General features: G+C 44.9%; 2 protein-coding genes and 1 long non-coding RNA gene across 3 annotated transcripts; 2 read left to right on the top strand and 1 right to left on the bottom strand.

The window, feature by feature from the left end:
- Positions 1-36,830: 36,830 nt before the first annotated feature.
- Positions 36,831-72,701, top strand: JAG1 (jagged canonical Notch ligand 1). Its single transcript, XM_061558925.1, has 26 exons — positions 36,831-37,224; positions 39,693-39,995; positions 49,514-49,568; positions 51,968-52,222; positions 52,537-52,597; positions 58,889-59,019; positions 59,165-59,284; positions 60,451-60,564; positions 61,624-61,737; positions 62,529-62,642; positions 63,277-63,323; positions 64,043-64,216; positions 64,354-64,504; positions 64,876-65,040; positions 65,148-65,261; positions 65,405-65,518; positions 65,724-65,837; positions 66,335-66,451; positions 67,639-67,666; positions 67,993-68,078; positions 68,360-68,473; positions 68,754-68,863; positions 69,145-69,402; positions 69,702-69,833; positions 70,309-70,468; positions 70,809-72,701. The coding sequence occupies exons 1-26, from the start codon at positions 37,165-37,167 to the stop codon at positions 71,315-71,317; spliced, it is 3,720 nt and encodes a 1,239-aa protein (XP_061414909.1). The 5' UTR covers positions 36,831-37,164; the 3' UTR covers positions 71,318-72,701.
- A 1,627-nt stretch (positions 72,702-74,328) lies between these two features.
- LOC133347037 (uncharacterized) lies at positions 74,329-92,918 on the top strand. The gene is made up of 3 exons (XR_009755680.1): positions 74,329-74,457; positions 92,114-92,237; positions 92,858-92,918. It is a non-coding gene; the product is annotated as an uncharacterized LOC133347037 (long non-coding RNA).
- A 37,234-nt stretch (positions 92,919-130,152) lies between these two features.
- LOC133347034 (BTB/POZ domain-containing protein 3-like) lies at positions 130,153-133,934 on the bottom strand. The gene is given in 5 exon segments (XM_061558924.1): positions 130,153-130,953; positions 130,955-131,723; positions 131,872-131,990; positions 132,321-132,411; positions 133,257-133,934. Coding segments are annotated over 5 exon segments (1,653 nt in total). The 5' UTR covers positions 133,667-133,934; the 3' UTR covers positions 130,153-130,689.
- Positions 133,935-144,179: the final 10,245 nt, after the last annotated feature.

Below are 144,179 nucleotides of genomic sequence, written 5' to 3'. Positions count from 1 at the left end.
AATCATCTTCCCATTCACCACTGTAATCATCTTCCCATTCCCACTGTCATCATCTTCCCATTCCCACTGTAATCATCTTCCCATTCACCACTGTCATCATCTTCCCATTCCCACTGTAATCATCTTCCCATTCACCACTGTAATCATCTTTCCATTCCCACTGTAATCATCTTCCCATTCTCCACTGTAATCATCTTCCATTCCCACTGTAATCATCTTCCCATTCACCACTGTAATCATCTTCCCATTCCCACTGTCATCATCTTCCCATTCCCACTGTAATCATCTTCCCATTCACCACTGTAATCATCTTCCCATTCCCACTGTAATCATTTTCCCATTCCCACTGTAATCATCTTCCCATTCTCCACTCTAATCATCTTCCCATTCTCCACTGTAATCATCTTCCATTCACCACTGTAATCATCTCCTCATTCACCACTGTAATCATCTTCCCATTCTCCACTGTAATCATCTTCCATTCACCACTGCAATCATCTTCCCATTCACCACTGTAATCATCTTCTCATTTCCACTGTCATCATCTTCCCATTCACCACGGTAATCATCTTCCATTCCCACTGTAATTATCTTCTCATTCCCACTGTAATCATCTTACATTCACCACTGTAATCATCTCCTCATTCACCACTGTAATCATCTTCCCATTCTCCACTGTAATCATCTTCTCATTTCCACTGTCATCATCTTCCCATTCACCACTGCAATCATCTTCCCATTCACCACTGTAATCATCTTCTCATTTCCACTGTCATCATCTTCCCATTCACCACTGTAATCATCTTCCATTCACCACTGTAATCATCTTCCCATTCCTACTACAATCATCTTCCCATTCACCACTGTAATCATCTTCCCATTCCCACTACAATCATCTTTTCATCCCCACTGTAATCATCTTCCCATTCCCACTGTAATCATCTTCCCATTCCCCACTGTAATCATCTTCCCATTCACCACTGTAATCATCTTCCCATTCCCACTGTAATCATCTTCCCATTCTCCACTGTAATCATCTTCCATTCCCACTGTAATCATCTTCCCATTCACCACTGTAATCATCTTCCCATTCCCACTGTCATCATCTTCCCATTCCCACTGTAATCATCTTCCCATTCACCACTGTCATCATCTTCCCATTCCCACTGTAATCATCTTCCCATTCACCACTGTAATCATCTTTCCATTCCCACTGTAATCATCTTCCCATTCTCCACTGTAATCATCTTCCATTCCCACTGTAATCATCTTCCCATTCACCACTGTAATCATCTTCCCATTCCCACTGTCATCATCTTCCCATTCCCACTGTAATCATCTTCCCATTCACCACTGTAATCATCTTCCCATTCCCACTGTAATCATTTTCCCATTCCCACTGTAATCATCTTCCCATTCTCCACTGTAATCATCTTCCCATTCTCCACTGTAATCATCTTCCATTCACCACTGTAATCATCTCCTCATTCACCACTGTAATCATCTTCCCATTCTCCACTGTAATCATCTTCCATTCACCACTGCAATCATCTTCCCATTCACCATTGTAATCATCTTCTCATTTCCACTGTCATCATCTTCCTATTCACCACGGTAATCATCTTCCATTCCCACTGTAATTATCTTCTCATTCCCACTGTAATCATCTTACATTCACCACTGTAATCATCTCCTCATTCACCACTGTAATCATCTTCCCATTCTCCACTGTAATCATCTTCTCATTTCCACTGTCATCATCTTCCCATTCACCACTGCAATCATCTTCCCATTCACCACTGTAATCATCTTCTCATTTCCACTGTCATCATCTTCCCATTCACCACTGTAATCATCTTCCCATTCCCACTGCAATCATCTTCCCATTCACCACTGTAATCATCTTCTCATTTCCACTGTCATCATCTTCCCATTCACCACTGTAATCATCTTCCATTCCCACTGTAATTATCTTCTCATTCCCACTGTAATCATCTTCCCATTCCCACTGTAATCATCTTCCCATTCTCCACTGTAATCATCTTACATTCACCACTGTAATCATCTCCTCATTCACCACTGTAATCATCTTCCCATTCTCCACTGTAATCATCTTCCATTCACCACTGTAATCATCTTCCCATTCCCACTGCAATCATCTTCCCATTCACCACTGTAATCATCTTCTCATTTCCACTGTCATCATCTTCCCATTCGCCACTGTAATCATCTTCCATTCCCACTGTAATTATCTTCTCATTCCCACTGTAATCATCTTACCATTCCCACTGTAATTATCTTCTCATTCCCACTGTCATCATCTTCCCATTCCCACTGTAATCATCTTCCCATTCCCACTGTAATCATCTTCCCATTCCCACTGTAATCATCTTCCCATTCCCACTGCAATCATTTTCCCATTCACCACTGTAATCATCTTCTCATTTCCACTGTCATCATCTTCCCATTCGCCACTGTAATAATCTTCCCATTCTCCACTGTAATCATCTTCCATTCACCACTGTAATCATCTTCCCATTCCCACTGCAATCATCTTCCCATTCACCACTGTAATCATCTTCTCATTTCCACTGTCATCATCTTCCCATTTGCCACTGTAATCATCTTCCATTCCCACTGTAATTATCTTCTGATTCCCACTGTAATCAACTTCCCATTCCCACTGTAATTATCTTCTCATTCCCACTGTAATCATCTTCCATTCCCACTGTAATCATCTTCCCATTCCCACTGTAATCATCTTCCCATTCCCACTGTAATCATCTTCCCATTCCCACTGTAAGCATCTTCCCATTCCCACCATAATCATCTTCCCATTCCCACTGTAATCATCTTCCCATTCACCACTGTAATCATCTTCCCATTCTCACTGTAATCATCTTCCATTCACCACTGTAATCATCTTCCCATTCCTACTACAATCATCTTCCCATTCACCACTGTAATCATCTTCCATTCACCACTGTAATCATCTTCCCATTCCTACTACAATCATCTTCTCATTCCCACTGTAATCATCTTCCCATTCCCACTGTAATCATCTTCACATTCACCACTGTAATCATCTTCCATTCTCCACTGTAATCATCTTCCATTCTCCACTGTAATCATCTTCCATTCCCACTGTAATCATTTTCCCATTCCCACTGTAATCATCTTCCCATTCCCACTGTAATCATCTTCTCATTGCCACTGTAATCATCTTCCCATTCCCACTGTAATCATCTTCCATTCCCACTGTAATCATTTTCCCATTCCCACTGTAATCATCTTCCCATTCCCACTGTAATCATCTTCCATTCCCACTGTAATCATCTTCTCATTGCCACTGTAATCATCTTCCCATTCCCACTGTAATCATCTTCCCATTCACCACTGTAATCATCTTCCCATTCTCACTGTAATATCTTCCATTCACCATTGTAATCATCTTCCCATTCCTACTACAATCATCTTCCCATTCACCACTGTAATCATCTTCCATTCACCACTGCAAGCATCTTCCCATTCCTACTACAATCATCTTCCCATTCACCACTGTAATCATCTTCCATTCACCACTGTAATCATCTTCCCATTCCTACTACAATCATCTTCTCATTCCCACTGTAATCATCTTCCCATTCCCACTGTAATCATCTTCACATTCACCACTGTAATCATCTTCCATTCTCCACTGTAATCATCTTCCATTCTCCACTGTAATCATCTTCCATTCTCCACTGTAATCATCTTCCCATTCCCCACTGCAATCATCTTCCCATTCACCACTGTAATCATCTTCCCATTCACCACTGTAATCATCTTCCCATTCCCACTGTAACCATCTTCCCATTCCCACTGTAATCATCTTCCCATTCACCACTGTAATCATCTTCCCATTCACACTGTAATCATCTTCCCATTCCCCACTGTAATCATCTTCCCATTCCCACTGTAATCATCTTCACATTCCCACTGTATTCATCTTCCCATTCCCACTGTGATCATCTTCCCATTCACCACTGTAATCATCTTCCCATTCCCACTATAATCATCTTCCCGTGTCTGACTTCACTGCGGCCATCTTCACATTGCTCGCTGTGCCCACCAGGGGGCACCACCGGGCCTCGTTCGGTCGCAGCTCCGGCACGAGATGCTGAGCGCGAGGCCCCGGCACGTGCCGCTCGGCAGAGGGCGCTCCGCGCGCGTCTCCCTGAGCAGCAGGTGGCAGAGATCTCATTTCGGTTGCAAGATCGAGTGGGTCCTCCCCCACCCCACCAACTTCCCAGGAAATAATGTCGGGAGATGCCCTTTATAAAGGGGTACGTAAGATTTCTAGGTGGTCGCGGGGTTTGTGGCAGTGGAGCACCTCCCCCCCCTCCCCAGGTTCTGTTTCGGCTCGCTGCAGTGAAGTTTTTGTCGAGAACACGGCTGTTGAAATGGCACATTGGAGGTCTGGCGTTTGGATGACTTGCCACCACCAGGGTGTTCCAGCGGGCTGTTCGACGATTGCGTACTATCAGAACCAATGTCCATAGACTAAAAGTTCACGAAATGGTTGGAGAACTTTAAGAGAGCTGTAGATTTAAGGTTGACGATGAGTGACAAAAACGAAAGCCATGCCCAGTGTGGTTTATAGGTCTTGTTACCCCAATATTTATTAACCCCTAAAACATTTTTCACTTGCATATTCATATCTGTTTGAATAAAGCGTATTTTTTAAAATATTAAGTTGTATCGAATTAAACGGGGTCACGACATCTGGACTACCCTGTACATCAAATTCTCTGACCAAGAGAGAGAGACCAGAGAGACTCAACGGGACAATGGCAAAATCTGTACACAGACATATACGGAGTGTGGTTGTCGAAGGTGGATCGGAATCAATAAATATATCGAACTAGAGGCAAACGAGCGCAGGTTTGGAGGGCGTTTGGAAAACTGAGCTTACTCTGTAGTTACAAAAGAAAAACATCACGATTGTGCCAAAACTTAAAAAAAGATCCCGTTTTAATTCAGTGTACAGTCATCCTTGCATTGCCATTTGATCAGAAACGTGAACATGGACCAGGAAAATGGAACGAAAGCTGAGAGGTCAAAGAAGCATGGAGAGTTGCACGCTTGGAATTACACAGAGAGAAAGGTGAACACCTGGATTAGAAAACATAGGAAAGTTAGAAGCATCATATTGGCTTTTTTTAAGTTCGTGGGCTTGGATAGGATGCGTCTCTAGAAGATATCATAACAACGGAGTGGTGGCTAAAGGAGGAAAATCGCCTCTGAGCATACCCACCGTGGAGATGGAGCGATGGAATCAGCTTGTGCGCAGGTGCTGGACATAATGCTTTGTTGCATTGCGAGACTCGTGAGAGATCTAGATTGCTTCGGGATGCTGTCATCCAGCAGTGGATATACGATGGCGTGTGATTATTTATTACGTTGATGTTTGTTTCACGTGTTGGGTTTCCACAGAGCACGCTGACATTTGAATTATACCTTCTAGCATAATGTTCTCTGCGCATTCTCTAGCTGCGAAGCGCACTGCCAACTAGAGCATCGTTTTGCACGCAGACGATGCATAAACGCAAACACGCAATTCTATAAATAAAATAATTTGAACGCATTTATCAATCGAATGCTGGACTTAGACTTCCTTGTTGACCACCGTGTCGTTCATGGGGAGGTTGTTTGACCATACTTCGCCACGCGGGCCACTGCGAATTGGTGATGGGCGTGTTATGCTGTTCTGGAGCGGTTCAAATATTTTCAACCTGACGTTGGTCATGGCCAGGAGTCGAACTCGGGTGTCTGAGATCAAAAGTGCATCGCCCTTATCGCAGCCCCTCCGTTCCACCCATGTCGCGCCCCTGTGAAACAAAAACGACGTGTGATTTGTTGCAATTGTAACGCAGTCTGCTTAAGCAGACCCCCGAAACAACGCATTGACTCCAGCGTGATAACCCAGCAGCCAAGTAGAAGCCAACCATCGTTTGCACTTAAGGATAACAATCGGACAGAGTATTCCGGATATTAAAGCTTTTGGTGGCTCCCAGTATTTTTTGGTGAGCAACTTGCTCACAATCCCCGCGGGGGTATTGGGTTGCTAAACTTAACGCACTTGCTTTGGCCGATCGAGGCCTGTGTCCAGAGGGATTGTGTGTAAAGAGGGCTTGTGTGGGTGTGGGCCAGTCCCGGGCTCGCCGGGTGAGGAATGTGAACGGCAAAAGGGCCACTGCCCTCTCGTCTCCGCGAGCCCTGCTTGTTGGTGTAAGCCGAGCTTTAATGGGGAGTAGCGTGGCCCCCTTAAAAAGGTCGGCAAATATTTGCAGATTGGACCAGTGGCGCGATTTGGAGGTGTTCTCCCGCCGCAGCCGCCGCGCCTTCTCTCCGCAGACAATTGAGCAAAGCTTGGCCATGCAATGGGGGGGGTGGAGGTTACCAGCACTCGCGCTTGAAAATACGATTGTTGGTGACGGTGCATAAATAAATTCCCGCAACGTGAAGCAAGAACCGTAGTCCGGGCTGCTCGGGAGTGATTGCGTTGGCGGTGATGCTGGGGAGTTCGAGCTGCTGCTGGGTGGTAACAGCCTTATCGCAAGCAGCCCTGCACAAAAAGCGTTTTTGCTGTCAGGCAGGATCAGATAAGATGATTGATTATGGTGATTGGTTATTCCAGTTGCATCACTAATTGCTTATTTGTTGGAAAGAAAGCAGTCGTTTGTAAATGGGAGCTTAGGGCTGCAATCTGTGCCAATTACTACTCCAGTGGGTTTTCAACTTCTCAATAAGTACTATTGATCACAAGATCAACCCTCTCGTGCATTGCATATTGAGGACAAAACTCCCAAATGTGTTTTTTATTTTATGTAATTTTAGGAGTTAAAGAAGCATTCAAAATGTGTTGAAATACGTTAATGTAATTCCATAGCAGTCTTTTACACATATCATAATAATCCACCAGAGTGGACGTGATGCGTGAAATCGTTAATCCTGCATTCTTGAGTTGACATATTAGCAGGTGAAAAACGCTTTCATTGCCCCGAGTTCGGTTGAAACCTTCACGGCCGTCGTTAACGTTGCTCGCAAATCCCGAGTAATTCATTGAAGAGGAAGGTCGTTGTTAAATGGCCGGCCGGTGAGTCCCAGGACCCTTGTAGCTTGTCTCTGGATAATAACACTCTCCAGGTGGAGAATGTCTGGAAAGGCATGGGAACGTGCTGGGAAAATTCTCTATTTGTCTGTAATCCTGGCAGCTATCCACAAGAGGCGGCATTATGTGCGCCCTCGAAAGGCCATTCAAACATTTACCTGTCCTGCAAGTGGCCCTGTCCAGAAAATAATGGTCGTTGCAGGTGCACACAAAGGGCGGTCGGGCAAACTCAAGTGACCACTGTACTGTGTAGTTGTGACTTCGGCGGAGGATCTGTGTTTGTTTGCCTGCCCTTACGGAGGGCAAGGATCCTACAGGGCTTTTAGTGAAAGTTGCAGGAGGCTAGGGTGAGTGGCTGTAAGAGAAGGCACAGGCGTGTGTTTACTGCAGCCCGGAGCCGAGACCCTGGGCCCTTCGCACTGCTGAGTCTGCCATGAGATTTGTTTTCGCTGTGGCCCGAGAGGAGACCCTTTGTTCATCGATATTTTTTATCATTTTACTCGGGGTATTTCTGCTCTGCTCGATTTTGTTATTGTTGTTGCAGCCAACAGATGTTAAGGAATAATAGTAAAACATTACCACATGTAGGATTAACGGCTTATAATCATATTTGAAATTCACTTCATCGAGTCTGTGGGTTTTTCTGTTAACTTTTCCATGTTTGTTTCACATTTTTCATTCTTAAATAAGTTTTTACATTAAAGTCGCAGGACTTAAAATAATTTTTAAATACTGTTATGATAAATTTAACTTTCTGGTTTTAATGTTTAAATTCCTTGATGAATTAATGTTTAGGTTACTAAATGTAAATATGCTATGGCCATTAAACAGACTTTAAAAGTTAACTTAAAAAAAAAGTTGAGCAACGGATCAGTAGTAAAAATACAGCAGTGTTTTCATGTTGAGTGCACTAAAAGGGTCTTACATCATGTGCCACCATAATCCGCATCGGGGAATAGGCTAGATCACAAAGTTAGTCTCCGCTCTTTAGTTTTAACATATACAGTATGTATAAAAAAATAACCCACTAAATAAAGTCATAATTTTTTCCCATTTATAAATGTGTTTCATTTACTGATGTAATACTAGAACACATTCCCAATAATGAAAGTATTAAATAATTTAAAATGCTTTTGATACCACAATGTCTTATTATGAAGGTATCGTTTTCTAGCGGTTTGGGCCACAGGGGTGTGATTCTATGAGAGAAGGTTGCTATGGTGTCAGGTAGCATCTATTTAATATCATGAGACTTGTAAACGCTGAGAGTTGGATGTCACGTCTGCTCTCCTGGGAGCATCTCTGGCAGACATTGTCCCCGCCCGCAGGCCTGTCGTAATTTGCCTGTCGACATACATTCACCGTGAGATTGTGAGGAGCCGCCACTTTGTTACGGCCATCTCAGGTCAAGAAAACGATAAGTGGCCATTACGAATCATTATTTCAAGTCCAGTACTGTATGCTCTGCAACAGAGCACAAAGTACTGCTTGAAAAGCACGTGACCAAATTCCATTGAAATGTGACTGATTTGATCAGAAATTGGAAGCTAAGCAGGTATGAGCATGGATAATTCTTACATGGGTGACTTCCATTCACAAAATAGAGGTGGCATGAGTAATGTGGGCATTATAGGGCAGTGCAGCAAAATACATTGTTCTATAACCCCCCCCCCCTCAAACCTTCACCAACCCACACTGACCGGTGTGGTGAAGTATGGTCAAATATCTCGCAAGGTGTGAGTAGGCCCTCATTCAACAGTGGATTGACAACAAACAGGCTGTATGTGTTCTTTATGCTCTGTGATGGGCTATGGCAGGTGTCCAGTGAGCAGGTCACAGTGCTAGGAAGCTCAGTCATGTGATGGTGACCATGGCTGAGGGGCTTTTGGTTAAAATCAGATCAGCACCTCATGCCGGAGCTCTGTCTCAGGCTGCATTCACCAATTTGTTCCTGTTCTTTAGCATCTGCGTTGAATCTCAGTGATATGTATTAAACATGTGCAACTATTGGAGCATCATGATCATCACCTTGACAAGTGCAAATCCCAAAATAACGTCCGTATTTTATCAGGCAATTCCACAGCAGGTATTTTTTATTTTTGCTGTGCAGCACAACATACCAGCATCTTTGTAAACGTGACAACCGTGTCGGGTGGTGGAGGGTTTATGACAACAATGTTAGCATAAAACTACCATGTGGCCTAACCCAAAAACTAAAGTGGATCAACATAGCAGCGTGTGTAGAGAGACAAGAAGGAGAATGCAATGGGACAGAAATCATACATGTCAATCCCAAAAAGTTCAAATCCACGAGACCCCTCCTGGAAAACCTTGAGATTATAAAAAATAAACTGAGGGAGAAATCAAAGAAACCGAGGCACAGAAACATTGCACTGTCACTCGGGCAAGGACGAGTCTGGAGGATTAACGAAATGCGTTTGCGGTGCAGCAATCGGAGGCTAATGTAGACCACTTCGTGAACTCCCCACCCCCCTATAATCAATTAAACACTAATCACATTTGATAGTTGTTATTCGTTCCTGTTATTTTCTCATGCAAAGATGGTGCAGCATCCATAAAATAGTTTTTTCTTGCGTTAGATCGCGTAAACATAGAAATGTGTCGTTAAACCCACCACCACCCGACACAGCCAACTAGTAAGGGTTGTCACGTAAACAGAACATGCAAATTCGGCACTAGTACAGCACGCCGGTGTGTTGTAGAGCAAAGCCACAACATTTACAATCTGAGTACGACGTTTCGCCAGTAAATACAACAACCATCATCGGGCAGACAGCCAGATTTGTGGAGAAATCCTCCCGTTTCGTTCCTGAAATAGGAGGATATGTGTGACGACGTCGCCGTGGGGCAAAGACCAAACCGTTGGAGCTGACCCTGACCTAAGAAGACATGGAGCTACACCGGTGTGGCGCTGTAATAGACAGAGCAGGTTGAACGGGCAAAACGAACCGCCCTCGAAATCTCCGGCACGGCCAGGGAGACGCTCAACATTTGTGAGATAAGAAAACCCGCGGGCAATCTCTTGAGACTCGATGTTGGGTGGAGAAACCCCACGGCAGGAATGACGCAGCTCGGGCAAGCTGGAGTGTCGCGGCCGAACGCGGAGTGCAAGCGACGGTGGCTGGACTTTTACATGCTGTGTCAGCGGACAGTAACATTCATTGATGAGTCGGTATTAACCGAGGCTTGGGGTGTGGGTCTCGACAAATGCACTGTAGTTTTCAATCGGCGGACAACCAGTTGGGGGGGAAGGGGGAAAACAGAGTGAACACAAACACTCAACTTTTGGTGATACTTTACATGTTCAAAGTCGACTCCACATCGTCTGTGTTTTGCTACGAAATAATCAATGTGAGCGCCACTCCGCTACGATCGATACACATGCAATTAGGTGTTTAACATACATTAGTGTCGGGCCCAAACAGCTGAAGAACGTTTGAAGACTCGATTCTCAAAGACTGTGTCGTTGGTTGACCAAAAAGCTTTTTGTCTCGATCCCGAGCACTTACACAAAGTGCAACATCAATAACTCCGCCTGTGCTCGGTGGCACTGCAGTGAGTTACATGTCGGGCAAATATATGGTTTCTGGTAGCTAAATTGAATTATTTTATAGCCAGAGCACCCAATCGGTGTAATGGAATGTGACATCACGTCTGCAAACTGTGTCGTCTTTCTTCAGAGTCAATGTAAGAGATTAATAGAAACCCAAAGGGAGGAGGAAGAACATGCAACCAAGCAGCCCTGTAATGGAACTCTTAAATCCATTTTCAAACTCACTGCATTCTCGTTCTTTTGTTCTGCTGGGTGTTCGGCAAGGTGCTACCGGACCGAAATATCCAGTTCACTGACAAAGGGACTCATCACGGCACACGGTGAAATGCCACGCCAGGCGAGTGAGAAAGCTGGTATACGTGAACAAAGGGACTGCAGTGCTGCAGGAAGTGAGGGCTAGATGTGAGAAGTGTTTTGGAGTCCCGTTCCCATAAAGTGGCTTCCTTTTAGCCAAACTGGATTGAACGTTCAGAAACAAAAAGAGCAGATGGTTGAGGAGCCCTGTGGCCCTGGACGGGTTCCCCAGTGTTCCACGCAACTTTGGCGGTGGCTCAGGCCAGGCAGAGCCACTGCCAAATGCAACAGACGGGCGCGCAGAGCAGCTTCGCAAACAAAGCTGTACTGGTTCCCAATACAGTACCAGCACCGAGATAGAATACTCAAAAACAGCTAAGTAAATATACTATCTGTGTCTGATTTCACTTTAGTGGTTGGAAAGTTGAAGCAGTTTTTACATGAAAGCATAATTATGGTTTTATGTCCGTAAATGCACCAGCGTTTGTGTCAGTGAATGATGGGTATTGTTGAAAATTTATTATGAAATGTCTAGCTGGGTATAAAGTAATATCGGGCTACAGTAGGCGCTGTGTTCAAGGGTAAAAAAAAAGTTATTCTGGCCAGTGGGAGCATATAAATATCAATTTCAGGCTGCGGCAGAAGCGGTGACGTTTTCCCGAGGCAGCTGAGAGCCGAGAGCTCCCGTTCCAGTACTTTGAAGTGGCTCGAGGCAGACCCAGAGAAGGGACAAAAGGAACGTGTAGGGTTTCTGTTTTTTCTGATGCGCTGCGCAAATAAACGTCTGCTTTGAACAGTGAATGCTTGGACACTGACTTGAGCATCGTTGTTGCGGCAGCTTTGCCACGGAGAGCTGGTGCAAAAAGGTGTTGTCTTAAAATTCCCACCCAGTGACTTTCTTTGAAATCTAACACTTGACTTTGACTTTGTTTAAAACGGCTCTACCAGATCGGACCAATGATTTTGCTTACGTCTAAGTCCTAAACGGATACCTTTACATCATTTTGATCAAGAATAGAGTGATAAGAATACGATAAATCCAATGCTACTGTATCACACGTTTAAGCTTGATCTTCTAAGGCCGATGACAGCCTTCTTCCAAAGAAAACACACATACGCTTTCATCACTTCTTTGTCCGAAACCCGAATGGAGAAGGGGTGTGGGTTGGTGTTTGTTTGGGGACAGATAGAGAAAGCAACACACGCAAACACCAAGACAGATACCTATCTGTGGAATGCGAGGTGTCGCCCTCTTTTTTTTCTGGGAATATCCCTCTCTCGGTACCCTAGCAGGAAATTGCCCCAGGGTCAGAAATCGCTGGGCTGGAAACTGGGAAAGGGGCAGTCATCTCTGTGAAGTGATTTACATGGAGCGGACAGGATTATTTATTAACGCATTCTCACAGCCAAGGCTGCGTGGGAACGACAGGACACGCAGCATCGCAGGCAATTCAAAGTGAAGCCACCCTCGCTCGGAGTGGGTCTGTCTGTCTGTTGCCTCCACGGCCTGCCTGCCTGCCAGTTTTGGCGCACACGATTATGCCAGTGTGCGTGTGTGAATGTTGCACCGCTGGGACCGATTGCATATATATCACCATGAGGGCTGCTGTCTATACCCTGTAGCTTGCCATGGGAAAGAGGCTGTGTTTTTATTTTAATTTCCTTAAGTGCAAGCAAGTATAACACACATACCGTGAAACACGTTGAAGCTGTTTCGACAATGTTAGATTCAAATATATGCAATATTATGCCGGTATATCTGTAACGTTTAATATATTTGCTGATCGGGTCATTGATAGTCGTGTACCTTTTGGGATTTTGTTTCTGCTTGTTAATTGGGACATTTCACATAATTGTCAAATTCCACTGGCTCTTGTGAATAGTGTAGTAAACACATTTAAGTCATATATGTTAAAAAGCATTTAGCACACACACCGCACTGTGAGTCTGGCATCATGAGTCCAATTCTCGAGCTACACCTAACACCAGTGGCGAGAGATATTTGAATACATTTCGAGCCACCCTTTCAGAAATCTGCAATGACCAGCGTGGTGAATTATGAGCAAACAACACGTTATGGGAAGGCCTCAATCCAGCAGCAGATTGACAGACGGCAGTACATTATTATTAACATTTATTGTACTTAAAATATTATTTGACAAGGTGGGCTCTGGACTGACCTAAGTATATGTCATCCTGTGTTCTTTTGTCATCCTGAGTTGCATGTTGAGCTTTCTGCGTGTTGTTATATGGTACTCTGTTATCACTACCTCTTTGAACATGAGGGAGGATGCATGACCCATTCCCGACGGTGGGTACTGAAAGATTGAAATTTGGCATTTGCCTGTTTTATATTTTAACAGTTCTGCCACATTTGTATAGTTCAGGGAATTCAAAGATTCTGTGTGAACTTGTTTGTTACTTTTTAACTGCTTTTGTTACTTTTCTACGTAAAGTTAATCATGTAGATTACATTTCACGTACGATTGCTCTGTAATAAGATTTTTTAAAATCGTTATTTGTTCTTGCTAATGTTTCAGTTTTCTGTTGCTCCTTGCCATGTAATGTGCTTATTTTACCTATGCTTTAACTGCTTGCCAATGTATATACACATCATACCCATCGTGGGACGTGGATAGGCTATATTTATTAATATTTGGGTCGGCATTTTTCAGACATATGAAGCTACTTTGCTTCATACAGACGAGAAGGGAAAGTTGTACGAAGAAGAGTGGATGACCTCGGGTTAAATGAATTACCGCTTCTTAGTGACATGTGTGTTAAATCCTGTTATAACAAGGTAAACAAAGGGCCTGGTATAATTTGAGCTCAGTACCACGGTGCTGTCCCAGAGTAACATGATTAGGTCAAGCCGTAAAACCGGCCATGAAGTGGGCCCCTCTGACTAATTCCCTATTAGCATTTCAATGGCGTTTTAATGGTACCCACAGATTGTTCATTAGATCTCATTAGTCGAGACAGCTGCATCTGTCACTGGTGTTGCTTGAGGTCCCCTCGGCTGAGAGGACTTCCCCTCTTGCTCACACGTCCACACAATGCTCGACCGTGTAATGGCATTTGCACTGATTGCATAGTATGAGGGTAATTAATAAGGCCACACGCTGGGCACGAGCCACTCAGCACAAACCAATGGGCGAGTCTTACACGAGTTTGACACAGACTATCGTTTAAAATGCAGTGAGTGCTCTTTTTTTAGGCCCACGTCACCAGTTGTCATTGGAAATGTTGTTTTAGCTTTTGAACGTGTTTGTGAAATCTCCCATTGTGAGCTTACTCTACACAGAGCTAAGCTGAATCAGATCCAAGAAAAATTCTCGGAATAAAATAGTAGGATGAAAGTGATTGTTGTGCATACCACTCAACTGCTGTCCACGTTGGCGCACAAATATATAGTGTATATGATTGCACACAGTTTAGGCATCCTACAAAAGTTATCTGTGTTACAGAGAACACGTGAACATGTCATTGAAGTCAAGGAATTTTAGCTCAAATTATATCACTATGGCCTTTTAAAATATGAAAATTACAACAAGTTAATGAATTAACATTAAAAATGGATACACAGAAATGTTTACGTTTCTAACCGTCTATGTAATCCTGTCACAAGCACAGAAGGCAGTCTTGAGGTTCTGTGGATAGGAAATAATGCAGCCATCTGTGTGTTTTCAATTGACTTCTTATAATTACTGCTGCCCCTTTTTTGATTGATATCTGATAGGCGGGGAAAGGAAATGGAATTCATGAAGCTTCTAACCGGAACAAAACTCAAAGACAGCCGACAGGCAGAAGATTGATAATAAAAAGGTCAAAATTTGCAGATCTTCTTCTGTGGGCATTTGTTTTCTCTGCTTGTGCCCCAGCCCGCCCTGCTATCCCTGCTTCAATTTGTAACCATCTGTCCATGTTTTCCGCATTTCTACCGCCCGTGCGACTCGCATCGAGGATATAAGAGTCGGCGCAGGGGTTCTGAACGGCGTGGAGCAGAGGAGGGCCCCCGTGAGAGCGAGCACACGGAGGCATGGATTTTATGGGTGAAGACCCGGCAGTCCTGTACAAAAATCAGTCGTGCGTTAAATTGAGAACAAAACTACAAAGGCATCAGCAACAGAAATGTAGATTACTTTGCTCAACAGGAAATTAAAACCGGGCCGGAGCAGCGAGAAAGCCATCTCTGTTAACCATTTGAATCCTCTAGCACGCTTTCATAGATAACGTAAATAAATTAGACTGAAACTTTATACAGCCGTGGTTTTTTCCCGTATATTTGAATATAAAACTGAAAAAAAGTCAAACCCATAGAGGCATGTGTCATGAAACTGAATACTTTTGCGTTAAATGTTCGTCTCCCAATTACAAAATGAAACATCGGGAAAACATACATTCAGCGCGACACTGACGTAACGTCTGCCCATTATCGTTAAAAATCGCCCCCCAGACGTGACGTGAAACGCTATTGAGCGTTCACCCACAGCCCCCTCCAGGGCGCATCGCTTCGACCGTCCGGCGGGTACGGCACCTGCTCCGCTCGGCACGCCACACACAGGCGTCGAGCCGGAGATAACACGATTAGCGCCAGTCCCAAATTATGATTTTGCCTGCATGGCCCCATGGCTGCAGCAGCCGCCTGGCTCACTGTCCCGGTGCCACGCTGGGCGGCCGACAGATTACGTTAATGTGATTGAGATTAATGAGTGCGCTGGTGCTGATATGAATTAATGCTCGCCGCGGAGAGACGTGGCCCCCCACTAATCCCCATGCTTGTGTGAGACAGGAAGCCGGAGCTTGTTGCAGGAACAGCATGATATTCAGCCTTTGACACAAAAGGCAGTTTACCATCTCTCGTGTGCAGCAACCATGGGGGCATATGCCAGCTCTGGCCAAAATTGGGACAAAAAAAACCCCGAGATCTGCGAAGCATAAGTAATCGCACACTAAACAATGTATTGTTCTTGCTCGACTAAAGCATTGTCTTAAAGTGACCGTTCTGATCGGGCGAACGAGAAAGAAAAAAAGCCCTTCAATAACTGAAAAACGATATTACATGTCTTCTTGGTTCTTTCGGTAATGTCACGTAGAAGGAAAATAATAAAATAATAAAAATAAAACATAATCAAATAATTCTCACGACGTTTCGGCCACAACGCAAGCAGCCGTCTTCAGGTGGAGAACAGGTCTGTCGAGACGGCTGCTTGCGTTGTGGCCGAAACGTCGTGAGAATTATTTTATTATGTTTTATTTTTATTATTTTATTATTTTCCTTCTACGTGATGACTTTACCGAAAGAACCAACAAGAAGATGAATCCCTGCAGTCACGAAAGCTTTAAATTGATATTACATGTCTCGTGAGTGTTGCTAAGACACGCGCGCCTCAACATCCCACAGACGTCGAGGCAGATGGCCCAGAGGATCCCTGCGGCAAATCCCTGCCACAGCCCAGCGCACCCTCCAGCACTCCGCCCCGAGTCTGCACGCCTCTGCCCCAAACCGCGCTCTCGTTCAGAACATAGCCCTCCCCGCCTGCATCCCCATCTACGGAGCGCGCTGGATCAATGCAGTGGGCGGACTCAGTGTGGGGGTTTCTCTTCATTACCTGCTGGGCTGCTAATCCCACACAGAAGTTCACGCCACCTTTATCCGGCTCCTAGCTTCCACGCATAAGCCGCGAGTCTCGGCTGAGCAGTACTCCGCTGCCGTGGCGGAATATTCGCGCCGCTGCGCTGTGAATGAGACAAAGTTAATGTTGTTGCGGACGACGGGGAGAAGGCGGAGCGCGTGTACAAAAGCCGGGGTTGGACTAATGCCAGCGGCGCTCGCGATTGCAGGGATTTTATGGCCGGGTGCCTTTTTCTGACAGTCTCCGTGATCCCACTGCTTTGTTAGCGCTCTTTAAAATGCATATTAACCCCAAGCACTATAGGGGGCAGGGAGGGTGAGCCCAGCCTGGGCGAGCGAAGGGAATTAAAAGGCAATAGAGTCTGCTCGTGCCTTGAAAAGAGCGACAACAGCTGTAAATGTATTCATGGCCCGCAGAAAACAATGCGGGAATGGGGGAAAGCTCGCTCGAGCGAGTGAATATCGGCCTCGGCTAAACGGCGCGTGTGTCGTGAATTGTAAATATCCTGGGACTGATTTGCACCCTCGTCGGATCAAATAGGGCTATTAAGAAGGGTGACAGTGCCTCCCCCTTCTCACGTCGTTTCGCAAATACCCGCGACCTGATTTGCGTCGCTTCAACCCACACTTACGTCGCTGACAGCAGCGTCTGTCCTGTCTCGTATCCGTCTTCGTTCGCCTCCACCTGCCCCTTGTACGTCGCATTCATTGACGTTGTTTCGATACTCGTTGTCGCGCCGTTCAGAAACGCAACCCCCGACGTAAACCGGGGTTTAACACGTAGGCTTTCGCGACCAATATTATTGTTAATGAATGTTTTTTGGGTTAGATCGCGGTATTTATCAATGTGTCGTAACCCTCCACCACCCGACACGGCCAATCAGCCGAAAAAAGTGTCACGTTGAGAAAAGACAAATAGTGGGCTAAAGAAGTGAACTATTTGTCTTTTGTCAACGTGACACTTTATTTGGCTGATTGGCCGTGTCGGGTGGTGGAGGGTTACGACACATTTATAAATAACGCGATCTAACCCAAAAACGTTGATTATGAGTAACCCGGAGTGTTACTGCACTACGTTGCTTGTCGTGTTTGTCACTGGTGGAAGATTATTTCGTTTGAAGCTTGCCTACACAATATATGAATACTGCTGCACACTATATGAATACGGTATAAGTATGTACGTGTCACTGAAGTGCAATGTACCACACGTTTTATACTACGCATATAAAGAACGTTTTATGAATCCCGAGACTAAGCAATGCACACTAAGTGGACACATATTTAGATTTAGTCTCGGCTGGTCATCATCATCATCATGAAAGCCGAGGATTCCATTATTATTTTTTCACTCACAATGTACTTCCACACCAATTTTTTTTCACACTATAACCAAAACATTCAAAATATGTAAGCCACAACGCCCTCGCGAGCCGACGTGCAGACAATGACACAATATCTTAACTAAGTGTCCTTAAGCGCCCAATTCCTGCGTGATTTATCAACGTACACTTTCGGTGATAAATGCTCCCCTCTGCCTGCCTTTGAACGCGGGAAGACATCAATAGAGCGCGACCGATGCCATAGTTGGTTCATAGCTAAAGAGCAGCGTGGGAAGAAAGAAATCCCCACAATGCACTGAATACCCATGTTGGCCCTGACCCACAGAAGAGAGCGGAGGCACAAATTGGATGGCCAATTGGACGACCAAAGCCCCGAGCCAGCTGCTGCCACCTTACGACTATTTAAACGGTAAAGGTGCAGCCCTGCAATTACTCGCCTGCGCCACTGCTGGTGGAAGGGTCCCCACGAGAGTTCTGTTGTCCTTCCCCCGCATCTACCATTAGCACGGTTGACTACGTACGGTGCGAAAGAAGTTCAACGTACATACATAGAGGGAGCTTTAGAGAGTTCCTCTAAAGGGTATTTCTTTTTTACTGCTCCCACTGCTGGCACATACATCTTGGAATAGATTTTCCTTCATTTTTAAATCATTTATATTAAGTTCACTTGCTTGCTTGCTTGCGTGCTTACGAACGTGCAAATCTTTCGGTCGTTTTTTAACCCACTTCCCGTGATCCAATCCAGCTGACAGTTTGCATACAGACTCGTTGTGCATGACAATATATTTTCGTGAAAACATTTTTCCAAAATTTTCCAGTTGTTAGGGGAAAAAAAATTATATTTAATTTAAAATACCAATGTGATAAAAATGAAACTCTTACTAAAAAAAACAGAAATGAATAATAAAATAAAACCGATGCCACGCATATAAAGGATTTATAGTGAAAAACTTTGTTTTTACGGGTTAATTTTTATTCAAAATGTACTTCCACTGCACGTGTCTTGCCGATTGACTAAGTGTGGTGTCACCCGTTTACACTGCTCGGTGAATCGTGCACCATTGTTTCAACTGCCACGCGGGAGATAAAACCGGCACCCTCGAGTGAAACCCATGTTAGGGGGTGTGAACCCTTTTCACATTATGAATGAGACGACCAATAAGTTGTGTGAGGTGCGTCCATGTCGAGATGGTGGTGCTGATGTCCCCAGGACAGGTCGAGTCTGGTCCAGGGTCTGCGTGGAAGTCTGAAGACATCACATCTGTCTCGTGGCCTAAGCAACAATAAGATTAAGCACGAGACGCTGGGGCGTGCGCTTGCAAGAGCAGACAGTCCATTGCTGACATATAGCATCAAATGTCGCGCGTTTACCAAAATCCGGTGTCCAGTCTCTTAGTTTAATATATTTTCTGCTGAGCCCAGCTGCCTCTTGTAACCGGCGTATGTTATCGGCCTCCTTTTCTCACCACGTGGCTGCTTTTATGATAAACGAATAGTGTTTTTCTTTCCAAATGTCACGTGTAAATTAAACGCATGTGGGGGTTCACCAACGGCACTGTTCATAGGAAACCCTTTTGTCAGCGTTTTTTTTTCTCCCTCTGCGTTTGCTTCACATGCAGTGGCCCAGTTTTATCACTTTATTCTAATTGTTTTATTGGGTGTTACAAACTAAAAGGGGATAAAGAGCCAGCTGCTTCCCATTTTGCTGTGACCAGTACTTAATCAACAGCAACAACGTTTCTCAAACATGTTTAAAAATGAAAAAAACAATTGCGTCTGTCAAACGTAATTTTATTATTCTTAGGTTTTTTCGGTAAAGTCACGTAGGTAAAAAATTAAATTTTACCGAAAAAACCTAAGAATATGAATCCTTGCAGTCACGAAAGCTTCAAATCTGGAAGTAATTTTTTTAGCAGTTAGGTAATGAATCAGATACTTTTGAGGCTTATACGTAATGTATTCTACACATGTGAAGAAGAGAACTGCATATTGCTGTACACGGTGTCGTGGCTGTGTAACAATAGCTATAAACGATACACTTTTTATTTTACCAGGTAAGGCCCACTGAGCTATGTAACTCTCTTTCAGAAGCAACCTGGCTATCACAAATGATAGCTCAACTAAGTGGCTTATCATGTGGAAATGCATAGCAGACAAATACTCCAAACGCCTGTTTCTAAATGTGAAGGGAAAAATCGGAGGACCCGGAGAAAAATCCACGCGACCACGGGGAGAACGTGCAAACTCCAAATGTGCCGGCTTCAGGGTTGGGATCGACCACACGACCTCCTGCATACCAGGCGAGGTAGTTAACATCTCGCAACCGTGGCGAGCTATACAAGTGAAATTTATCAAAGCACCTTCATTTGTTCATATTCTTAGCCCCGAACTCACTGACACTGTTATTTTTCTAATTTGAGTAAATTCTCAATTTTAGTGTTTTTTGTTAATTCACCTAGTAACTCGTAAAACAATTCTCAAACCATGCTCCATATCTTAAAATTCACCTAACACCGTGCGAATGGCACGGCGTCTGAGCAGAGACAGAAAGCACATCCATGCATGTGCATTCACTGAAGGTCGTGAGTATCTACGTGCAATGTAGACAGTTTCCGCTGCAGGTGTTGGCATTTCCCAGATGTGCCGCCTCTACGAGTTAAAAGCCCCGTGGTGGAGGGTTTTGCCCGGCTTGCTGTTCGTTAGTCGCGTTTGTACTGCCCAACAGCGAGCTCATCCCTGAGCTTCTCCACATGGGGTCTTGGAGATTGCATCTGCTCACTGTCAGCACACAAAGGGGGTTGTATTCCCAGGCATCCCACGGATTTATAAAAAAAAAAACTCTAGCTTCTTATCACTTATTTGACAAGTGCATTTAGCTCCTAATTTAAGTGTAACTTCCCCCCCGCCTCGTGAGTCTAAACCTATAGTCAGCTGAAAATTACAGAAGAGCACTAACCTTTGATCATTGTTCTTGGTTCATAAGCAGCAGCATTGAGACGTGATTTTTTTTTGACTGTTATTTACGTATCGTGGCTTGATGAACATTGCTTTATGCGTCAGATATTTTTTTCAGTACATAATGGAAGCAACTCTAATAAAACAAAACCGTATTATTTAAAGCACTCCGAGTACTCTTTAATTGTTTAAATTGCGTACGAACGTAATTGCGCAGATATTTATTTTTAAATATGTATACCTGTACGGACAGGTCAATGTTGGCTGTGTGACTGTCGACATTGCTTACACACATCTCTATTGTATGGTGAAGTGGCTGTGGGCTAGTCTCTAACCACAAGCCTGGTGAAATGCCTGTCACTACCCACTAGTCCTCGAAATATTGCTGGCGAGACGCTGTGTGAAGATCACAAGTCACAGGGTTGGTGAAATGGCTGGAGGGTCACACTTTGTGCAAGTTTCCAGCTATTGGTCTGGTGCAATGCCTGGAGGTTGGCTACGTGGAAGTGGCTTTGTGGGAGTCACTAGTCACAGTCTGCCTAATCGGCTGTAGGGTGGCTCTTTCTTGAGCCGCTGACCACGAGCGTGGTGTGCCGATCCTCGCTTTTGGGTGGGGGCCCAGCACAAGCGTGTAATGATGTGCTGGCCCCACAATGGGCGCTTGCTCTTCATTTCCTCCCTCTCCAGGGTGGCGAGGTTATCACATTACCAGGCTCTATCGCCTTTCAGATTTAGAAGGCCTTTGGGAGCCATTCCTCCTGATCACTATCAGCTGTTTATTTAGTCCTGTTTGGGAAGCGGCTTCAGATCACACGCACTCAGTGGCCGAGAGATGGACACTGGGTTTCAAAAAACAAAGCGTTCATAAAACTTGGCATTAATCAGCCTAATGATCCTTGCGTGTAAACTGATGAATAAGCAATTATCTGGTAATATGCTTGGGTGTTTTTCTTCTTCATAAAACAGATCTTGTTAAAGTTAATTAATGTTTTTTTAAGTTGTGTGAGTATCTAAATACAGGGGCATATATTGCTAATGTGACGTTCATAATGTGAGTAATTCTGCATGGGTCCCAAGTTGATACATTCTTGTCGCACAATTGTATAATTGATGAAGGATTATCAAAGCGATTTGAGGTAGGAAACAAAAGCCATTCTAAAATATCATTATAGCCTCTTTAGAGTTAATTAAAAGGGTAATTTAGGACCAAAGCCCCACATTTACGAATGATAACGTGTAAGTGCAGCGCTATTGTGGGAAGTCATTACTTGATCGCTTTACTGAATGTTCAAAACGAGCCATTCCACTGCTGGATGAGAGTCTTCCTACGCAGTGCGGTTCGTGCGGGTTATTTGACCGTACAGTTCGTGAAGGCGAGGAGCATAGACGTTGGAGCATGGTACGGTACGACATTGGATGTTGTTGCACTGTTCTCTGCTGACAAGCATCCCTGCAGCAGCCTACAACAGCCGTTGTGCACGCATAGCGGTCGCCCATCCAAGCACGATCCAAGCTCGGCCCTGTTAATCTTCTGAAATCTGACAAGATCGGGCACATTGCGGGTGATTTGGTCACAGGCCGTGAATTACGGTAGCGAGTTAAAGCCCCTCCTTGTTATCAAATAAATCAAGGCCTGAGAGTGGAGCGGCCTTGACGCACGCAACAAAACAGTGGATGTTTCGCATCAGAAGTGTCGCTCGCCCTCCTGGGTTTTTGGCAGTTGCAGCGTGGAGTCTGGAGCCCTTCTCGCTCAACTTTGCCGTGGGAGTGGAGTCCTCCGCGAGGTTTATCAACGCTAACGCAGCAATTAGCACATTCCACGGCAGATGAAATAACCCCGCAGGGGATGCTTTCACATCGTTTCCCAAATACTGTAAATTATATGAAAGCATGCACAACAGGAGTTTTTTTTTAATCTTCAAAGCTGAGTGTAACACTGCATTCATTTTATCGTAATAGTCAGTAATACATCAGGGGATTCATCTGCAACTTCCATCACAAACCTTTCCATGATAAATACAGCGCTAATTTAATTGTTAAGAAATATTTAAGAATTCGAGTTATTCTTGGAAATACCTGCTCGACGCCTGGGCAAAATAAACTAAAGCAGGTAATGCAGGTAAACTGGTCGAGAAAGAGAGAAAGATGTGTGCCCGTGTGTGTGTGTGTGTCTATGTGTGGATGCGGTCAAATTGTTTACGTAGGAAGAGGAGGCTGCTGGTGTACAGCTGCCCAAAGGTAAGTAAATAAATAAGCGCAGGTTCCTTCTGTGGAGGCATCGTCGACTCAGTCCGGGCTACCCGGCAGCCGCACGGCGCTCTTCTTTTGTTGTGCCGGTGCTTTCAGCGACGGTGCCTTCTCTGGAATGTCGAGCTGGCGTGTCATACGACTCTCCTCGATTTCTTTTTTTTTCTTTCCTCGGCGATCTCTCCCCCTTTGCAGCACGCCAAGCGTTTGTCGTCGGCTTCCTTTCAGGCCCAAAATCCTGTTTAGCTGTGGTTGAGCCTCCCGTGCTCAAACACTGCAACCCAAAACCGCATTTTAACCGGCCCAAATATGATCATCTTGAGAAAGTGGAGAGGACCGGGAAGTTTTGTTCTCCAACGGCCAGTGGCATTTCTGGAATTAAGGCATCCAATTGAGCATGAAAGGACGAAGATCGCTGGAGAAAGATGGGGAAGTGACGCTAAAATATTTTCTATCCCCATTTTTAGCTCACGCTGGGTAAGCGTTATTATCGAGGGGACAACGTTAATCATCGCAATGTTGACCTAATTGGAATAGGAAAGGTAAGAAAAACATCGATTGAAATGTTTAAAAAACATGGAGTATTTTGTACCGTTAAAAACGTCACAAATTTACGAATACTCCATACACAAAAAAATTTAATGACATCAGTACATTGACATTTAAATCAAATTAAATCTTAGAATAATTTTGAAATTTCTGTATATATAAAAGGTATTCTGTTGTGGGAATACATTACGGGTCTTTCATTAGTGGTTTAATGAAGTTATCTTGAGGCATATGAAAGCGGTAATTTATGGCTGTTCTTGTCATTATGCAAACATGGGCAGCTCCTGCTTGGTGATTTATAAAGCCATCGGACACACCGGGCCAATATTTGCCTCTCGGTGCAGTTTAAAGCCTTTATATGCCCAATATATTTACCGTTGTCACCAAATGAGTTAATATTGATACTAAAAACATGAAAGTAACAAACAATTAATTTCGACAAAAAAGTATTTTATAGTGTTTCTCACGACAAAAGTCACACCACAGGCGGTGCATTTCAACATCGGAAATATTCGCGAAGCAGGCCGTTTATTGACGTTTTGTACAAGTGCACATGCTACCTGCTATGGAACCACAAATCATGACCGAAAGAAATCAGATTTTCTTGGAACACGGATACCGAGGGATGGAACCACAAATCATGACCGAAAGAAATCAGATTTTCTTGGAACACGGATACCGAGGGATGGAACCACAAATCATGACCGAAAGAAATCAGATTTTCTTGGAACACGGATACCGAGGGATGGAACCACAAATCATGACCGAAAGAAATCAGATTTTCTTGGAACACGGATACCGAGGTAAGACCCACACGTGACGTGTGCCAGAGCTTGCACACAAAGCTTATTTTGGCAGTTGTTTTAATACGTTGGGAGGCATTCTAGCGCAGGGCAGAGAGCGGATATTTAAGTGGTGTGCTTTTCCTTCCCATGTCCAATCACATCCAATGCTTTTCAAAAAGGCAGTAAACTTTAAAAGTGTGGGCTTGCACGCAGCAGCCTTTTATGTTACGTGGTCACATCTTGCCCAATCGCCGCTTTTGTTTTCTGAGGAGGTAGTAAAACTGAACATGTGTGACGCGGGAGGTAGGATACAGCTTGAGGCAAGTCGATATAAAAGCGCCCGGGTTGAAAGAAGGGCCTTGAATGCTAGGGGTAAAAGGGCATACCGTGCCTGAGGCCAGATCGGACACTTGGTACATCTGAGTGAGTGGAATTGTCTCCCAGAGTCCGGACAAGAAAAACTATTTCATAGAAGTAAATATCTGTCATTTATTTTGTTACTTTTCCCCCAAATACATACGCTCCATATGCACTTGTGTCACAAGATGAAGACATGTACATGTGGATCTCTGTAGCAAGCAGGCCAGGTCGCTCCGTGGCAGAGCAAGCGTTTTGAAAACGGAAGATTGTGATTTGAAATCCTGGATGGGAGGGGGAGTAACTCACTCTATCATACCTCCGGGGCCGATAAAATAATTACCACTTGTGGGGAAGTGAACAGTGGTTTTTTCCAACGTAAAGACTCGCCCCCACCATAGGAACGCGATAATTTCCACCGTTGAACTAGGGCTGTGAACAGGACACGATCACAACCTCAATGCTTAGTTTATGACCGTTTTGGAGTATTCAGTGCATCACCCCTGTCAGAAATTGGCGTTGGAAGATTGTGCACGTATGTTGAACTCCTTTCGCACCGTACGCTATGTCACAGAGCTACTTTTGAAATTGCTTAAATATAGACCGCTTCATCGACACTGAGGGCCACAGCTTTTTAGCCTTTAAAGAGAGTTTGTCACATACCAATCGAAGTGAAATTGTTCTTGGTTCTTTCGGTAAAGTCACGTAGAAGGGAAGTACCGAAAGAACAAAGAACCGAAAGAACCAAGAAGATGAATCCCTGCAGTCACGAAAGCTTTAAATCGAAACGAAGTGAAATTGTTCTAAGTCTCAGAGTTGTCATTGGACCGATTGAAGTGAAACACAACATTTTACACAGCATGAGGTTTTTTTGTGTGTGCATTCATTCGTGACTGGGCTGCGACCATCAGCTCACTTGATAACCCACTTTAAACACGAGCATCTGCCTCGATTCAAACCCTGGCTCTCAGTCGTGCTGGCTCAGCACGGTCGTGACCCGTGAGCCAGATGGTTACCTCTCAGAAGTGAGAAACTCATGCACTCAAATTACTTATACATGAAATGTATTTACCTCTATGCTGCTAGCAGAGGTGTGGACTCGAGTCATGTGACTTGGACTCGAGTCAGACTCGAGTCATGAATTTGATGACTTCAGACTCGACTTGGACTTGCATAACAATGACTTTGTCCCACCTCTGAGGTGTGGACTCGAGTCATGTGACTTGGACTCGAGTCAGACTCGAGTCATGAATTTGATGACTTCAGACTCGACTTGGACTTGCATAACAATGACTTTGTCCCACCTCTGGCTGCTAGTATCCATAGTGCTGCTCTCCCCAGCGGTCTGCTCATCTGAACTTGGGAAGAGGATCTGAAATGGTAACAACGAATGTGACATACTTGATCTGGCAGCATTACCTTCGGGCAGATGATCTGGGTGGTAATGGAGTGATTGATTACCTTTATTCCGCAGCCCAGCCTGACCTGTGCCACACGGCACTCAGTGATAACCACCAGTGTCGATGACATAGAAAGGAAAGTGGTGTTTTTATTATTACATGCCCTACACTGGCTAAGCCCAGATTTGTTATGAACATTAAAATCATTTCACGGTCACTGTCACACAAGAGGACAGTTATGAAGCTGTTGAATGCAAAGTACGTGGCTGAAGTGGTTGTAAAAGGCAGTGGTAATCATATACATTTTAGAAGTGGATAAGCCTTCCCTCGGGCAACAGCTGTCAGCACGGGCGTTTAGGGAAAACCTCCGAGTGTTTTGGTCCAGTGTAATACTGGGTTAGGTATGCTGCCTGCATACGTAACCTCTTGTCATTCTCTCAGCTGAGCAATTATATAACCATGAATAAATATTGATCGTGTTTTCAGAAGGTATGGCTGAAGTTTCAGGGTTACCAGCGTGTCAGAATATTTACTTATAACCCAGGGACCGTGCTTGCTTGTGTGCTCATTATGGACAGAGGTAGGGCCTGAGGTCACAATATCAGACAGATTGTACACAGAACATGGGGGCAATGCCGATAACCATTTGAAGAGGCAACCCATCAGCTGTAGCTGACGTTTACACAATACCATATGTGGTGAATCGCTCAGGCCAGTTGATTTTATAGGTTAATGCAAAAAAAATATTTTTTAGTAATTGTCATTTATCCGAAGGTATCTTGCTCATCATATACTATACATTTAATTTTCCTACTTACCATAGAAACTAGAAACACTTTATGTTGGCTCATGTCCGAGTGCTAAAACTGAGATAGCACATACATGTAAGTCGTTGTGTGAAAAGTGAGCCAAAAGTTTCAGCTCATCATTTAGTTCCGCACAAGTGATGTATAGCAAGCTGAGACGCAAGTCAAGTCTGGATAACTGGAATGAGCTTAGGTATATTTTCAATAAATAACCCCAATGAGACCTGTTATAAAAAAACAATGTTTATCAATTGCTGACATTAAATATCCCTCTCTCCCAGCATGCACCCCTCCACCAGCGCATGCAGGCGAAAGCTGTTGTTGAGATTACTTTATGTAACTAGTTGATTCTGGTATAAAAGAGAATATGTTTTGGAATCACGTGCTCTGCAGCACGGAAACGATGACTTGAATAAGACACATTTCTCTATATTTCCTCCGAATGCCTGCGTTACAGTTGCTGACTAATCCCCTGTCGAAGCCGTGGGTGGGGATTGCTAATTTTTGTCCATGTTACCTTACCTGCCGTGGGATTTACCGTGCAGGCTTTCCTCAGGAGTGAGGAGGATACGTCTCTTTGAAGGTGCAGTTACTCACCGGTAAATACCCAGGTTGTCCGTGTAATTCAAAACACCGGTGGAAGTTTTTTCTCTCCCTGTTTTAACCTTCATTTTTAAACCACCATAGCTTTGCTCAACACTCGGGTTTCAGCAACGATGGACACAGTTTTTTTTTTTCTTCTCTCAATTTTACAACTTGGAGAAAATGATGGGGTTGAGTAGCCTTGGACCAGGGGCACAGATCAAACGGCCACCTGCTGTAGCAAATTCCTCCACTGGCCAGCTATCCCTGCACTTAAAAGTTGGCAACTCCTTGTGCCGTAATTCGCGCCTTTGCGAGAACTCTTACCTTTTCTTGTTTCGTAAGTGAGACCTAAGTGAAGTGTTCCAGTTCACTTCTCCCTCTTTCTGTGTCTCTCCCGGTTGGGCTTTTATAAATTCTTGCTGTAGTCTGCAAATTCTCGTGCTTGAAAGGGTGCGAATGATCTCTGTGTCTCCCATCCCACACCACCCCCAGCCCACCAATTGGTCATAGAGAGAAAATGTGAAAGCGCCAATAAATTTAATAATTCCCCAAACATAGAAATGTGGATGTTATCAATACATGTCAGCTACATTGAATGTCAATATAATGCGGTTAGTTTTTAAATTAATAATGCATGAGGAGAAACTTATTTAACCTCGGGCTGTTTATGATGAAGACCCATTAGGAAAATTGTCAAAAACACTCTTATTTTGAAACTGCTTGGCCTCATCACGACAGCTTAAAGGAAGCACTTCCAGGAAATCATGCACCAATATGGATATTTGTCAACAAACAATAAACTACATGTGAATCTATACCATACGGGACAAGTGTAGGAACTCCTGCGGGATCAAAAATTGCCCTCTTTTTCTGTGTAATTAAATTTGGAAGCATGTTATTTCCCGAGGGCGGTTTTTTCCAGCTGTTTGGAGCACAGTCGTGTCATACTAGACTCAATTCATTCACAATTAGCGCACAAGAATGGCCAGGGCTATACAGTAAACATGGAATAAAACACTTGTTCCTATCATGTACTCCTGTTCTCAAATCCCTGGATATTGCATGACAGATTACCACAAAAGCATATCTTGAAAATCTATATTCTTTATTTTCTTTCAACACTGAGCAAATGCAGCGTTTTAAAGTCTCTATATTCTATGTATCTTTCATGCGGACGGCGTGATTAACTACACGACACATGCTCAGTCATCCATGGAATGTTAGCCGGGTGCTTTTTTGTATCCCGTTAGCTTTAATGAAATTCCAAAACAGAGTGGATTAGCCATTTCCTTTACAGTTCCACTAGTCTGTCACCGGGAGAGAAACGTTTAACCTTTGGGACAACGATTCTGTGCACGAATGCGTGAAACTCGTACTACAGTGAAGATGGATTAATCAGACTGTGAGCGTCTTTGCGTTTGGGATACCGAGCCAATCGGTGCATTGTCTTAAAATAGCCCTGTAAAGTGGCACCTTTCATGTGGTCACAGGAAAATAGCAGTCCGCGTGAGTCACACGGGTGACGGAGGCGTGAACACACCTGTAGCACAGAAATGACAGGGTCTTTCAGCAGGTGTCTTTAGAGTGGGCCTGCCTTCATTTTTCCCCATATAGGTTTTCTCATAGCAGCCATTAGCCAGACAAAGCAAATATGCTGTGATTTAAAGCAATAGTCGTGGAGCGTGTGAAGATTGTGCCAGAGAGAACAGAAAAAAAACATGACAAGCAAAATACAATATTATTTGAACAATATCCATTGATAGCAAGCAGAGCCAGCACATTCCCAATGAGATCATGTCAGCATACCTCCAGAGTCCACACCGGACTGTAACAAGAACTGATACATCTCTGTGACTTCAACACACGGTGGCACAGTCGGAGAATGCTGCAAAAAAAGCACGGACGGCTGCTATGGGAAACTCAGTAAACAGGGCTGGGAACACGTCATGACGTTATTTTTAAGTGTAATATATTCCTACATCATGCGCATATTACACATATGAGTAATCCTTTAATTTCGGTATTAAGAATAATGCCGTAAGAATTATAATGCTGTGCGTATATGTATAAAAAAATATATATATTTTGGAGTGGAGCAATGCTGCAGTGGTTAGCGAACTCCGCTATGAAGCCAGCAACCTGAGTTCAATTTCCAGCCATGGCGAGTAATATCTGCACCGATCTCGGCAACAGATTTGGGTGAAGTATGCTCGATCAAACCCCGCGTCAGATACGGCGTGGGGCAGCCTTTCATCCAGCAGTGGATGGACATCGACAACGAGGACTGTAAATTATTTATACGGTGTTACTTTCAAACGAGTACTGTACACAGTTACTGTCTTATAACCCCCCATGGCACCCACTGAGAAAAGCATCTTTGGAGAGCTTCCAGTGTGTTGCGGTCGATGCAGAGTTCTCCAGGCTGCAATTCCCATCACAGGCAGGCAGGATCGATTGAGATGCCGTTATGATTTTATATATAAAAAGAAACACTGAAAAGTTTGGCCTATTCTGTTACCCGTCCACTGCCAAGTACTCAAGCACGCATTACTCACAGTGTGTGCCAGCTGTAATAACAGCGGCAAGTGAAAGCTTTATGTTAGACAAACTTTGTCAGGGGGATATGGCACATCTAAAAAGTTGGTTGGGTTACGAGTCAATGGCATCAATAACATTTAATGCGTTCACTCAGCTAATGTGGTTTACAAGAATGAGCATGGAGGATGTACCCAACTTCAGAATGTTACAGTAATGCAATTATATGCTTAGGCAGCAGATTTACCCTCGGGCAAGAAAGCTTTTGAATGATCATTCACAATAAATTAATGGGGAATGCTACCGCCAATTCCTAGGCAATGAAGGATCATAATGACATTTATTTTTGTATTCTCGGTCGAGGCAGCTACTATAGTTGGCATGGCACTCGCAAGGATGATCGGCTGTCGCTCTTGATGGCACGTATGTCACATACGTGCCATGTCACATACGTGCCATCAAAAGAATGGACGCAAAGTGCATGTCTGCTAAGTTGTCGCCCATGCTCTTCACATGCAGAAAGTGTTTAACCCTGCTGACAGGCAGTTGTATATTTTGTCCAATTTAGCATCATAATGGTTGTTAATGGGTGTCACATGAAACCTGCAGCCATTGCTGTGTGTGTGATTTACTGTTGCGTTAATAATTCAGTGGTCATACCATATGGCGAGAGCGACCGCTGCGTGAGAGGGCCAAATCATGTAACGCGAGACCACTGCATCCTTGATCTACATTCCCCATTTAACGAGAGTGTTTAAGACCATTGAGTAGCGCGTGGTTTTAAAAGTATTGACGACAAACATTTGCAGGAGAAATAAATTCACCAAGGGTTATCATTAACCTCAGGGTTCGTACAATGGTACAGAAGTGTACGAGTCTGATGATGAATGCTGCTCGTTATGTTTCGTTGTGTGGAGATGTGATGATTATGATTATCTTGTGTGGGATATGCTGATGATAATGAGCGTAGGGTGTGTGAGTTGCGTGTTGCAAGTTGCGCAAGCAGTATTGAAGGAACAGTGAATGTGGGCCCATGTCCTTGACACCAGCACCAATGGAGCTGCTTTGCCCCCTGATGATCGGCTTGTCATCTGTAAGATGCACCTGCCATTCTTCCACAGCAGTGGTGGGTATCCACCTAGGACCCCATTCAAACCCACAATAGCCTGGTCTTGGCTAGCTGATGAAAGTTGCAGGCGAGAATTATTTCATCATCACTTGCAGCTGGGGTTGGCTTCGTCCCTCCCCCCTCCTCCTCCTGATGCCGAGGAGAAATGGGAGATGTTCAGGGCTGGCTCATGCAGCTGCAATAGCTGCTTTGCGTACGCAGTCCAAGCCTCCATATATACCCTGGCTGACAGATGAGGTGTTCCGACTAGCTGAGAGAAAGCAACAGGCTCACTCCCAAGGTCGACAACATCCCACGTCGGAGAATGAGGAGGCTTACCGCACGCAGCCTTCGCTAGGAGGTTCGGAGAGCAAGGATGAGTGGTGGTCTTGGGTTGCTAACGAGATAGAAATTGTATCTCGTGATCACAAATCACTGTTTAATTTAATCAAAAAGTAACTTGCAGCGCCACGCCTATTACAATTAAGGGAAAAGAACGGTGATCAGATCACCGACCCACAGGATCAGAGGTCTGCATGTTTTGCTGAGCATTTCCGTGAAGTCTTGGGGGAGGGGAAATCCTTCATCCCAAATAATATCACGGGGCAATGTGAGGATGACTCTGATGGGGCTACCAAGTAGCCACCCCCTAAGAAGTAGCCACCCGCTATGAGAGTGGCTGGCTCAGGTGTCATGTGTCGAGGAAGTACGAAGAATGATCCAGGGTATGAACACACGCAGAGAAACATACAAAGACAACGTTTCCCCGTATTGCGAGTTCTGTTAGCGGCACGGTACTACAAGAGATAATGAGTGGCCAACACCACGCCCGACCGCCTTTGTCTCCCCATTGGCGATGTTTATACACTGAGGCTAAGTTGAGCTAGGGGAGGCCCAGAACCGGTTCAAATAATCGTCAATAGTGTTGACCGCTCATTCTGATCTAGACAAACAAAACAAAGACCCATGCCCTATAGCCTTAATAGAATGTTGGTGCAAGCGCAGTTAGTGAGCACCAATGAAGGTTGGCACGGCTCACTCGGGGGTGGGTGGCCAACACCACTCCTAGTCGCCTTTGTCTCCCCACTGATGATGTTTTACACACAACACCAGGTACTCATTTGAGGCTAAGTCGACCTAGGGGAGACCAAGGACCGGTTCAAATAACCGTCACTGCCGATGGCCGTGAGCGGGGATCGAACCCGGGTCCCCGGAATTCGTAGCGCTCCCCCACATACCCAGGCACACGTACACAGACGGACAGACACACTCACACGGACGACCCTTTAATTTGGCGCAATCAATTTCACGGTGCGCACGCTGCACCGCAGCTCGCATCTGCCGTCTCCAAAAAAAGACGCCGGCTCGGGTGCGGTGGTGGGGGTGGTGGTGTTGGTGGTGGTGGGAATCTCTCGATCCGCCAGCATGAAAAGGACGAACATTACAATCGCACGCGTGGAGACCCGTGCGAGAAATGGGGAGGACGGACTTGTTGTTTTTGTGTGTGTGTGTCGAGTTTATCTTCGCCGGGGCTCACGGAGCAGTCGCTTCCATTCGTGCGTGCGGGACTGGGCCATCTTTGTGCGTATTGTACACTTAATGAGCGCTCACGAACAAATAAACAAAAAAGAAGAAACGGCCGCGCAGATTTGCAAACAATTCATTGGCCCCGCTACCGTGCCTTGCGCCGCTGGAGGCAGATTGATCATTCGATTGATCATTCGCCGATTATGCGGCGACGAGGGTGCCGTTTGGACACTCGTGTAATGTGAAGCGTGGAGAGGGATAATGGGATTTACGGACGCTCTTGTTGGTGGGCGAGCGTGTGCCCGGGCTCCCTTTCACGACACTTGCGACTGCTGCGACGACACAGACGGGCGGACCAGTGGTCATCCCCAAATTGTCCGTGGCCATCCCGTGCACGCGTCTCCGGCAAGCGAGAGAACCCGGGGCTTGTTTGGAGGCAGATGCTGCGACAATAAAAAAAAACGTGCGCTTTAAAACCCTTCCGCCCACATGTACATCGTAATGAATATTAAATGTGGAAAATTCGGGCAAATTATATACCCCACTCTTGAATGCTGCGCCCACGTTTTATAGAAGTCGTGTTGTGCAGTCCTAAGGGGAAGGGCTCGTCCCATAACACGGCTGTGCATGGGGCCTCCACCATAAGCGCAAGCGACTGGTGTTAAAGTCTTTAAAACGGAAAAGTCGACACGCAGCTACAATGGGTTTTTTCGTGCGCGCCCAAATATTACAGAGCAGTAATTTATTACGTGAGCAACACCTGCAGATATTGCAGATTAAAACATGTTAGCTCATGGGAGCTTGGTGAAGGTGTGTTTCAGATAAATCTCGTCACTGAGATTATCCTGGTCCAGGTATCAAACTCGTGTGACCTGGTTCATGGTGTGGTCACGAAAACCACTGCGCTTCCGTTCGACCAGGGCTGGATTAAGGCACCGGGGGGCTTTAAGGGCTGCAAGCCCAGTGGCCTCCGCCAGCTGGAGCGCCTCCAGAGATTGTGAAAAGTTATTTCATTTGTGAATGGTGAATTTTATTTGTTGTTACCCTTGTAAAAAATACTTTTTGTTGAACTTTGTTTTCCTTTTGAAAATATTATTGGGGGCCTCATAGTACCTGTAGCCCAGGGGACCTATACAATCATAATCCGGCCCTGCGTTCGACCAAAATCAATAACAAAAAACTCGATTCTCAATTTCATATAAAGTTCTTCGAGCCTTCAATGAGGTTACACGCTTTCTGAATAAAGTCTCCACTCTACTTTTCTTGGTACTGTCAAAGGAGTTCTAATGATGTAGATGCTTACCCCGAGCCCTCATTACTTTGCTAGTGCATTGTCTTTGAGCTGTACGCCTTTTGGCGTCCTCTGGTCTAGCACCAATTGAGACGAGGCTCAAAAGAAAGCTGTCTCTGGGGTGGACCAATCATTTTCAAGGACAATGCATATATTACGTGTGTTTTTATTTGCATTTTCACCACAAGTATTGGGGTTAACGCACACATGGTTCCTTGTAAAAGGTTTCAGTTTTGTTGCCAGAAAAAAAGGGGAAAACCCATATTATTCTACTTTTCTTCTTTCGTACGGCTGACGTAGAATCAGGGCAACAACTTCAAATTCACATTCAGGTGGTCAAACCAGACAACCGCGTCAGGAATCAGCGGAGTGTATCGCTTTAATATCTCTTTCGTATGTGTGGATCGGGCATTGCGTCGTTATATGTTGCGCGGTCTGTTCTGGATGACCATACTCGGACACTGGAGAGGTTTTTAATGTTATATTTGTGCATCAGGTATCCGCATCTGCCATGGTGTGTGCGAATGCGATTTAGGGTGGACCATGAGCTTCGTGAAGGATCAAACCCAGTGATCTTCTACGTTGGGTCTTTCACAAGTTGTTTGTGAGTTCTTTTGAACTCCATTCAGCTCTCAGTAGCGTGATATAATCGCTTTAACAGAAAGGGGGCGCGCTCTGGTCGCTATTTGATCCGTGTTTACCAAACAACAAAAGCAAATTCGTCAATAACAATGCCTTAAAATAAAAAAATTCGCGACGTATCGGGCAATGACCCTTCTGTGCTATGAAGGGCCATCGACCGAAACGTCGTCCATTATATGTTGAGTGTTTTTTTTGTTCATTATGCGTGTGCAGCACGGCCAACACAGCATCGCCAAGTAACGTGTTTGCCTGTTAGGAAGCCGGCATTTAGCAGCTGCGAGAGAGCAGAGTTTCACAAACTCCAATCGTCGCGACCATCCACAACGCTACGATGTCTTTCCGCCTTTACCAATTTACTCCGATTCAAATAAAGATTAAGTCCTTCCACGCTGCACGCGCCCGATTGTTAAACACGTTTCACGTGGAGCGCTAAGCAATTAACTCGGCGTTACTGGGGAGCCAAATCAAATAAAAATTGAGATCTCAGTTTGCGTGCGTGTGTGTACACGTGTTCCACGTGATGCAAACAGCATTAATGACTAAGCGCGTCACGTGGGACGTGTTTAACAATCATCGGGCTCGTGCAGCGTGCACGTGCTGCATTTGTTATTTGAATGGGAGTAAATTGGTAAACGGGCAAAGCCTCGTGGTGGGTCGCGAGGACTGGAGTTTAGGACACCCTGTTCTTGTTTCTTATGTACCATTCGCTATATTACTATGCATGGTAAATTTAGGGTTCTTATTTCAGATTCCTTACCAGGTATTCTATACCCCGTTTGTTTTTCAGATGTTCCACCTCTGCAGATGTATGGGTCTCAAACGTTTCTCGTCGTAATCAGCAGCTGGATGAGGGCCTCCCATCCTCAAGCTGTCACTATCCATCACGATCCTGCCACGTGAGAGAGCCACCCCAAGCCAGCACCTGCAGCAGCACCGACGAGCTGATTGACTCACAGTTTGCTGGCGTGTGTAATCAACAACATTCCATTGCACTGCCCACCTGAAACATTGTGCTTTTGAAAAAAATAAAGCACGTGTTTATTTGTGATTGTAAAATTCGTTCTCCATCAAGCGCGTGGAATTTTGTGATTGATTTACATACGTTGTGCCAACGTTGATTGACGTTGGCCCCAATGTTGGGCCCTATGTTGCGTGTTTGCTGGAATAGAACTGGCACGTTTCATTGCAGGCTGGGGCAAACGGGTTCTTCTTCTCCGCCTCTGAGTCAGTTGGGGGTAAATCCCCTGAGATAAGCGGCTGCAAAGCGGACTTTAATCACCGGTGCCGTGACATTACTCACACGTGCAGAACTCGGATTTTTAATTAACGCCCAAGGTAATTCAGCAAACACATTTTTTTAGAGGCGTAAAACAAACAAAAAAATCATGCAAGCGCAAGCAATGGGATATTGATAATTTCATCCAATTAACTTAATCAAAACCAATAAACGTAATGCATATTCAGGTGTTAATATTCGAGTTGGGTACGGCCATTATCGTATTGTTTGTGTGTTTGAGTCAATAAAGTCACCTCGCTCCATGTGAGGTGTAAAGATGCATCGATTAATATCAATCCACAATACTCGCGATACATAATTCCAATCGTGCGTATAAGAATGAACACCACTGTATTTATTACACACAGCACTCTACTATAAAAAAAACACAATATTCGCCAAGTCCTAAATTTAATCTCGAGTAGCAAGACGGTAAGAACGTGATGCAAAACATCAAATTCGTCTCTTGTGTGCAAGTGGCTGGGTGGATTTAATCGTTGCATCGTGGCATGGTGAGAGATATGCGACAGCTTTGGATGGAGGTGCGGGGTTCTAAGCTCCATCCAGCAGTCGTAGTAGATTGACCACGGTTGCTGATGATGTCGAATCGAATCGCTACCTTGAATCTCTGATTTTTTTAATTCATCGAATCGCCGTGGGAGGTTGGGATGGGAGGACGCTGATCGCCGCATAAGTTATGCATGGGGCGCGTCACAGCGCCGCACGTAAGACGCGCCCCCCGGCACACACGCACGGCACTCTGCACCACCATCCGGTGGCATCAGCCACGGATCTCATCCTCCTCGCCAGCATCACCACCACCACCAGCAACATCACCACCATCATCAACAACAACAACATCAGCTTCTTTCAGTCTTCCTGCAAGCTTCCACTCGGCTACTACCACCAACAACCTTTGCTGGTGTTGCTTCTACTACCGGTCGGATAACCCACCACCCCCTCCATCATCACCCGTGTGGAGGCAGACGGACAGGGGTTGGTGGCAGAGAGAGGGGACCCCCCCCCACCCCCAACGCGCATGCTGCAGAGAGGGAGAGACGAGGAGTAGAGACCGACGCGTCGGGACCGCAGCAGCATCAGCAGCATGGGTGCCCTGCTCCCTGCAGGGATCTTCCTTCTCCTGCTACTCGCTCAGTTGTGCCGGGTTCGTGCCGAATGAAACGTGTATTGTATAGTATAGCTACACACACACACGTCTCGTTAGACACCTCGCTCACCACCACGCTTGTATTGTATAGTAGAGCTACACACACACACGTCTCGTTAGACACCTCGCTCACCACCACGCTTGTATTGTATAGTATAGCTACACACACACACGTCTCGTTAGACACCTCGCTCACCACCACGCTTGTATTGTATAGTATAGCTACACACACACACGTCGACTTGGCTGTATTGCGCGCACATGTTTCTTTGCCACCGACTTTTCTATTTCGGATTTGAATAGCGCCCACTCGCTTAGTGGGAAGCACCCACCGATGGCTTAAGACGTGGCTTTTGTTGTTATTGTTGTTTTGGTAAATACACATTTTAAAAAATAACATCGGAGACCTTGTGGAGCATTCGCAACACGAGTCGCTAACGAAGCGTGGTGCGCACGAGTTGCCTAGCTGCCGATGGGTGCGAGGCGTGTGGTGGTGGCCTTGGTTTTTTATATTTACGCGGGGTTATGGGGATAGTTGTGTGTGTGTGTGTCGAGTGTAATGATGCTTGTGCGAGTTTTTTTGCGAGTGCACATTGCACGCGTGTCGAACGCATTATAAGTTGCCAATAAAAAAACACGCGACCTTGTTTTGTAGGGGAAAATGGCGTTAAGTTTTTAAAAACAAATTTTTTAAAAACAAAGTTTTCAAAGTAACGATAACAACAGGTACAGATGTTGTTCTGTCCATCATGCGAATCAAGTTCTTCCCCTCCCCACACCACCAATAGTAGTTGAACCGTTTTAATAGCCACGCGAATTTTGGTTGCAAAGGGGCAGTAAGTAGCGTAGCGTGGTGGCGATCGAACATTTACTCCGTGCTCCCCGTTACTGTACACCGACACGTGTGTTGTTACAGTGAGACACGTGCGTGTGTAGGTATACACGTGTGTGTGTGTGCTGTGACTGTCGCTGCAGTGATGGGACACACTGTCGTAACACACGTGTGTAAGTGGTGCTTTTCCACCCCTACACGGCGATATTTCATTATACACGTGCGCCTTTCTCCCATCTAAAAAAAAAGTTGGTGGTGGTGGCTGCGTCTTATAATCCGGTGCGAGAAAAGATTTGTGGTGGATTTTTTGATTGATATCGCGGGCACAGGCGTGGTGGCAGCGTTTGCGCCTTACTTTCAGACTCATCTTTGTGTAATCCAGAGTACGGGTAGATGCATATGAGATGTGCATAGTCCATGTGTCAATCTACTGCTGGATGAGAGCCTCGTCCCCCCCCTCTCCCCAATCCGTGCGGGTCTCCGAGGGTTGACTTGTTTATAATCTAACCCACACCGATTCCATCCATCTCGGCCCTCTCACCACCAACGCTCCTACCTCCTACCCCAGTGGTTCCCGAATCCAGGTTGCTAAAGTCACTCGAGACCCCATGTCACACGACGCCTACCTTTAAAAGTCGACAGTGTTTTTAATGAAATAGGTTTCCCCCTTTTTCTGGCAATGAAACAGGTGTTGAGATGTTAAAACGCCAAACTTTAACCTTTTACAAGGAATCATGTCTGCATTAACCTACAATACTTGTGGTCAAAATGCAAACAAAAACATACTTTAATATATGCATTGTCTATGAAACTGATTGGTCCACACCAGAGACGGCTTTCTTTAGTCTCAAAACGGTGTTAGACCAGAGAATACAATGTATATATTAGATTATCTTTTTGTTTGCATTCTGACCACAAGCATTGTAGTTCATGCAGACATTCCTTGTAAGAGGTTTCAGTTTGGTGTTTTAACATGTTTTGTTGCCAGAAAAAAGGGGAAAACCTATGCTTATATTTTGGTACTGGCAAAGGAGGTCCCATGATGTAAGTGTTTTTTAATAAGGCATTTTGGTTTCGTGCTGCGCGCACAAGTATTGTAGATGGTTTTCTTTTTTGTCGCCGCAATGTGGGGTGGGTGGCATTTCCCCGCGCCCACACGGAGCAATTCCTCCTGAACAGATACCCACGCCGCGCAGCCTGCGGACGGGAACCCCCAGGGCCGATCTTCTGAAGTCTCCTATCCCACGGGTCGAGAAACCGCAGCAGTGCCTTGAGTGGGGCAACAACTCTGCCTAAAAAATAATATTCGTAAAAAATGTTTTTTTAAAGGAGATTATGATGTGTGTGTACTATTTGGCAATGGCTGGGGGGGGGGGGGTGGCTTCACCCAACAGCAATAGATTGATCGTGGCTGTGTGAATGAAAGTCTCCCATCATTGTCTCTTTCCTCCAGCTCTGTACAACCTTACTCAATTCAAGAAACGACTCGTCTCCTCATCACAACTCCGATGATGCTGTTTTGCTGCTGGTCGCTTGACCCTTTAGGGGCACCTCTGCTCGGCGACCGTGTAAATAAACCCAGATTGACACTTGCTCAAACTTTCTGCCTTCCCTATGCCACTCTCCACCCCAGGTGTGCCGTGCCTCCGGCTACTTCGAGCTGCAGGTGACCTCCGTGCAAAACGCGCAAGGCGAGACGGCGCGCGGCACGTGCTGCGACGGCGAGAGGTCCCCCGATGGCCGCTGTGACCGGGACGAGTGTGACACTTACGCCCGCGTGTGCCTCAAGGAGTATAAGACGCGCGCCTCGGGGGACGGGCCCTGCACCTTCGGCTCGGGCTCCAGCCGCGTCCTCGGTGGAAACTCTTTCCGCCTGACCCCGCAGCAATATGGGACCACTGGCCGCATTACCGTGCCCTTCCACTTCGCATGGCCGGTGAGTGGCTGGGGGTCAGTTGCTGCGGTTGTTGCTGCTGTTGTTCAGTTGGGTATTGTAGTATCCCAATGCACAGGCTTGTGATCCCTGGTGTAACCGTACTGGAGTTCTAAGGTCTTGGAAGATCCTTTGGTCTCGGAATCTGGGTGTACCAATGTCTTGGGGGTTGCAAGGTCTTTAAGTCTCCTTGGGCACCTAGGGTCCAGATCTCGCACTTGGTCTCGTGGTCACATGTTTTGAGGTTCTTGGGGTGGGGGGGGACGACGACGACTTATGTGTATGGAAGCTACAGTTCACCGCGTGTCCATCTTTCCAGTGCCCCTTTTTTTCTTGAATTAATTGACCGACATGGAGAATTACTGCAAGTAGTGTATAATGCATTTAGTGGAGCTTGGCCTGGGTGTGGATGGAACCCTGGGCTAATTGGGTGTGGAGTGATGCACAAGATTAACTGTTGATTAAGCAGGATCTGTATTTGTACAGTTTTCATATTGTAGGGGAGTACGTCTGTGTACTGTGCATTGTATGGGTGTTGTACTTTTGCACCGTACGTAGCCAACCGTTGCTAATCGTAGTTGCGGTTGAAGGACGACAAACTAAATGCAAAACACATTCTAAAGAAATGAGTTTTCAATCTAGATTTAGAAGTGCATAGCTCCTGTCATGTACTGCGTGTTTTATAGACAGCATTTATTGTATGTGTAATTATACCGTGCGGGCGTGGACGTGTCGTTAAGCATTCGTGTGTTACTGTAGTAATTTGCATTAGTATGAAGGTGTTGTGTAGCTGTTCCCAACATGGTCATGTCGACCCTGTGCCAGAGAATGGGCACCCCATTCGTGGGGTCACCGTGACGCTCTGACCCACAGTGTCTCCTTGGCCCCAGTGCCCCCACCGTCTGTCAACCCAAACCCTCCTCGTCGCTCTCCTTTGAGCTTGGCAAGGTGGTGGCTTGGCTAGTGTCATTGTACATGCAAGGACTGTATTGATGTGGTGCTTAATCGTGCGCCAATTATACACTTAATCACGCTCCAATTACAGAGCATTGAGCACACTTGCGAAACAATTACACCAATGAGCGCAGTGAGTTTGAGCCGGTTGCGCAAAGCGTGGAGCAGTGAGGCACCTCCCAGTGCCCGTTCTGAATGGCAAATGTGAAACCCTGCGAAAAGGCTAGAGGCGGGGTGAGTGGAGTATATAATGGACATGGATGGCGGAACCATTGAATAAGCCCTTCTAATTCCCTACGTGAATGGGCAGCTCATTCTCGTGTCCCCCGTCCAGGGATGGAGTGAGGTGAAGTCTGTCCCCCGTGTCCCTTAATGAGTTTGTGCATATGATGAGAATCTGTGTGATTTGGTGGTGGTCATACCCACTTCTATCCCTTGGCCAGCTTTGTTTAATTCCTGCTGTGCCCTGTTGTCTATTATGGTTGATGGCGAATTAAGACCAGTGTGACAATGTAAGCCATTGTGTGCGTGTGTGATTTCTTGTGCCAAGTCGCATATTTGAAGATTATTCTTGTTTACAGTTATGAAACAAAGTTTGGCTGGCTGACACGCAGGCTGGCAAGTGCATGGCGGTGATGTCACTGCGCACCTCTGCGTAATGACATCACCCGCATCCAGATTCGTGCGTGCTGACAATGCCACACGCAAATACGTGGGCAGTGGCAGTATATATATATATAAAACACAATCCCGTTTGTGTCGCATTAGGCATGGGTACATGGAATTGAGCGGCGAAGTTTACATGATCGTGTCGTAGTAAATTGAGACTTAAAATTTATAATCATTATTTTTATGCTGAGTCTGCTGTTGCTGTGTCCTGTACAGCGAGTTGAGATCTTTGATGAAAAACGCTATAAATGGAATTATTATGATTTCTAAGTCGGGGTAGAGCCCCTGGTGTTTGGGCCACCGTGTTTTGCCGCTTTCTGTCGCGCCTTGCCACTGTGGGCCGCACCTGCCCTGCGTCGGGGCGGGAACAGCTGTTTGCTTTGCTGTTCATGGGGATAAGCCAACGCCGTTTTTAAAGGTGGCCATTCAGCTTTGTGACCTCGGACCTAACATTTTTGCTCTTTCCGGCTTTTTGTGTTGGGTTTTAAATCTTTGGCTGGTCCAGGTGATTTTTGATGCTGGAGAGGAAGGGAATCTAGTTCCAGTGATTTGTGAAACGTTTAAGTGAGTGATGGAACTGAAGTTGATGGAAGTTAGAAAATAATTAGCACAACGAGGTGTCAATTCATCAATGGGGATATCTATCTTAAGGTCGGATTGTGTTATAACACATACGCACGTGTGTCATGCCTTTTACTTGTATGTTGGGGATTCGTGTTACCCATTTGCTACCGTCACCAGAATTTTGAAAACTCGTATTATCATTCGTCGAATAGTGGCCCTGACTGGCAACCAGTTGAGCCACCAAAGATGAGTCTGAACCCTAAGACACTTGTTTTGTGTAATACATTTTTACTTGCGGCCGGTGATTTTGAAGACCGATTGCGTGCTGAGGCGCGTGGTGGGGAATGTGGCTGCATGTGGTGATCCTCTTGTAGCTCTCCCAGCATGCAAGCTAATTAAAGATTGCTGCTCATGAAGGTGCAGATTACTCTCCCTTTACCTCCAGTTCACCTGCAACTTGGCTTGAGCAAAAGCTACGTAAGACTAATGGATGGCACCAAAATGCTTTAAAGTTGAATATGCCAGGTTTTTTTTTCAATGAAGATGCAGTGGTTGCTATTTGTAAACGGACTGAAAATGGAATTAAGATTATGACTTATTATGGGTGTTTTGAAAAATTATATGCAGGAACATTTTTGGGGAAATGTTTATTCTTGTGCATAAAAAACACCTGTAAATGCACCTGTTAGCGTATGCTTTGAAAAGCTTTTATTCTTAAGAGTACAAACTTTGGCTTTTGGCAATAAAGCAAAGCGTCTTAATGGCTGGCCTGTGACCAATTCCCTTTAATGCACCAAATTTTATTAGATCCTGGCAGCCAAGCCGGATTGAACCTTGATAGTATTTGAATGGGCGATCACCATGCAAAACTGGTTGTGATGGTCTATGGTGATATGTAATGGGCATCAAAAACCAATGAACTCCTATATTTAACCACCTTCTGACTTTCCCTCTTCCCCCCCCCCCCCTTGTGATCTGCATTGACGTGTGGTAAAGTAACCATTATGGACCCACACAGTATGGGGACATCCTCGTTCAGCAGTGGATTAACACTCCTGTGTTTTTCTGTAATGGTATGACCTGCCCCTATTGGACATCCTGTGAAAGAGCTTTATATCTCATCAGATTCATCCAGTATATAAATAAATATTCAGAAAATGTCTTAACTTGTAGGCCAGGCCTTGCACTGACTATAGGGTGGCGTTCCCTAGCATGTAGGGGACACTCAACAACATTCCGGTGAGCTCCCCTGGGTTAATTTTTTAAGGGATGGGGGGGGGAGACGGGTGGCATTGTTCCCTCTCTTTGCCTAGGTGCTGTAAATGTCTGCAGTCCCACACATCCAGCAACAGGTGTGCCCCCTGACACTTTGTTGCCAGCCTAATTTACTCGGGTATCTGCTGTTTGTTGATCTCCTTAATGATATCCTACAATTCAACGGCTTTGTGAAGGTGTGCACAGCGATGCCGTTTATGGCACAGTGCTACTTTATAGGATAGGTGTGAGACAATTTGCAGAGGTGTTTTACTTGCCACAGGGATGATAATGGCTTTCCTGTTCAGAAGAGCACTGGCTGGTGAAAAGACACATTGTTAAAAGGGATTTGGCGGAAAGGAAATGACACTGCAACATTTTATTTTGTTACATGCATGACTTTAGAATGAGGCCTGGCGGACCTTGCTGTGACCTCATTGTGCTGCTGTGACAAAGGGGGCCAGGCTTGAGGCCTAATCCATTCCCTTGAGCTCTTTATGATCTCTGCACAATGGGAACTGAAGGTGCATCGCCAAATTCCACCAAGCGAGACAGTTGGATTTTGAAATCAAAGTTTGACTTTGTGTTTGGCCCTGGGAACATGTGAACAGTGTCTAATGAGGGCATTGGTTGACATCTTGACTACATGTCTTGAGTGTCCTACATTTTACACACACATTCACATGTGCCCAGTGGGTTTAAAAAAAATAAGTTGATAATTGTTCATGCCTGTCACTTATAAATAGCAATGCCATACCATATCCTTGTAGACGCTTACAGATTCCAACCATTGCAGGTGGTGGTCCTTGCAAGGAACTGTTTAAATAAAGAAGCGGCTCGTTGAAGAGGTGTTTTTCCTGATAGCACCGCGGCGGTGGTGGTAGTGTTTGACGTGCCGTTGACAGTTTTTCGTAGCACCTCCCGACGGCTGGCCTGCTTGTGCAGGAATGTGGCCGTTGAAGAGTGGCAGTATGCTGATGGTTGTGCAGCTGATATGCATTTCTTTGCAATGGTTTGTCAAAATCTACACCCCCCCCCTTTCCATTGATTTTGAAGTTGGGGCATGCCCGGGCATGTGCGTCTGCCTTTTGTGTTAATTTTTTTATTTCGAATTTCTTCCCACAGTCATGCCACGCCCCTTGATGTTGATGAAAACCCAATGTTCACATTCTTTGACTCTCAAATTAATTTGGCCAGGAAAATGAGCGAGTCTGCATTTAGTGGGTGAAAGATTCGACGTGAATTTGTGCTTAATTTATGCATATTGCAGAAGTACTCGCACGGGGAGTGCCAGTGCATTTATAACTCTCTTTTTGCGATTTTTCAAGGAATAACACGTGATTGCATGAAGAAACAACATACACATATGCTCAATCGTGAAGGCTGGTTCCCCTGCAACACACGAGAATGAGATTTTTAATTGGATTCGAGAGGTGCAGACAAAAATGGTGACGGATTAACCAACTTGGATTTGATGACTATGTAGTCATTATAATAGCAGATTGTAATGAATTACAGGAAATGATGAAATAACTTGAGAAATGTCTGCAAAGTGGGGCTAAAGATACACATGAGCAACACTACTATTGTACAATAGTTTTCGCTGCAAAGAAATTTGTTAGAGGGGCACAACTATAGAACACAAGTATCTTCAGGCGCGGTCAGTACAATGCTGGATGAAGGCCTCCCCAGTCTGCTACCATCTCTTGTGATCCTCGGATTTTATATAATGATCCATCCTAGGACCTGTGTGCACGAGCTGATTTCAAGGATGGCAGATGGACATGATCGACAAGACTGGTAATGGAATGGCAGCCAAAAAGAACACTCCCCTTGGTACTGCGACCGCAAAGCTGGAGCAACAAGATTCGCTTCTGCGTGAGCAATTACATGAATTGACATTGCAGGACCATGGGGGATATTAATGGTTATGGGTATAACTTCATTTTAGCAATGTATAGAACGTGGGTGGTGGTGACAATTGCTTTGTAAAACACATCATTTAATTGCACTGAGATTGTTGCTATTGCACAAATTATTTTTTATTTAAAACATGTTCATATTCGAAATGGCGTCTGCTCACTTGGGTTAAAAAAAAAAAACTTGGTTGTATGATTGGACGTAATAACGTCTTGCTCTTGACCAGGTTCTATTTGTGGCTTTGAAGATTGATTGGATTGCTGAAGTTCTTGGCACACTTCCTACTGCACGGCCTGCTAAAGTTTGTTAGATTGGTGCCCTGCGAAGCCAATTTAATAGATTTGCTGGATTCCTCTGGCAGACAGGCTCTACAGCTGTTGCTAACATAAACAGAGGCCCCTCGTTTCGAGTTGACAAATGAGGCTCCTCGTTGCCCAGCGTGCCCTTGCACCATGGGGGTGAAGATGGAGGAGCAGTGGGGGGTGGGGGAATATGCTACACCTTAGACTGACCGCTAAACTCTAACCCCCTTGTGTGTTTTGGCCACATCTGTCCCGTCTCGAGATTAAGTTTATCGGGGGGGGGGGGGGGGTGGGGGGAGCAGGGTGTGAGGTCAACTGGCGTGATTTCCTGGCAGGGCGTCTGCGCCTGGTGGAGGCTCGGCTGGAGGTGGTGCCGTGCCGGCTGCAGAAGGGGGCAGACCTGTTGTGGCTTGCCCGAACAGGCACGCGGGCACGGCTCTGGCATGGGAGCGTGGGAAAAAGTAAACCTCATTGGGCATGATTTACAACTCCATTTATGATTTCCTACGTTGCAATAAAGCACAGCTGTTCATATTTTTTTTCGTAATTTTCTTTGCACTTTATTTGTACACGGAAATGCATTGTGAATGTGACCTTTGATAGTCCTTTATTCAGCAACTGATGGATGAAGCCCTTTGCCCTGCCATGGAGGGGGGTTAGGGAGTCGTTTGACCATGCTTCACGATGCTGATTAGTGTGACTTGGTGAAGGGGGGGGGGTACAACCTGTGAAACAAAAACTGTCACTGAAGTTAAATATAGCTGGGAATCGCCGTGCGCAAACTGCTGAGCCACAGGTCCAATCACATACACAAAATCCATATTGTACTTTTTCTTCAAGTTTTCTGGCTGGATTACCTGGGTCGATTGTCCGGCTGGGTGCTGTGCTCCCAAGCACCTGTACTCGGTGGTGATGTTACCGGTATCCCACGGCGTTACTACTGCTCGTTCAACATCCCATCACTCGTGCGGTAGGATGAGTCCCTTCATCCAGCAGTCGGATTGACACGTTGTTGTAAATGGTTATTTTACTGTTTGAAAAAACTAAGTTTCTCGCAAGTATTGGGGATGGACGCTCACATCCAAAGGTTGTGTGTGGGCTGCTAGTTCGTATAACAATTAAATAAATTTCAGCCCCTTGGCAATCTATTGGACAAAAAACCTCCCTATGTGAGTTATGGGGTGAGATGGTTGATCATACTTCACCATGCTGTTTAGTGCAGGTTGGTCAAGAGGTGACCCCCTGGACCAGTTGACATCTCGTTTGCCCATGGCCTGCAATCAAACTCGGGTCACTGGGTTCAAAGCAGATGTGCTAACCCCTGCTGTATTCTACTAACACCTAAAAAGATTTGGATAAATATATTCCATCTAGTTGCGCAGTAGTCGGCTGTTGAATTATGTATCGTATAACGAAAGTGGCAGTTTGTATTACGTTTAGGGGCGCCTTGTGTTTAACTTTCAATCTGTTTAATGCATTGTGTAAGCACAGTGTCTGCAAATTAAAAGATTAAAAACTGTGTGCCAGCATTGGCGGTGATGTGCGGACGGTGCTGCGCCCATTTTGGCCTGGCAGACTGGCACCGTCATCAACCCAGTCCGTGATCCGTGTCTGATCCCCTGTGTGTCTGAATTCGGCCATCCTCTAAATCCACGGAAAGCTTGGCCATGTGCTTTGTGACTGCCAACAAACACCCTCGGGCTTGGCCCTCCACTGCGCCGCTCTTTACTGCTGGGAAAGAATTTCCCGGGGTCAGTGGTGGCGGCAGGTCTTGTGCATTCTTGCCACTTCCTGGGGAAGGTTCATTATTTTACTTGTCTTTCAGGTTTGTTTTTCATTTACCTGCAGTAAACACGTGACATTTGGCCACCCTCGGGGCTTGCAAGCTATAAAGGCACTTGCCGAAAAATATTAGTTGTACCCTCTGCCAAAGTGGAAGGCATTCCACACTTGACAGTTTTTCAACAATGGTTTATTTAAGTGTATTAATTTTTGAAATGGAGCCTCCTCGGCCGTTTTGGGGGAGGATGACCACTGTCTGGCAGTGCGACTTGGTGTGCTTTTTAGCGAGTGTAGATTATCTTTCCCGACGTGAAACACAAAGCTAGCCGGGGAGATTGCCCAATTTAACGAGGCTTGTTTTGATGAACTTGCAGTTGTGTTGAGAGACGTGATGGAACAGAAGGGTGGTCTGCTCGCAGGTAGCGTCTGCTGAGCCCTCCTGAGGTCGCAGCGCTAAAAAGGGAGATAGTGGTGTGAGGTTTCCGAGCACTGCCGCTGTCACCGGATACCTGTGGGAGAGGGAGTTTGTGCTCAAGCTGGGGTTCAGAGAGGGTTGAGGGGCTTGGGGCCCTATGTAGCTGAGATGCTGGTAAAATACATTTGTGTGTCTTGATTTTGGATTTTAAAGGAGTGCACTGTGAACATTAATTATGCTGGTTATATGGCAAGAGTCCAATGTTTATATTCTTTGGGTCTTTCGATAAAGTCGTGTAGATAGGTTCAAAGAAAATAACGATCGCAACACAAGCGTTCATCTTCCTGATCACGCACGCTTGTGTTGCAATAGAAACGTCGTAGTTTTGTTGTTTTTCGATATTTTCTTTGAACCTATCTACGTGACTTTACAGAAACACCCAAATATGAATTCCTAAAGTCGCAAATCTTTTGTCAAGATTTAATCCAATGTTTATTTGGTCGGATGTCTAGGATTCACTAATGTTTAAAGAGAACCTTTTAAAATACTTATAACTTAAAATCTTATACGAACGTATAGGCATGGAACAAGTCTTGTTCTGGGCATTTAACAAATGGTCATTTGGTTATTTGATTAAAGATTGTATTATCTGCTTTCTGCCTTAAAGTTTTGCTCGCTTTATTGTCCTTAAACCTAACAGTGTAATGAATATAATTTACAAACGGGTACCAATAATTCTGACACTGGTGATTCGATGCAATAATCTATTTGAATCTGATGCATAGTGATATCTCGTATTAACACTGCTTCAGGTTATAAACGCAAAGAATAGTTAGAACAGTGTGCACAAAACGAAAGTAATGTTTGCCGATCGCAATTGATTTGTTTTTTTTAGTTTGACATTTAACGCGCTCGCTGTTCTCTCCGAGGGAAACGTATAAAACGATGCCAGGAACCAGCTCGACGAGGGCACGGCAAGAAGCGGCCGATTTTCAAAGAGAACACGGGAAGCCGGGCACCGCAGGGGAAAAGGGGTGGGGGACGGGGGTAGGACGCGGGGGGGGGGATTCTTGCTGCCAAATTCCCCATCGTGTGATGGCTGTCCGAGGAAGGAATTGTGTCTGGAGTTTGATTTGGGGGGGGGGGGGCCTGTAGGTCTGAATTTCTTTGCACCTGCATGTACACTCCCAGGGTGGCACATGTCTGCTACCACCCGCCGCCACTGCCTTCTCCCTGGTTTAAAAAATGCACTGCCATTCATCAAAGGGCCGCGCCTATCGGATCGTCGATCTCGGAGCACTGCAACCTAAATGAAGAGAAATCATGTTTTATTAATGTTTCCTTTTTGGCCCTAAATTTTCCTTCTCTGGGCATCGATGTAGCACCATTTAATTTCATTTATAAATGTTTTTGTAATATTGGTTGTGAGCTTTGGTAGGTTGTGCGTCTGGGGAAGCCTCGTGTCAACTTTTGTGATATGGTATTTAAATCTATTTACCTCTCAGTGTCGATCATCCCATGTTCTTATGCCTCCTGTCAGCTACATCTTTTTTTTTAGTCCCTTTTGAAAGTGCCGCCGTCATAATGTACCTTATGCAAGTTTGGTTACGTTTCGATTTTCAAATTGCTAATGGTAACCAAAATTTGCCCCCCCCTTGCAGAGATCGTACACGCTAATTTTGGAGGCGTGGGATCAGGACAACACCACTGCTGGAGGTAAGTGTCCTTGCGGTAGTATACACGTGTATAAAGGTGGTGCTCGTGTTTTCTACCAAGTGACTTGTTTCCCCCATTGCTTGGACTTTACAATGTATTTTATTTGCTAATGCGTTGCCAATAAGCCTGAGACAATTGAACGTGTGGTTGCTGAAAAAAAGCGTTTGTGAGAATAATGAAAGTTGAATTGTTTTGTATTAATAACATTTAATTTAGGGCAAAAATGTTGTGGAATGTACAACTTTTATTTAAATTTAAAGTATATTAACTATTTGAGACAACCAATCAAAAAGTCATTACAAATTAAAATGGTTCTGTTGGACAGTGTATTTGAAATTGCCAAGTAATGGTGCATGATAAGTCATATACTCATAATAATAATAATGCTGACTCGCCCACGCCTGAGTCTAGTGTGCTGTGGTGTCTGGCATTGCATGAGGGTGCATGTTTTACGAGGCATGCCGATTCTGGTTCTGTGAGAATTACCCATGATGAAGTCACCAGACTTGTTCCTGGGTATTTGAGCACGGTCGTACAAAGTTTGCCAAATATGCTTTTAAAAATGTTTAGATTTTTTTGTGGAATACAACAAGCACGCAATTGGTTCCAGATAAAAAAAAAATTGGCAGTCTGAAAATTGGCATTCTGCGACCTAAAATTGGCGTGAGCAGTCTGATTTTCATAACGCTTTAAACGACTCGCCAAATTGCCATGCCGAGCGTCGTGTGTTTGTAATCACGTTTGTTCAACACGCACCATGTCGGTGTGTTAGACCGAATCTTGTTGCTCTTGGTTCTGCGGTGGGTTCATGTTGTAAGGTGGACCACTGTTGAGTTTTCCCCTTGTACCTGGGTGCTGAATGGGAACAAGTGGCCACTTGGAAGAGGAATGTGCGTGTGGTGTGCACAGGAGCTACAAGGGGCTTCCCGGGGAATTTATATGCTTCTCTGTAACTTTGTCCAGATTTGGACTTTGTACCAAGTAGGCATAGATCACCTGACTAGTCGGCTGCAAAGGATACCATGCATCCGTGTCCCACCTAACGTGCCTATGTTGTGATTTAGATGCACCCTGTCTTTGTTAAACATAATGAAAGCCGAGGGTGACTCACGGAGCTGTATAGCTTTCCTGTTGCCGGAAGAATAAGGGGGATGGGAACCAATGGTGCTCAAGTTTGGAGTCTCCTTGCTTTAAAAAGGCCGATTACTTCTCAAGGGCGCTGATAGAGGGGCTATGTTGTGGTCTGATGCGTCAAGGTCTGTCGCAGTGCTCCGACTCTGGCATTGTTTTGTAATCGCAATAGATGTGCTTGGTAGCAGTAGAAACTTTAATCCAGAAAAGGAGTGCGCCCTTGCACTTTGGAAAAGGTTTCAATAATGTAAATTTTTGGTCACTTATATTAGTAAATATTGATATTGCAGGTAGGCTTGCCGTGTACCCATATTTGCGCGCACACACACGTCCGCACCATATTGCCGTTTGAATTTTCCCTCCCTGGTAACCCCGAGATCTGTCATGCTGCCTGGGAGTGGCTGTGGCGCTTGGCACGCAAGGAAGGCTCCCGTCCCCCAATGCCACACTAGCATTTAGAATATCGTGCCATTGGCATTTCTGCACGGTTTCAAAATAGGCAAAAGTATTATAGGTTGGGAAATAACCACGTTACGAATGGAATGTGCAAATTATTTCAAAGTGTTTCGAATGATCTTCTTGGTTCTTTCGGTAAAGTCACATAGAAGGAAAATAATAAAATAATAAAAATAAAACATAATAAAATAATTCTCATGATGTTTCGGCCACAACGCAAGCAGCCGTCTTCAGGTGGAGAACAGGTCTGCCTTCTCGACAGACCTGTTCTCCACCTGAAGACGGCTGCTTGCGTTGTGGCTGAAACGTCGAGAATTATTTATTATGTTTTATTTTTATTATTTTATTATTTTCCTTCTCCGTGACTTTACCGAAAGAACCAAGAAGATGAATCCTTGCAGTCACGAAAGCTTTAAATCGGAATGTTTCGAATTATTTTTCAGCAGAAATTTGATTTGCCAAAATTAATTGACTGCAGAATTTTTTTTTCTTTCTGTTTACTGCTGTGGAAATAGTTTGGCCCATAGGTTGCCTTTCCCGTTCAAATGTCATAAAGATTATTTTTTTCTTTGGTTCCTGATGCAGTGGTTGTCCATTGAGACAAGGGCCCCCTACCCTTGGAAGGTGGTATTTTGACCGAGATGTGCAGCGAGCGTGGACCCGTGCTAGCTTGAGCAGGAGTGTGATGTGGTCTGGCAGGAGGGGGAAGGTGGGAGTTGGAGTCGCTTGAATAACTTTTAAAAACTGTTTTACTCTACTACGTATCCAATAGTTTGACCGTGTACGTGCCTTCCTCGCATCATGTCTCCTAGGTTCGGGCGACCTGGTGGAGCGGGCTTTCAACCTCGGCATGATCAACCCCGGTGACACGTGGCAATTGCTGCAACACCACGGCATGGTGGCCAGCCTGGAGTACCGGGTGCGTGTGCGCTGCGACGAGCACTACTACGGGACCAGCTGCAACCGCCTGTGCCGCCCGCGGAACGACTTCTTTGGGCACAACACGTGCGACGGGCATGGAAACAAGGCCTGCATGGAGGGCTGGATGGGCCCCGATTGCAACCAAGGTGTGCGAGTGTGCGGGGTGGGGGGGGGTAACCTGGGAGAAGCTTGGTGGATGTTGCTGAGGCAAGCGCTTTAATGAGACTGGTAAAGAGAGAACGCATTTGCTTGCCATGTGCCATACTTCACACCTTGGGCAATCTCGTAGTAATCTCTAATTGTAATGGATCTTAATCCTGTGCTATTGGCAAACGCATTGGAAGATCTCATCAGTCATGTGGTGATGGTGAGTGCATTAATAATGCCTGAATAAAAGCATGTTTTGGAATGATTGAAAGTGTCAAATGTTGTCAATTTAAAGTGCTCTCTTCTTTTTCAGCAATTTGTAAGCAAGGCTGCGACTTGATTCATGGATTTTGCAATGTTCCTGGAGAATGCAAGTAAGAAAACAATCTCAAAACAAAACAACACGGCAATCCCAGGAAGGCTAGCAATCTTACTTTACAACCATGGAAGTAGCTCGCTTGGTACGGTGTCATTTGAATAATGAATAATGGGACATCCCTTTAATAGAAATTGACACTACGTCACTGAGTAAGGGGGCAGAGAGGAATTCTAAAAGGGCCTGTTTGGCTTAAACGCTGGGCTTTTGGTACTGCATGAGGAGCGGTTTGAACAGAGCGTGGATTGTTTGAGCAGTCTTGCCTGACTAGGCTCAGCTGTCCTTGGGCCTTGTTGAAGGGGCGTTTCACAGGGGGGGGCGCCTTTGTGCAGTGGATTGTTGTGGCCAGGCCAAAGCCTCTCTTGACTGGCAGCTGTATTGACGGTGGACACGGGAGGGTGGGAGGGCTCGCTGCTGCGGTGCAGGAAGGGCCATGCTCTCGCGAGGAACCAACCCAGGGTCTGCAGCAGCACCGGGAGGGGTTGCCACAGCTTCCAGAAATAATATTTGTTTCTACATCGGTAGTGGGAAGTGCTGCCCCAAAGCCACCACGTATTTCATGTGCAGACAGTGTCGGAGGGGGGGGGGGAGTGGGTCGCAGGTACAATCATATATTTTTAAGTAAAATGTGTCTCTTAACCTGTCATTGTTAAGAACCACTAAAGATAATCTTGTTGTTTTTGTAAGAACATGGAATTTCATAGGTTAAGGGACGTGCAATAAATAAATAGCACTAGTCGGACATCGTTCTGAAAATATTTATTTTACGCTGCCCCGCATATTTTCCGCATTGATCGGAGGGTAGCAGGAAGAAGGGGGGTGGTGGCGCCTCCCATTACTGGCGGAGACGGCAGCTTGTCGACCCAGCAGCTTGTGCCGTGTGATCTGCTCGGCACCCCAGACTTGTTAACGATTCACTGGGATGAGCAAGATGTATCATTTATCCGAATGTAATGGCCCGAGGCTGTGCTCACCGGAGCATTAACCTTGGTAATGCTGGTCTCTCTTGCGTGGCTATTGCTGGTGGGATGATTGGTTACCTATTTCTGCAGTGTTGGGTGTTCCAATCACCTTCAATGTTTAATAATTCGTATTGTGAACTTGCTAAGTATTGGCCATTGTATATACATGGGAATAGATTTGTTTCCTATTATTGCACCAGCACGCAGATTTTGTACAGTTTGGCAGCAATCGAATACTTGTTCGGACAATTGGGAGGTGCGATCTTTTGAGTCAAAGGATTCGGATTAACTGTGTAAACACCGCATGGCCTAGAGCTAAAGCTGAGAGTTGTATTCTCAATGCCCTTTTGAGAACCAACAGAAAAGACTGGCTTCTGAATAAAATATGCAATCCAAAAATAAACTACTTAAAAAAAAAGTTCTCTTGCTGGGAGGGTGTCGGGAGGTGAAAAGTTTGACCTCTGCCACGGAGCACCCCAGAGAAAGCCTCTTCTCTCCATTCACTGTCGGCAAACACGCAGTTTTCTGCGGACAAAAAATGCAGTCTACCTGAAAACAGGATTAGCCTAATCCACACACCCTGCTGCCACCAGGCCTGCACTTCAGAGCATGGCCAGAGATTCTTTCTCACCCAGTGTTTCCTGGTAATGGTGTGCCAGGGAAGAGCCCGTTTTGCAAACTGGTGGGAACTACCACTTTGGAATGTTGCATCCACTCATCTCCAGACTGCCGCCTCCCTAACAGTGACCTAATGGGAAGCTCTGAGTGAAAATTGCAGCTTTTTGCAGTCTTTTTCCAGGCGTGGTTTGGTACGATAGCTTTGCAGTATAGAACGTGCGATGGGTGCAAAAAATTGTCACTTAATATATTGGAATTGTTATCTGTAGCAGAATTTCATTTCATGGCCACAACAACCGCTCTTAAAAGTTGTCCTAACAAGAGTAAACCCCCCCTCCCCTCAAAGTCGAGATCAATGATCATAAATATTGTTTTCTCTTGGATAAGAGTGGCATTTAAAGCTGTAGTTGTCAAGTGATTAATTGCCTGACCTCGAGCAGGTGGCAAGCCGACTGTGGGACTTTCGGTGCCCCACTCTGGGGCTGAGTGCCAAGTGGAAGGACAGTTGGGGCATGAGTGTTTTGGGTGCATTGGGAGTTGTGCGAAGGTTAAAGAAACAAACTGGCAATCGCCGGAAAACTAAGTGGACCACTTTACATCCCGAAGTTTTGTTTTTCTCTCTCATTGCATTCGTTCAGGGTGGGAAAAAAATATATGAACACAAATCTTGAATCTTTTGGACAATTTTCTTCTGCGGTGGGACAAATTGACCTTCATTGGACTAATTGAGGGTGTCTTCCAACGCGTTTCCCCCGGCAGGGACCCTTTCCTCTCTCCAGCCCACCACCACCGCCCCCACCCCTCTCAACCTCTCCCACCAGCCCCACTTCTACCCCTCACTTGCTCGCTCGGTGGGGTGGCCACTGTTCCCAGCGTGCTCAGGCCAAACTGAGGGGCCGGTCTCCCGGACGACCGTGCTGCCTGACAGATGGGGGTTGTAATCGGAGTCCCCGGAATAATACCACTCGTATGTCCACCATTGTGCTCTATCTGCGTGCGGGGCTGGCGATTCCGAAGGAGTGTCGCTCATCCTGACGGGCGTTCGCTTCTCGTGGGAAGTCTTGGACAGAGGACTCCTCGAGAATCTGCCCCAGAATTGTTTAGTCTTGTTCTTTGTTTTGCATTTGCGTTGTTTAGAAGCAGGTGAGAGCATGCTGGAGTAATACTTTAACGATTCGTTTCAACACACGTTTGAAGATTGAGATGCCCAATGGTGTACTTTTCTTAGTCGCAGGATATTTAAAGTCCCAATTAACCTAGGCAGTGTGCCTAGCCACTCGCTAAGCTTGGTGTTAGTCGGCCTGTTGAGGATCAATCACTATGAAAATTGGAAAGATAACATCTCTAGTCACACGGTTTCCAATTTATTTGCCACCACATTTGACAAGAACGTGCAAAATGATTCAAAATAAGGTGTTCTAATTGGAGAACGGCATAGATTTTCATCTATTTGAAGAGTTGGGATGCAATCAAACTGCCCATCCTACCCTGGATCACGTGCATAGTAGTTTCATATGTGTGCGTCATTGAGAAACCGCACTGCAAAGTAAGCGTATCTTGTTTTGCCCCGGCTCTCTCGGCACTGCTGTAAAACATCAGCCGACCAATGTGTGAAGGGCAGGGCGATGTCCACAGCCCTGTAGCTTGTGAAGTCTGCTGCTCAGACATGCACTGCTGCTTGGCTTGGCTGTTTACTTAAGGTGAAGTGTTCCCACGGTTAGTATGCATAGCTTGGGGGTGGAGGTTGGGGGAGACCAGGCGATTGTCTCCACAATGGGCCATCCATCACAATAGGGTCACCTGCTCTATGGCTGAGGCGCAAGCATGCACAACACACTGGCACTCCAGCCTCGCAGCCTGCACTTAGATCCAGAGTGTCAAAATCATCGTCCGCAGGCGCGCCACCCTTGCCGCCACCGCAATGCGCGTTGCTGGCGCTCTATTGTATGGAGATGGGATGTTCTCGGCACCCATCCCAGGCGGTTAATCTGCCGTGTTGCTTGCTGTTAAACAAACACAACCTGTCGGATGTGCAGTAACACGTTGAGCAAGTCGGAACGGTTTTGGTTATGACCTGTGTAATGTTAAGCATTTTTACGTTTGAGACTTTGAATTTCGTACAAGATAATCTTGTAACTGGAGGCCATAAACTTCAAGCTTGTTTTCCTCCTACCGCCAAAATGAAGATTTCCTTGTTTCTGTAAGAAGCAATCTCATGACCCTAACTGTTAATGTTTCGTGGTTTAAGCTGTAAACGGTGTAATATGCTTCCAGTGGTAAAAAAGATGATGGTACTGGGGGTCAGCGTGTGAGAGTTTTCATGAGCTAAAGATGCATCCCTCCTGTGCTTTTTTTTTCCCGTGTGAAATGAGCACTGTTAAGATTATTGGCACAAAGGGAGGTTTTGTGCTCTCAGTGTGGCCTTTAGTGTGGTGCAGGGGCATCTGCCCGGTGGGACTGCCAATTTGACGCATCTACGGGGGGGGGGCGGGGCGTTGCCTGTTTACAGGGGCTTCCGGCAAAAGCTGTGGCACTGGCTGGGAGCGCAGCGAGCGATAGGTGCAATCGACTATTGTGTGCAATTGTCGTGGGTAACCAACGTGTGGGGGCACTGGTTATTATTGGGAGCAATTTATTTGTATTGATTTTCTTGCATCTCCCTTAAATAAGGGTTTTGTTGTGGTACGAGTATCAACATGACCCTATTGCAATGCCTTTTGGCATACAGGCAAGAAAAGGGGTGGGGTGGTGGTTCATATGGATGTTTGCTTTCGTGACAAACCTTCAAATAAAGTGACGACAGTAATATAATAAACAAGTTTATGGGGTAGAGGAGGCCACAGACAGCAGTTGCAGACAAGTGGGGGGGGGGGCTCTTTGGAGACTTAATTCCCACCTGGCCCTTGGCGTGGCTGCTTTTGAACAGTGAAATTGGATTGGGCCACTGAGCTCTCGGTGAAGTCTTGTTATGCTTTGCATGTCCTGTGAATAGTAGTTTTTAATACTTGCATGTCCATGCATCTTCAGTTGGACAGTTTTAGAATTGAATTTGGAGCTCTTTATTAGCTGGTGTCAAAACTCCATCTAAATTACCACAACAAAACCCTATCTTGTGTGGGCTCTGGACTGTGTGTGGTAACCTTGAAGGCTCCCTTTTTATGGCCCATCCTTCAGTAGGTGGGATTGGGTTCCCTGTTATCCTTGCAATGATCTGGCTGCCTCTTTCCACATTTTGGAGAAATGTTAGACTGAGGTTTTTTGTTTTGTCCTCCGTTCCCCTACCCCATACTCTGTACACCTGCAGCATCATACCTACTTTTTGTTTTTTTTCGGTAAAGTCACGTAGGTAAAAAAAATCAAATAAATGAAAACAACTAAATTAAATCACGACGTTTCGGGCGCAACACAAGCGTCCTTCAGGTGGGGACAACGTAGCGAAAGCAAAACCGCTTACCTATGTGACTTTACCGAAATAACCAAAGTATGAATCTTTGCAGTCACGAAATCTTCAAATCTAGAAGCATCGTACCTATTCACTTGTACAGGTCAACACTGGAGCAAAGCCAATTGCCTCGCTCCAAATTGCGAATTGCTCTGCTTGTAAAATGTCATTTCAGATTTTATTTGGAGTAATTCTGAAGTAAGATTAATACTGCTTTAAAAAATGTTTCCCGTGTCCAAAAAATATTTGCATGATCCAAAACTGGAAATTCCAATTTTAGAAAGTGATCCATCACCCTTGTCGTTGAGTTGTAGAGGTAATGATTTTTAGAAGCCGCCTTGAAGTGTTTCACATAGGTGATAAATGCTTTAACTTCACTGCTATTGAAATGAGCCCAGGAGCCAGCACGAATAAAAAGGTCATTTCAAAAAATGTAGCGCAAAAACAAGCAGACCAATAATTTTCAGCTGTCAAGATGCATGCCTACAGCCCACGGACACTGGGAACCAGACGATTGCAGCAAATTATTTATTTCACAGTTTGTGTTTTTTGGGTTAAATAACCACCACATTAACCCAGGCTAACTGAGCATCACCAGTTCCCACTGTCGTTGTGAAACAAGTTCAGGGGAAAATGTGAGTCTATTAATTTACTGCGTGACTGGTGCAGCGACCTCTTCGCTCCCCACCCTCCTGAGTTCCCGAGCTGCCGAGAGCTCGGTTGTGTGGATGAGTGCTCTGTTAATGAAGGACTTTGCCTGCAACGTACTTTGTACGGCACTTTTTCAGTCGACTTGCAATGCATGCTTTAATTTTACAGCAATGCACCGACCTCAAAATCGTTCACTTGAATCCGTACGTGCGTTGCTCTGTGGACTTGATCTTACAAGGGACATTCCGTGAGCCAGCAAGGGTGGTTAAGAGTAGACGTGAATTGACTTTCGCAGTTCGGTGATGACGCTTGATGCCATGAATTGCCGGGTTCAACTATGGCCCCATTACTTATTGGTATTAAGAACGGGCTGAGATTTTTAAAGCTTGGTTATTACATATGAATGCATGCGAGTTTAAAAACGGTAAAGAACAAAATGATCAATTCTTTCACGCGTGGTGTTTAGTTTTAACATGGTGCCTACATGGGGGTGTACAAATTTGTCTGCTTTCTCGATCATGATCTGTAAATTCTTGACCGTATTGTTTCTTCATTCCATATCTCGGAGTTGATGAGCAATGTGCGCGTGTCGTTTGTTCGATGCGGTCACTCGCAGGTGCCAGTACGGCTGGCAGGGCGCGTACTGTGACCAGTGCTCGCCGTACCCCGGGTGTGTACGCGGCACATGCCGCGAGCCCTGGCAGTGCAGCTGTGAGACCAACTGGGGCGGCCTCCTCTGCGATAAAGGTGTGCGCTCGACATCGCAACCCCCCCCCCACCGCTCCACCATGAGCTGCTGCATATCCTCGCATCGCCACTCGCTGTTCGTGTGCCCCCTCTGCTCATTTTTGACACGTGGGCGCCGATCGGCTGTCGTTGTTTTCATTGGTAGATCTAAATTACTGCGGCACGCACACTCCGTGTCGGAATGGCGGGACGTGCGCCAACACGGAGCCGGATGAGTACACCTGCGTCTGCCCCGAGGGGTATTCCGGCACGACCTGCGAAATCGGTACGTTCCGCGTCTGTTAAGCTGCAGGATCCGGGAGAAGCATCCATTGTCTCTCTCCTTCTTGACCAAGCCTGCCGTGGAACAATCGAAAGCGTTTTTTGCTCTAATGACTTTCACAATGCTGCAGCTTTGCTGTGAAAAAAAAGACATTGAGTGCTATTTCATGGGGGGGGGGGGGGGGGGGTAGTTTAGTGGGGGAAGGGTGGGAGATCTTACTCGTGACGTCTGCTCCGAGGGTTCTGTCTGTCCCACCTACTGTGTTCCGCTCTGCTGAGCAAAACCCCTTAACGTGTTTCCTTGTATTGAGCACCTGGCTCTGTAGTTGCGTTTTTCTGAGTTGAGGGTGGCTATGGATGGGGGAGAGTGCTGGTGTGGAGGTTGTGGTCTGGGTGGGCCATCTGCAGGCTTCATTCTCACGCTATGCATGTTTGGGTCGCAGCTGAGCAGTGACCTCCATCCAAGGCTCTTACTGGGGACAAAACTACTTGGAGTTGTGCTTAACTTGCTCAAAAGGGACATTGGAATGAAGGACGATGGGTCCACCTGGGATTTAGCATTTCCATTTCCGCACGTTAACACTGTTAAAGGTTAAGATAAGATGGAGGTTAAAGGTACGATAAATAAGATTTAAACTTGAATTGAAATACATTCTACAGCTTGATTAAATCTATGACGGAGAGACTCGTAGTTAAGTTTTATGTTTGACAACAGTCCTTCATTCCCCTGCCACACACTCTATGAATGCTGAGATGTCACTATTGTGGGTGTCCAGATGAATATACTTGCATCAGCATTTTAAAGGTGAACATGTAATCAGTCTGACGGATGCAGAAAGTGTAGAAAAAGGCAAAGTGCGCGCATGCCCCATTTTTTTATCGTGGAACTCTGCCCGTTCCCAATGTTGGTAATTCCACATTCATGTGGCAGGGGGGCAGGGTAGCAGAGGAGAACTGCAGGTAAAAAGAAGCAATCTGATTTCGTGGATAGATAAATAAATAAATTGGGCTTGGCACAAGTGTCTCCTGGAAGCAAGTGGAGATGGCGAATGCGAGCGGTACGCGAGGCAGTTGGCTATGGGTGAGGCGCCACAGCTATGCGTAACACAACCCGTTGTTTGTTCAGCGCTCTGAAAATTATTTTCTCTCCTGAAATTCTCTCCCACACAGCCGAGCATGCCTGCCTGTCTGACCCCTGCGCCAACGGCGGCAGCTGCCACGAGACGCCCTCGGGGTTCGAGTGCGTCTGCGCTCCGGGCTGGACGGGACTGACCTGTTCATATGGTAACGGGCACACGTGGGGGGAGACTGTCTGGGGTTGCCCTGGGGGGCGGGAGGGGGCATTGGCCTTCGTCAGCCCCCCCTTTCCTTACCCCCATGCTATCGTGAGATTTAAGTTCACGGGAACGAGATTCGTTGGTTTGCGTCCAAACCCCCCCCACACACCACCTTGAAATAAATGCATTTCTGGCAAATAGCTGCCCCCTTTCTGCCGCCCACCCCCTCCACCACAACACAAAACCTACAACTTTCCCTTCTCTGCCAAGGAAACTGAAGCCATACCAAAAGGGAATGACTCTGGAAAGTGATCCGTTTCTATTGTTGGTGCGCACTTTAAAGGCTACGCCGGTGCCACGCGATACGCCGCCAGCGAACCCAATACTCTCGCTGCATTGTCCGCCTCTAATTTATCACGCATGATTAGTAGCATAATTACAAATAGATCTAATAAAGGATTTAAAGCATTGGATACATTATCTGTGCGTAATTAGGACGTATGGCAGCCCTGTCCCCAGGGACAAAGGGCTGTCTGTGGTTTTTGTGACTCTACCCCCTGATGGGTGGCAACTACCTCCGATCAATACTGCAGCGGTCCCACAGAATAGACTTCAGCTGCATTTGGTGCTAAAGATTGATTCGCTAATCTTTTGAATTGATTTTTTCTAATGCTTTTTTTTTCATTTGAGCATTCGCTTACCATAATGGATACCTTGTGTTACGAGCACATTACGGATAATCTCCTGTGCCACCTGCGTGTGATTTGAAATGCAGCTGCACAGTAAAACACGGCACTTAATGGTAATGGTGTGATGCGAATGGGTGGGTTTTTATGATTTGTATGGCTGTCTGCTTAAATACAGTGGGTTATGGCTTTGCAGTTGCATTTACCATCACCCACTTCACCTTGAAGATGTGTATTGGCCCAAATTCTGTAACTAGTAGGGTCCCAGTGCAAGCCACGTCTCCCAGCTATCTTTATTTTTGTTGTTTACACTTGGATGCATCTTTATTAACCGGGCGTTGGTGTCATCCTCGCTTCTTAACGATGCCGTTTCTCTGCAGACATCGATGACTGTGCCTCGGATCCTTGCGGGAATGGAGGAACGTGCCGTGATCGGCTCAACGATTTTGAGTGCCGGTGCCCGCCACAGTGGATGGGCCGCACTTGTCAGCTCGGTACGCATGCCACAGTGCGGGAGGAGAGTCCCGCTCCCTGCGAGTGCCGCCAGTGCGGACTAGAGGGCACAGTACACACGGCACATCTCTGCAATTTGTGCCACCCTAGCAGTCTTAATTTGGCGATTTTTTTTTATATCTTGTTTACTGTAAATGCATAAAATTGCTCGACTTCCACCAGGTCTGTTTTGTTATTTTGTGTCGTGGCGTCAAGTCGATAGCAGCAGATTTCTGAATGATGGGTGAATGTAGTTGCTCATACCATAATTCCAGGGCATTTATTCACATTTGACTTTTCCACTGGTTTATGGCATCTGTTGAAATTCTGCAAAATCGACTTATTTCTTTAAACTGGTTCATAAACTATTTTATGTTCCAGGGGTGAGAACAGTAGCGGTGATTGGCACACTTTGCTGTAAACTGGGCTACCTGAGTTTCTGTGTTTTGGCTAACCTTTGTGACGAGTGACAGCTGAATGAGTCCTGAACCACAACCCGTGGCCACAAGGCCGCACTGAACTGCGTGGTTGACTATGGTCAACACTTGATAACTTAAACGGCATAGGGGAGGGGGGGGGGGGAAGAGGCCTTTGTCCTTCAGTATATTGACAAAAGCCTGAATAATACATAAATGCTCGTTGTTAAATAGTTAACTGTCTGCCATTTCATTGTTTTCATTTTCAACAAATACGCACAGTTACCAAGAGCGCAGGCGTGTTTGCCTGCAGGCCAAGTCGCTCGTGGCGGTTGCATCAATTGCCCCCCTGTAAAAACCGTCTATGTTGCATGCAGATGCGAACGAGTGCGAGGGGCAGCCGTGTGTGAACGCCAAGTCCTGCCGAAACCTGGTGGGCAGCTACTACTGCGACTGCCTGCCGGGTTGGAGCGGTGCCAACTGCGACATCGGTGAGTAGTCCCCCACCGTGAAAACGCGCACCGCTCTTCTGCCGGGTGGCGATGCTCTTCATTCTTGCCAGGTGGTTGGTAAGGGCCCGCCTGGCCTTTTGCTGCTTTGCGAAGCGGGCCATTACAACTTGGGGATTTGACATTTTATACAAGGAAAAGTCCTCATTATGATCTTCTTGAAGTAGTTTTCTATAAAATCTTGACCCCCCCCCCCCCCCCAAACAATTAATTTAAAACGTGTTTGCTTTGTGAAAGTTGAACTTGAGAAAAAAAGTTCCACTAATGGCCATGCCTGTTGTTGGTTACGCTTTCGTGTAGACACCTGGGTTGTGCTGGCATCTGCCCGCTGACAGGTGTTGAATGTGATTACACGCGTGCTGCTGTTTATGGGCATTAATGGTTAACATACGCAGTTGGGGCGATGACGCGCGTATAGTGTTGGTGGCATTCAAACACAGCTGTGTGCATTCACCTGCGATTGTAATCGTTTGGAGGAGCTGTAGGCATTTTGCAGCTGTAGGGTGCTGTGCTGAGCTTGTGTTAATGTGTGCCCCCAAGTGTTGTAATATGACGTGTGTTATTTTTTTAAGTGGTCCTTAAATGGTATTTTAATTTCTTTAACATTTCTTTTCAGACATTAACGACTGCCATGGTCAGTGCCAGAATGGTGGGACTTGCACGGTAAGGCCTACTCCATGCTGAATTATCTTCCCGTATCGTGTACGCACGCGCACACACACACGCAGGTTCCGGTGTCAATCCACAACAAATCGAAGCTGCGCACTTCTCTAAAATTTGCTCAGCATTTGCTCTCGTGAGAAATGTTGACTTTTTTCGATACATTTTTTTCAAGTGTTTCTAAAGAGCAAAACTGCTTTTGAAGATGGTCAAGCAGCGAGTGAATGTTGTGGTTGCAGCTGCGTGACAGGCGATGAGCTCCACTACCAATCAATCCGGTCAGGCTGGTCACGGGTACCAGCATGTGCCACCATTGCATGGTTTATAAGATTTCCCTAAAGTTAGGCAGCCTTTTTTACCCGTGCCCAATGCCTATACCTGGCCCCTGCTACAGCAATACAAGGAACTGGAGCTGGGGTTGATTCTAGGACAAGTTTAATTTAATGTGACTTTATTTTCACCTACGTGACTTTACCAAAAGTCACAAAAACTTCAAATCTAGAATGTGACTTGGTTTTTTTGCTGCCATCGTTTACACCAACGGGTCTCGTGCAGGCTGGGTTTTGCAAGCCATCCCATTTTATCTCTGCTCGAGTGATGTTAATCAGAATTAAACACGTTTTAAAATTGTAGTTCTGCAAGTTAATTTAAAGCACTGCGTCACATGCATACGTATATAGCGGCGATGCAAAGCAAAAGCCTTTTCGTGTCTTTTACCACAGGACCTGGTGAATGGCTATCGCTGCACATGCCTGCCAGGGTATACGGGCCGCAGCTGTCAGCAAGAGGTGGATGAGTGTGCGAGCTCGCCCTGTCTGAACAACGGGCAGTGCCAGGACCAGCTCAACTCGTTCCGCTGCCTCTGCCCAGCCGGCTTCTCTGGCCACCTGTGTCAGGTGAGGGAGGAAACGTTATTTGTGTAAAAAGGATGGTGCCATCGCGCACAGCCACCTCCAGTCAATGGCGAGTGTAAAACCGTGTGTAAAATGTTATTGGCATGGTAATGACGCGCCCCTCCGGTTCCTCGCTGTAGTTGGACGTGGACTACTGCGAGCCCAACCCGTGCCAGAACGGAGCACCCTGCTTCAACCTCAACACGGACTACTTCTGCAGCTGCACCGAAGACTACGAGGGGAAGAACTGCTCCCGTCTCCGTGACCACTGCCGCACCAGCACCTGCCAAGGTGAAGCCCCCACATCGCCCTCGTGTGTCATGAAGCGCGAGGCATTACTCGGCACCGTATGTGAACTCGCCCTGTTGAAGACGAATTTTTTACTTGACGTAGCAGATGTTTATTCGCTTTCATCCGACCACTGTCCTCTACATGTTGGTTGACCCAGCGCGCATCGTTCTTATGAGGTCGACAACAATGAGCATCGGTGTGAAATGGTGTGCATCTTATATCTAATATGGGGAGATTGGTCCCCATGATTGGAATGTGGAATTTTGCATTGCCTAGTTAAGACCGACTGATGGAATTGCACAGAATAGACACTTTGACCTCTTGAACTTTGCAAGTGATTTTTCTTAATGACCGCTTTTGTCGCACGGCAGTGATTGACAGCTGCACGGTGGCGGTGGCTTCCAACTCGACGCAGAGTGGCATGCGCTACATCTCATCGGGGGTGTGCGGTCCTCACGGCCGCTGCGTGAGTCAGGGCGGTGGCAAGTTCACGTGCTCTTGCGACGAGGGCTTCACCGGCACCTACTGCCACGAGAGTACGTCCCCTGTCCCTTGCTTAAAATCCACTTGCTTAATTCTTAGTTGCCTGCTGTGTGATAGTGCTTGTTCTCTTTGAGCTAATATGCATTCTTCCCATCTCTAGACATTAATGACTGCACTGTCAATCCTTGCAAAAACGGGGGGACTTGCATCGATGGTGTCAAGTCCTACCAGTGCATTTGCCACGAGGGCTGGGAAGGAGACGTCTGTGAAATCGGTAGGTATACTCTTTAACATTGGGTGTTAGTTATGCTTGCGCATTTATGTATGCCTTTCCTACTTTGAATTCCGTGTTGTGAACCTTGGAATGCTGCATTGTCTTAGATTGTTAAAATGTTAATTTTGCTTTCTCTGTTTCAGACACCAATGACTGTTCTCCAAACCTCTGCCAGAACAGAGGACGCTGTCGAGACCTGGTTAATGACTTCTACTGCGAGTGTCGCAATGGGTGGAAGGGCAAGACCTGTCACTCAAGTACGAGCTGTTTATTTACTCAATAAATGTGTGCGAGTGCGAACAAGTAATGGTGACCTGAAATGTCAAATGACTTTGTGGGGCACCTTGAACCGAACCTTTTCTTTTGTCAATGCACATCGTGTAAAATTGTCCACGCACATGCAGTGTGGTGGCATTTGGAGTGCATGCTTTAATCGTCGTCTGGTTGTGTCCGTTCGTTCAGGGGAGAGGCAGTGCGACGAAGCGACTTGCAACAACGGCGCGACATGCTACGACCGCGGTGACTCGTTTGCCTGCCTCTGCCCAATGGGCTGGGAGGGTGCCACGTGCAGCATCGGTAACGCTTTGTGTGCCCGCATTGTTGACCACGCATCCAGAAAATGTGCTCCTCCTGTAGTTTGTGTTGGGAGGAGCATGTGGTGGGGGGGAATTATTGTGCCCACTGCCCTCCTTTTTCTGTTGAATGTACAGTTGAACCCCCTATTAATGACGGCCCCTGTTAACGACCAATTGCTTAACGATGGGCCTCCATAGAGCCCAATGTGTTCACTTACCAACTTCCCCTGTTAACACCGGGCTATTTGTAGGTACAGTAATATTAATTAATGCAATGATTAACAATGTTTATTTTTTTTATATTGTGTTTTTAGAATATTATGTATTCATATGCATTTAAATATTATAAAGTACATTTTTGGAGTGAAAAAGGGTAACTTTCAATGCTGTCCAACCGAATTAAGCCTTTGACATGTATTTAACAACCGGTTACGTGGAACTAATTTCTGTCGTTAAGAGGGGTTCGACTGTAATCATTCTCTTTTTTCCTTCTCGCAGTGCGGAACAGCAGCTGCGCTTCGAACCCGTGCATGAACACCGCCACGTGCGTTGGCAGCGGGGACTCGTTCACCTGCGTCTGCAAAGAGGGCTGGGAGGGACCCACCTGTTCTGAAAGTAAGTGCTCCATTCCGTCATTTCCCTTTCCCGTGCCCATGAAGTAGTTCCGTCGTTTTGGTTTAAGTTTGAAAATATTGAAGTGCATGGCAACAAATGTATCCAGTTACCGTGCACTTTTTCTTTTGGCTTGGCCAACTTTACACGTTTTTTTATGGGAATGTGCAGTTGAAATGGCTAAACGACGCGCTTGTGGTAATGCGTATTCTGCGGCCAATGGGCAGTGGTTGCAAGTCTTTGTGGCTCATCCCAGAAATAAGGACAAAGCCCACACGACTTTACAGTTTGAGCCTCTGGTTTATAAATCAGATTATTCCGCGGTGCAATCTATTACCGTAGGAGGGATGGCGAGAGGTGGTTTTGTGGCTTAACACTGCGAACTGCAAATGTAATATGGTAACCAGTCACGGCTGACATTACTGGCAATGAGTAGTAACTTAACCTGCCCGGGGCTCTCCTTAACCAACCAGAACTGACTAGCGTGGTCATGTATGGTCATCATACAACCCTCATGACCAGCACACAGGAGTGTATTGACAAAGGACTACATTGTCAATGTTTTGTCCACAAACTGTTAGTAATTGGAAGGGGTGGGGCAGGGTTGGTGGTCTTGGTAGGATGGAGGTGCCATGGTGAAGATGTTAACTACCTCTCTTGGAAAGCAGGAGGTCGTGGGTTCGATCCTGACCCTGATGCCTGTGTATTTGAAGTTTGTATGTTCTCCCTGTGGTCACGTGGCATTTTCTCCCAGGTCCTCAGGTTTTTCCCTCCGCATATGGAAACAAACGTTTAGAGTATTTGGCTACTACATATTTCCACGTGATAAGCCACTTCATTGAGGTATCATTTGTGGCCAGGTCGCTTCTGAAAAAGAGCTATATAGCTCGTGGGCCTTACCTGGTAAAAACTAATGTTTTTTTAAAGAAAGGCGACAGGAAAATGCCATGAATTTTTAAAGACTCTGTACACTTGCCCTGAGGGATTTCTGGAGAGGGAATGTGTATTCCTTTTGCTTCTTTCACAAGCTCGTGCAGCACAATGCACCAGATTATCGGTCACTATGGGCACAGAGCAAACATTTGAGCCCCCCGCCCCCTTTTAAGTATCATCGCGCCACTTGTCATTTCAACAAAACGTGAACTGGGAATCTTATTCTGATTCTTTTCTTCTTTTTTTTTTATTCGCAGACGCCAACGACTGCAACCCACATCCTTGGTGAGTGGAAACTTTGTTCTCTTCATCCCAGTTAAATGCGTTTTTCTTTTTGTGGCCTAAGCCTTTTAATGGGGACAATATAGGCCTTCATGTAGCGCTGCTGTGCCACATGGTGTGCAAATAGAGTCGATGCCCTCGCTAGCACCGTTGAGATGCACATCCGAGGCCGGCCATCAGCATTGTCAGATGTGTCCCCCCCCACCCACCGACCCCCTTTCGCCCTGGCGAGCCTGGCTTGATTTACCACGCTTTTGAGGTTACTGGGGGTTTGTCCTTTTCTGCATGAAACGATTTGCTGATGGCTGTGCTCTGTGTAATCTCTGCAGCTACAATGGTGGCACTTGCGTGGATGGTGAGAACTGGTACCGTTGTGACTGTGCCCCCGGATTTGCTGGACCCGACTGCAGAATAAGTGAGTCTCTCGTTTTGTGCCTCCTTTAATCCCGATTCGCACCAAAGCCACCGATGCGTAATTGATGCAGGATTTCCATGCATCCACACACACTTGTTGCTGTGCAGCAGCCAGACAGTCCATTGTTTTCACAGCAGTGCTCAATCACCAATGCTAGGTTTACTGTCAAGTCGCCGCTTCTGTTTGTGCTGATATAGGCTTAATAGTTATTGTTTTTAGCTGGAAATAATTTCACGCAAGCTGACGTTGAAAACTCCTTGTTTTTTTTTGTTATGCTGCAGATGTGAACGAGTGCCAGTCCAACCCCTGTGCCTTCGGGGCGACGTGCGTGGATGAGATAAACGGATTCCGCTGCCTCTGCCCCCATGGACGGAGCGGCTTTCGCTGCCAAGATGGTGCGTTGATCTCCTCCAATGATCATTCTCTATGTGCCTGGCAGCATTCTGCTCCACCAAATGCCCCTCCTGTCTTGCTCATTGTGCAAAAAAAAAGCAATGACATTCAATTTGAACGATCCTTACGTGACTAACTGGCAGTGTGCCCAACTTTAACGCTTCACCGAAAATTGCTTGTGGTCTAAGCCAAGCAGAATACTGGCCGAAGGCTGTTTATACATCGGACGTATTGCGTCTCGCAGACACAGCAGCGTAAGTGACTCCTGACTCTGCCCAACAGTTTATGCCAAGCCGTGTCCGTGGAACGGGAAGCTGTATGCCAGTGGTGCCAAGTGGGACGACGAGTGCAACCTGTGCCAATGCCTCAACGGCAGGACCAACTGTACCAAGGTGGGATCGGAGTTCTATTTTACACTCCAGTAAATGTGAATAATTGTGTAATAATAAACACTAATATTTAGGAGTTGTGGAATTCTGCTTTAGGGTACACAAACAAAGCTAGCCTCTGGTGTAAATGGATTGTGCTTCCCCCCCCCCCTCAACTCCAAACATTATTGCATTTTTCTAATGGCTATTGCGAATTTATGAAATGTGAACTTTTATTGAATCTAACAATCTCTTTCCCCACCACCCCCCCCCCCCCCCTTTTTGACCGTGGATGTCTGATGCAGCTTTGGTGCGGCGGAACTCTGTGCCTGACCAGTGGGAAAGTGGTTCCCGGCCCCGACGCTCACCGCTGCCCCACTGGCCAGAAGTGCATGGCAACGCCTGCCTCCTCATGCCTGGCAGCACCGTGCGACTTCTGGGGCGAGTGCTGGCCCCGGCCCGAACCCACGAGAGTGAAGTGCCGGCCCAACCATCCTGGCCACGCCGACACGGAGCCCTGTACCCGCCTCGCACTTACCCTCGACCTCTTTCATCTCCAGCCGGTACGCCAACCCAACTGCTAGAGACTATCCTGAAATCACAAGGGTGTAGATAGTTGAGACGATTGCGAGATTTTAGGGGGCGGTGAAATTGCGTGCGCTTTTTCGTAGAACATTTTGCGGCAGGTCATAGTTGGTATAATAATTGTTCAATAAACTTGTAAACTAAATAAATTTGACAGTATAACAGAATATGCGCTGTGGTGTCCTCTGGTTTTTGAACATGTTTTATGTAGTCAGCCCCACGGCTGGTGCTGTAAACGGTTACGTCCATCCGCTGATCCTTGTGGACTCTGGCGCAGGGAACATTGGTGGAGCACGTTTGCTCAGAAATTCGTCGTCTCCCCTTCTTGCGGGATCTGGCGCGAGAGCGACCGCTCTACATTCTGTGCGACGCATCCGATGACTCGGATGGCAAGGTGGCGGTGGCCGTGGTACGAGTCGCACTCCCGCAGCGGCACCTTCACCTGCAGTCACAAAACGGCGGTCGCTTGACGGAATCCACACTGAATGTGTAACCCAGAAATGTTGGGTGATATACTCGCATTTCTAAAGGCTCTGCAATCAAAGCTCACTTAAGGGTGAATTTAACCTCTTTCTGCAATCGATAGTGGGTGTTGCTATCTTTATGATAAATCTGCAGTATCCTTGGAGATACTGAGCCTCCAGATGGCTACATACGGTGCAAAAGAAGTTATACATATATACCCGAGCCACCATTATATAAATATGGTACTTTTTTACCGGTGGCACCAACAATAGAGATGAGCAGTGAAATCCCTTGCATGTTCAAGGAGATAAAGTTTTAGATTTGATCCATTAAGGCTATTATATTGTGACTGTTAAACAGTCATTTTAAAGTTTGTGCTATTGTTGTTACTAATTTTGTGCAACTCTCGCGTGTCTCAGTCCACGGAAGAGCAGGTGGGCGGGCTGCGCGAGGGTGCGTTTGTTCGCGACGTGGTGGCACGGCTGCTGAACGCCTTGCGCCACGGCAACGGCACGGTGTTGGCGGCCATCACGGAGGTGCGCGTGGAGACGAAGAGGTCAAGTCAAACTGCAGGCTCAGGTGAGCCTCTCCATTGCATTGTTCCAGTAGCAAGCAACTGCCTCGTTAGAATTAAGCCAAGCCTTTGTTGTTTATCTTTGCATGGTATCATTCTTGAGGATGTGCTATTTGTCAGTTTGTGTAAAATACTTCCCTGAAAAAACTTTGTCATGAAGGGGAGACAATCTGTATAACCAGAAATCATTCATCTATATCTCGGCACAATTGTTTACCCGTTTCAAAGCTGCCGACAGATTATATATATATTTTTAAACGGTGTGGATTTTTGGCTTTATCCATGCTCTCTGCCAGGTTTGCGTGCATGCTTCAGGGGTCACATGGTCATTCCTGTTTTCCTCAGATTATCTGGTGCCAATCCTGGTGTCCCTGCTGCTGGTCGCCTGCCTGGTGTGCGTGGCCACATTTTGCTGCTGTTGGCTGCGGTATTACCGGCGGCGGCAAGACAAACGTGCTGGCATCCCCGAGTGCGAGGCTGGCACCGCGGCCAATAACCAGGCAGAGAAGCTCAACCAGATTATCAACGACTTCGGCAGACCTGGCGGAGGAGGTGATGGAGGTGGTGGAGATGGCGGCGATGCGGAAGATGAAAGTTTTTATAAGCTTCCTAAAGACCTCGAAAGGGTGGACATGGAGGCGCAGGAGATGGCGAAGTTGGGACGACAGCTCCAACCGCCGCCGCCACCACCACCACCGCTGGCGCAACAGGGGAAGTTCTCCAAGGCAAGATACGCCCCCGTAGAGAGGGAGGAGCCCCTGAGCACCCCCGTGAAGCAGCCGAACCGGACAAAAAGGGACAACAGAGACTTTGAGAGCGCCAAGAGCCCCATGACGGCCATCGATGTTGTATAGTGAACAATTGCCTTGATTTGAACAAGAGCATTTTCATTATTTGTCGGACTTAATTGCAGCTCTAATTAAAGATGTATTGAAGATGTTGGACTGATTCTCATAGTGATGAGGATTGGGATTGCATTTATTATTTTGTGAGATGCTGCGGACTAGGGCTTGGGGAGTTAATTTTGTACATTTTTAGGAGTGACAAAATGCCTTTTTTTTACATGTCAAAACTGAAAAAGATCAAATTGCAGAATTTTTGCAGCAATTTTGAAATATGCAGTTTAAATTTTGTTTTAAATCTTCCCAGTTTTCTGGTTTTTAAGCAAAATAAAAAGGTTATCCGCCTAAACTCCTTGCCTTAATTATGCAACGTTGCATAATCAACACTGAGTTCATGATTTGAGCTGAAGATGTGAATATTGGCTTAAATGAAGTAAATGTTACAAATGAAAAGTGACTTGGAATATTTTCACAACAACATTTGAGAAATGGTGCGGAACTTAAGTCTGCTTGTTTTTGTAAATGTATGTGTATATTTGATTATTTTTTTTAACTTAAAAATATGTACGTTCTGGACAAACTTCATTCCTGTTTTGTATTATTTATGCTTCTTTGATTTTAAACTGAAGTTTTGTCGTTTTTTTTTTGCGACCGTATACAAATGGCGGCCTGAATGCCACGCTGTGTGCGTTTTTTTTTCCCCCGATGCAATCATTTCACTGTTTGGTGCAGCACCGACCAAAAAGTCTTCACACTGTAGTTTTTACTGACGATCGCTCTAGGCTGAAGTGGGGGGCGCGGGGGGGGGGGGGTTCTCCGTGAGCACTGAGGGAGGGGGGGGGGGCACAGGGCACAGACGTTTTGGTTTTCTTGCCGTTAAGTTGCCTTCATGAAACCAACGATTTAAAAAAAATGCCTTCCAATGTTCACCCGTTTAGACTTTGACGTGTGAAAGTGCACATTCAAGGGCACGTCTTCTTTGTACACTCACGTCTTGTTTAGTTGGTTTGCGGTAGGGAAGGGTGGCTTTGTGTACGATAATAATTTGGAGCACGAACGGTGTTGGTGGTTATTGCCTTCAGCAGAAAAGCAAAAAAAGTTTATTTGTTCACGTGATAAGAGGTGCTTCATATGGATTGTTTAGAGCACTAATATTTTGTAATAAAATTAAAGTTGTATATCAAGAAGACCATGTTTCGCTATCGGATACTGTTGATGAAAAGTTGTTATTCAGTTTGAGATGCATCGTTCGTTGGAATCAAATACTTTATTGTTCATTGTGCTGCCATTCAGACCAAATAGCACCGGTTGACTTGTTAAATTTTATGTAAACATGACGTCTTGAACGGCTTATTTAAGCCGGCTTGCCCATTAAATTTACACGCGTGTCTCGTCAGATTGTTTCCTTAATGTCTGAATATCTGCAAAGCGTGTGGTGGTCCTTGAGCTTTTCCGATACGAGTACTGCAGTGAAGTAGAAAATTCGCGTTCCCGTGTAATGTGTGAACTTCTCTTGCACCATACGTAGCCAACCGTGTTAATCCGGGGGGGAGGGTGTTAAGGTTGTGACGAGAAATTGCACGCGTGGCAGCTGTGAACCAGAACGATGAAAGTCTGTCCCGTCCCAACTGATTTGGAGAATGTATTGCTGTATTTTTTCAAAAACGATTCGGAAGTGTTGTGCAAGTGTACGGTGGGACTTTAATCGTAGACTGCAGTTACAATCAGTGGAGTGATGCACTCAACTGGTACAGGGGGGGAAAGGTCAGGGGGTTAGTGGGGGTGCCCTGGGCTCCTGTGTGCTGTTAGTTGGCTTTCTATAATTTTCTTTCCAGATAGTGTACGTAATTTCCTACTTTGTTTGCGGATGTTCGACGTCTTTAAATTATTAAAGTTTGTATGAAATAGCTTTCGTGTCGTCCCGTCCCCCCACCTCTTGGCTTGTGCTGGAGCCCACTTTCATGATTAGTGATGAGTGTGCAATGGCGCTCTGGTAATCGGCTTCAAGGGCAACAACAGCAAAAAATCCCTGCACTTTCACCCTACTGTGCATCTTTCTCAAGCAAATGTTTATCGGTGAGTAATGACTCTTGGGGTGGCTGAGGATTTTTACCGAGGATGGTATGGGATGCCGTTTAGATTTGTGTAAAACTCTTTTTTAAGCAGCTCTTGCCACGGAGAAGTGTTTTCAACTATGTCAACAAATGCATTGGTGGCTTTGTTATAGAATGTGTGTGTCTCCTTTTCGAAGTAGTTTGACACCTTTTTGAATTATTCCTTTTGGCGTTGTGTTAAATAGATTTTTAAATTGACCCGAAGTCTGTTCACTTTGATGCATGTCTCAACATTTCCTTTCCTCCACTACAGCCCCACTAATTGCAACTTCCTATTCCCAGGGGGCCTGGGAACAGTTTTGAAGATGGAGCAAGCAGCTGAGAGAGGCCCTCCCTCCCCCAGAGGAATATTGATTTGGAGTCCGCCTAGGCGTGATCCTCCTGCCCTCTTACCATGCTTTGTGTGTATTTAATGTGGTGGATATGGCAAGTTGTAGTAGTAGATCTGGTGATTCTGGTTTTCACTGGTAGTGCTGCAGATGGATGTAGCGGTAGTTTTTGATGGTCGTGGTTTTGATGGTGGCGTTTTGAATTTTGCAGATGAGTAATCCTAAAAACCCGTGTCTAATTGCCATTTGGGGTTCTCCCCTAAAAGCACCGCTTTTAGGGGAGCAGAACTGGGTCTTGTGCCCCCTCTGCATCCACGCTGATTAAGTCTACAATTTCCTGCCACATTGTATTTAACTTCCAAGACTGCTACGAAGCCAAACATTGGCATGCTGCCGTGATGTAATGGTTAGGACAATGGGCTTAGAATTTAGAGGTCGCTTGTGTCAATTACCGATAGTGCACTTGAAACCAAGGGCAGGTTTTTTTTATGAATCCCACCGCTGCTGTCCACCCAACAGCAGTATAAAGTGGGTAAACCACTTCATTCGCAGGTTCCGTGTGGTGGGGTAAGGTGTGGGTACGTCTCCCGCTTTCAATGTGGAAGAGTAGGCCAAAATAGCCTTGGAGGGCCTTCCTGAGCTCCCTCAAGTTGAAGCCCTTCTGTCAGCAGTGGCATGAGCAAGTAATTGCCGGGCTGCACGTTTTTACGTGAGTATCCTCCACATGCATTTAAGGCTCGGGTTCTTCTAATTTCATTGTTAGCCCAACTGACCTATAAGTAACCAACATTACTTTGACGCAGACCTCTCAATCCATTCAAAATGGTAAAATGCTGTCTTAAGCCGCACCGTGCGAATTCAATACATCCGTTGACCTCCAATTTGGGACGACATCCACATTCTCACTTTTTGTTTACTGCCACCTGTGGCAAAGAGCAAGAACCCCGTCCCTAAGCACTGCCATCAACTTGCTCTTTGGAAATCTCCCCTTCAGGCACCAGCGCCTTAATCTACCCAAATCTGCCAAGCCGCAACTCCGGTTTCTCGCTAAGAAGCCGACATCGTCCGTATAATTCCCAAGCATCTCTTGCAAATCACCCATTGTTTAAATGCGAGTATTCTATGGATGTGCACAAGAACCAACTGAGCACAAGAACCCACTGCAAGGGTTGACCCGTCCTATAATTTCACGATGCAGACTATAACAACCTCCAAGCATGCTAGATCGTCATTCAAACGGGAGCGAGCTTGCAACTGGACAAATCAAGATGGGAGAGTTGTGCTTTAACGCTCTGTCCACTTGAGTTGTGTGCAAGGTCTGCATGAGAGGAGAGTATCGTAAGGCTCGTGCATTAAATCGTCCCCTGAACGACTACACTCGCAAGCTACGCATCCGAATTGTTACGTCTAGTATGGATGGGACTTGTCTCCTATTTGGGAAGCCATCACAACAAATTGAACCAGGATGCAAGCCAGAAATATCTGAACGCTCATCCATCAAAGTGATGGAATAATCCAGCACCAGAATTGACACGTACAGTTTTGAACCCAACATTGGTTAATACGAGTAACAATAAGAACCAGCTGAACTCTCAACCAATACAACTCGTACAATCGTGGGTTTTGGAGAGAGGAAAAAAAACGTGCATGCAAGCATTGCCTCATCTGATTGCGGCACGCATGACATGTTCCGGCGTTACGAGGCCATGCTACTTGGAAGATTCTAGGCTTTTCTCCTTTAGACCCCCAGGTGAAGGGTGCAGGACTCCGTGTCCTGGGCACACGAGAGAGTATCCATCGCCAAGGTAACACTCGTTGGGGAGTTTCGCGGGCCGCGTGCAGCAGGAATGAATGTTCAGAGTGTGGAGTGCGCCCGAGTGTTTGCGCGCATCTTGTGCAGACGGCTCAGTTGCCCCACGTGCCTCTTCCCCATGTTTGTCGCGATTCCGTCTCCTTGGCCCTCCGTGCTCAAGGTCGGCAAACAACGCGACGAACACTGTGATGATGGCTTTGCGGTTTGACGTGATCGGTGACATAGCCACGGTGAGGGCCACACACACATTCCATCAACGAATCGACATTGGCAAACAATAAAAAAAAGTGAAACGTACCTGAGAGCTGTACGAGAGTCCCAATTTGTTTCAGAAATTATTTCAGGACGATGGGTGATTTTTTTTTTTGCCGGTTTCATGGCGTGGCAGTTGAATCGATGGGGAAAGTGAAATCTCCTCCTCACCGCCTTTGTCCACTAGACAGTAGTCAAATGGGTAACACGACCGTCGATTGCCGGTTTGCGTGTGGTGGGGTATAGCGTGGGTCCTCTCACCTCTTCCCAAATGACAGGCAAGCGTCGAAGAGTAGGCCAAAATACCATATAGAGCTCCTCGTAGGCACCCTTGGTTTTAGCAACGATGTTGGCAGGAAATTGCAGGGTTGCACCTTTACCTGTTACATCACAGCATAGTTAAGACATTGTTAGGAATAACAAAATGCCAATTCAGAAGGTGTTACACCAGGTGTGAGCCAACAGGTCTCCTTTTGCAAAGAAGACCGGGAAATCTGCAATCATTGCCATCTAGAATTCTCATTCGCGCAGTGTTCATGTTTTTGTTTGTTGCGATTGCACCCGAGTCAAGAGCCACATGGCTCACAGGGCTCTACCTAATAAATGAAACTGAAAACTGAGTCTAACGAAGAGACAAACTAGCCCCTCAGTGTTTATTTGACAACGTTCTTGCAATCCTGCAAGTTACATGATCTCCCCTTACATGGAAAATCGCATTAAAGTAGAAATATTTATCATCTAAAATTACATGACCTACACAAGCAGTGACGTTAACAAGCACTAGAGTTCAGGTCGCCTGTGCGCATCTGGTGTTCAAGGCAATCACGTCTGGTTGGGGCAGATGCCCATGCAGATGTGAACGTGGCAATATATCCATAGCCGGAGAGGGCCGTTTTAAAGATTAGGGGACCGTGACAGATCAGGTGGACCTGGGAGCAAACAGTGGCTCTTCGTCGTCAGCTATTTGCGCTCGTAAACTCAAGCAGACAACCTTCGGAGGCTTCAACGAGCAACATCTATTGAAATAATTTCAACGAAATGGTACAGATGAACGATGCCTCACGCACACACAGCCTTGGGGGGGGGGGGGGTGGTGTTGATAATGCACTCCCTTCATATTGTTGGCAATAAAACAGTAGTTTACTTCAAAGGCGCTCGTGCACGAGCCAGACTGTAACTGGGTTTTTTTTCTTCTTCTTCCGATATTTCTGCGCCCTGAACATTTATTGGCAGCTCGTCGTCGCTGCGAATGCTGGCGTGAGATTTCTGCGTTTCACGTCACTCAAAGCCACTTCCTCACGCCCAGGCCTGTTCCCAGGGTGTGGCAAGGATTACAATGACAATGCTGCAAAGTGACTTCATTGGGGACGAGCCTCACAAAAGGTGATCCGATGCAAAGGACACCGCACACCTCCCTGAGAACGTCGCGGAGTGAACCCCCTTTTCTAGAGAGGTAACCGGGTCTTTTCCCGCTTGAATATAAACGTCTGTCACTATTGCACCACCACGGCAAGCATTTGAAAACAAATACATATGAACACATTATGGTTTTTTTTTCTCTCAAAAATATTCTACTGACAAGACGATTCAGGTACACAACACACATGATATAAAAGGGGGTTGACACCAGCACAACATACATTACGGATTAGAGTGCAATGGAAACCTGTCTAAACCGCATGTTTCATTCAACTGTTTCAATAAATTCTACAACCTCCCCTGGTGTCTTCCTAAGCGTCGATACCTCTGTAGGAGAAACAAGGGGAGGGGGGAGGAAGGGGGGGGGGGCCTAAATGCCCGAATGAATGCTCTGAAGAAGCAATGCCCACTGGAGGAGAGGTTTCTTTTTTTTTTTTAAACATGTCAGCAAACTTATTTAGTGAACATTTTTATTTTATTGGTTCTTTCGGTAAAGTCACGTAGATAGAAAATAAAATAGAGATAGCAGATCATTTAATTTTTTTTAAAATTCAAATAATACATTGAAAATAATAAAAGCAAAAAACCCACGTTTCGATCGCAACACAAGCAGTCTTCATCAGGCAGAGAGAAAAGATACAGGTAATGTCCACTCCTGAGTGGCCAATGGCAATGATGATTATGACGTTGTATCCTTTGCACATGGCGGAGGTTTCCAAATAAATTGTGTCATGTGATAATTACAGTGTTGACTGTGCAGACGTAGATTATTGATTCGTTTCTTGATAAAAAGTGATGATGATGATGAGCGTGGAACAAACAGAAGTGGAAAGATCACTGCAATGAGATCTCGGTGAAGGAAACGGTCATGCCCCATTGGCCCAAGAGGCTAAGGGACCAGAAGGAGACCTTTATTGGAAACTCAGTAACGCAATCTCTTTTTCAAAAGGGACCTGGGAAACAGATGCGAGTGCAAAAAACTGCATTCACAATAAAAATTCAAGTGCTAATATTCGATGCCTCACAAGCAAAAAACCCAAATATTTAAAGACAGACACGACAATAATAAAACAGGATACAAGTGAGAGTAAAATGAGGTAGGAACAATGATACCACAACGAAAAGCTATTTACTTTCTCAGCAAAATTTCAAATTTGTCGCAGAAGCACAAGGTGCAGGCGTGAACAACTGCAGAAGGGTCATTCTTGGAGCGAGCTTCCTTTTCAGTTGAGCATTACCCTGCCTTTTCCGTCAATGATGTTCTTTCGCCTGTATGTCAATGGCCTGACACTGTTTTAAGAATACAGCAACAACAAAAAAACCACACACACACACACGTGGGAAAAATGTGCACTCCTCTGCATTCCTTCGTAATGAGTGCGGCAGTAAGGGGAAATAAAGCTTTGTGACCGCTGCAGCAGAGGGAAGCACACCGAATTACCACAACCTCACGGACACCATCGCCCACCCAGTCGCACCGTCACCCTCTCGCTTATGGGCAAAGAAGGCAGACCCCCGCCACTTGTGTCCAACCTGTAACTTAACAGGAAGAGACGACGGCACCTGATATGAATGTAGGTCGATTAGTGTAAAGCAAAGCATTGGCCAAGAATACCACACGATTATGGCAATCTAGGGCATAAAACGTGGTTGTAAAAATGTCATGCCGGCTTATTGGATTCATTACGGTGGATGTGGTACTGTCTTACCCTCCTCGGATACAAGGTTGAAAAAGCCCTTTTTTCCCCTGCTCTCTCTCACGGCTATTAGTGACCGCTGCTATTTAAGCCTGGGAAAAATTCCTTTCTACTGAGCTGTGCCCGGTCCGCTGGATGCCCGCTCCCCCGGCTGGCGTGGCCCACGCGCTCGCTCCACCAGCCATGCAGCTTCGGCGTGCCAATCTCAGCGTGCCAAACTCAACGTGCCACTCCCAAAAGTGACAATCTCAGCGTGCTAAACCCGAGCACAGCCAGCCACCGCATGCCCTGCCCATAGGAGCATTGCCACTGCCACCATAAACTTACTCTCACGCGGCACATTTGACACAAGACCACCTCGAAGCACTGTCCAGTAGATGGGTTGGGAAAATGTATCACCAATAATGTCAATTACATACACGCTATTAATGCAGTGATATACACCCATCATCAATAGCCATGTTCTATCTACTGTCGGAGGCCCCACAATGTATTTGCCATCCCTCACAGCCTTGTGATACCACAATTAATTTCACTCTTGTGCATGAACTCCTTGCTCCATCTCCACAGTGATGGTGCACTTGACCAAGTTTGCTCCTTTGGCTACATTTTTGTCACTGGTCTCATCTGTCTGCGACAGTAATCATAATATTTTCATCTAAATTGCAACCGTAATGTAACAAAATATCTCAGCGCAGCTTGTTTGTATTTAAACCTAGGGGAGCCCCTGATGACAGCAGTCGCTGTGCATCACAATGTGACTCAGCACTGGACTGCAATTAAGCATTCGTCTGCTAATAGTTAAGTCAAGTTTACCGTATTTGTTTAATCAGGCAAGATATCCTCAGTAGGGGTAGGGGGGGCAATGATTGTTATGTTTAATCCAAAGTGAATAATTTTTGGGTGATTTTTCAACTTTGGCACATTTTGACCACAACACCAGCACACAGTGACATGTCATTTTAGAATGGCAGCACAGGATCTTTAACATCTACTCCATAGCAGATGGCGCATTTGTATGGTTAACATCAGTCGTATTAACAATGGCGACCTGCCGCATTAGTAGTATTAACCAGAGCGACCTGCCGGATTAGTAGTATTAACCAGAGCGACCTGTCGCATTAGTAGTATTAACCAGAGCGACCTGCCGGATTAGTAGTATTAACCAGAGCGACCTGCCGGATTAGTAGTATTAACCAGAGCGACCTGCCGGATTAGTAGTATTAACCAGAGCGACCTGCCGCATTAGTAGTATTAACCAGAGCGACCTGCCGGATTAACCCAGCTGGTGTTGTGTCCTCCCCAAGCCTTCTTACTTTTCTCGGTCAATTTAGAAGCCAGCTAACCATGAGAGATAGGACGGTTTAGAGTGTGTCCTTCTACCAATGGCCACATTCTGTTAAACTGATTCTAGAAGATGTAAAGCTTTCGTGACTGCAGGGATTCATCTTCTTGGTTCTTTCGGTAAAGTCACGTGGAAGGGAAATAATAAAGTAATAAAAATAAAACATAATAAAATAAAATTCTCACATTTTTTATTATTTTATTATTTCCCTTCTACGTGACTTTACCGAAAGAACCAAGAAGATGATTCTAGAAGAGACAAATTCACGTTAAATGCCATTATGGTTGGCTTTTGTGAACTGGGAATTGACGTTGTATTCAGACTCTAGCTTTTCTTGGGGAATTCCCAGGCTTTCCCAGGCCAGCTGAGCGACATCGTCCCGCCAGTAGCGTGGTCCTGGGCCGGCCCCGGGGTCTTCGCCCAGCGGGCCGTACTGCCCGGTAGAGTTCCAGGGGCAGTCTACCTGGGGGCATCCTTACCAGGTGCCCGACACACCTCAACTGGCTCCTCTCGGTCCGGAGGAGCATCGGCTCGACTCTGAGACTCGGAAATATAAAAGTACAACGATAACTTATGAAGGCATTAACCATCTCATATTTGTTGATGACATAACTACCATGATCGAGAGTAAATGATAGACAACTCAACAACCACGGCTTTGTGTCGCTGTGTGCTAACACACCACCACCTGCTGGTCGCTGCACAAAACTGCACACGCCACTAGGCTCAAGACACACAGCAAGGGACTCATTGTCTTTTCCTTGAAATCAGCACCTGCTCTCCAATAAAATAAAATGCTCCAAACTGTGCCCCTCTTTCCTACACAGAGGCAGCACGGTACGAAGGGAATGTTCATTATGCAGGGTAGACATTACGAACCTAAAAGCAGCATGCAATTTGTGTGCCCTAAAGGTAATTGGGTCCACAGGGCCCAATGCCGAAGCCAAGCCTTGTTACCCATTTTTCATGCGTCAGATGGGCGGCCCCATCATGCAATGTGCACTTCGATGCCAACAGCTGACTCATGGGGCTCCTGGGAAAGTACGAGCGAGAGCAACATTTCCCATTTTGCGGTGGCCTCTGTCTTGCCACAAGCCTCTAATTACTGCTCTGAATGCAAATAAAAAGATGAAGTCTCTTTTGGGTCATTGCAATCTCATATGTAATTTGTGTTGCAAAACGGGCATTAGGGGTGAGGAAAGCTGCGACGAAATATGCACACGTGAATTCTGTACAAAAATTATACGCGACAATTATAAATGTTGCTAACTCATTCAATTGAATCAATCACACGATATCATTTTTACATCACGTATGCAACAACAAAAACTCCAGTGTTTTACCCAGGTGCGCAAACGTAATGCTCATCGTGCCCTTCCGTAAGAGGGCTGGTGCCACGAGTTTACTCTTGACTTAATGCATTTGCCTCCAGTGCGTGCGATCATTATTGCAGGTTAATTATGTGGGTGTGGGTTTGGCAGCTTACAGGAGAGACGTTAACAGAGAAAGGAGCGCAACGACGTCACACAGCCCCAGCCCGGCTGACGAGCATCATTGGTAAGTCCGCTCCTTCCTGCGTTGTTTGTGAGTATCTCTCTAAAGCACTTTTGTTCCCTGAGGTCATCTCCAAACGCCACTCTACATGCAATGGAATAGACAACTACTTAAACACAAGTAAGCTGCATGTGTCCTGGTAGATGTCACTCCCATCTTCTATCAGAATTACTTATACCTGAATCGGGTTCCACACATCAAAGGAGCAGGATGTCATCGTGCCTATAGCCATTTACGTCACCACACCTCATTCCGCCTTCTGCCAGGTCCCGAATCTGCCTGCACAGCAGACACACAACTTCCCAAGAACTATCCCACGATCTGGTCTTAGGTCTTTCCCCATGGTCGCCGGACTCGTGAAGACCACTGCTCTGTCTGTCTTGGAAACCGGCCCCTGCTCCATCCTGCGCACCCTAATCCGAGCTACATTAACGTACTGTAAAAAAAAGATATCTTTCAGACACACCATAGCACGAGTGAACTCCTCCTAGATGAGTTGGGACGGGGAAAAACCCGCACAATAAACGTGCGTGTGCTGCAGACAAATTGCCGATACTTTTTCCAAGGGTGGTGTGTGGAGCGGTGGATCCTTGTCCCGGAGGAAGCGGCGCGTCCCATGGGCTGCTGATCACAAGCGGCACAGAGCACACTGCTGCGACAGAGCCTGGCCCAGCAGGTGAGCCCATCAAAGCCTTCAAATAGAAAGCAGGCAAAGAGAGAATATAAAAAAGGCACGTCGCTCCTTCCCCTCCCTCCCTGTTATTATCCAGGAGCTCTAAAGAATGCATGGGAAGGACCTAGAAGCTTGACCCTTTTTTTCTCATCCCCTTTTGAAAACCACAGCACTCTGGAGTAACAGCTGATCCTAGCCCCAGGGCAGGGGAGTTGTGCGAGGTGAGGGAGGTGGGGGGATATGTATGTTACTGGCCTGAAACTTGAGAAAAGCCAAAATCCAACAGATTGGATACAAAAGGATGAGGATTGCGAGCAGCTGTCCTATGCTCCAGCCACTTCCGCAGATAAATTAAGAGGTTATTGTGTCAAAATGTCAACTATTTTTTCGTATGGTAATACACATAATTGTTTGTTAAACACTTATATTTCTGTAACTTTGCCAAGAAATTACATGCAACTGAGTGTATGGAGTGATTGCAAAATATGTATTTGTTTTAACAAAGGGTCTGATTTGTAACTAAACTAATCTTCGTTAAAATAAGTTGGCTTAAACTCAGATTGTATTCATTATAGCATAGCAATCTGTAATGCAATTCAACGAAAACGTGAATATTAAGTCTGCTAATGCAGAGCATGCCCTCGGCTTTTTTACACTAGAATTTCAGTGGCCCGTGGCTGCCTCATTCTAACTCCTACCTACAAAATCAATCTGGACTTTATTGTATGTAGGGTGTGTAGGCATATATGCCTACAAAAGAAAAACAAATGCGGGGACGACGACAATTTTTGTAAATCTGTTGGTACAACTTTTTACCCCCACATCTGGGGGGGGGGGGGGGTCCACTTTCTATAACTTTTTTATTCAGGCCTTCCGAAAGGTTCTAGATTTGAAGTTTTCGTGACTGCAAGGATTCATACTCTTGGGTTTTTTCGGTAAAGTCACGTAGGTAAAAAATAAAATTTAAATTAATAAAAGTAAAATAAAAAATCACGACGTTTCGGAGACAACACAAGCTTCCGTCTTCAGGTGGAATTTTAATTAATGTTTTACCTACGTGACTTTACCGAAAAAACCTAAGAGTATACTTCTGAAAGGTTGTCGTAATTTAGTTGACGACAAATGGACAAACGGAACACCAGGCTTTTATAATAGATGACAGACGAATCCATTGCACGACTCCGTGCCCTATGGACATGCTCAAAATTAAACCCGACTGTTTCTCACGAGGAATGGGACACTTATATTTAAGGCTTTCTGAGTTCATATGAAGGGGTGGCGGCTGCTGAGATTGTAACGTAAGTGTTTATCACTCCCATACAGCAACCGAGGCAGTAAGGCAAGATTTAAAGCGCATGCCCCCAGGGTGAGGTTTAGGGGTAGCAGGGCTATAAAAAAATGAAATCACAATCACCAGGCTCTGCTCCCTGGGACAGGCGTGCTATCAGTTAACCGTCCCAGTAAGATGTGCAACCCTATAACCCCTGAATAGCTGAACTCTCAGGCTAGTTTTTTGTCATATTTCACAGTGTTGCCAAATGTGCATGTGTCCATCGTGTGTGGCATGCGATGAACGTTAAATACTTTACTTCGTTTGCATCTTTAAGGAAACTGCACAATTTGGACTGGGCAAGCAGTGGGTAGCAGCAATTTTTTTTCCATAACTGTCCCCTCCTTCGGATTTCAGTACCATAGTACAGCTGAAGAGGTATCCATCCTCGTGTATCATTCCTCTCAAAGTAAATTGCTCATGCAGCACACTAAAGACGTTTTTTTTTACGAGAATATCCATTGGAACAATGCATGGACACTGCCGTTTTGCCTGACATACGGAGGAAAACCGATATGGTGGCTTGTGGTACAATCCTAACGCCAGGTGACTTAAGCAACTAAACAAAGAAAACGAATCGCTGTGACACCTGTGAAGGCGTTCTTAATGTGTTTGTCTATACCGTTTCCAGCAAGTTTAGCTCCCATTGTAAAGTTTATGTGAGCATCGAATGGTTGTTGCAACTGCACTGGAAGAATCTGTGCCTCTCGTCATATTTAGAAAACTTACACGGTATTAAACCTTGACTTAAAGCTTTCGTGACTGCAGGAATTCATATTCTTTGGGTCTTTCGGTAAAGCCACGTAAATAGAACAAATAATAAAAATAATACAAATATCACGACGTTTCGATCGCAACACAAGCAACATTATTACACGGTATTGTTTTCTCTCTCAAATGCAGCGCATATCTTCCCCTGCCCATCTTATCTGGAACAGGACATGAGCCAAAGTCCAGTATAAATATAGAAATCATAAAAATCACTGATAGGTATAAACGAGAACTATATGAGAGGAATATACAGTACAAATAATCTAAGTCGGGAGGCTTTGAAGCCTGTTGGGCCACATTCTACCCAGCCCAAGGTTATACACCGTCATCATTCAACTTTTAATTTATTTTCAATGTACATGTGCACAGAAATTAAATATCTATACTGTACTCAGGATAGTATCATCTACAGTCCAATACATTTTCCAATGATGCCAAATGAATGAGGAACCAAGATGTATTGATTTTGTGTGATGGAGTTAAAAGCTGCGCCTGTTGCATTTGTGAATCTTTTGGACGATTTTAACATCCTCTGTTAGTCTTCGCTTCGAAATCGTGTTTGGTTTTTTCAAAGCCCTTTTAAACATTGCTCATGGGGTAATGGAGAAAGTGGTCAAATGATAAGCCCTGATTTCATTGCTATGGCTGGTATGCACACCATTCTTAGAGGTCAGCATGCATGTGCTGTCACGGACAAACGCGTGCCACCACTTGCAAGTGACAAGGCGACAGCACCACTTTCACCAGCAATCTCCAGCGTCAAAAGAACAGGCTCAGCATTTCACCCCAAGCCCTTCCCACTCGACACTTATGCCAACACCTGCTGTGTGCAGCAACTCCTACGATCCAAGTCGCAAATGCTCTCCATTAAGCAAGAATAAAGTTGAAAATGCATTTGTACCTAAAGCATATTTGCTAAAAACTTTACATCTTAGCTAGTAAATTTACCAAGCTATACTAATATTTTAGTGAAAAAGAGTATGTTACATTTTGATGAGCTGTAGAATCTAGTTTTTTAAACGATAAGTATCAAGGTCGTCCGGAATGTACGAGTGGTAGATAGCATCACAGTAGTATCACAGTACCCGGTATTTAGGGGTGCTGTGATGCATCGTTCAGTATCTTGATACTGGTGAAAACGGTCTTAAAGTGAGAGAGCACAGCCTTTTCCTTGTGAGAGCAAGCGCATCTGGCATGTGACAATCCTTCAGTAAAATGCAAAAAGACGTGACAGATGGGCGTATAAACCCTATTTTGTAGGCATGACGCTGTGTAAATTGCTGGTGCGACCACTCCTGTACTATTTACCAAACATAATACATTTGCATAGCCCTTTCATCTACCGCACATAATACATTTGGCTCATTTAATTTTATTTTTTTCATTACACCTAAGGCATGTGATTAAAAACAACGCATACTGATTAATATGAATGACTAATGACATATTTGAACTGAACAAGTATTACTACATTAATTGTCAGAGCACATTCCAACAAATTAACAGAGGATAATATTGCACGTGCATAATTTGACAAGAACAACAAAAACTCACGGCTCAAAGATAAACTTATACCTTCCTTCCTGAACTCGAGCAAAAGATATGAACTTACACCTGTGATTTCTGACTGCTGTTTGAAAGAGGCTCTCGTCAGAGCTGTATCACATCCGTGCACTGTCAAACTCTTCTCCTGCCTCCGTATGGCCGACGAGTTGAATCGCAATATCTATAGCTTCAGGTCCAAGTTGAGTATCCAATCGGTCGTTTTGACGGAAGCAGTGGTCCAATTCCTCCTATAAACGCGCGTATGGGGGCAGTTGTTTACGACATGCTCATTCACTGCGTAGGTTTTCGCAATTGTGCTGCACAACTCTCCGATGTGTTTGCCGGTTGTACCACACCAGTTGTTCGGCATACGTCCGACGGTTCGCTCCGCGTGCTGGGCAGCTCCCAGCGCGTGGATTTAAATGTTCGACGTCGTGACGAACCAACTCAAGGGACAGTCCAAAAACACGTCATCAAGTGAGATTCAGCACCTTCATTGTATTGGAGCCTGGTAATCACAGTTGGAGTGGGAGATGACAACTCTCTTATTAACACACACCGAATGTCATCCACTGGCTTAAAGATTGATAACCAACTGTGTTCACCGCACACACGCGTACTCTTTGGTCACATCAGATCACAGGCGATGGTCGCAGCACATTGACGAAGGGCGAGCAGACCCCACATCTCATTTGAGCAACACTTAACCCCACAGTACATGTGCTTATTGCCAATTCAATTGTGGTTAGTGTATAGCACTCATTATTGTAATGACCATACATCCCAATGCAGGATCCTCTTGAAATAGTTGTAAGACTGGGTGAAATTATACTAGACCACTACCGGGCACTATTCCTATTGTTATCATCCTATCATTATTAGTAGTTAGTCTAGCAATTGTTATACTAGACAGAAATTGAGTGGTTCAGTGAAACCCCATCTATTATGAAATAGTAAATTACCATCAGCTTTCACAATATAAAATATATACACATTTTTAAAAGTCACTAAACATTTTTATTAATTCCCTACTGCAACGAGGCAGCAGAGTGTTCGGTCGTGTGTACATTGTGGAGGAAAGTTATTAACACGATGTTTTTTCAGGTCTATAGGCCTTTCTTGGGAGCCCCTGACCTCCTCCATCGCCTGCGGTGTGCATGATGAGCTTGGAGCTGCTTCCGTGATTCCACACAGGCACTCACCCGCTCGGTACCCGAGTCAATCACCAGTGATAGGATCTCCTGCCCGGGACACGGGCAGACGGTGGGGTTCTCTTACAGGAGGGCAGAGATAACAACAATAATATGAAAATGGCTCTCAAACAAACACAAGACCGGTTTTAGCAGATTATGTCTCCATTTTTTGTTGTAAATAACACAATACTGTGTATAGCAACGTACATACTGTATGCACATTGCATACTGGGAAAACTCCTCAAATACATTTTATTTATATTATCTGTAATTATCTTCAAATTTTCCATTCCCTTAGTGGAAGAGCATCCGATTTTTCATGTTTTGAGAAAAAATGAGTTTATTGGAAAATTCATCAGATTTTCTATTATCCGCGATATTTTTCCATGGAGATAAGAGGAGTAAAATCATGTATATACCACTGCAGAAAATAGCATCTGTGAAATTTATCCGCCACATCACCATGGATAAATCGACTTTTTTCTGTATGAATAAAAATTCACGGGCGTGCAGAACAGTGTAGTTGTCGTTGAGGTTCCAATAGTGTAGTTGTCATTCATTTAAAAGCATGCGATTTTTTAACTCTTGTGAATCCATTTGTTTTATGAACATTTGAAAAAAAAAATCATCAAAATTTGGCAATGGATTTCAAAAAAGCACTCTCACACTTGCATTGTATTATGTATGTTGAACTTATTTTGCATCGTACACAGCCAACCGCACAAATCGGAGGTATGGGATTAGTTTCGCATGATAATTATTCGAGTCACAGTGTGCTCGATTAGAGTCACACTGTGCTAGGAAACACACTTACATGGTGCTAAAAACAAAAAGGGTATGTGCATGGAACGAATGAAAATGCTTTAGAGCTACAATTTCCCATTTCAAAAAAGGTTTCTGGTTTAAAAAAACTGCTAAGACATAGACGCAAACGTACATTTTAGTTTATAATATAAAACCTTATGAGTTAAGGTACACATACGAAGTTGCTTGTATTTTTTAAAGAAAGTTTCAAAACATAAATCAATCATTTTACTACAGTGATGCAGGTGAGTAAACAAAACCCCTTTCCATCAAGGAAGCTATTGCCAAATAACTTTCCAAGGAACACAATTCTAAAAACTCATCTTTCATCAGACAACCTCCACCAATCATAAAAAAACCTACAAATACTTTCTAGAGCAAGTTTAAGATGTAGAGATTGCAGGCCCCTATTAAAACTGCTATTGCCAGCCCACGCTGTGAAAACATTAGACACCTGATGATGCCATCCAAGTGGCTGCACACCGCACGGGCTATCGCGCCCATCGGCCGGCTGTCATCACCCACGCTCACTGCTACCCGCTCCATCGCATGAGTAGCCAGGAATATGCATTTGAACTGCCGTTACGAAATGAGGAAGTCAAATAAAACTATTTAGAACTTTGTAATTTTACCAAGTAAGGCCCACTGAGCTATACAGCTCTTTTTCAGGAACGACCTGGCCCACAAATTATAGCTCAACTAAGTGGCTTATCATGTGGAAATGTATTGCAGCGAAATATTGTAAATGCATGATTCTACATGTGGAAAGAAAAACCGGAGGACCCGGAGAAAAATTCACATGACCACGAGAAGACCATGCAAACTCCTAATATACAGCAGGTGTCAGGGTCAGAATCGAACTCACGACTTCCTGTATACCAGGCGAGGTATTTAACATCTCGCCACCGTAGCCGCCACGATCTGCAAAGTGACAAACAAAAAATGACGTTGAATAAAACATTACCTTTGATGACTTTAATTAATTTCACACTTTTCAACCTTGGCGTCACAGTGATGTCGGATATTTATTAACACAATGGGCCCAACTTGCGTTTTGGCGAATGTTCATCTTTGTTAATTTTGTTACAAAAACGTGAGATGATTTTTATCCCAACAATCGGGCAAATGTCCAAGGCAATGTGTTTCAGCCCTTTTATTCAGATGTGAAATCTGTAGCAATATGTAACTGCACAATCCAATTTAAGTCTTAAGTCTTGCAGTACAGTTTGTGATTGCGGTTGATGTAATTTATGGAAATAATAACAAGTAGTGTAGTGTTGAGACCAATAAACTTACAAAAGTATAGTGATTCATGAACCAAAAAGGATTTGGGGTGCCACTTAAGTGTATTATGTTATGGGTTTCTATACAATGTTGAACACGTGCCAGACCTGATCATTATACATATTATATCCAAACGTACCACACCTATTATGATGCATATAGTACTGTATCTGTGAAACAAAATCGGAAATTTTACCCGAGGCACAATTTCAGAAGACATTATTTAGCTATATATAGACCGAGTTGTAGTCTGGCCTAAACTGTCTCTGCTTCAGCACATTCTAATAAATCCAGATTTAAAACGAATTTGTGCTGAAAGCAATGATCTGAAAGCCTCAAAGAATTTTTACATTCAAAGAATCCTTGAAAGACCCCTGTATGTGTATGCTTACAAACTTCTCAATAACCATCTATAATGAGGTGGCCAGTTGGCTGAATGGGAAACTGCATTTCTGCCACCCATTACTAAACAAGGTTCTCAAAGATAACTAATTGATGATTCAGCCTGATCACCAATGAATGTAAACCAAAAAAAATATCTTGTGACATTCTGTTTCAGTTAATTTGGAATAATTGTTTAATTATTCCAGCTCTTGACGCCCATTTTTTTTATTTGCCATACCATGACCACATGTCTAGTAGGGTATTTGAGAAGGAATTTAAATGATCTCAGAAGCACTTTTGTGATAGCATCTTATTTAGAAGTGGTTTTCTAATATGAGGGAGATGTCACAACACTCACTATGGAAGCTCCCAATGGAAATCACATCACCTCGTGACAACAGGACTTTACCAGCACAATCGAAATCAGGGAGGGGAAATCGAGAAAAATTCATATTTAATGAGATTCCATGGGTTGCATAATCTGCGGTTTTGTCTTATTCCTGACTAGGTATGTAGTGATGAATCAACGTGTTGCTTAGATATATGCTTCCACTGCCAAAACATGCATTGAATCGTGCTTGAAATAATCAATTATTAAAAATTCGTAAACGTTGTGATAGGTTTACGTAAAGCCTCCAGATACTTGTCACAAACCCGAATCCTGACGAATCCATCATCCACAAAGTGGGTGAATAATTACACGCCCACCCATGATCTGCCCTTTCAAGACGTCTGCCAAGCATCGATGAATAGGTAAAAACATTTCCGTGGAGGCCTTCCCGTCAGCAGTGGTGTGAGTGACGAATTGCAGGTCTGCCACCACCTCTAACCCCTGATCTACCTACGCCACCTGGCGTTACATGTCGGAGGTGCAAATGAATCAGAACCTTCATCAGAATCTTTTATTTATACTGGATGAATTCGATGAGTTGCTAATATCTTTGTTTTTTTTTACAGATGTCCAGTAAATGAGAAAATTGGCGAAGGCATAAGATCTGCATTACATGATTGCGTGTGATGGTAGAAATATGTTCACATACCTGTCAACCCATACGATTTACCCTTATTCTCGTACAGGGAAATTGAATATAAAAATGTTTTGTTTGTGTTTCTTCCTTTTGATGGGACTTTGCAGGATGGACGTTGAGATTTATAAGGGCACGGGGTGACCAATAAGGTCTGAATTGGTCTGCAATACGGAAGGGCACTGATAAGGGGTTGACAGGTTTGTGTTCACGAGCTAAATGCCAAGAATGTGGTGGTCTGCACGCCACGACGAGACGGATACAGGAGGAGTTCGTGTAGTTTGTCTATTCCTCCGCCCTTGAAGAAGCGCAGACTACAGGGTGGTCCAGATGTCTGGTGACCCCCACTTAAGGCTCTAAAACTTAATGCATATTTTAAAGTAAGGGTTATTTAAAACAGAAACGAATATGCAAAAGATAAAAAATGCTAGGGGTCAATTAATTGGAGAGGGTTCACAAGACATCTGGACCACCATGTATAGTGGTTTACTACATGGCCCAGAGTTTGGGGTGTGCGTGGCCACAATCCCACTGCGTGCGAAGGAATACAGGAACAAATATGTAAAGGATAAAAGGTCCTAGGGGTGAATTAATTGGAGGGGGTCACAAGACATCTAGACCGCCATGTATTGTCCCACGGCCATCCTACCTATCCGTGAAAAATTGCTTCGTAGCGCATCGGATTCCTCCTACAGTCTACTTAACATCTCGCCACGGTGGCAAGGAGATGTTAACTACTTCGCCTGGAATGCAGGAGGTCGCGGGTTCGATCCCGACCCAGGCGCCTGTTGTATATTTGGAGTTTGTGGTGTCTCTCTCTCCTATTTTTTTCTCCGGGTCTTCCGGTTTTCCCCTCCACATTTCGAGGCGACGTTCGTTTCGACTATTTGCCTGCGACACATTTCCACGCGATAAGGGGCCGTTCATAAATGACGTCACGCGATTTTAGACGATTTTTGACCCCCCTTCGTCACACGACGTCACAAAAAGTCAGACCCCCTCAAATATGACGTCACAAAGCTCTGCCCCCCCCCCCCCCAAAAAGTAAAACATGCTTCAAATCGCTTTAAACTATTGTCATTGTAGTGCGTATTTAATGTGGCGCTGCACTCTGATGTTGTAGGAGAAAACATTTATTAAAAAGTCTATTTAATTAAATAGAACGTGTTGTCTATATTTATTTAAAGTTGCGCATTTTGATGTGACGTCACATTTCTCAAACCCCCCCTCCCCTCGTCACACATCGTCACAAACGTCTGACCCCCACACCCCCCAGGTGCGTGACGTCATTTATGGATGGCCCCAAAGTCACTCCGTTGAGTGATCATTCGTGGCCAGGTCGATTCCGAGAAAGAGCAGCAACAGCTCCAGAGTGGGGGAGCCCTCCCATCCCTTACCTGGTGTGTAAAAAAAAAGTTCCAATTTGTTAAAGTAAGATATTCTTGGGTCTTTCGGTAAAGTAACGTAGATAGGTTCAAAGAAAATAACAAAAAAATAACAACAAAAATACGACGTTTCGATCGCAACACAAGCGGTCGTCTTCAAGCGGTTGCGATCGAAACGTCGTTGTTTTTGTTTTTGTTATTTTCTTTGAACCTATCTACTATGTGACTTTACCGAAATACCCAAGGATATGAATTCCTGCAGTCACGAGAGCTTTAAGTTAAGATTTGTTAAAATATCTAGATTTAAAGTTTTCGTTACTGCAGGAATCCATACTCATTGGTTATTTCGGTAAAGTCACGTAGGTAGAAAAATAATCGATCACGACGTTTCGATCGCAACACAAGCAATCGTGGGACAACCTCAGCAAGCTGCCGTTTTTTTCCGGCTGTGGTTGTCCCACCTGATGACGATTGCTTCTGTTGCGATCGAAACGTCGTGATCGATTACTTTTCTACCTACGTGACTTTACCCAAAGAACCAAGGAGTATAGTTTTTTTTAAAGATAGTATGGATCACTGCAGTCACGAAAACTTCGAATCAAAAATTTTAAAAGATTCTCACTCTCGTCCGTTAGGCGGCGCTAATCGGCCCATCCGCACGGGTCACCTTTGACCTCTGGGCTCTGTCATCACCGGCAGTGGCTGGAGGGCCTCAATTGTGGTGAGTCTCAAGGCCACCGCCGCCCTCGTGTGTGTTGCTGTTGCTGTGCCGGACGTGAGCCCCGTGTCTGGCGAGTGGTGGTTACGTGTGGAAAGTTTTGACGACTGTGTTGTGTGTGTTGTGTGCACGGTACGGGTGAGTTGCGACAGACTCAGCCGCACCGAATAGCCACTGTGTGTGTGGATTGGAAGTGGCTGTGATGTGGTGTTCTGTGGTGTGGTGTGCTGGCCTTTATACTATAGTGTACTGCCGTGTGTACGCTCATGTTGCCTGTATCGTGCTGTATTGCTTTCATTGTGTGTGTATCACACGTATGTATGTGTGTGTCACGTGTGAATTGTGTGTTGAGTGTATAGTATGAGCCCGAGTCTGGATGTGTTCCTTTCTGTACAGTAGTTCTGCCTGTAGCGTGTGATTCATGTTGATTGTTGTATATGATGGTTACTGGAATATGTGTGGTGTGTGTACTGCAGTGGCTCGCTCATGGCTCTGGCTTTTAATGGACATCTGGACCAAAGTGAATAAAATTTGGAACGTTTAGAATAAATCACGGCAATTTTTAACACGTCCTCCCATTGTTCATCCCCATCTCTACAATTGTTCACACCCTTAACTGAAATGTGTTTCATCAACACGCGCACATGCAAACTGTAACTTGGTTTCAGTGTAAATGTACATTTCAACAGCTATTTCCACGAACCCAGTATAACACACACAAAAACCCTGGACGTTTAGACGGATATTCGTTGGTTACGAAACACTCATTTACCCACCTTGCAAAGCGCCACAGTATTGTGTTTTTATTACAGTGCAATGTACGCAGTAATTGTGGCCATGCGATAAACCCTTCGGTGTAAATGCACAAATCTATTTTACCACTACAGTACATAATGCAGAAATTAGGTGACAATTGCCAAGGAAAGGCTCGGGGAATGTTTTCCGTGTGTTTTGACAGCAGATCCTGGAATTTTCTGCAATGGCCCTGAATACATCCTGGCTGAGGCGAAACTGGCTCCTGGCAGCAGGAGTTGCCTTTGCTGGGTTGCATGGCACACTCTACGCCCTGCAGAAAATTGCAAAGAGCAGCACGAAATCCGTCCTTGCCTCACGGGACTAGGCCTGCACCTCCCAACTAACGAGGTGACACGAATGGATCTCCAGGAATTTGCTTCCTTTATTTTGTACCGTTAATTTGTGGAACAATAAAGTATCTGTAATGACATTCTGTAGATATACTGGACAGTAGTTATTGGGTAATAAGTAAAGGGGACATTTTGCTCTAATGTGATTGTTACATTTAAATGTCTAATATTACAGCTCGTAATATTGTAGGTGCCGAGCAGTGGTGCCGCACGCCTGTAATCCCACCACTGTGGAGGCGAGAGTTGATGGATCACAAAAAATGTTGTGCAGCTCCATTCCCGTGGGCGTCGAGGTGCCATACCTTGGCTCACGAGGAGAAGATAACAGCAAGTTGACGCATTGCCATGTGTTTCCATCTCTACGGGGATTGAGTGTTACCCCCTCATGCACGTAGGCTTTTTCTGGGTGCTCTGGGTTTTTTTCCACTTGTATAAACACTCATTAATTGGCTGAAAACATTTAAATAAAAAATTCAGGATCCTCCTGAAAATGAGTCCGACTTCCTGGATAAATAATTTGGCAAGTCAATAAAACCATGGTCACCCATACACGTGCCTTTCTCAGTACTTCTCAATCACAAGGTACAGCCGATAGAGAAGACATGTTTTAATTTACTAAGCTTGATATTGTTGAATTCTAAGCACATACGTATTTTGCTGCACTGAACTAAAATATGATTGTGTAACCGAACGACGTGTAATGTTATTAACCACCAGGTGGCAGTAGGTATCAGGTTGATTTGAAGCGTTCGTGACTGCAGGCATCCATACTCTTTGGTTCTTTCGGTAAAGTCACGTGGATAGAAAAATAATAGATCACGACGTTTCGCCTACTTCAGCAGTTTTTTCTTGCTGTGGTTGTCCCACCTGATGACGATTGCTTGTGTTGCGATCGAAATGTCGTGATCTTTTATTTTTCTACCTACGTGACTTTTCCGAAAGATCCCACTTTTGACCAATTGGATGGCTATGTAGAGATTAAAGTCTGCCGGTATGTTTGTGTCATGCTAAAGGCAGCGATTACGCACTAATTTGGATGTAGGATGAAGGCCATATATGTGTCGGGTAGTGTAGACTCAAAGGTCAGTTCAGAATCGTCACAAGAGTAGATATTTCTGTATTCTAATAACTGATGTACAATTCGTTCTTATGAGCATACACTGCAATATAGATTACAGATAGGACTACATTTCCAATGTACAACATAAAATGCACTAACGGAATGAACACAGAGTTGGTCAGGGATACATATCGATTGCTGCTTGCCAGGGTTGGTAATATTCATGCATGTGTACAGGTAATCTTGAGGAATGCCTGAGTCTGGAACGGCACGAGACTCCTGCAAGTGGGAATAACGGAGGCACACAGAAGCTGTGAGATCATGAGTGGGACAGTGAGCAAGATCCTGGTGCTGGCTACTTTTCCTATCTTCCCTGATTTGCAGACTCATCTCCACATACATGAACGTCCATCACATTGTCATGATAAGATCAATGCTCATCTCGTAACCGTCTATGCACTGCACTGTATTAGTGCACGTTATGCCAGTGGTATTTATGATATTGTGCTGATGAGTGATTATTAAATTATTTATCATAAATACTTAACTATGCATTTATTTAAATGTGGAAGGTCCTGTTGCAGATTTAAACATGAATGTTGAAATACTTGAATCGCATAAATGTATTGTTTTACTATTATTCAATGCCGTGGTGTACACATTGATGCATATTAAATAATTTCTGTACCAGTTTATGACATGGAATTATTTTGCTCATTTCGGAAGTTTGAATTGTGATGGCTTGTTCACGATTGCACTATTTGATGTAGGGTTTCACAAACGAAGCTTTTTTTATCACATTAAATTGTAAATATTATAAATTGGAGACTGCATGTCAATGAAAAACACAACATGAATATATCTTTTGGCTTTCACTAGGTGGCAACATGTTCCAAATAAAATTACGACATTCTGCACAGGCATCTTGTACGCTCAAGGTTTTGCACGTAACCACATGAGTGGATTGCAACTACAGTATTGATTATGAAAAATATGTTTAATCTCAAAAAGGATTTCTGAAGTGTAAAAGTAATGCTTTGGATATAATTCCTGAAATGTAAAAAAAAAATCCACTTTATAAGCACACAACAAATACATTTTAAATATGGTCATTTTCCAATGGCATGTGTAGCGTGTGTACAATTGGACTGGCAGTTTGGGCTGCGCTGAGTTGGAGCCTGCTGTGTGCACGAGGTCTGGCAGATAATTGCCTGGTCTGCCTTGCATCCTGCTGAGAAAGAATGAGAAGTCATATCAACATCTTGCACTCGCATTTCATCTTGGAAGGAGGCAAAAGTTAAAACTAGTCAACAGCAATGAATGTTGCTAAATATATTGTTGAGTAAAAGTGTTAGAGATACAGAACTAAAGAAAGACATCGCCGATGAGTAACGTGTGAATGGTGGGAGTATTCAACTATGGTATTTAATAGCTGCGACGCTTTGTGTAACATTTCAGAATAATGGCGAATTCAATTGCGTATTTAAAGGCATATTTGTATAAATATTTATTTAACCAAAAGTTTATAAAATTGATGTTCTGATTACACTTTGTGTTGCACACTAAAACTACGGGTTGGGTTTTGTAAAAGTTTTTAACACTAAATTTATTGCACTTTTAAAAAGAAAAGTATTTTTCCATTACAAAGGTAATGGACAAAAAGATACAATTAAAGTTACGGGAGTGGTTGTGACAGATCAGAGAAGTTAGCGTGGTTAGGGTCAAGATCCCATCGACTTTACGAGTGCAGTCCTGCCAACACGCATAAAGCAACAGAAAAGGCTCTGCTCATGATAGAGCTGAGATTTCCACATTTTGAATTCATAATTTCTCCTTAAAAAAATGTATGTTAAAATTTTGCCTGATTTTACAGTGAAAGTGCATTGTTCCTAAGCTCGAATTCAAATACATTAGATGTATAACACACTTTTTTGGGAAATGTTAGTTTATTCACTGCAACATTAAATGATTAAATGCATTACAAGCACAAGCAACCAAAATGTATAAATACAATTCAAAGTTAAATATTTAAAAATAAAGGCAATGCAGTTGATATATGAGCCTGTTAACACGGTATTTGACATGAAAGGTTCCTTGCACCACATTGCTAGAAATGACCTTTCCACCCTTCAAGCATTTTGCATTCAACCCATCCCTTTGTGCTGCTGCTGCTTCTCTTCCAAGATTTTTAATAGAAGACGCCACGCTTGTGGTAATTGGGAACCTTTGATACCACATATCCTTAACAAGACCCAAGTACACCCATTTATTGCAAGATATTCAAATGTGCTCGTGTACGATGACGTTTGACAAAAAAATATATAATTTGCTTATGTAATTGATAACGTAATATTGCTAAAATATCGATATGAATTCGAGTTTTTTTATGTTATAGCATTAGACAACTTAAACCCTACATCAATGTTGCACGATAAAATGTTGTTTTTCCAAAAATGGTGTAATTCTAAGCATATTGGATGCAGAAATTGCTTTGTAATACATCATTCGCAGACAGCACATTTTACGTGTAATCTTTGGCCAAGGTGAATTATGTTTAGGTGCATGTCTGGGAAACGGTGAGCTAGGGTTTTTTTAAATTCGTACCGCAACCCTCAAAGGGGCTTGAAAGGGTAATGTAGACTTTGCAGCTTCAGCATACACGTGTGCTACTGAACTTTATTTTAAAGCTGTGGGTTCAAAGACTGATGTTGCAGAAGGATTATGAATATAGGCTAATACAGTACTGTACTTGGAATGATAACACAAGGTCATGTCTGCGCCTGCTACATGGAATTTTTGGCAAGGGTGGACCATAATATTGCCATGACTAAATCCACGTTGAGCATTCTCAATAAAAATGTGCAGGATTTGTTGCAAATAAACATTAAATTAGACCAGTTATTTAAAGAACATTTTTAGTAATCAACTGTATGGTAATTATACGTCATGTTCGTAGTTTTAATTGTGTAACTGACGGCATGGACGTTACAAAAGTATAATTATTCAGTCCCTCCAGAAAAACGCGATTATGCGATCGCAAGATTCCACGCAAAATCAGCCAAAGTCCGCATATTTATGCGGGGGGCGCGTTTTTTCAAATACGCCGCACTTTCGCCGCATAAATTGCAGATTTCCGCGCGCAAAATATGCGGGCTTGCATGATTTCATAATCCCCGCATTTTCGTTGCAAAAAGTCACATATATCTTAGCGGAAAGTTGAAAAATGTTGCGTTTACTTCACACAAGCGCAGCCATTTCCCCTGTTGCCATGGGAACGTTATGAAGTGTTAGAGGCTACGTAGTTAGTTTTATTCAGGAGTTTATGCAACTTTACAGTTGAAAGATTGCACTTTTTTGTTAGTAGTATGTAAATTTACATTACTGTAAGACTGTACTGTTACTGTATTGCTTACGTTACTGTGCACTGAAAACACTTATTTTAACAGAAGATGTCTGTTTTGTAAAACAGGAAGCACACGTTTTATTTTGTAATATTTTACTTATTCATTTTTACAGAAGTTGTAGCATATTCATTTTGTAAAGCTACAGAACTTGTTCGACTCAATGTTTTGTAAGTTTGAGCCATCTGTTTGTTAAGGTCTGAAATAAAACAAGATGAGAACTTAAATATTCCCAGCACTTTCTGTGATGTAGTATGCTTGCTTATCATAGGAAGTAATAAGAAATGACTCTTTACATTAAAGTAGTAGCCTAGTGAATAGGGTGTTGGGGGAATCACTTTTTTTTCTCTTTTTCATCAAACCGCAGTTTTTGCAAGTTCCCGCAATTTTTGCAAGTTCCCGCAATTTAATCGCATAAAATTGCATAATATCCCGCATATTCCATCGCATTTTTTAAGAAAACGTGCCGCATAATCAACGATTTTTGCCCGCAACAATCACCAAAAAACTCCGCGTTTTTCTGGAGGGACTGATAATTGATTGTAAACTTGAAATTATTAGTAGACTTATTGCAGGCTAATGTTGATTGTACTGCAGTTTACCTTAAAATAATATATGAATATTCTTAGGGTCTTTTGGTAAAGCCACGTAGATAGATCAGATAATAAAACTATAATAATATCACGACGTTTCGATCGGAACACAAGCAATCGACATCAGATGAGAAATATCGCGGGAGTGCTGCTGAGAATATATGGTGGGAGCGCTGCAAAGGTAAGGAGTTATAAAGGTTTGGGATGGGTGTACCCCAAGGGTCAGTGGGAGGGGCTAGAGATGAAATTTGCATGTAAATATAAGATCCCGTGAATCTTGACAAACGAAGCTGTGGGGTTGCCATTGTATTGTGAGAGATTAGCATGTCAATGTAAGAAATTGGCTTGTAAATGTAAGCTCGGAGAGAGCTCGGAAAGAGACATCGCCACATGGAGTTGGAAGAGGATGGCAAGCCGCCATTTACTAACACAGCTAACGGTGGCTGTGTTAGTGAATGTAACTCAGAGATTTGAAAATAACTGCTAACATAGGTAGGTAGGGAGGGAACATCACAGCCAGTTATGACCTAAACTGGTTAATAACGTCCTTACAATTGTAGAGGAGTAGTGGAGAGTGGTGGCGTCGTGTGCGCTGTCCGGTGCGGTGACCTCACGGGACGTGGGGTCGCACGCGCTGGGCAGTGCACGTGACATCACCCCTCTGAGGGTATATAAGGGAGACCCCGTAACGTAAGCGGGGTCACTGGAGGAACGGGGATAGTGGAAGGGGTAAAGAGGGAACCAGGGATAGTGATAAGTGTTAATAAACCCTGGCGGAAGCCCCTAACTCAACCTCCGTCTCCGAGTACCTCCGTCTACGATACTACACAATGATTGCTCAGTTTGTACCCATCTTCTCTGTTGAAATTGTGTCCGTGTTTATATATCTGGATGGCTTCATTTTCCACCTCCATGTGGCGATGCTTTTGCCGAGCTCTCTCCGAGCTTACATTTACATGCAAATCTCTTACATTGACATGCTAATCCCTCACAATACAATGGCCACCCCCACAGCTTCGTTTGTTAAGATTTACCGGATCTTACATTTACATGCAAATTTCATCTCTAGCCCCTCCCACTGACCCTTGGACTACACCCATCCCAAACCTTTATAACTCCTTACCTTAGCAGCGCTCCCACTCTTTATTCTCAGCAGCTTTCCCGCGATATTTCTCATCCGTTGATGATTGCTTGTGTTGTGATCGAAACGTCGTGATATTTTTTTTTTATTATTTGATCTATCTACGCGGCTTTACCGAAAGACCCAAAGAATATGAATTCCTGCAGTCACGAAAGCTTTAAGTTAATAATATATGAATAATTTACAGCAAAGAAAATTTACGATAAACGTGAAACATTTACAAAGTTACGGTGATATTATAGCGACACTCCTATAATTACAACAGATTTTTTTAAATCTGTTGCTGGGATATCAAGGCTGCAATTGGGCTCCCGTGAAAGTGTTCGCTTCCCAGGTCTCCCATGGCCAATCTTCACTTCTGCTCCTCATGGGGATTCCCAGGCCTGCTGGGAATAATTTGTCTGCATGCATTGGGGGTCTTCTCAATGGTTTGTTCTGCCGCAAGACCCATGGCTTATTTGCCCCACGAGGGTCACCACTTGCTCACAAGTCCATTCTGATCAAAGCTCGGACGTAAACTGCTCACAAGAGGGGCCGCTTTGATGGAGGCAGGGTTTAAACTCGGGTCACCGGGTTACCCGAGGCTCGACATGAGTTACAAGGGTTCGCCCTAACGGGAGGCATAAGATGAACCTTCAGCCAGGGTTGTCATATTTTAAAATAGTGCTTAAACATCTGTACTGAAGAGCTGAAACATGCTTAATTTGCCGGAGCAGAACACCAGAAGATGGCACCAACTTTTGAAAGCTGTTTGCTGAAACACATTTCATAACAGCTTAAGAAATACACCACAATCACACGAACTGAACCCACAGAGCCTGAAAAAAAGCGTTAAATTAGGAAAACATGATTAACATTAACTTGCAAAACATTACTAAACGTTACCTCATTTCATTTGAATGTACTTATACAAATAGGGGACATTTGAGCATGGGAAAACAGCTAATAGAATATCATTGCATATAAACACCTTGAACAAACCATGTCAAGTTGAAGAAGGAGGCCTCCCAAGCTATGCTCGGAAAAAGGTCTCCCGACTCGATTGAGAGGTACCGGCTTGCCAAGAGGGCGGCAGCTGCAGCAGTGGCTGAAGCGAAGGCCCGGGCATGGGAGGATTTAGGAGAGGCCATGGAGAGGTACTACCGGGCAGCTTCAAAGATGTTCTGGCAAACCATCCGATGCCTTAGGAGGGGTCGACGGGATGTGGCCCAGGCTGTTTTCAATAAGGGTGGCGTAACATTGACCTCGACTAAAGGAGACATACCCTCCTTTCAGGAGGCAGCCCTGGAAACAGCTGGGGAGTCAGATCCATCATGGCTGCTGAAGTCGCTGCGGCGGTCGAGGGCCTTTGTAGAGGCAAAGCTGCTTGGGTTGACGAGATTCAGTCAGAGTTGTTGAAAGCGCTGGACAGTGTGGGAAGGTTGGAACAGTACCTCTGGATTGGCAAACTTGGGTCGTGGTTCCCATTTTTAAAAAAGGGGGACCAGAAGGTGTGCTCCAACTACAAAGGAATCAAATTCCTCAAGTGTCCCCAGGTAAAGCTTATGCCAGAGTACTGGAGAGGAGGCTCCGCCAAGTGGTCGATCCTCAGATTCAGGAGGTACAACGTGGATTCCGTCATGGAACAATGGACCAGCTCTTTTCCCTCTCATAGATATTTGAGGGGTCATGGGAGTATGCTTCTCCAGTCTACCTCTGCTTTGTAGACTTGAAGAAAGCATATGACCGTGTTCCCCGCAATGTCTTGTGGGAGGTGCTGTGGAAATACGATGTACCGGTGCCGCTTTTGTGCACTATCCGGTCCCTCTATTCCCGGAGTGAGAGCTGTGTCCGTATTCTTGGTGTTAAATCAAAGTCGTTTACTGTGGGTTTTGGACTCTGCCAAGGGTGCGTCTTGTCCGTTTGTGATTTTCATGGACAATATATCAAGGCACAGCCGAGGTATGGAGAGTATCCAGTACGGGGGTATGGAAGTGGCGTCGCTGCTTTTTGCAGATGACGTCCTCTTTGCCTCATCAGTCTGTGATCTGCAGCGTGCACTTGAGCGGTTTGATGCCGAGTGTGAAGCGGCTGGGATGAGGATCAGCACCTCCAAATCTGAGGTCATGGTTCACACCCGGGAGACGGTGGATTGCTCTCTCCAGGTGAGGGGGTAACAGCTAACCTTAGTGGAGGAGTTTAAGTACCTCTGGATCTCTTTCGCGAGTGATGGCAAATGGGAGCATGAGATCGGCCGGCGGATCGGTGCGGCGTCTGCAGTGTTGCGGGCACTGTACCGTTCCGTGGTAGTGGAGCAGGAGTTGAGTTCTCGAACAAAACTCTCGGTTTACAGGTTGAGTAATGACCGAAAGGATGAGATCACGGTTGCAAGGAGCCGAAATGAGGTTTATCTGCAGCGTTGCTGGGCTCACTCTCTGTGATCGGGTGAGGAGCTTGGTAATCCTGGAGAGTCTCAGAGTCGAGCCGCTGCTCCTCCAGATTGAGAGGAGCCAGTTGAGGTGGTTTGGGCACCTGGTAAGGATGCCCCCCTGGAACTGTACCAGGTAAATCCCACTAGGCGAAGACCCTGGGACCGGCCCAGGACACGCTGGAGAAACGATGTCACTCAGCTGGCCTGGGAACATCTGGGAAGGTGCTGCAGGAGCCTGTCGCCACCCAAAGGGAGTCCTGGACCGTCCTACTTCAAATGCTGCCACCGTGACCCTCACCAGGACGAGCGGACTAAGAAACGAACGAATCAACAAACATTTGCAAAACACAACGCCCCTCGGCTCTGCGCGCTGGTGGAGAGACATCCCCCTGTCTGGCTCCAATCTCTATCCTCTGGCTCAAATCTCTCCCCTCAGGCTTCAATATCTCCCCTTAGGCTCCAATCTCTCCCCTCTCTTTCTCTTTTGACGCTGTGAATTATAGCGGCGCGCCTTCCTCACGCGGGTAGATATCCTCCTAGCCCTCTCTCAATAAAAAAAGTAAAAATTGAGAACCACAGCCTTTTCTTTCCCTTGCTCCCAAGGTACACAGCTGCCCACTTCGGCGCTGTGTGAATAAGTCCAGCCTGTCGTTGAGGTCGCCCTCTAGTCATCCACGAGACACTAAGGCTTTCGGGACCAGGGCAGAGGAGTTGAATTCCAGACACAGCGCAAGAATCAACACTTAGGCACCACGGTGAAATACAGCAGGTAGACATTTCACAGAAATTGCTTCATATATAGTGTCTATATAACTATATTACGTCACACTCCCCGGGGTGAAATTACTTGGTGCACTGATAACACGATGTAACACGATTTTTGTTCCTGGGTAGTAAGTGTTATTTTCTAATTGCTTATGCCTCAAAAGTACAGAAAATGGCTATTATTCCCCAAAACTTTGCTTTTGTGACCAGGACTTTATGTGAAGGAATGACACAAATGCACACCACGTTTTCTCATTGCAAATAGGTAAATTTCAAAATATCACTGTCCTGGTGACAAAATCAAAGTTTTAGGGAATAATAGCCATTTTATGTACCTTTGAGGCATAAGCAATTAGAAAATAACACTACCCAGGAACAATTCGTTTTTTGTTACACATTGTATAATGGGTAGTAGTGCCTATCACCCCGCGCTCACCTCAGAGTGCCCGTCTCCAGGTGCAGGCTCCCCATCTCCAGGTGGATGGTCCTGGGTTGCCCAGGTGGGCCCAGGTGGGCCCAGGTGGGCCCAGATGGGCCCAGGTGGATGGTCCTGGGTTGCCCAGGTGGGCCCAGGTGGGCCCAGGTGGGCCCAGAGGCCCCTCGCGTCCACCCCCGCCCACCTTCCACCCAGCTGTGCGGGATTGGAGGCTGACGTGCCCTCGGGACGCGGAAACACGGAGTCCAACAGGATATGGGAGACTCCCCAATTGCTTAGGAAACATTCACCGCGGCCTGGAGTCAAACCGATGTTTCACCTGTGGGGTCGTCCATAAGTGACGTCACGCACCTAGGGGCGCGGGGGGGGGGGGGTTAGACATTTGTGACGATGTGTGACGAGGGGGGGGGGGGAGGATTTGAGCAATATAGTCAACACGTTCTACTTAATTAAATATACTTTTTAATAAATGTTTTCTCCTTCAACATCAGAATGCAGCGCCACATTAAATACGCACTACAATGACAATAGTTTAAAGCGATTTGAAGCATGTTTTTTTTGGGGGGGGGGGGGGGGGGAAGAGCTTTGTGACGTCATATTTGAGGGGGGGGGTCTGACTTTTTGTGACGCCGTGTAACGAGGGGGGGGGGGGGGGGTCAAAAGTCGTCCAAAATCGCGTGACGTCATTTATGGACGGCCCCTGTGTTGTGAGCGCCCTCAACTGGGTGGTTTACGCCGGTGCCCGATGCGGTCGTGTATTTACGGATGAACCACGTGTCTCCGTGCACACCTGTACATGACACACACAGCACGTACCTGTGTGCAATAGCACACCCTTTGTTACAGGCAGCCTGTGAACAAGAATAGGTTGTTAATGTGATCACCATCACGATAGCCCACTGCACATTTCGTCATTTGTGTCCACATTCCTCTCGTCTTGTGCCAATTTTCTCGACCAGTGCCACATCCTTCTGATGTCGTGGTCAAGCCAACCTCGATTAAGTCTTCCTCTCTTTCCGGGTTCCTTCAAATTTTTTCTGAACAACACACTTTTAACGTTCCCGTGTGTTGTCTATCCTACTAAATATGTGTCCAAATAGTGCTCCGATTCCTTCTCATCGCTGGCTGCATCGTCAGGTCTTCCTGGACGTGCAACCTTTTGTGCCGCCGAGTTTCATTTCACGTGTGTCACATCGGTAAGAACCGAGGCTGCATTGTGGCTTCATTTAACTCAATTAGTCACGCATGGCTTGGACGATAATGCACATAAGCACAGACAACAATGCCTGGGGGGGGGGGGGACTGCATTCGCACTCCGCCAATGGTGATGATGAGACTGAGCAAAGGTGACGAGGAGGAATTGCAGCCCAATCGTGCAGCCATAACTCCACACTAATCAAGGTGAGAACTCTGGAAACCCTGACAATTACTCTCACTTTATAATCAACGTTTTTGGGTTAGATCGCGTTATTTATAAATGTGTCGTAACCCTCCACCACCCGACACGGCCAATCAGCAAAAAGTGTCACGTTGACAAAAGACAAATAGTTCACTGCTTTGGCCCACCGGTGTGTTGAAGCGTGAAACCACAACATTTACAATTTTTGAGTACGACTTTTCGCTGGTAATTGCATCCAGAGAATTGCCCGATGATGCTGGATGCAATTACCAGCGAAACGTCGTACTCAAAAATTGTAAATGTTGTGGTTTCACGCTTCAACACACCGGTGGGCTAAAGTAGTGAACTATTTGTCTTTTGTCAACGTGACATTTTTTTGCTGATTGGCCGTGTCGGGTGGTGGAGGGTTACGACACATTTATAAATAACGCGATCTAACCCAAAAACGTTGATTATGAATAATATTGGTCGCGAATGCCTACGTGTTAAATTACTCTCAAACCCATACAGATTTCCTCACTCGTGCGATTACCATTTTGGATAGAATGCTCGCAAAGCGTTGAGTCTACAGTATATATAATGCATCTGAGTGCACTGGCAGTGTCATTGTTAGTGGCTGTTTTTTTGCCGAGCTTGCATATTTGCACGGCTGGGTGCGAATGGTGAAGCACTGCCATGAATTAAGCACTTTGCAGTAGTATCCCCTTTTCTCTTTGCCTGCCAGGAAGAAGTTAATGCACCACGACTTGGTAATAGGAGCGGACAAGTCCCACTGGCGGTTTGCAGTGACCTTCACAACACTGCTTTTTTGTTCGCCACACAAATTAGTTTCTTTGTTTCTCGCAGGGGTTCTGTTAATGCGATTCATGTTGACATTGAACATTTTAAAATTCTGGTCCCGCTATTGTGGAGATCAAAGGATTATGAAATCAGTAGGTTTGCATCTCCCTCTCTGGGATTTTTGACTAATTCAAGGCACTACCACTCGTGAATCGAACCACAGTAACGGCTCGCTAGTAACATATAGAACTAAAATACTATACCGCGGCTTGGCGTTTATTGCCAGTGGTCGATAAATATCAACAACTTTACGTATTCGTGACTAGGCGACGTTTCAGAGCAATGTCCTCTGTTGGCCTTCTCTCTGGAGGATGACGTTTTGTAAAAGCGTTTTTCTTTCTGCAATGAAGGCGTGGTGTTTTCCCGAAATGTCGCTTATTATGCGTGTTTATTTTAAGTCCAATATTATGAACGCATGTGTTGAGTGTTATCTATGGTAGTTTACATTTTCAGTGTACAGAAATACTACCTACTACACAAGGCCATCTCATACACTCAGCCACACGACAAAGACCCTCCTTGTAGCCTATACAGGCTGATGGGGGCAAGTGCTATCTGTTAACGAGCACATACGAAGGTCAGCACGGCACACGAGGCGGCCGCCTTTGTATCCCTAGTGGTGGTGATGTTGAGAACGCAGCACAACGCATGGGATACTCATCCATACAACAAAGGTAAAGATCCGCGTTTAGCCTCAACAGATTGTTGGGGGAAGTGCTGTTTATCACTCACTCATGCGCACAGCATTAACAAAGCAGGGATATATATATAAATACATCTCACTCTGATAATATGTCGACGAGGATGCCTGCCAATTGCCACACAACGTGATTTTGGGGACGGTGTGGTGATAAGTTCTCTCCGCGGGGTCTCATAACACGAGCTGTTGGTTGTTTGGACGCTTCTCTCTCTCTCTCTGGCTCTTCGCCCACCAATCAGGCAACAAAAAAACTCACAAAGCTCAGCAGACAGAGAGGGGAAGTCGACCGTTTCGCCGCCGCCTATCATCGGCGTTGCCAGAAAAGCAAAGAGTAATTACCGCTGTCGCAGCCATGCAGAGTGTAAACAAAATGCAAAGCCGCATCCAGCAGTGGCAACTGGCGGCTTATTGGATGGAGCTGTTACTTTCTTTGGAGCTCCTCCGGGCAGTAGCTCTGGGTTTCATTTGCACCGTTGCTTTTGGGGGGCGGGGGGGGTGGAATAATAAAAAAGAATGGCTCACCGTTGGCTCGCCACCAAGGGTCAGGTGAACGTTCATGCACAGCGGCATTCTGGCAGGGACGTTGCCAATGAATGTCCCCATCACCCAGAATGGTTGCGAGGTCGAGTGACAAAAGGTTAAATGAAATAACACCCGATGATTTGTTTGGGCAATCGGTGGTATTTTTTGTTAAACAGTACAATGTTAGAAACAATGTTGTTACTTCCACCTCTCGTAGGAATGTGCCAGAATCCGTCAGAGCTCGGGGTCTAATCTGGTTTGAGTCTGTGTAATGCTTGGATGGGTGATGACCAAGCATCGACAACACGTGTAGCTGCCACTGTGTGCTGTAAAGGGCAGTCAAGCAAAATCCATTCTTGCTCTGAACTTCTCCCACCTTCACAAACATGCACCAACCAGCGTGGTGAAGTATGGTCCAGTTAACCTAACTACTTGCTTGCACAAACAGGCTGTACTGCACATGGTTATCCATGTGTTATGTTACACAGTATTTGTAGTAATTACATTTACTGCAGTGTACAAAGTCCTGTATATCGCCAAAACGTTTTGAAATTGTGTTATATAAAGTAAGCAAGATTTGTTTTTGGATTATGCCTCGTGGTTAATTTTACGTCTAAATTATTGTCATTAAAGTCTCCACGACCCGACCAAATTGCCACATTCACAAAGAAAAAAATGTATGTGCCAATAGAGCTCCTAGCTGGTGGATAAAGATTATTCATGACTGATATTGATACCAGGTAGTGAAATCAAGATGTTGGCTCATTATACTATTGATCAGGATGTGATTCAAGATGTGCTTTTGTGGTTCTGTGGGGTCTTTCACTGGGAAACCTTTGAGCAGATGTTCCTCTGTCAGGAGGTAATTACTTTTCTAAGTGACTTGACTGACAACATAATTGGGATATAATTGGTGACAAATGTAAAATAGGGGCCTGACATGAGGTGAGTGAGATGCTTTTTCAGTGTTATACCCACCAAAGAGATCCTTGTTGTTGGTTTCAGCGTGTAACTTCCTACTTCGGATCCAGACCTCCCCCATTTACTTCCATTCCTTCCTTTAGTTGCTTCTGTCCAGTAGCAGCCTCCAAAATCTTTGATCTCATCTCACCATATTTTCCTCTGGCTTTCTCTGATTTTTTCCCCTCTATTGGTATCCACTTTGTAGTCACTGTTGTCCATATCTCATCAGTTGTTCTCATGGCATGGCCTGCTCATTACCACTTGATTTCTTTTGCAGTATCTATCCACAGGCCTTGAAACCTTAGTTGGGTAACTATATCGGTAGGTTAGGGATCATGAAGGGGGTCTGTAAAGTCACAATCACATGTCATTCACGTGGCTGAAGCACAGCTCCAAAATCACTGCGGTTTGTTTTTAAGCTGCAATAAAATCAAAAGTTAAATATTGACAGAATTATAATTGTAGCGCGTTTCAAAAAGGTTCCCACAATTTAAGTGGTCGTTAAATAAATATTGTGGAAAAGGCACGTGTCAGGCTCACGCATGAATTATCAATGCAACTGAGGCGAGGTTCCAGTGACCATCTGAAATGGGAGTCTAGAGGTCAGGCAGGGGGCCCGGCTGATGTATATTTCCGGCTGCTGCACAGCTACCCGACAGAAGCACTGGGGTCGCGCACTGCTGCAGAGCAATCTGCCATGGAGGGACGAACCCTCTTCAACCCACGCTTCGGGATGGACCACCTGGCTCACCAGTCGGCCTGACTCAACATATCCTCTCCACGTGGATTTATTACCGAGCACCACAACCTGTTCCCGCCAAATGACATCGTTATGGGCTGTTTCATTTCCTTGCAAGATGTGCCAATGTAAGGCAATACATTTATTTTAGTGTGATGGCATTGGTGGTTATAACACATAGGCTCGAGCAAAATATATCATGCTGTGATGAACATGTCTAGTATTAATAAATGGTTTCAGATTTTAGAAATAGCCCCCACTTTTATGCTGGAGACTCAAAATACAAGATAAAGTAAAAAAAAAATCAAAAAATTCCAATATGAGGATATCGGCTTCAACAGCATTTTATCTACAATCCTCTACTACATGTCCAACGGGCTGAAATACCCTAAACATATATCTGCCTTGCCTGCATTCTATACAAGCTTGGATGTGGGTGAATATGGGTGATGCTCTCCTTCTTGGTTCTTTCGGTAAAGTCACGTAGAAGGGAAATAATGACGTTTCGGCCACAACGCAAGCAGCCGTCCTCAGGTGAAGAACAACCTTGTCACTGCCGACAGACCTGTTCTTCACCTGTTCTTCACCTGAGGACGGCTGCTTGCGTTGTGGCCGAAACGTCATTATTTCCCTTCTACGTGACTTTACCGAAAGAACCAAGAAGATGAATCTCTGCAGTCACGAAAGCTTTAAATCGAAAAATGGGTGATGCTGTGCAGAGTCAATTGTGAAGGATGGCAGGTTGAGTGGAACACGGTAGGAAGCAGAGGTCTCTGACGGTGGTATCAGGAATATGGGGCATCTTGGCGCGATCTGCACGTACCTGTAAATTGATTCTGCTGCAGCAGCAGCAGCGGTGAGTGCATGAGCCGCGCAATACCGATACGTTTACCTTTTGGTGGTGCCCCCGAGTTGAGGACTGTCCTCTGTGTGACCCATTTGCTAACTTTAATGGGCCCATGGCCTCAAACTCGGCCAGCTGCCTTTACGGCATTAACAATTTACAGTGGGGGATTTTATTATTTTATAAAGGCTGAGGTTTTTACTCTACATAGTTAGATTTTAAGATTATAAAATATCAGGAGAAGTGTGACCTCCTCAGGCTTGATGAGAAGCAATTCATTGATGGACATTTCAAGGAATATATTATATTTGCAGTTACTATAAGAAGTATATGAGGGATTCGGTTTCAGTCCTCAAACAATTCTAGCCTTGTCACTGCCTACCTCTAAATGATACATGTTAATTAAGTGAAACATGTTCTATGGGACGGCTGGTCACAACATTGTAAATATTTAGCAAATCAGAACAAATTTCATTAAAATTTCCGGTTTAGTCGAAGACAATTTCCTGGCGGTGCAAGAGTAAGACAGTTTCAGACAGTTTCAAGGTTGCTAGGATAAACCTGACAATGATACGTTGGCTGTGCATCCCGTGCACGATCATTGCAGACTGCTTAAGTGGCGACAACCTCTGCATGCCAGCGACCCCAGCACTGCAGCGGAGAAGAGATACAGTAATCAGTCTGGCTTCAAATAGAGAGACTGTGGAAATATGGAAATGTGGAGCACTGAGGAGGTGAAGATTCACCAATCATCGCCACTTGCTCATTGCCGCAGGACCTGGCCCTGGCAGGGCATCGAGAAGCAATTACACACTGCCTGTTCCGACTACCCTCACGACACGCGCCTGTTGAACATCTTCACATTTATCGCATAAAATCGTCATTTTTTTTCTGAACCACTTTCTGCAAAAGCATTCCCATTTAATGAAGGTGAGACGCTTTACTCTTTCACTTAAAGAAACAAAAACTTGCTGAAGTTTCCAGAATGGAAACCTCAGGAGCAAGACTTTAGTGTCCTTTAAAGTTGTGCTGAATACGTATTTTTTTCTTTCCTTATTCTAAAAGGCCACAACCACTTTAGGAAATGACATGCGGCCTCCACAAGCTGATGAACAACGGAGGCTCAAGGACTGCTGTGCATTTCCCTTCCAAAATCTTCTGCAAGCCAGGCACTGTTCAATAAAAAATATATATATAACTACCTTGAACCATTCAATGTCACGTGGAAAAACAGCAAAGATATTTAGCTCTCCGATGTGTTATATGGCATGCGGTTCGACGTGATGTCCGACGTTTTCCTCTCCGTGCTAGGAGCTTTTTCAGACTTCTTCAGGAACTAAAATTAACTTCCCGAGGAAGTTCCTAACACGTGGACCGAAACTACAGACATCGTCTCAACGACTCGTGGCACAACACAGCAGAAAGCCTGGCTTATGATCAATGTTGTCTTTTTGCATCGCTCCTGTAGATGTCACTGCACTGCGCATTGCTCCGTCGTTAAAAGCGCCTCAAGATGACCAGGTGGATTAGGGCACTTTGATGTGGTCTGTGATGTTTGCACGCACGACAAAACTTTGAGGAAACCGTTCACACATAGCACCGACATGAATCACACATCATCAAGGTACACTAAACGCGTGCAAAAAACAACTCTCCCATAAATAGATGGAACCTTTGTTTAGACAATGGATCATTCAAACCCTTTATTGGTCCTCTGCATTCAAAAACGTGATCAAAGGATATGCTGTTTCATGTACAATTGTATATGTATGTAAATTCCATATGTTATAACTCTGCATATACTGTATATTTTGTATTTATAACAAATGTCTGTCCACGTTCCTTTGTTTTTGTTCATTATATTTTTGTCCATTTAATTTCACGTGCTTGCTCGCTCTAAACGCTCATGGTCGCTCTCCTGCCTTGTTCCTCTTTCTATTGCTAAACTTGACCAAGCATCCTCACATCTCTGCTTCGCTTAGCGATGTGTGCACTGAAGTCTCCCGTTGTGGTGGTTTAGTGAGGGGAAAAGAAACGCTGCTAAACAAGACAAAGCTCAGCCAGGGCATTAAGGCCATTATCTCTGCTTCATGTCTCTTTCCATTTCACATTTGCCCTTTGCAGCAACGTTGAAACAGCCCTTAATTAATAATAGGTTAATAAAATGCCTCATCCGTATTCTTTAATTCATATTGCTGCTTAAAATAAGTAATATAAAAAAAATAAACACGCTTTTATGAAATTTACTAATAATTGCAGAACTCCACGACTCCAGGAAATGGCCCCGAAGCTTTCCATAACGTAAAGGACCGTGGACAATTAGACCCAAGCAGAAACATAATAACATAAAAAAGTATGTTTAAAAATACATATTTTTATGATAGAATATAGTATTGTCATCAGTATGACATAAGTATACCAAGTTTACAGTCGATGCCACATTGGGAAGTGGGTTAAAATTGAGTTACAATATTTGAGGATACGACGACGACAACAACAACTAACAGAGTGAGTTAATAAAAAGCGTGTAATAAAAATCGGACACATTCGACCACTTTTGAGTCGTGACATAGTCAACACGGTGGCATGTAGCATAGTATCGACAAGGCTCGGGTATTGCAACTAACTACTCTACGGAACGTCTGGCAAAAAAAACCATTACCAAGCTGCAGCGTGTACAACAACACTCTCTGGCACGTGTCGTGACGGGTATTGCAAGATCAGACCATGTGCGTCCAATGCTCGCTGAGCTGCGTTGGCTTCCGGTTGCCAAACGAACACGTTGTGAGGTCGCACTCGTTGCCACAAACGAAGCACAGTCACCTTGCTACTGGTAGGAACCTCCTGGTTACACCAGCCCACAGGGGATTATTGTGTCCGTCCGTCCGTCGTGCATCCAAAAATGGGAGGGGTGGGGCTGGGTGGAGAGGGGTGGGGAGGGGTGGGGAGGGGAGGGGCTAGTCACCCCGTGGTGCCCTTATACAACTTAACGTTTAACCTATTCACGCCGGCTTGTGCCCGCCCTCACAGTCGGGCATATTTGCGGAATACATCACGCCGCCGTTGACCCTGGCCATTGACCGAGCAACCCAACGTTCCTACCAGCTCCCTCCGCAGGAATGTGTTAATCTCGTCAAGGAACATCAACCATCCGGTCATCCTCACAGCGGCTTTTGCTAGCCATCGAATGATGGTTCGCTGCATCGTGCGGTTTCAGATGCGCTTCTTTAGAACTGATTCGTGTGTTTATCCAGTTGTCCTTTCCCGCATCTCCCGGTTAGCACGGTTGGCTACGTATGGTGCGAAAAAAGACATACATGCAAGCAAGGCGTTTCACAATAAAATGTAGAAATTTGTTTTATTGTACGATTCAAAAAAACATTATAACTAGCATCCAGGACATACCTCGCTTCACACACAAATAACCTGGGACGGGGACGTTAGTCTGTGAAAATAAGAACCCCAAGGTGACGACTGTGTATGTGTCATTACGTCTGTGTCCTCTGCACTATTGAATGACATTAATCCTCCGGTCAAACCTCAGCCAATAATCCTATGATGCTGTTCAAGCTTATCTGCCAGAAGTGCTTGCCATGACACATTGCAAGTCTCCAGCCTGGCTCCCCTGAACAATTAGATAAGTCCTTCTGGCTGCTCATTCTCAGTTGTCACCCCCAATTGTCAAGTCAAAGGACTGCTTGAGGCTAAGCCTAAACATCAACTACGTTGTTGTTACATCTTTTAAACATGTTGTTTTGTTTCTAAATGTGAATAATGTAGATTCAATGGTTATTAATTTCAATGACAACTATTTCAAAAGCCAAATCACTAATCCATTTTGAAAGCGCATTATGCCACGTTTCTGCACTGAAAGCATTTGTTTACTTTGCAACTGCAGAGGCGGAAACACGTTCACGAGGCTTACCTCGAGAGATGTTGGCACGCTACGTTGTTGTTTTTATTATTTTATACGCTTTCTTTTAACTCACTCTGTCTGTTGTTGTCGTTGTTGTATCCTCAAATCTTGTATCTCAATTTTAACCCACTTCCCAACGTTGTATCGACTGTAAACTTTGTATACTTATGTCATACTGATGACAATACTATATTATATCATAAAAAATAAAAACACATATTGTTTTAAACAATATTTTTTATATGCTATGTTTCGGCTTGGGTCTAATTGTCCACGGTCAACTGACGTTGGCTGTAATTGCCCATGGTCCCCAACGTTATGGCAAGCTTCGGGGTCACTTCCTGGAGTTCTGCCATTACTAGTACATTTCATAAAAGCGTGTTTTTTAAAAGTGTTTTTAAATATAACTTTTTTATTATAGGAAACAGTTGTGGACCAACCTCGACTGGAGAGGTGAATGATGTCTGCACAGCTTGAGCGCTCTATTACAGATGTGATTGACATCACCCAACAGCAGGGGCTGCAGATGAGGGATGGGACCTCAGCAAGTTCTAAGCAGCAAGTGATCACACACCTCTCTGGGTTGACACACCATCCAGCCTTCAGTCACCCTCCAAGCCAAAACAAAATCTCATGACAATTCTGCAAGTCCTAAAGGTCAAGTATAAACACCTGCTTCGGATATAGACCCAATGCTTTCAGGGTCACTGATCAATTTGATTGCTTTCACCTCATTCAAGTTTTATGGTGCTGCACTGTTTGCTTGACTTTTGGCGGGTAAGGATATGGTGACGTGTTGCAATAAAACCCCACTCTAAAGTACCGTCATGCACTGACCTGAAACATTGAGAAACAATCTGAAATAGTGGAGCAAAATATGTTTGGTGGTGTTATGCTCTTGGCAAATCTTTGAATCGGAGTGCCATTCGTTAGTGGCAGTACGCCCAACTCATCCCCAAATGGGGCATCATTATGTTTGCTGTTTGAAATCAGAAAAGTGAACTGTGGAACTCGCGGAAGGAGCTGACAGCAATTTCTGCTGGAATTCCAAAGTGGAATTTAAATGTGCTTTTTTTTGTCTGTTTTCATTTGTGCGCCATGAATAATGGAAGGCGTTGGGCAGTGGTGGCCGGCAGGAGTTTGCAGCACGTGATTGGGTGCCGTGGCAGCTGTGGGGACGAGGCACCACCGCCTGCACCTCGGCTCGCAAAATTAAATTTCCCTTCACAGGCAAGACCGAAGAAAACGAATTCAGCTGCCACGGCAATCTGTCTCGTCACTTAATGTCAAGCACTTCAAAGCCTGCTAATGAGATGTAAGCCTCGTTTTTACATTAGATTTCAATTCTGCAATAAAATAATTTTTCAGCATGAAACCCATCTCTGCAGAATATGATAAATTTAACAAGGCTTGCATACAACCAATTATATTTTAGCTTTCAAAATGTTTCAGCAGCACACACATGCACAGACATACGCCGCATACTGTACACATAAGATGTGGATGTGCTTGTACTTGTGAAGTGACATCGCGGATGTAACTGTATGGTGCAGGCTCTAGCAAGGCACGGCGTGCGATGGCACCATCATCGCGGACACCCTGTAGGTGGGTGTAGTACCAGCCCTAGTGAGGGCTTGGTGAGCGCTGGGATAGCGCTCAGTGGCACCACGCGTGGCGTGCAGTGCCGACTCCTACCAGAGGGAGTGGGAGAGTGTCAGCCCAGGGACAGGGTTACCCTGGCCCATGGCACTCTGGTTGACCCCGACGGCACGTGATCGGTAAAGTCTACAGGGGGGCCCCCAGGTGGAGGCTTTGGGGTGGTCACGTGTCCAGGGGAAAGTGGGCGGGGCCGGCCCTGACCCGGGAGCATATAAGCCGGGTCCACACAGGGACCCCGGTCGTCGTTGCTACCGTCATCTGAAGATCTACGTTCTACGTCAAGCAAAGCCGCAGCCATGGAGTCAACATTGGGGGGGACCAAATCTTCCAGGGTGTCTGAGGGTCCCAACCCTGAAAAAAAATCTAAATTTGAAAAATAATTTCCTGCCTAAAATATTTTAAAATTCACTAACACATGGGATGGACTTTTTTTATTTACAATAATGTCGAATAGTGAATTGTATTACATTGCTCTGTTTTTACTTTTTTACCATTTCTTGTTTCATTGTATGTAATAGCAGAGATTATGGATTAATAAAGTACAACCATGACCACAATCATATAAACAGAAATCTATGCATTGATTTAAATGAAGACAAGTCCAGATATTATGGCCAAGGTTTAGCAAATTGTGTCTTTTTATTTAGATAGCATAGGAATAAAAAAAATGTATTCCTAAATATTGGGGAGGACATTTTTAGCATATTTGAATATGGGGGGGGGGGGGGTAACTCCCAAGATATATTATAATTACAGCCTTGATGTCAAGAAGAAGCCTCCAACACGTGGTTCAGGACCCGAGCCAGGGTCCGGTCTGTTGTAGCTATCTCCCAGTGAGTTAGTGTAGTTAGCCGAGTGGTCCAACACCATAGGCTGTTATCTGGTAAAGGGGCAACTACCCCTTTGTGCATTCGTGTTGGTGTAATAAATGTGTTGCCTCTAAGAAATACGTCTGCGACTCCGTTGGGCCCAATACACTTGTGTGCGGAATGAAGAGAGTTACACTAAAGGCAACTTTAAAAATAAAAGCAAGAGATTCGACGTCAAAGCCTGTGATGTGGCATCAAGGATCAGGCATGTACAAAAGAAGAGGATCTGGTGAAAATAGCAGGGCAGGAGACATGTGGTGTGGTAAATACCTCCGGGAAGCCAGAACATGTCTTTATTGATTACATTATAGAAGATGGAGCGCGGGTAGTAGATGGAATAGCCACCTTAGTCAAATATGGTGGATCCACACACGGTGATCCAACCCCCAGATGTTCTGTTTGTCCAGGTGGCACAATCCACTTGTCAATAAAAATGTTTAATGTTTAAATTAATATAAATGTTGACATGCAGGAAAAAATGATTTTGGTTGTGTCTGGTGAGGCTTGCATGCTACTTATACGAGTTATTCCATGATAATAGGTGTTTTTTCGGAAACAAAACAGGTGTTAAAATGTTAAAATACCAAACTGAAATATTTTACAAGGAATCATGTCTGCATTAACCACAACGAAACACCGTTTGAGACGAGGCTCAACAGAAAGCTGTCTTTGGTGTGGACCAATCAGTTTCCAAGGACAATGCATATTTTATCAGAGTATGTTTCTTGTTTGCATTCTGACCACAATCATTGTGGTTAACGCAGACATGATTCCTTGCAAAAGGTTTCAGTTTGGTGTTTTAACATCTTAACACCTGTTTGTTGCCAGAAAAAATGGCTCATATTTTGGTACTGGCAAAGAAGATCTCATGATGAGTTCTCCAATTTTAACATATCCAGTATTCCTTACTGCACTTCGATGATACATTTATAGTGCATGACTTACGTGCGGGAAAAGACACCGGAAAATAACATCTGTGTTCAGGCGACAAGCGTAGTGAATGTGAACAAATGTTCACGTTGGCCCGTGATTAAAGTGATCGTTCTCGTGTGGGGTTTCAGTCACAGCCACAGCACCATCGTGATCAAAGAAGCCCATACGAAACATAGCTGTAGCGTATCAATAGCCCGGTAAAGCGTGATGAAATCGTATATCATCATTGACCTTTATTCCTTTTTCATATATCGCGCACGAGAGTGACGGTTAACTTTGTTACCCATCACACAACACAAACCGCAACATACAAGTTTACTAACGTCCAGATTACTATTTCACAATAACACATGACATGTCATTATTTGACGTTCTGGCGGTATTTTGGCGAGTCTAACAGGAACACTGAGAATCGGAGTCGAGATGTTACGTGTGGGTGCAGTGTGCAATTGTATCGGCTGCTGAGACCAAAGCCCTATTGATTTTTGTTGTTGGTTAAGCACACACCCCCGGTGTCCTAAGAAGCAAGCCAGCTGACGTCAACCCATTAAGCATCGTCGTTATTAGGCGGTGACGGCAGAATCACGAAAACAGCATCCAGAGCGTTAACAACACAGCTTAGGTAATCCCTGAAGCACGGACCTTAATAACGGGTGACGCGCTTCTTCGTCTGAGCCCTCCCTTGCTTTTAATGACGGTTGCTTCAGAAAAGGTCAGAATAGTTTTAACCCCAATCAGTACTCTTTTACACCACAATGCCCAGAGGAATCGTTTCTCTTCATTAGAGATAGAGAGAGAGAGAAAAGAAACCCAGTACACATTTCATCCCATCCTCTATAACACAAAGAGTCATGGGCATACTCGTCATGGAACCAGGACATACATAGTGTTAATGGTGAACCTTTCCACGGAATTCATGCCCCATTTGAAATATGAACAAGAAAAAAACAACACGGACTCAACATAGGTTTCAACATTTCTTTGCAGTTATTTATAACTCCTTGGCTACTTGCTTGGAGGACTGATTGGTGATGCACAGGAACAGCACTGAAATCGCATGCATGGGTCTGAAGAGCCTCTCAATGTCAGCACTATCCAGGAGGAACAAGTGTTTAGGTTTTGAAAGCCGCTGGGCCAATCTCATAGGATCAAAGCACACATCTCAGGCCTGAAGTAGTCCTATTCAAATGAAAAAACTTAACACGAAGATAATTTGGCATCAACTCAAAGCACACAGCAAAGATGCGTCTGTTGGGGACGCATGGAGTGGAGGCTGTGTTGATTTACAAACCCAGAGCAGAAGGCAATGCCATCAGTGGTTCATTATCGATTAATTTGGTATTTGCTGAAAATGCAAAACACATCCTCACAAGTTGGCTCTCATCGAGCATTTTGTTACAGCTCATCAAAGTCCTCGAGATCAATTGCCTGTTTTCATAATACATGCGAAGCAGAGGAGTGTTTAGAAATCTACTCTGGCTTTGGGAAAATCACCCGGTCATTAAGTGAGTCCTCGGCTTAACACGCGACTCTGTACCAAGCCACGTTCGACTCTCAATGACGACCGTCTAAACACAAGAGCTCCCTTTCAAGATAACACAAACCGAAATCTGTTAACTCTGCTCTCCCATAACCAATAGCAATTCTGTTTTAAATGGCCGGAAATGTCTCTTTTCAATGCCCGCCTAGCGTACGGGTAGGTGGGTACAAAAGCCACGGTGTTTTTTTCTCAGCAACCATTAACGATGACAAACGTGAGGGAGGCTGGATCCATAAACAAACACGAGACGGAGGCTCTCTGGCGAGCGAGTGGCTGTACAGTGCTCGTAGCACTGCACGGTTTGTTGTTCGCTTGCAATCCCCCGAAGCAGTGGCACCGCTGCCGATCCCTCCGGAATGTGACTGACACCTTGTAATTGCTTCTTTATCATGCAGCAAGAGCAGCCTCATTATCACTTTCCGTGCCTTGTTCACAAGCGTTCGCCAGACGCCTTATTTCAGGCAAGAGCCATTTGGCGAGCTCTCTAAAGCCTCAAAGGGGTTGAACAAAAATGACACTGGCAATAGCTGCTAGATCATTGGTGGTGTAAGAGGTGCACTTCCGCTAGGTGCCCCCTTCCACACATGCAGGGCCCTCAATGGTATTCGATGCAGTCAGAATATGTAACTGCAACAAAAGTAATTTTCGGAAACTTTCCAAAGTGATAAAATGTGTTCGCTGTACATTCAGTACAGTTCTGAGATGTGTTCTCTTGTGCAAGAAGCAATTATTTTTTGTTCACGTATATATTTATTAGGTGCTAATTACGCACCCTACATGACTATATTAAGTCTTACTCTGTAAAAATGGCTGTGAAAACATGGCAATTGGATAAATTATCAGCTCTGAAGCAAAGCAGAACTTGGAGATATAATAATGCATAAACTTCACACACATGCATTCAATGATCCTCATATAGCCATAATAATTGGTACAAAGAAATTACACCCCATTACATTTTCCACTTAAGATATTCAACGTACAGGATCCACTTAAAAATATAACGCCAAACTACTTGCATCCATAATTTATGGAACATGTTCTACAAGTAAGCACATTCCACGACTAGATTCTACTGAATTTTTCAGTTATGGAAATTAGCACGCATTACCAAATCAACCAAAACGTAACTTGTACTGACAAGGAGAGTTTGCCAGGAGATGCATCCTAAAATAAATAACATCTGGCACTGGCCATGCAGCCTATTAAGCACTGGAGGAGCGATGAGACGCCGAGGCTGTGCAGAGTGTTGATTAAACAAATGATGGCATCGCCCGCATGGCACTTGCCAATTCTTGGCACTCTTCCCCCGCCCGGCCACATCGCATGCCGAGAATGAAACGGTGACGGAGCCCGGATACGAATCGGATGGAGACCTCTCCCCCCCCCACCCCCGTCCAGAAATATAATATTCGCAAGTGGGAATGGAATTGCTTTGGAAAATGATGTGCTCAAACAAACAAACCTACGTTTGTAAAAGGTAAATCAGAAGTATGAATACATAAAGCACAAAGGTAAAATTGAAAGCATTCACAGGACAGCAAGCCTCACTCTGTCGCCTTGAGAATGGAGCAGGGAACTAGCGTTGGTTAATATCGAACAAAGATAAAGATCCAGCAGTGTGTAGCCTTCAAAGACTATAGGGGCAAGTGCTGTTAGCGAGCACCTATGAAGGCTGCCACGACACGCGAGGGGGTGGGTGGCCAGCACCATGCCCGGCCGCATTTGTCTCCCCAGTGGCGATGGGACTCATTTGAGGCTGAGTCGACCTAGGGGAGGCCCAGGGCCGGTTCAGATAATCGTCACTGGTGTTGACCGTGAGCGGAAATCGAACCCGGGTCGCCGGGATCGTAGCGCAGCGTAGCGCTAACCGCTACTAACACTACCGCTCCGAACTTGCAGGAATGAATGTACGCTCACACACGCACCCAATGTGTACAAACCCACATATACACGTACGTGAGAGTACACACGGGGGATGTATTCCGCACGCTGGGTTTGCAATCCATCAAAGCCCTGTTGGGTGGTGCCTGTACCGCGAGGACACAATTCGTCCGCCTCCTCCATCACCGGCAACGTCGCTTGCTGTGGCTTCTTTGGCAGCCTCTGGGGCAGGCTTCCCACACACGAAGGCATAATATACCAGCCCACCTTTTAAAACGTTAATGCGTGTCTACATCAACTGTGTCTCGTGCTTCGTTTACTAATATTGCGAGAAGGGGGAGGAGGGGGGGCAATTATACTCTATTTAGGATTTATATAGCGTCCTTTCCAGGGCGCTCTAAGATGCAATCCGACGGCGTTCAGTGAGGAAGGTGATGGAATGGATGGAGGGACAGGGGATGTTGCTGGGGTAGGTAAGGCAGAATAAGGTGGAATGTGATGGTGAGTGAGGGTGTCTGATGGGTGCAACGTGGATGAGAGGCAGTGGGGCACATGCGTCAAGTGGTGAAATGGGCATGGACGAGGATAGATGGAGGATGGTAATGGGCAGAGGTCTGGTGGCCGGACAGTTGAGCCGATGTAGGAGCACAGTGTCGGGCTGGGGGAGAGATGTGGCCAGGTACACATACCTGGTCAGGAATTAGGGTCGGAGGAGGAGGAAGATGACAACGATCGCCTGTTTGATTCATTAGGTTTTGTTTAATCCACATTGTTTTTTGGGCGGTAGCTGGTACGCATTTTTGATGTATGTACAAGGTTTAAGACTTGAGAAATACTGATCGAATCTTGTAGATTGTATTTATTACTTCATTTTAAAAAAGCTGTAATGACTTCAGCAGAACTGAGCCCCTGAGCTTGACTGGTTTTGCTGTGAACTGAGAGCCCAACAGACTCCGAGGGTGAGAAACCTGCAACCTTTTTGCTTCAAGTTCGAGCCATTATTTGACCTCACGAGACATTTGGGGCCGTCCATAAATGACGTCACGCGATTTTGGACGATTTTTGACCCCCCCCCCCCCCCGTCGTCACACGGCGTCACAAAAAGTCAGACCCCCCCTCAAATATGACGTCACAAAGCTTTGCCCCCCCCCGTAGGTGCGTGACGTCATTTATGGACGACCCCTTTACATCAATACGATGTGAAATCTGCCAGCACACGTGACCTCTTTAAACCTTCGAGTGAAATCTCTGGAAACGCAGTTGGTTCTCCAAGGATGCATTGTTCAATAAGCCTCACATGAACACCCATCAATATGAATGTAATCTTTGTTTAAGGAATTGCACAGTCCACCGAATTTATAAATAACGATTTACTTCCTTGATGGTTACAAGTTCACAAGAAAGTACATTGCTCAGTAAGACAGGTGGAGTAGCAGTTGTATTAAGATGCACTGAAACGGCATGATATTTCTTCCATAAGAAAAAAAGATTCAGTCCAGTATGCCTATATCTAAGCAAACAACATTCCCCCTATACATTGATCAAACATTTTAAAGGCCATGACAACAACACAGACTGTAAGATGCACTTCATCCCCTGTATTTTAAAGCAAAAGTTGGGGGGGAGAGGGGGCTGTGGTGCTGGCCACCTACCCACCCTTCACAGGCGCTCGCTAACAGCACCTCCGATTGGAATGTTTCGCTACGTACGGTGCGAAATAAGTTCAACATAAATACATACATACTGGCTCCTATAATTTGTTAAGGCTACACGGGAGATCTTTGTCTTTGTGGAAGGCCAGACGTGTATTACTTTATTGACACGAGACATGTTTTGGATGCGTATTACTTTATGGAGCATATTATAACCCAGAGAACAAGGTACGGTTTTACAATTTTATTAGCCTCCACTACACCTTGGCTCACAACAGCCCAAGATCTCTCCATCCTTGACAACCAAAACATTATAACAGTCGCCGCATCACATTCCAACTCGTAATGTATAATTTTGCCCAGTTCCCCATGAGTGAAGATGGAATCCCATCGTGCCTTCTTCAAAATCAGAAAGCACCATCAACTCAGTCCAATGTGAGTGGTTATCCTCTGGGAAAGTTCCATGTTATAACAGAGGCGAACAAGGCCCCTGCAAGCTGAAACTGAATGCATGTGTAGTTTCCTGCGAGAACAATAACATTTATAAATGCAAATACCAAATGTATTATTCTCTAGTGTACAAAATGATTGCCCAGTACGGTAAGCTAGACCATTCGCCGTGTGTTAAAGTTTATTTTTGCTTAATTAAAATTATTGTTACATCATCATTTGTGCATGAATTAGCATTTAACGTGAACAAAATAATCGACAAACTTTACAGGCCCACACTGCAAGTCTCTCCCCGGATAGCTCTTGTAAACGTTTTAACACAATCATTGCATTTTATGCGCTTTATATCCTCAGCGGACATTGGCGCATGCAAAATGGTAATGTAGGCAATGCTGCTTCACAGGAATATATTAGCGCAGCTCATCCCAAATGCCTCGGCACATGGAGGTGCAAAGAGACCGCTGGAGCCCCTGCAGAGCCTCGGTGCGGGTCAGAGGTCGCAACCGGCTACCCGATACCCGTACCCTCCCCGATACCCGGCTACCCGTGCCCGGCTGGGTACGGGTACCCGTTTGCGACCCTGGTGCGGCCGGGTACGGGTACGGGTAGGCCGTGAGACACTGGTGAGTAACCGTTTGTCAATCATTTCCCAACGTCTTGTCTCTTCTCACAATTCATGTTCCTAGAATCAACCCACCCGCGCCTGCAACATGGCTTCATCCCAGAGGTCGCAATCGGGTACTCGTACCCGTACCCTACCCGATACCCGGCCGGGTACGGGTAGCCGGGTATCGGGTAGGGTACGGGTAAGGAATCAAAACTCGTTTGCGACCTCTGGTGCGTGCGTGCGCTGGGATGATCTTGGCTCACGTAGCGGCCATCCGCCGCCCCACAAAGCCTTCAAACTTGCACAGCAATCTCTCTCGTCGCAACCTAGCTCACCCGGAGCACTCTTTCTTTATGATTATTAGTATGGATTTTTACAAGCAAACGCTGCCAATGACTGCTGCAAATATCCATTACCGTGGGTGAAATCTCCGAGTTGAAATAATGCTTCTCTGAAACCCGGCTAAAACTTTCGGTGGGAGCAAATTGCAATAGGAATACACTTTGGGGGAGACTAGATTGATTGCACATCATTCAGTGTTTTTTAATGATTATGAAATGCATCTAAAATAAATGATACGTGAATAATTACGTGTTAATCATTACAATATTACTTCTAAGGAACAATGGTCTATGACTTATACGGGCCGTCTAAACAGTTTATTTGGGGGGGTGGGTTGCGGAGGGGGTATACAACTGATCGTGTCTCCTATACTTTCAGTGCTTCTCTGATGCCACGATTGCTGGCACTGGGTTAGACCTAAGAGTTTTGCATTCCCACGGAGAGTCCGGCCCCGCTGAACTTATTCCATCGAATTTCCAGATTCCAGCCCTTGGGCACACTTCTCAAACCGCGTCTGGCGTGTAGCGCTCGGCGGATGCAAGAAGCAGTCTTGAGGTCACAGGGTCAAGGTGAAAGCGAGACGCACGTGCTATGTGATGTCGCTCCCTTTGCATCTCGCTTGCAGCCACGCATGTGTTAAACAAAATACGATGTTGATATCTAAACAATTATGGGTAAGGAAATAGTTCACCAAAGATGATGTTTGTCCAACCGTAGTAATTCCGTCTCGGGACGTTTCGGCAGCCAAACATTAAACCTCATTTCTGCCAGTGCACACGTTAGTTTTCTTGGGTTAACTGCTTAGTCAACATCATATTGGCAAGATCTTTCATTACACATCATTTCTTAGATATTAAGTCAACATATAAACCGCTGGAAATACTATTTTAAACACACACGGGAGAACGTATAAATAATAGATACAAAAATATATATTTTAGCTTAAAGTCGTCTAATCTAACACATGTCTTTAATACACTCGTATCAGTAGCTTTTTCAATATAACTTCGTGCCTCAATCCTCCAGCCACATGCAGCAGGCCGGAGGAAAGTGAACGCACGGCTCCTTGGCTCGCGAGGCCAGCGCACAATATCTCAGTCCGTTCTGTTTTTCTTGCTGCTGTTCTCATGGAAACAAGACACCACCGTTTCCAAGCATCATGGAAATTTCGCCGTAATAGGCTGGTTGAAAACATCCCTGCATATTAAGGGACACAATTACTGGGGGAGGGACGGCAATTAATCCCCGTAGCTCGTAAGAAGTCAAGGGGGCACCACGCAGAATGCATCTGACCCTCGCCAAGGTGCTCCTGTGCAGTGGGATGAAACGTGCACATTTATTCCAGTGCTTCTAATATGAAATGGGGAATGTTTTCTTGCATTCTCACAATCGCAGGCCAGTTAAAGTGCCCATAAAGAGACCAGCTGAAACATTCGGTTGGTTGGGGTGTGTCGTAGCCCTGAAGCATTGTAATACTTGTAGATTTGAAGTTTTCGTGACTGCAAGGGTCCATACTATTTGGTTCTTTCGGTAAAGTCACGTAGATGAAAAACAAAAGTAATAATGAAAATAATTAAATGAAAATAACTAAATTAAATCACAGATGTTCCACCTGATGACAAAAGCTTGTGTTGCCTCCGAAACGTCGTGATTCAATTTAGTTATTTTCATTTTTTTTCATTTACGTGACTTTACCGAAAGAACCCAAGAGTATTGTAATACTGTCACACAGACGCCACCAAATGTACACTCTCTGGATTTCCTTGTCGTTTTGAGAGATGAATATTAAAATATGGGCTGGCTTGAATTTTTTCTTACGGCTTTTCACATGGTAGATGAGTCCGATCCTAGACTTCCAAATGCGGTTACAGATCTTGCAAATGTCGATATTGTTGGGGGCGGGGGGGGGGTAAAGCAACTAGCCTTTAAGATCTGCAGTCTTCTCCGTCAGAGGCCTCACACGCCACTCCTCAAAAGTGTACACAGCGTGATGGCACAGGTCTCTCTCCACGTGGGCCTGTCCAGTGCAGCGAGCCCCCAGGTTTGAATGTCTATCATGCATGCTTTGAGTTTATAGCCTTCAACGTGCCCTTATAACGGAGGAATAACGATATCTATTTCGCCGAGATGCAGGTACTGTGTTCGTTTGTATTGAAGAGAACATGGCAACACGTAACAGGTAGGCCACGGGAAGGACCACCATCTCCCATCCGGAGGATGGGTCGGGCCATGGAAACAGGTTTCTGTGCTTCGTTGGCTGTAGAGTACTGCCGTCAGAATACTAACTTCACATTACACGCGGTGTACAAATATCACTCACACGACCGACTGGCCCTACCATATTCAACAAAGGGCCCGATGGTTATATAAGCAACTGCAAAATCGTTGTGGCAGCGTTAACCTAGGTAATTAGTGAGCCGTACCCAACCCCAAGTGCACCAGCCAAAAGGGAATAAACTTTATTTTACTGTGAAAAATAAAGTGCAATAGTTTGAAAAGTAGACGCAGTATACATATATTTGGGAAACACAAGGCCAATTAAATTGCACTACGTACATTTTTGCACGTATAAAAATGCAGATAAAAAAACCTCTCCTAATTGAGCAAAGTAGTATGGCTGAACAGCATGGCTGTTGGCTGACTAATGAGCATATTCCTCACAGATTTCATGTGACAGTATGAAGTGTTGTGTGGTGTTAACATAACGGATGTACAAAATGGTTTAGCACAACAAATTATAAATTTAGATCAACAGTGCACACGCTGGCGTAATATTTATTGAATGTTAGGCACGTGCTGCACTTGGCTGGCACGGTGTATGTACGATATTCGAACATGATTTGCATTCCTTGAATAAGGGACTGCACCTATCACACTAAGTTGGAAAACATACGGCTCGTTTCATGATAGTTCCTATTGACAAGCGACATTGGAAGTGTCCGTTGATGCCACCATAATTAAACACGGCACAGAGATTCATGACTGCACGTTTGATCGGAAGATAAGGGTAATTATACTGCTGCCGCTTCTGCATGAAGCAGGTGCAATTATTTACTGCCCGGTCTCCGGTATTAATGCGTTCTTATCAGGGCGGAAAATGTAATAATCCTTAAAAAGGATTATACAAGTCATCGACACGTGGTGACACCGTTTACGGCTATGAGCACAATTGCTGCACTGGCATTATCCTTCCGTGCACAATGGGACCGTGGCTTGTTTTGTTTATAGCCCCAGATGCCTCGGAATATTTAATTCATGACCTCTTCTTCTAATCAATGCTAACAGCTGTAAATCAATGTTCTTGAGAATCAGTTTGGAAAATGGTGTTGTTGGTGAGTGTAGTGAGAAAGTATTAAAAGTTTTTGAAGAGTTAGAAATTGTAATAAAATCTACGATGTTTAAAATTGCCAATTTACATCTGATTGCATTTATTTTAATGGGTGTTATTTGGTCATGTATTTGCATAATTATTTGTGGGATGCTAATTATTGGATGCTTCAAATGGCCGAAAGCATCAGCCTAAGAGTAAGGATGCAACTGAAAATGTGCACTAATTAAGTCTGAAAATTACATTTGCAGACAGCATATATTCATTAAACTAGACAGCAGTGATGTTCCATTGCTTTGCGTCAAAATAATGAATCCACAACAGAGCCAATGCCAGTATGAGGTTTGGAAGTGCATTGTGTTTATATTTAAAAAACGAACGAACTACCATTCGTAAAATAGCCTGATTTGGAAGAGATTTGTTAAGATGAATAAGTGTTTTTTAAATAAAAAAAATACCAAGTAAAATCTCAAAATTCAATTGTGAACACTAAAAAAAACATGCTCCTGTGTAAATACTTCACTTCCACAGCCTGAAAATCCATTCAACAACCGTCATTCACCACTAAGTGGCAGGTGACGTCACCACGGTCGCTTGTGCCAGACTAGGTACACATTGAGGCCAGGTAAACTGTCGAAGGCTCACCGACAGGTCACGGGACAGACCCAGACTGACTGCAAAATCCATCCACAAACTTCCATCTTATGCAGCGCACACAACACGCAACCAAATCAGCCTCTACTCTACTCTGTCTCGTTAAGACTATTTTCTTTACATATTTAGAAACCATCTCTTCAAGCTGGAATGACACAATGCAATGTGTAACGGTGATATTATCATTTGAATGTCTCCAATATGCCACTTCATGTATCATAAATATGCAGCGTCCTTTATAGACCACGATTTATCTTTTCTCCAAAGCCTTGAAACCCACTCCATGCACTCTCCCGTCTTCATGTTTTAACCCGGATCGCCCCCATTAGACACGAGACGATTCAACCCCTCTATTATTCGATTAATTTTCACCATTCGGTGTCACGTTTCAAGGACTCCTTTACTCTCGTCTGTGTTGTGCACTTGCATGGTATGTTTTCTGCACTGTAGTCCCTTTCATGGACACATAAATTAATCTTATCCTTTATATACATTTTTATATCGGATATTTCCATTGAACTCTGCAGTTTTTACAAGGTTTTAATAGTCACATTTCTGCAAGTACTTCAGTTGGCTATGGTACTAAATAACATGCCCTACATTTGTACGGGGCATATCATGACACTAACAAGGTTATGATGATGCTAGAAATTGCAAATGCTGGTTTCACGTGTACCAAATTAACAAATATGATGAGTAGACGAAAATATAGAAATTTGTGGTGTTACAAGTAGCACAGTTTGGCATAACCGATTTCACCTTGCCTCCTTACAGTAGACACTCTCAAGAGTCAAATTTCGATGTAAAGCTTTCGCGACTGCAGGGATTCATATTCTTGGTTCTTTCGGTAAAGTCACGTAGAAGGGAAATAATAAAGTAATAAAAATAAAACATAAGATTTTTTAAATTATTGCATTATTTCCCTTCTACGTGACTTTGCCGAAAAAACCAAGAACACTCTCCGAGTTGTTTATGATGCAAACAATAGCAAACAACAAAATATAATTAATTTATTTTTAATTATGTATGTAAAGCATGTCTCTAAAATGTTTTATTAACACGTTGCTAAGCATTCGCAAACTCACGCAATCTATAAACGGCAGATCTCCAGTCCGCGCATGCGAAATCCACTGTGGCACTTATATCTCTCCTTCCTCACGAAGTCTGCATATTATATTTGTGTGCAATGGAGTGCTCTACACCAATTTACATTACAGAGCTGCCATTAAACTATAAGTGGCATTGAGCTTCATTGCGGAACAGCAGGCGTGATGACCGGTTCTCATCTTCAACCGCTTAATGGCTGCGTTAGGCACGAAAGCATTACCATTGTACAAGGGATTTAAAAGGCTGATGGCATTTAGCAAATCGTTTGCAACAGTCAGTAAACCCTTGCACAGTACCTGCCATCAACTGCATTAACAAAGTTGTTCATTTTGGATTTACGCTTTGCAGTAATGAAACAGAATTACATTTCAAATAAAGGACTCGCCTGCTCCTTTGGACTTGTTTTGGCCCTGCCATTATCAGAATCCTGCACATGTCAATATTCAACCGTACAAAGGACAGCACTTGGAAGTAATATTTAACTCAATGAACGCAGAATCGTTATGGTGGCAAAGATTTTTTTAGATTGAGTATACGTTTGCATATGAAATACATTGGTGCGTCGCAGGTGTCCTTTAGAAACCAGTGCATTACAGCCTCGGCATCTGTGATTGTGCCACCCATCGCCTCTCAAAAGCAAGGCACAAATGGGCTAACCTAGTTAACGACTGCACTAGCTTGTTACGTGCGCGAGCCATGCACAAAGATACAGAAAATAGGCACCTGTTGGAGGAGTTCTATATTTATATTTATCTACAGAATTTGTGAAATGCAGCCATGTGTGGCGGGCCACGCACCTGTCCCCTGCTGCCCAGCATTCCACTCAAGCAGGAATGGGCAACTTGAGGCCTCCAGGGCTCTGAACATTCCCTCTGCACATCATCCAACCAACAGATGCATCTCCCGCATTCTTAAACTTTCAAACAGATGGCAAAGATTGGTTGACTAGGAGAGGTGGGCTGTGGTGGCCAAGAGGCTCTCATTGATTCATAATCATTTTCAAGGCTGGTTATTTCCATGCTCTGTAAAATTGCTCGATGTCTTAGAAAGGCGCTTATTTTATTTGCCATTTTGCCCGACCATACTTAACCACACTGGTTAGTGTGGGCTGAAGGAGGTGCCCAAGACCATATCAAAATCATTAGTGGTAGCTGTGGCAGCCGCCGTTCTACCCAAACATTTCTTAATTGCCTCAACATTTTCCCCAAAAATTCGTTGACGTTTTAAAACCAGTTAATAGTAGCTCTTGAGAAGACCGAATATAATGGTATTGGTTTGTTACATGTAATCGAAGTTTAAAAAACTCAAATGTACAATAAACACACCCATCAAAGGTGACATGTGTTTTCTTTATTTAGTCAATGCGTGGCAAACATATCGATGGTGCACACGCTACAAGGCTACCACTCGGCGAGATACAACGGAAACGAATGGTGCACGTTACACAACTGCACAATATGGGTAGACAGCCGCTTTCCGAAGGGGGGAGTCAACAACTGCAAATACTCACGTGTGCACGCAAGTTATTTTACATACTTGTTCTAACACTGCCAAATACAGTACTTCAAGCCAGCCATGTGGGCAGATATCTCCAGATTTACCATTCTTGCAAACAACCAGTTTACACATTCAGTACATGTAAACCATTTGTATTACACAAAATGCACCTACAATACAATAATATACAATCATTAAGCGTTCTACAAACAGGGTATGGATATATATACTGTATAGCTCTCTGATTAGTATACTTCAAATACATCAATGACTTTATACAGAAGCTTGTTAGACTAAAGCCCTAACCACCAAGTGCTTAGAGATGTAACTGTCGAAGATGGTCACCCGCCGCATCAGGCGAAAAAGATCAGTTCTGGGATCTGGCCTCCCTGCACGCCAGTGCCATTGGTGCTGTCCGACGAGCACTGGAAAAGGAAAGTGACCTTGCCGCACTGCACCTCCGTCATGCCCTCTTGCCCAAAGTAGCTCAGTTCGTTCCCGTCCAGCACGGCGCTTGCCGTGTAGAACGTGTCCGGCTCCACTTGCACAGGGTGCTCGAACCACACAGGGAATGTGTTACTGGAGCCATCTGACACGAACTTGGTCAGGTTCTGTCCCTAGGATCACGCCCTGCCGCTTCAGCTCAATCTTGACGGCATATTCGGCTGAGCCACAGCTGGAGCCATACAGGCCGAAGCCTGCGATGAACACGCGCTTGTCCACGGCAAACTGAATGGAGTCGCAGCGGCCACGGTAGCGCCACTGGTTGCTGCGGTACGCCGACGACTGGAAGCGATGGCACCGCTGGGGGACCAAGCCCTTCCTGGGTATCGTGGGGAACTCAAGCATGGGCTTGTTGCTGGCTGTGTACCACAGGAATATGCCATTGGTTTCCTCCAGGGTCAGGATGCCTGATTGGGCAGCACCATTAGCAAACTCTTCCACGGGCATGGCTGGGATACGGATGAGGTAGAGAGCTTTGTCCAGCACACGCCGCCTGTTTTCCAGTGTGGACACTATTCCCCCGCGCTGGCACTCTGCCTCGGCCCAGCTGAGGGCAGCCTCGAACACGCTGGACTCCCTCACCTTCAGAGTCTCCCTCTTCAAGATGGTCTCCAGCGTGTTGAAGTCAATGTCACAGAAGCCATCCGACTTGAGCGCAAGCTCGGCCTGAGCGTCTATGACCTCCCAGCAGCGCTGCATCAGGTCCGGCTCCTCAAAGAGTCTGCTTTGTGACAGCAGCACGCAGGCATTCTTGGCGCTTAGACTCGTCTCCAAGAAGTTGACGCACGCGCGCGCCAGGTGGGGGACCATATACTTCTTTGCTGCGTAAAGGGTCGCGAGCACCGTATCCGCTTCCAGTTCAATCTCGTCACAGTAGATGTACCTATGCACAGGCAGCATGTAAAAGTTAAATCACAAAAAAAAGTAAACCGTGTACATAGGACATAGTATGTATTAAACATTCAATAAATGTGAATCTCGCCAGTGTACAAAGTTGCAAAATAATGTTAATTACAAATTGTTTGACGTACCTCATCATTGTCAAGAATGCTGCAGGATCCACATCTGGAATATGTATTTCTTCTGTATTTTCAGCCAGCTCTCCAAAGAACATTGCATGAAAGACTGAGCTGCCAACAGCCAGCACATACTGTTGAAAATACACAGGAAAGCCAGGTTCTTAAGAGAAAGCAATAAGCAGACGCTTTGTGTTTATTTCAGATTTTCTACAGACTTGTTTTGCTCAATGCATCCCTCAGGAGGTGACGCATCAATCCCTGCATGACATTTTTACTAAGAGGCTGGGTAAAAAACTAATTGTCGAAAATTTTATTTTACTTTACGACTGGTATTCATCGACGCAATCTTCTGTCAGCAGTTCCTTTCACGGCGAAGTAAAAGTGCTAGACTGTATAGAAATGTTACACAATGTCTCAGAGCAAACGTTCTTCACTATTGGGCGTTCTTGTCAAATGTTTACCTTGTGTCCAGGTACTCTGCGGGTCTCCTCTTGAGAACCCACCACAAAGTGCACATCAGCCATCAGCTCATTGTTAAACATGACAGCATTTCTGCAATACCAGACACACACACGGCACACAATCAACATTAATAATGTGTACAGGAAGTCCTGCATGTTGCTTTCTGTTTAATTGAAGGCAGTGTTTGAAAAAAATAAACATTTAAATATACATGAAGTAATAAAGCAAGAAAAATAATGCAAATGCATACATGTTTTTAAAAATAGTTTATCAAGTTTTATGGATGTGGGATACAGTAAAATAATAACGTAACATTTGCTATTAATGGACGTAATAGTCTCCAACAATTATACTAATCTTAAAACTACAGTACTGTACTAAATACATTCAGCTCGTCAATCACACAGATAAATTAAAACATATTTTCAGAATATCAACACTGGTGCTTCCAGTTTTGACCACACACGCTGTTCCCATAGCCACAACCAGCATCCCATCCACCCCCATGATTGTCAAAGCAACCTCGGTCACAAACTGGCAGGACATCACAATAGCATGACATCAAAAGACCAGGACATCAAAACATGAGAATATCATGCCAGCAGTTCACCAGGCCACCAGTGGCTGATTGCACAGAACGCCCAAGTGACCCTTAGCCTACACCGATCTAAATAGGAAACTATTGGAAAATATCAATTTAAGCAATCCGTCAAAGAATATCACATCAGCACACATTAAAACCATGGGACACCAAAACGCAAGGGCCAACAGGGCATCAGGACACCAGATCATCAGGACATCGGGCCACCAGGACATGAGGACGCCAAGTAATAAACCCATTAACCAATGCAGAATCCAGGTGCAGCATTGGCACAGAGGTCAGTCACTGCTGTCCCCACACGTCTGGCCGAGACGACGCCCGCGTCTAGCCGTACCGTTCCCTGATGGTGGCGTAGAGGCCCTGCCAGTTGGAGCTCTGCACGTGGTTGTTGTTTACGTTGAGGTTGCTCTGCTGCTGCTGCTGCTGCCCCAAGCCCTGCACGCCCATGTCCTTGGTGGATGAGCCGTACAGCTCTGCTGCCATCCTCTTCTTCAGGCTCAGGGACACGAACTCATAGCACACGGGTGGCAGCTTCTTGGCCTTGCCGGTGACCTTTTTGGATTTCTTGAGCGCCTCTGGAAGCAAGAGGAAGAACGTGAGGCACTTCATGCTCTCCCCATTCATTCGGCCGGGCATGAGGGCCCCACCGGCTCCTCCCCGCGGCGCGACGCTCGGGCACGTGGGCTGCTGCTGCTGATGTTGCAGCGTCGGCGTCGGACGGGCGACTGCGCTTAACTCAATCATTCGCTCGCGCACTCGTTAGCTGACAGGGGCGACGAGGCGGCTGCGCTCTCCATCACCCCCCCTCCCGCCTGCCTGCCCTGCTCTACCTGCGTGTGCGTGCGGCTCTCTCGCTCACTGCTCTCTCTCCCCGCTCGGGTCGGCACCGCGGGCTCGAACGGAGCCTCTCCACAGGGAGGCGGGCCCACGGCGAGAGGCCCCGCCCACAATAAGACCTAGCCTTGTCCACAATTGGATCAACTCCGCCCACAACTGACCGAGTCACCGCCCACAATCGCGTAAGCCCCGCCCATAACGGGACAAGCTCCGCCCACAAAAGGCTCAAGTCCCGCCCATCGCGGGATAATCCCTGCCTACTGTGCGGCAAAGCCCCGCCCCCCCCCCCCCACTTTAAAATTCTATATAATCATTAGCGTAGTTGTGAATATAAAAAAAAATATTGTAGATAATAGCTCTTTCTCAGAAGCGATCTGGCCACAAATGTTAGTTCAACGAAGTGGCTTATCATGTGGAAATATATAGCAGCCAAATACTCTAAACGCACGTTTCTAAATGTGGAGGGAAACACCGGAGGAAAATTCACACAACCACGGGGAGAACATGCAAAGTTCAAATATACAGCAGGCGTCAGGGTCAGGATCGAACCCAAGACTTCCTGCGTACCAGGCGAGGTAGTTAACATCTCCTAGCCACCGTGACGACCTGTCCTCCATGTCTCTCTCTCTCTCTACAATAAAGTTGTTGTTTTGTTTTTTAACAAAAATGTTATTCACACAACACATCAGCCCCAACGTCCTTCCGGGAATGCGTAATTTCAGCATCAGTGATTCAATGCGAGCAACGTCTGGACCGGTTTCGACCATCAGTGTCTTCATCAGCAGTCAGGCTCACTTGAATCAATGCCAGATGGCAAGGTTCCCTCTCTCGGTTCGATTCCAGCGGCTCTCCCCCTTATTAATACTGCGCGTGGATTGTATTTAAATATACATTGCACAGTTAGGGCCCTATGTTGCCGGCTTCATGGTCTAAATTTGGCAAAAATCATACCAAAAAAACCATCCTCAAATGAATAAATTTGGATTGCACACAGGCAGGAACCATCGCCGCCCTGCTGCAAAAACAACAACTTGGCAGGACCCTCCTGAAAAAAAAGTCTTGAGACTCGGTGATGCTTTGCTGGAATAAAAAAGCGGAAAAATACTGTGATAATAAACGCATAGAAGGTAATCTTGAATTGAAATCGCGAGTAATCAGCTGGGTGGAGGAGGGTGGAGTTCGACTCCATGGGGAGCCCCCCCCCTCCCCAAGGCCCCCCCCCCCTCTCCAAGGCCCCCCCCCTCCCCAAGGCCCCCCCACTAGTGCACTCAACAGTGGTGCAAACACTCAACACCTTTGTCAACAGCAGTGCCTTAAATTGCTTAACATAAATAAGTAGTTTAACACGTAGGCCTTCACGACTAAAGTCATCCATAATATAGGGGTTTTTTGGGGTTAGATCGCATAAATATACAAATGTGTCGTTAAACTCACCACCACCCGACACAGCCAACTAGTAAGGGTTGTCACGTAAACAGAACGTGCCAATTCGTCACTAGTACAGCACTAACCGGTGTGTTGGAGAGCAAAGCCACCAACATTTACAATCTGAGTACGACGTTTCGCCAGTAATTACAACTAGCAAATCTGTCTGTCCGCCTGATGATGCTAGCTGTTTTAAATTCATATATTCATTTTATCTCTCTGGCCACACACTCCGCGGGTGCTATGAAGATGGGCAAAATCGTAATTGATTGATGTATTTTTGGCGACTCTGCCGCCTATTATAAATATTTAGTCTATACATATTTGGTCTCTCCATTTAAGGCTATTGTTACCGGCACAATGAGTTCAATTGTTGTTGTTAATCCAAGGACACTGGGACTCGAAACAAATCACCCCTCACGTGACCCCCCCCCCAAGCAACCCCCCCCCCCACGCAAAACCCCGCCCCGCACAACCCCCCCAAAACCCCCCCCCCACCCCCACAAAACCCCCCCACCCCCACAAAACCTTGCACTCCACCCCCACACAAAACCACGCCCCCCCCCCCACCCAAAACAGCCCCCCCCCCCCCGCGGTACCGATGCCATGCGGCAGGAGGATCCACAATTCCAGACGCACCAACAAATTAATTGATGAATGTCTTTTTGGCGACTCCGTCCCACCGCGCACATGAACGCCGCGACCCGCCTTGGCGCAGATCATTCTGTTGTCATGTCATGTCCAAGCGCAGCAGCGAGGACGAATGCGCAGAAAAAACAAAACTTTGAAACTTTGATGAGCGCATCATGGTAGAGCTCGTCGAGAGGAATAGATGACCGTATCGTTCGCCTTCAACAGACATAAAACGACGTCGCAACGCAGTTTATGCGAGAGCTGGGGGCTTATGGGATCCTGGGGTCCCGCCATGAGGTTCAATTCTAGTTTATTCTAAATGCCAACTTCGAAATCTGCTCGCCAAGACCAGAGAGAGAGAGAGAGCTTTAGAAGTGGAGAGTTCGTGTGGTGTTGCTATTCCTCCTTCCATCGATGCAGACTACTGTGGTTTAACGTAGTCCGTAGTTTGGCTTGCACGGCCACAATCGAACTTGTCGATTGTCTTCAATTGTATATTCATGGAGGAGGTGTTGCGCATCGGCCTGTTGATGTTCTCATGCGGTCGATGGTTCCACCGGTGTCTTCCAGGAGGAGGAATGTCAAAGCCAATGGGGGAGTGGCGATGTTGGGTCTTGAATGAGGTGTTCAGTCTGAACGTCCACGGGTTTTCATCCATTCTGTTCGCCAGCAAATAATAACACCAGCACGTCTCGTGACAGCCTCAACATGCGTGTTGTAGTTTCGAGTGTACACAGGGTTTTTTTTTCTTCACATGGGGCCACTACAAATACTATAGTATAGTACTGCATTGACCAAAGATACATAAAGACACTGACAGCTCAGCGTTCTGGTTACTATATTTTACTCTAATTCAACGGCACTGCGGTGGCTTACTTAAAGGGCTAAATTGGTACACCACAGGTCTTGATTTTAAATGGTTGTTTGGTCCTTCCCCGTAATGTAGCTTCAAACCCATGTCGGGCTTTGCGCGACACACACCTTACGTGAATATCTACAAGGCAAGGGATATGTATCAAATTAATTGCATGTTTAAAAGTCCCACAAGTAATGCCGATACCAGCACAGAGTCTGAGAACCAGCATAGAGACCCTTGCAAATGACCCCTCTTGCAAGGTGAAGAGGGGAATTCGCAGACCCTCGGTGTTCGTATAGACGTGCCTAATGCGTCCCATGCACTTATTTGCATGAATTAAACGTGGATTTACATAATACGCCTATAGTATTAGGTCGTTGTGATGTGTTTTTTTCTTTTATTTTCAAAACACAGTACTGTATTCAATCACCCCTATGCTGCTTCAGTGAACCATACTCTAAAAGTTGTTAAACGAAAATCCTGTTAATTGGTGCGGTCCTTTGTGTTTCTCATCTGCCACTGGGCCCCCCAAGGGAAACAAGATAATTATGGGGAGGATGATGTCACCAATTTGGACATTCAGTTACCATACATATCATCATTACTCGATACGCTCTCCAAGTCCATGTGTTTCTCGAAGGATGGATTGTGTTCCATCTCATGTTGTTTCCCCTAGCTATATTCCAGCAATGTATAATATGAAATGAAGCGACCACTGTAGGTATTGTCTGAGCTCTAAATTCTTATGGTTATATTATTTGATCAGGACATCGATGCCAAAACCTTGGAACACGTGCAAGAATGCATGTTTGCATTTAAGTAGTATGCAGAAATATAAATCTGCAACAAGTATAGAAACTAGGAAACACAAGCGAAATGAACCAGCAGAAGCAAATGCCTCTATTTGCTGCATTGCGTCAACAGACTACACAGTTGATTATTTGTTGGTTGCAAGCATCTGAGCTCAGCAAAAGCTGTGATGCTTTGTGCATTCGACCATCACAGCATGATCACAAGATTTCTTCGCAGGCTGTAATCCCATCTGTTCATTCCACGTGCCGGAGAAGGCCAATATGAGAAGGTGAATTAACGTCATGCCCCATCAATCTCTATTCTGCCTCTGATCCAAATTTCACATATTGCAACAAACAAGCACATCGACCAAGGCAGGGTAAACACAGACTCGAGCGTGCAATACAATACGTTTACGCCGGAATACGAGAAGGGCAAGCCGCATGAGCAAGAGGTGATTGAAGATGTCCAGAAACGCAAGCCCTAAAGCACTCTAAAGCTAGTCCCAATGCCTGGTCAGTGGCTGCTTTATCTATTGACTCGTGCCAATCAGCACATATGGACATTTCTGAAGATAAACACTGATGTATCCAGTGGGTATATTTAAGCAATATGCAGTAAGTAGTCAATTACATGAAGTATGTTAGCTCATGATTAGCATTGCTTAATACGCTTCTTTAAGCTATTTATTTCACGATAAGTGGAAATACATGTTTAGTCATGCATTTTACACACTTCACGCAGAAATGTTAAATGTGTGTATGTGTATGCATATGCAGCAGTGCTGTAATTTCCTTCAGCAAATGCATTACATGTTCACTTATGAATTGCACGTACTGTTGAGAACCATTGCTGATAATATTAATTTGCCCCGTTAAGTGCATTGGAAGATAAGAATGCACGTTATGTCTACATTTTTTGTAGCGATCTATTTTTTTCAAATATAATTTAAGCACCTAACAAAAGCAATTATAAAACCTACGTGGCATTAAAAAAAAACTACTCACATGCCAATAGAAAAGGCCTGAGGTGTGCGTGAGATCCAGTGTCTCTTCCACACAGCAGTAGTAGCAAGCAAGTGAGAGCAGGTGCAACACAGGACCACCACCTAGAGCATGGACATTTCTATTTTACTCAATACATACGGCGAGAGCAGTGGCGCGCAGTGGTCAGCGCACTACGCGAAGAACCCATTAAAAACCCGAGTTTAATTCCCGACGAGAGCTACCTATAATCAGTGGCGAGTGATATCTGAAGTGGTCCTGGCACACTCAAAATTCACCAACCCACACAAACCAGCGTGGTCGTCTTCTGCTTCTTTCGTATGGCATTGTGAAAAGAAACAGTTTTTATTTTTTCTTAATGATCGTCATAAATGAATGCACAGGTTCCTCATCCAGTCCAATGATGTGGTAGATGCAGTGTGGATTTCAGCGATATTGCCAGGATGTGCATGGATGGAGCATTCATCGGCCATGTGCTTGATGGTTTGGACTTCTCCAGTCGTAGTTGGGCGATTCTTTGATCTTCCATTCACGAAACGTGTACGCGCACCTGCCGTGTTGTGTTTGAGGGCGGTTCACAGCGTGGTCCATAGTCGTGGAAGAGAGAATCCTGGTACTTCCACCGTCGGATCGTGAATGATTATTTTCGCCTTGGTCGTGGGGGTTCCTTTAGATCTTGATGGAGCGGCAGGGTGAAGTTATTCATGATCTTGTTGTACTCCCGTGTCGTCGCATCATCGCAGCATGGTAAAGTATGATACTAAAAATCCCTATGAAAAACAGCACGCAAGGTGGTCCTTCATCCAGCAAAAGATTGACAAACGGCTGTGCATTATTATCGAGCTCTTGTTGAAAATGATTGCATTTTGCCCTGTTTGGGTTCTTTTTCATAAACGGACACTGATAAACTGCCATCATGGCATACGAAAGTATTACATGTGGAATGGGTTGTAACCCGGATCCAGGCTAACCACAATAGCTAGATTTGCCCTCGAGAGTGACCCATGACTTCAGACTTATCTCCATAATTGTTGTGAACCCATGATCACACCAAGACTGGGCCAAGCTGAATCAAGTCTCTCCGATGTGTTTTTTTTTTTCGGGGTTTGCCTCGTGTCCGTCGTTTAGCTCCACATGGTGGCTATGGGGTTCCTGAAAAATTTCCGAGCGCGTGGAGCTGGACATTAAATATCTCAAAGAAGCTTCAAGTATATAAAATCGGACAGAATTCCCAACACCATGCGGTACAACCTAGAAAAACACATCGGAGAAACTTGACAGTTACCTACGGACAGGCAGGGGGCGTTGGGAGGGGGGAGCTCAACCAGCAAACGTAGGGGGCCTAAAAGTCTTGGCATAGAGCCCAGCGCAATTTTAATCCAATCCTGTCAGCACTTCTTCTGCTTGTACACTTTTTTTGTTCATATCGACTTTGTTGAGGTCTGCAGGGAGCTCAGACTAGCATGTCTCTGGAGATGACATGCTACAATCATTGTCACTCTCAGGAGCTTAGATACTGCACAGTACTTAATATACGCTGTACACGTATAAAAATGTAAATCTGTTAAGCATCTAAATTATGGTGCAGCATAGGCATACCATTTGGCGAGTAAGATAATCTTAAGCCATTCTGCAGAATTAATTGCACCAATCACCAACAGTACACTCTATACACAACGCGAGTCCTTTCAAGTGGCGTCATTTCCAAAATTGAGTTTTGATGAAGGCCCCCTCGACATAAAAAGACACGCGTTATGGAAAGTGCTTATAATTGTGTATTGAACAATCGCCACGTCATTATCACGACTGCCATTTCTGATTCTTTCTGGTTCTGTTCCACGAGTGTAGGTTGTGACGGCACCGTTGTGCGGCTTTTAACAATAGTGAGGGGCCAGGCAGGAAGGGCCAGGCTTTCCTCCGAGATTAGAGCTATCTGAAGGCAGCTTGCTGTCCTTGCATGCGTGCCCGCCCGCGCGCGTGGTCTTTGTTTTATTGCTGCTTGCACCACAGCATTCATTCTGAAGGCCCAGTGGGGCTCTGCGTGAGCTTGGGAGATGTTGCGGCCTTGCAGGGCCGATTGCAACCAAAGAGTGCCAACAGTAACCCCCCCCCCCCCCCCCACATTTGCATTCCTCACTTTGCTGATATTGCCCCACGTGCACACAGGGTGCGCAATTTAATAAATTTACCAACTGACAAGTGATGATTTGCACCTTAATAGTGTGTGCATTCCCATCTCATTACTTTCACATGTTCAAAGATAATGCATTATGCAAACAAACAAGAACAATTATACAAAAAATTAAATTGGTGTGCTGTCTGTGTGCATGTTTATCATATTTGTTTGATGGGATTGTTGGTATATCTTCTCGAGATTTACAGTAATTAAAGACTCTGTGACCTTTCTGTTGGGTAGTGCTCTCTGCGACAGTAGTATTTGTGCAAACAGTGCTTAAATGTATGCGCATGAGACTGAGGCAAGGTCATTAAGGCCGAATGCTTTGTTGTGATTTTGGTTATTGTTTGATTCGTGCACTGCTGCGTCCTAGCTTTGGTCTCTACCTGTCCTCGCATTGGGCAAGATATTCATCTCCAAGGGAGAGCGTCAGTACGCTGCTGCCCACCACTTTAGACGAAAGTGGACAAATTATGCACACGCAAACCTCCACCAATTGGACAATGTCCATGCAATGGCTATTCAACATGTAAGGACACATGTGCACAAACTTTCTCGGTCAATATAAAAAAGCGCGATGTTATATATTTTTTACAGCCATTTCTTAAAACAGCACTGCATACTGTGTGGTTGTTTAATCATAATTCACGACGTTAGTCAGCACAAGCTAGGGAAGAGAGGACCCAGGACCTGTCCAGATATCACTTGCAAATGTCTTATTATACATGTGGCTGGGACTCAAATCTCATGTAGCCAGGTTTATAGTGCAGTGTGCTTAACCACTGTGTCACCAACCATCAATGTTTAATCATTGGAATGTGTAGAAATGTATGTTGCAATTATGTAGACTTTTGTATGGCTACTTTTGTGGCTCGATTGATATAAATTTGTGATCTCGAGACAATGTATCCCTTTTTCTCGGATATACAATTTTTGTGAAAGATGTACAATTTGGACAAACAGATTATATCCAAATTTGCTATTCGGGTACTAAATGCTGGTCCCTTAAATGCTATATGCTATGCGACAGCCAAGATAAAAATTCATTCACAATGCATCTAAGTACTCTAATGTATTACAAAAACCCATGTTTTCTAATCTAAAAAAAACCCCATTTATTTACAAACTAAGTGAGATTGCATATGCTATCGTGAGCACAGTAAAATAATCTTGAACGTTTGTGAGAAATGTAATTTAGTATTTTCCCATTCGTTCTCTACAAACTCCAAATAAATTTTCTGATTGAGTAGTAAGGAGTGTTATTAACAACAATAACGAGGCACGTTCATAACATTCGCTTGCAATATAGAATCCATTTACTCTGCAGGGAAAAATTTAGTTAATACAGCACTGTATATGCTTACATGATGTTCAGCTTGTGACTCGGTGTAGTTGCTGCACATTCATCATTGGAAAGCTGTTGCTTTGCGTATAAATTAGTAAACTAGCACAAGGATCTTTTCAGCGCAAGCGCAGAGTTCACTATCTGCAGGGAACATGCAGGCTGCTGCAGTAATGTGTTGTAGACAGATAACATTCATAATGGACAAAGGATCCCAGCAGTGACGGCCAGGCCAGATGGGCACTTACTTGTCTGAGCTCAGATCTTCACAGTCTGATTTGAGTATCTATGGAAACTTTGCACAGGAGCAAGGCCACCACCACTGCTTGTTGATTGTGGCTAATGGAGCGCTGTCGAGAGCCACTGACGTGCTCATGTGCCTATTTTGAGCACTCACGCCAAACAAGATGAACCACGTAATCACGTAGCACTCAGGTAAATCCTTTCTGTCGAAAGCTAAACAAATCCTAGCACTACAAATGTATACGTACCGTACTCCGTACAACCTATCTGGACCCAAGACTCTCGAACAACCCTCAAAAAACATCTTTGTAAGGCCAAAATTACGTCCAAAAAAAAGGTGTTTTATGAAAAACTGTATTTGCAAAAGTTCCATGGACCTCTTCCCACAGCACAACACAAGCCGGGTAGCCCTGGTCTATAATATACTCCAGCGAAACACAATCGAGTACTCGACTGTATATTGAAATACGTTCCTAATCTACGTTTGTTTCATATTCTTTGTTCTTTCGGTAAAGTCACGTAGAAGGGACTTTACCGATAGAACCAAGAATATGAATCCCTGCAGTCACGAAAGCTTTAAATCAAAATTTACTTTTGTTTCATCTGCCTTGTTCCTTAGCATTTCGCACGCGAGTACCATTGTTGGGACTATTTCCACGCGCACCCAGAAGATAGCAAATTACTGTGCACGTTTTAAAACCACGCCACCACGACTAAGGCTGGAAGTGCGGGTTTACATACGATTCATGTCACCAAGATGTTGCAAGTCAACTTGGCGAAAGAGAATGTTTCAGGGCACTTTGGAGCTGGTTAGAAAGCAACACTTCCTTTGACAAGGCAAACCACTGCAGGTTCTCACCTGAAATGTAGTTGTTTTACAAAAAAGTGAGAGACTGGCCATTCACTCAAGAATGTTTTCGATGAAGTGCAGAGACATGATTCAGCAGCCACACAATGCACGCATGCCCATGTGTTTTGACTGCACACTTGTTTTTCTTCCATAAACTTAGATTTGTAATTACTCTCTTTGAAAGCATGTTCTTTTTCAAGATGTTTGTAAAGCACGTTAGCTCTCTTTCCATGTTTTCCTTTTCAAGTGCGTCAGAATGCGAGGCAGACAATGCCCTTTCAGGCTTTACCACGTGATAATAGCCTGACATTTTTAGCTTGATTGAAGTCCTTATGCAGCAAGAGGTTTGCTTTGTTCCGAGATTATGTTTCACCGAATCGGAGATGTGAGATTACACTGTTGTGGGTGCGCTCAGAAGAAACCATGTCGACAGCCTTTCTTTTTCCATCATTTTGTAAAAGCTTGCCAAACCATGCCATTTTAAAATATATATTCATCACCTGAGAATAATTGGCTAATACTGATCCAATTTTGAAAAAAAATATTTGAATGTAGCTGTACATAACTTGTCCCTTTTGATGTGTACAGATTATTGTTCCTTTATTCATGCAATCCCAGTATCCGTGTAAAGGGTTTTCATCATTGATAAATGGTTAATTTAGGCCTCGGATTGTGACAACTTGGATGATTGCATACATTTTTACGGATTCAATTGCTTTTTCAGAGTCCCCAAAACATTTGATATTCATTCGTATATTTTCAAGAATCTGCTTTTATCGTACAGGTTGCATTTGGTAGATGATAAAAAAAAAGTTTTCTACATCCAGCTTGCTTACGTTGTAAGTTAGCCTCTAAATTGTCAATTATTCTATTTATAATGATCTTACTTTTAAAAAATGTGTCATCGGAGGCTGATGAGTTTATAACCATATAATTTGCTGTCTGTGTTTTTAGGATATAAGCATACTATACTGAATTTATAATACAATTATATAAATCTTTAAATTATAGTACACAAACATATCTGTACATATTAAAACATGACTTTACTGCATTCTACATTTAAAGTTAATTTCATTTTTTTGCCAGGACGACCCAA

This window comes from Lethenteron reissneri, chromosome 25 (genome assembly GCF_015708825.2).
Source record: "Lethenteron reissneri isolate LAM-NWPU_2019-01 chromosome 25, ASM1570882v1, whole genome shotgun sequence".
NCBI lineage: Eukaryota > Metazoa > Chordata > Hyperoartia > Petromyzontiformes > Petromyzontidae > Lethenteron > Lethenteron reissneri.
The sequence above is the reverse complement of the archived record's forward strand: the minus strand, read 5'-3'. Positions and strand labels throughout refer to the sequence as shown.

Bases quoted from the DNA above. Each gene is read 5' to 3' on its own strand.
- JAG1 (XM_061558925.1), top strand. From the start codon at position 37,165: ATGGGTGCCCTGCTCCCTGCAGGGATCTTCCTTCTCCTGCTACTCGCT. The intron at 59,285-60,450 runs GTACGTTCCGCG...TCTCCCACACAG, and splicing joins CGGCACGACCTGCGAAATCG to CCGAGCATGCCTGCCTGTCT. The intron at 65,519-65,723 runs GTACGAGCTGTT...CCGTTCGTTCAG, and splicing joins GGGCAAGACCTGTCACTCAA to GGGAGAGGCAGTGCGACGAA.